Below are 143,444 nucleotides of genomic sequence, written 5' to 3' on the forward strand. Positions count from 1 at the left end.
GACGGGACGTCTAGAGCCACTCTATTGAATCTTCTGATGTAAGCCCGCAAATTCTCCTCAGGGCTCTGCTTTACCTCAAAAAGACTGAAGGCGGTCTTTTTGTACTTCTTACTACTACTAAAATGGTGTAAGAATACCTTCTGGAAATCTCGGAACGACTGCACGCTTTGAGGGGTCAAACCCTCAAACCATCTCTGAGCAGAATCCACCAGAGTTGTCAAGAACACCTTGCATTTGATTCTATCCGTGTAGCAGTGTAACATGGCCATATTCTCGAACCTGGCTAGATGCTCTTCCGGGTCCGCGTTGCCATCATAATCTTTTATTTTGGCAGACTTGAAGTTCCCAGGAAGAGGTTCCTGAACAATGATATCAGCAAATGGACATCCCTTTGCCGCGATCCGGGCAGAGCTGCGACCCTCCATCTGTCCCTCTAGGACCTTCATTTTTTGCTTTAAATCTTTCAACTCCTCTGCTGTAGTCGGAGCCCTTGACCCGGCACTATAATCTACACTCTCTTCACTCCCTTCCTCCTCCTCCTTCCGCCCCTGCTCCTGCTCTTGTTCCTGTTCCTGCTCCTGTTCTTGCTCTGGTGGCGGGTCACGTCGGGAAACTTCTTTCCGGGCCATAGCATGAACCATTGCATCAGCCATCATTTTTTTTAATTCCTCTCGCGTCATGGTTACAAGATTCTGGTCGGTATTATTAACATTTACTTGTCTTGAAGATTGTCCCCCGTCCCCCTGGGCCCGGGAGTTATCTTGGTTTGTTCTCCTGGTACGAGCCATATCAACGCCTCGAACTCAATATATTTCCCACAGACGGCGCCAATGATGAGATCCGCTGGAAAGGGGTGAGCCGGGTAAGGAGCTCCAATCGGATCAAATCAACAATTTATAATGTTTTGGGAATTTTGAACGAAGACAATGGCTTGAATGACACCTGCAAACAATGAAAAGAACTCGTGAATGGGCGCCGGAGGGGTTTCCGACGTAGCCACTCCGATGATAAAGTCAGAAGTTTTTTTGATGATGAACTTCGAACAATATTTGAGGAGAAATACGTAGAGTGCTTAAAGTTCAAAGGTTTTTCAGGATCATTTAATGATATTAATACCTGCTATTTATAGGTGAGGAATGTGTAGTTACCTTGATTCCTGCGTCACCTATTAAGTCGGTTTACCATACTAGCTTCTGATGACTTCTCGGACACTCCAAGCCCAAATTGTTCTGACAGATGGGATGGCCTGTAATGATTGCACTCGAGTGTGGTGCACTTATCGAGATGGTGCTATTCTCGAGATTGCCCAAGTGGTTATGCAACCGGGAAACTTACCAGGAAAGATGAGAAGGACCCGGTCCACTTTACGAGGACCCGGGCTAATAACTGAAAACTTCAACCGGTCGGGTAGACTTACCTGGACGCTCCTACCCGGATCCTAATGGGGGTATCACTGGGTGTAATAATTGTCTCCGTCGAAAAATTGATCGAACGGTAATGTTTGAACTGTTATATGATTTAACAAATCTGAGTTTCACCGTTATTCCTATCTATAGCTTTTAAGTATATTTAAACTTAATTCACCTTCAGTAATTTAAGTAAATTTTTTTATTTGAGTTGACTTTATTTGATTATGTCTTTATTGAATATATAAAGAATTATATAGAGCATCTTAATAATTATTCATTAATATTTACACACAAAAATCCGACAATATATTTTTCCTCTAAAAGATTTATCACACCCACTATTCATTCTAAAAATCCAATTTATTAAATTTTACATTAATTTTCCCAAATTGCATTTATTAAGATGTGACGTTGTTGTTGTTCTAATGATGTTATTACCCGTATTGGGTGAAAGTTTGGAATTGGTGCACCCAATAAAATAATGCTTATGAGGCTGAAAAATTAGCAGGAGAGCTAGAAGTGGGAAAAATATCGAAATATCGAAATAGCGTATCGAAAAAATATCGAATTTATAGGAAAAATTGGTATACCGAAAATTTCGGTACGGCATCATATCAACCTTAAAATTAGGTTTATGGTGCATGTATACCGACAAAATTTTCGGTGTCGTTAACTTTTTTCATACCGAAAATTCGATATATCGAATGTGCGATATACCGAATTTCCGATATCGATATCGGTATAGAAAAATTCTATACCGATATTTTCGGTACGGTACGGTATCCCCACCCCCTAAGGAGAGCAGTAAGCACTAGAAATCATGGCTACTTACTAATTGTATTAAAGAAATAAATTAATTTTTTTAATTAATTTCTTAAGAAGTTTGATGATGGTCAGTTTATCATGAATTAATTAATAAATAATAAACTTGTAAAAGAATAAACCAAATAAGTATATAATCAGTTATGTTGTTCAAATATATTAATAGTATGTTTGAAATACATTCAATCAATAATATTATATAATTCTCGTAGTCTAAAAATTAATTTTCTTATAAAGGAATAAATTAAAATGAGTGGTAATTAAAAATGTTAAAAGTAAAGGTTTAAAAATTATGGCAACAAAGTTTTTGTATTGAAGTATTCAACCATTTTGAATTTTATAGCGAATTATTTATTAATTTTTCATAATATTTGGAACAAATCTTACAATGACATCAAACTCTTTTCACGTGCGACGTACGTATATTTTAGTACTATTACAAAAATCATGAACAAGAGGAAAAAATAAATGTAACATAGTTGTGTGAATCGACAATTTTAATGTGCTAAGCACCGCCACCAGAACCATATTTCTTGCCAAAGGCAAGGAGCTGCAATCTGTCGTAACCAGACAGCACACCAGCACCAGCAATAGCTCGTAGGATGTTAGCTCCAGCCCCCTTAAATAGGGACTTAGGTCCTTCTTTCTTGATGATCTGGGAGAATGCATCAATGGAGCTCTTATATTTGACAGCCTCCCCGGAAGTCATCATCATCCTTCTACGCACCGTATCGATTGGGTAAGCAGCTAAACCAGCACCATTTGTCACAGCCCATCCCAGCAAGAAACTTGCCAAGAAACTATCCTGTAGATATTAGAATGCAAAATCCAGTTTCAAGACATTTAACTCACAAAACAAAACATGATGCGTGCTAAAAAATGTGAATAATTGAAGCCTACTAACCTGCAACGGGCCAACAAGAACAACAGGCTTTAAAGAGTCATAAAGGCCAAAGTAAAGACCACGATAAACTACAATTCCAACGCAAGAGATGTTAAATCCGCGATATAGTCCAACAATGCCATCCGATTGAAGCGTTTTCCTGTAAACATCAATCAAGCCATTGAACTGCCTTTCACCACCTGTTTTGACAGCCTTGGCATCGTTTGTCAACCTCGTTCTGGCATAATCAAGGGAGTACACAAACAGAAGGGACGTCGAACCAGCAGCACTACCCGATGCCACGTTCCCTGCAAACCACTTCCAATAACCATCCTTGTCTTTCTTGAAGTTAATCAGTCTCTTGAAGTGATCTTTGAAAGCGAAGTTAAGGGCCTGCAGATACACACGAAACTAGAGATATAGTGCATGTTTTTCGGATCAATATTGAGAAAGGGCATATAAAATTATTACAAAAACTTCTCAAGAAACAACTGAGAAACAAGGGGTACAGTACTCAGGCGCTCTTGGAATTGGGTCATCACTTGATCCTACAATTAATATTACGCACGTCCAGTCCCTGCTCCAACCCAGGGACAGGTATTTTTGTTAATTAATGCAGTAAATGATTAACTTTGGCATAACAATAAGTATTCGGTCATATTTCCATGAAGATTGTATCTATGAAGATAACATGAAGCAGCTAATTAAGAGAGCGAGAGGAAAGCCGTGACTTTGTCAATATATTAACCTGTGTAGGAAAGTATCTGATCACATTAGTATTATTGCCTCTCCAAAGAGAAAGGACACCTTCATTCCTGATATTTCTTGCGAAGCAGTCCGAAATTCCCTTGTATGGTTCAGACAGCCTCCCAGATTTGATCATCTCATCCTGATTCTGAATTAGCAGTTTCACTCTCTCAATCGGAGCAGCCACGGTTTTCGATACAGCACCAGACACACCTCCCATTAAAAACTCCGTCATAAAAGTGGCTAACCCCTTATCTTTCTCCGCTGGAGCCCGTATAAGAAAAGATTGAGCATGCAACTTTTGAACTACAGATGGATATAGCGTACCATCCACCATGTTTTCTACTTATTATGCTAACCTGACAAGATCCTAGCTAGAAACAAAAACAATTAGAACAGGTTAGAAAGTTCACATCATTTTGCGAGTGAGACATAAACAGCATGACATAGGATCAAACAAAAATAATGAATTTTCTTAAAAATTAATTCAATGCATGTAAGAAGAACAAGAGAGGATATTCAGGTACCTGATTCGTATATTGACGAATCCTTAAGCTGAATATTTATCAATATATATAATATAAACCAGTCAATTCGAACTGCAATACTTTTCTTAGCCACCGATTTGAATTTTCTGTTGAATTTTCTCGACCCACGATTCATATCTGTCGACGAGTTAAGTTGAAAGTGGGAGAATGAAATCTTGAGTTATTTTGCTAGGACAGCTATGCAATTAATTTGTAATAATTACATCATATTATAATGCAAATCCTAACATTTAAATTCGAATAGTGTTTTAATATGATGTAATATCGCTGTCAGATTTAACTTCTACAGAAAATAACATTCTACCCCAACTAAACTGGAAAATACAAGTCAAATTTGATATCATGAGGATTCCTAATTGGACACGAACACTTCGCCTGCGTTAGCTTTGTCATTTCCTATTTGGTTTCTTCATTTTTCTAGAATAAACCTGCTCACCCTCCAATTTGGTTTCTTCATTTCCTATTTGGTTCGAATGATCATTATTGTCTTAGTGAAAAGAACAATTGAGTTGGATACGAAGCAGTAAGGATAGCATTTGCGATTTGTAGTGGAGTTGTCAAACCGGTTTGTCGGCTCCACCCCGTCCCGCCAATTAGGCGGGTTGGGAAAACCGGAATCCAAACCCGCCAAAATTTTAAAACAAATGTCAAAACTTTTTTTTTAAAAAAAAAAACTGACATAAATTATTATGAATAATATAATTCTTTCAAAATTTATCAACCGACATACATAAATCATTATAAATAATATAAATATTTCAATTTTAATCTAATACAGTAAACCATTATAAATAATATAAATCATTAAAAGAATATGATAAAAAAATTTAAAAAATTGGTCCGCCCAGCACACTACACAAACGAACTGACCCATTCAGACCCACTTTCAAACAACACTAAAATAGTGATCTAGCCTGCCAATTTTTTTTTACCGCAGAATGAACTAATCCGACGAATCTAACCCTTGAAATTTTTCATATATTCTCTAATTCTATCTTATATTTTTTAAGATTATTAAGCGAGTGGCAACTTATGGTGTTGGCTTACATTTGAAGGAAAATGTGACGATGTAATGAAATTTTTATCTTATATCGTCAACTTAAACTAATCATGAATATCGCTCACAAGCACAATTCAAGAATCAAGAACTAAATGGTTGGATACAGGTTTTGAACTCTATAAAAAATAAAACATAACTTTGGAAAACATGTACCTAATAATAACTGCTTAACACAACCATATTAGCCTAATACCAAAGACTCGACTAACTACAACAAAGGTGTTGAGGATAGAAGTTTAATGCCTTAAGCAGAACATAAGGATGCTCTTTGCTTTACCAATAATTGCTTCAGCTTTTTAATTAGCTTTGGATCTGAGCACATGTAATCTTGGAATGACTCCCTCAAACATCGCAACAATATCTTGTGATCTTCATTTGGATCCATGTTAAGTAACTTCAAAAACAAATCTTTCCAGAGTTGGATGTTCCAATATCTGAAATACAAAAATTTGAAGACTATAAATTAGATGGATCAAAACTTGTTCAAACTTTGAACGCAAGGGAAACTTAATTTTTAAAATTCTATTTTAAAGCAAATAAATATTTTGAACTAGTTAAGAGCTTTGAGTTTTGACAAAAGAATCTATATACAAAATGAACCATATTTGGCAGGTTTTGGTGTGATATTTAAGTATAACACGTTTGTGAACTCTGGCACGTGATAAATGGTATGATAGCCCAAAGAGAATGTGATAGTCGTGATAATCATGTCCCGCATCAGATTATAAATAAAAGTTTTAGTAAATTAATTGTAAATTCGCTAAGCGAAAATGGAAACGAATGGGATGTTTGTGAAGTTCAGTTAGTGGGAGGATCTCATTAATGGGTCCATGCAGCTACATATGGATAGTAGAACAGGTCATCGGTGGGAACAACAAGTTATTACCCAAGAAAAAGTGTTGTTTTCATGAGAACTGCAATTTGAACTTAAAAGATATAGTGCTACATGTATAGATTTATTGGATCCTAATATATTAGGTTGCAATGAGTGCATCATGTTCTGAAGATTAGCGATTGTGATAGCTCTGTCTCACGCGGACTTGTGGAAAGTTTGTAAGGATTTATAGGACTACAAATCTGATGCCTTTAGCATCATATATCCCATCTAGAATCCTGCCATTAGTGGATTATTCATACTCCATGACAATAATATTTAAAGATTTTGAAAGATGGGACAAACCTTTTGTAGTGTGATTTAGGTTGGTAAAAGCAGTTTCCGTCAGAGGAGTATCTTTTTTCAATCTCCATATATGTATTGTGAAGCATCAAGTGAACGACAACACACATTCCATACAAGTCCACCTGATCTCAAATGCCGAAAAAGGAACAGTCAAGTTATATATAAGTGTTGATAAGGACTATTCATAATGATTGATTATGTAAAATGTACCTGAAAATTCCAAGGCTTGTTTTCTTGCATCTCAAGGCAACGAAAGCCAGAAGTTCGACTATCTCCAACAAACTTAGTGCCTTGCGGAAAGAGATCTAAATCGATTCCTCTTCCCCAATCGACAAGGCATAGACCCTGATGGATATAACCTGACTTGTAATGTAGCAATATCAACTGAATAACCATGCACACAAGGAATTTGGAAATTACCTGATCACGCCAAGATCCAGTACGTTTGCGGAAATCATTTGCATTTTCGGTTGGATCAACCCTAGCATTGAGTTATGCAAAGTTATGAATTTGACTAAACACTCAAGAAGGACCATGAAGTGTAACTGTGCAACTACTTGAGAATATAATATAACACAAACAAAGCTCTACAACGTCCAGAAGAAGTTAAGGGAGGATAACTCTCTTTCGCACTTCAGGAAAAGGTTTTACCAAACAGAGATGTGATCTGTATTTTGGAGATTGGGAAAAAGGCAAACAGAATTACATCATTCGGCAACTAATTTCATGAGATCGGAAATGTTTACTCCTATGTTTTACACAATTTCAACTTCTAGTACTAGGTTGGAGTGTGGCCGTGGGCAATAGAGATTCAATTTGATTTATGGAATATAATTTAGCGGGAGATTCAGACCAAAAAAGGAGGTTTTTGGAGGAAAATTCAGGAATTACGCCACTATAATCTTCACACTACTTCACAATGGAGTCTTAACGGATGTCATATACATTGACAAGCTATGTTTTTAAAAAGGGAAAACAACATTGATAAGGTGCTATAATTAATTCCCAGTTTTGAAGATAACATTTTTACAAATGTAAGATAGTTAAATGCTTCAATTTATTCCCGAAAAAAAAAAGCTTCACTTCGTTGGTCTTCCATTATATCCACAAGTACTGTTATATCTACAGTCTAACAAGCTTAACACAGAAAGGGGTAATAGAGGTTGAAAATGTCCAGAAGAACAGGAAGATATACTGCTCAGATACACTTGTTCCAGGTAAGTAGATTAGAAGTAATGCACATCTGTCTTGCGAAGAAAATACTAACACGTATGATAATTGGGTAAAATTGTGCCATGAAATCTAGCAAAAGGACGCAAGTAAATCAAGTCTTCGAAGCCCAGGGCTTCTAATCATAAAATGATAAAGTGCCTCCTGTTGGTAATTCAACATGTTGAATTACCTGGAATACCGGATGAGCAGATTATCAGGTTTAAAGTCACCGTGGATAATTTTAGCATCATGCAATGTTTCAAGAATTTGAAGCATTTCTATGGTATAATAAATGCATAACACTTCTTCCATAGACCCCCCTATGACGGCATTAGAATTTATGGCATCCTGCAGAATTTTAACATGAACGGTGTAAGGGGAAAAGCTTTACAACGTGAACCTGATGAATAAATGTATGTCAACCTGAAGCGTGCCATGAGACAAATAATCAGAGACCAGAACGCTGTAGTCAGAATAGAGGTGTAATCTATGAGCAAAACCAAAACTGATCCTCTGAAAAAATGAGCTATAATGAGAAACAACTTTATGAAATAGATTACATGTAGATTTTTTGTCAAGACGTTCATTTACCTCGTTTTCTGAAATCCGCATATCAAGTTGCCGGTACATGTAAAATTCCCAAGGAAAGGGCGGTTTTTGTATCTGTCAGATTGGAAGGTCCGGAATCAATAATATCTTACAGTGAACTCCAATTTCGTAAAAGGTGAAAAAAGATGTATAATTACTTTAAGGGCAACAACATCATCAGGATTGCTGTCGACATATGCTTTAAACACCTGAGCAAATCCACCCTGACCTGCACACCCTTTGATCTCGTACTTGTTTCCACCTTAAGCATTATAAATCCAAAATACTCAGAAGTCGAGCAGACAGCCTTCAAGCCTAGTATGATGGTAATAATAACAAAAGGAAATTTACTAGTACTTGACATTCACGCCCGTTTGTCTTAAAATTAGAGTACTCATATTGATGATGTTCAGGAACACAACCAAACAAAGACTAAGAGATTGGCAGATAACAGGTTCTTAAGCCATCTTAATTGGTTTTATAGAGGTTTTTTGGTAGATGCTTTCTAAGGAGACTGAAGTTTGTGAGTTGATGAGCGCTATATCTAAATTTTAGTTTATTAGATTTATTGAGAGCAAATTCAGTCCTGTTCGACTCCGGACCGCATTACCTTGAAACTTAAGTTACCTTAAATAAATATTGCTTAAAGCCAAAAGGAAGTATACAACACTTACATGGCTAGAGCCTAGAGCTCAGCTCCCACATGTAAAGGAGTAGAAACCTTCTATTTCCTACTTTTAAGAAGACAGCAGAAATGCCCCATTCCCTTGAATTTTTATTTAATATTAGTAAACAGGAGAGCCCTACCACGGGAAATTGTAAACTCGATCAAGTGTGCTTCACTCGGTGGGGAATAACCATTCATTTGACGTGGGGCCTCACACCAAATTAATGGTGGATGCTACACCGGGTAAAGCATAGTTGTCAATAATGAGCGTTTGCGCGTAGCGTAGCGAAGCCCCGTGGCGGGGCGCTACACGCACTGCACTTTGAAGTAGCGAGCGCTATCGTCGCTGTCATCGTGATAGCGTTTGAGACGATAGCGGCGATAACGTAAAACAAAGCTACATAACATTTTTTTAAAATAATGCATGTATTGTAGGCTCATTTTACACAATTTTTAGGACTAATTCTATTTCAATTCAATGTTGCTTCTCCTCTTCTGTTTCAATCTTCTCCGCTTCACCCAATCAACCCTGACATAAACTCTACAATTCAACATATTCTCCTCTTCTGTTGCTTGCGGCTCGCCGGACTTTGGGCTGTCGGCCGCCGTACTTAGTACTTCACGTCGTCGCCAGTAATATTCTGCTTTTTTTTTTTTTCAGATTTTGGTTTTTTTGGCATGGACTTAGGCTTTTCCTGGAAATTATATTTTTCTACATTTCTTGCTTCATTTTTGTGTCTTGTATGATATTTCAATGAAAAAATTTTAAATAATTTTCAGATTTTACAATAATTTTATTTTTCTGCATTTACAATAATTTTCAGATTTTAATTATTCTATTAAAGGTTTTTCAATGATTTTCAAATTTTACTTTCCTTAATTTTAAGATATTTCAATACTTACAATGAAAAGTTTTTTTCCTTACTTTAAAAGATGGAAAACTTATAAGAAAATATAAGGAAAAAAGATATTGGATGGAACTATGGGAGGATGGTCAACCTAGACAAGATTGCTGATGGAATATTATGCAACTTTTGCCAAAAAGTTACAGAGGGTAGAATAACAAGGCTCAAACAACATCTTGTTGGAGAATTTAAAAATAAAAATTCTTTACCAAAAGCTCCAACATGTGTTAAGCAAGAAATGAAATATCACTTTAAAGAAAAGTTAGCCCAAAAAATTGTCATGGATTTCATACCTAACTTTGATGATGTTTTTGACATAGAAAAGAAAAGATCACTTTGAAGAAAAGTTAGTCAAAAAAACTGTCATGAATTCCATACCTCACTTTGATGATGTTTTTGACATAGAAGAGCAAGGAGATGATATCGATTCACACGGGGATCCCTCTCGTGGAAATCGGTCGACATCAATTTTTTCCTTGGTCAATTCGTCAATATTACAGCCCAAAAAACCACGGCAATTGGGTCCTATAAATGCTTTCTTTAAGCTAGACGCGAAGAATCAAGGTGGTAAAGCACCCCGATTTAATGAAGTTCAAAAACCGAGGTCTGATGCAATTAAAAAATTTGCAAGGTAGATGTATGTTACGTGGATCTCATTCAATGCGGTCAAATATGACAACTTCAAGTCAATGATCGAAGCAATTGGACAATATGGTCTTGGGATGAAACCACTAGTTACCATGAGGTGAGAGAACCACTTTTAAAGGAGAAGATCAACCACACAAAGCTGATTTTGAAACAAAATGAAAAGGAGATGGCGAAAAACAATTGTACTTTAATGACTTGTGGGTGGAGAGATAGAAAGCGAAAATCACTTATCAATTTCTTGGTGAATGCCCCAAAAGACAGCATGCTTATTGAATCAGTCGATGCATCTAGCTACTCTAATACTCATGAGAAGATGTTTGAGTGGCTTAACAAGTTTGTGCAAAAAGTCGGGGTGAATAATATCGTTCAAGTGGTCGCCGACATTGAATCAAATAATGTTTATGCCGGTGAGAAAATCTAACATAATTAGTTACAACATCTTTTAACTCTTATTAATTAGTTTGATTAACTAACCTATTATGTTTTTGTTCTTTACAGGAAATAAGTTAATGGAGAAATATCCAAACTTGCATTGGGCCCCGTGTGCAGGACATTGTTTGGACTTGATGTTTGAGGACATATTCAAAATGCAGGATTCGAAGAGGGCACTTGAGCGGGCAGTCAGTGTTAATGGATATATTTACAACCGAACTATGTTGTTGAACATGATGAGAGAGTTCACCGACCAAAGAGACCTTATTAGGTCAGCTAAAACTCGTTTTGCCACTGGTTTCTTGACTATGAGAAGCTTTCAGTAGCATAAGCAACTTTGAGAAAGATGTTTACTTCAGAAAATTGAAGTAAAAAAAAATTCGCGAAGGAACAGACTTGCAAACAAGTAGAGAAAATTATATCGATGCCTTTGTTTTGGTATTATATCATTTATGCTATGAAAGTTGGTGGCCCATTATTGGAGGTACTTTGGTTGGTGGATGGGGAGAAGAAGCCTATCATGGGTTATATATACGAGGCAATGAATAGGGCTAAGGAGAAAATAGCAAAAGTCGTTTTTGAGATAATTGACAATAGGTGGCAGTTGCAGCTCCATCAAGACTTGCATGCAACGAGTTATTTCTTGTAACGCTGAGTTCTTTAACTCAAATTCTGATATAGAACAAGATGAGGAAGTAGATAACGGGTTGTACAATGCAATCAGTAGGTTGACTGATGATCCTGAGGCAGAATGAAAAATACATACATTGTTGTTAAAATAGAAACAAGCCGAAGGTGTTTTGAGAAGGAATTTCGAAATGAGAAAAGTTTTATCACCATGTATGAAAATATGTTTAAAGGACAAGTTTTTCCTTATTTTTTTGAAATAAATTCAATGAGAAATATTAATATAACTATTGTTATTAACTAGCTGCATGGTGGAACTCATATGGAGTTTCGACAACAAAGTTGCTAAGACTCGCCCAGAAGATACTCAGTCTCACTTGTAGCTCTTATCATAGTTGTTAATAGCGCTTGTAGCGCTCGCTATAGCGTGTAGCGAGGCGTAGCGCTGCCCCGTCGCTACAGGGGGCTACGCACAGGCCTCTTGCAAATAGCGAGCGCTATCGTCGCTTTCCTCGCTATTTGGGCGTTGCAGTAGCGATGAAATAGCGCGCTATGTTGAAGAAGGCTGTGGCCAGTTTTTCACCCAATTTTCGACCCATTTCATACTGCCAATTTTAGGCCCATGTTGCTCAATTATTTAGGCCCATGTTGCTCAAATGTTTAGGCCCATTCTGCACAAACCTACAGACAGTTTATACATCGCGTCTCTTCTCCACTTCTCCACGCCTCCAAGCATCAACAACACGCCCAAGAAAGCTTGCCTTGCACCGCCGACCTCCGGACATCTGGCCGCCAACCGCCGACCGTCGACCGCCGGCCACCGGACTTCTGGACACTGTTTTGCATTGCTGCACATCGGTAATATTCTGCTCTTCTTTTTTTTTTCCTTCTGATTTTTTATTTTTTTGGACACCTTGTTGAGATGAACAATCTCTATAAGGTATTAATTCTATGTGCTTATAAGTTGATAATCCAGACTATATTGTCTATTAAAAGTTTACTCCCAGCTAGCAAATTATATATAAGAGCTTATTTATTTAATGGAATACATTTTTTCAATTTACGTCTGAAAAAATTTGAAGGTAAAGAGATGTATCAATAATCATTTGTATTATTAAATATATTAGATTTAGTCTACATGGATCATAAAATTTGTACAAGCTTGCATGCAGCTAGCATAAAGATGTATTGACCATCATTTCAATTGTCATATATATTGATTGTATTCTAAACTGGTTATAAAAGTTCCAAAAGCTTGCAGCTCTTTGATTCTATAATATTAGTTACTGGCTTACTGCCATTTGATTATTGGAATATTAGTTATTGCCTTTGTACTTGCTGTAGCAAATGAATATTGATTCTATTTATGAAATATTAGTTAATGTCATTTGCTTATTGGAATATTGGATTTCTGGAATATTAGCTACTAATCTACTGCCATTTGCTTATTGGATTTCCTCAATGTATAATAAATTTTATTTTTCTTAATTTCAGATTTATAAGATGGAAAATCTACAAGAAGAATTGAGAAAAAAAGATATTGGATGGAACTATGGGAGGATGGTTAATCCAGACAAGATTTCTGATGGAATATTATGCAACTTTTGCCAAAAAGTTACAAAAGGTGGGATAACAAGGCTCAAACAACATCTTGCGGGAGGATTTAAAAGATATTATAACTAATGTTATTAACTAGCTGCATGGTGGAACTCATATGGAGCTTCGACACCAAAGTTGCAAAAACTTGCCCAAAAGATACTCAGTCTCACTTGTAGCTCCTCTGGTTGCGAGCGCAATTGGAGTGTGTTTGAACATGTAAGTTTTTATAATATTACAATTTTTATTTTCTATTACTGTGAAGTTTTAAAAATTTGTTCTCGTGCCACGTGCAGCTTCATTCCAAGAAAAGGAATAGATTGGAGCAAAAACGACTGAATGATTTGGTGTCCATCAAATACAACAGAGCTCTGAGGCGTAGATACGATTGTCGTGATACCATCGATCCTATCATATTGACTGAAGTGGATGATAGCAATGAATGGCTGCTAGGGAGACTGGAGGATGAAGAGCCTGACTTTGTTCATGATGGTGATGATTTAACTTTGAACTTATATATTTGCTATTTAAGAATGAAAGATTGAATTGATGTTAGTATATATTATATATTATATATTTATATGCTTGTGGCGCTACACTTGCAAATAGCCCTCGCTACGCGCTTCGCTACGCGCTATAGCCACGGGCAACCTCTGCGCTACGGGGCGCTACACGCGATTGACAACTATGGCTCTTATGGTTGTGAACTTGTGATCGCAATTGGAGTGTGTTTAAACATGTAAGCCTCATAGTTGTCAAAGGCGAGCGAGGCGAGAGGCGCCACCAGGCGCGGGCGTTATGCCTGGGGAAATCCCAGGGGCAACGATTTACAAATGCGAGCCCAGGCGCACGCCTGGGTTTGCCTTGGCAGGGATCTCGGGCGCGCCTTAGGTGCGCCTGAGATTGCCTTTTTTAAAAAAAAATCAGTAACTGAGTCTTTGTTTTTTTTTAAATATTAACTTAAAATGTAAAAGGCCCAACCCAACCTTAAACCCTAGCAGCACAGTTAACAAATTAAATATTAGAAGGCGACAAGAGCAGAAGTTTGAATACTGCAACATAATTACAGAAGTGTGGATGATTGAAGAATTTTAATCGTGTTACTTATTATTATGAACTTATTAATTATTTGTTGTTTTGTATGACATTGTGACTTAATTATTTCATGTTTTAATATATTATTCTAAGATAAATATATTTTTTAGAAAAATAAAAAATGTGCGCCTTGCTTCGGTAAGACGCGAGCCTCGCTTTGCGCCTAGCGCCTCAGGCTCTAGAGCGAAGTAGATGATGACAATAAATGGTTGGTAGAGAGACTGAAGGATGAAGAGCCTGACTTTGCTCATGATGGTGATTATTTGACTTGGCAAGATATTGCAGATGTTGTTGGAGTAGATGAAACTCCTTATACGTTGAGGAAATCCAAAAGGGCCCTGAAGGCGACCCTTACATCTACACAGGCCTCAAAGGCGACCACATCTACACCCACATCTAAGTCTAGAGAGAAAAGGCCAATAGAAACATCTACTACACTTAATCTTGTAGATGAAGAGGATAAATTCGACTTGATGAAGAAAATGATGCCAAGCATTATTCGATTTCAAATGAAGAAGATAGTCTTGATCTTAATGAAGAAAATGAAGATGAATTTTATATTTGTTTTTCTAGTATTAGAATTGAGGTTTTATATGCTTTGAATTTATATATTCGTTATTTAAGCATGAACTATTGAATTGATGTTATTATATGCTATATATTATATATTTATATACTTGTGACGTTTTACTTTCAAATAACTCTCGCTACGCTATTCGCTATGCTTTCTAGCCACATACAACCTTTGCGTTACGGGGTGCTACGCACGATTGACAACTATGGGGTCAAGCATACCCGGTGCAGCTATTTTCCCCCTACCACCATCACAACAAAAAGTGTTTAAAAGTAACTTTTGTTTTAAAAAAAAATGTTTTACAAGGAATCTATCCTTTTTTCTGGATCTAAATTATCAAATCCTCCATCTTAAAAAATATAATTACACTGGAAAACAGTATTTTAAAATAAGATCTGACGGGGAATCGATTTCAATGCAAATAACAATAATCTTCTTATGGATGTCAATATAAATTTAATATAAACATTTAGCTGTAGAAAAGAATGGAGTGCGAAGCATTGAGATTATATAAGCCACCCCTCCTACTAGAATCAAATGGGCATGAATTATTTGTTTTAGAACTTATAGATTGAACAATATCATTGTTTAGAACTAACCAAAGATCAATTCTCGAAAAATGAATGTCGAGAGTCCAAGGGGAGCAAATCAGTCTCCACATGGTTAAGATAAACAAAAGATTTAATATGTGTGTGTGCATTTCACAGATACTAAGTTTCTTGCAGGATAGTCTTCGATGTGCTCACATGATAGTAGAAGAACTATAAATTAATGTGTGCAAGTACCCAAGATAATTTGTTTACCTATATCAATGGATTTGTTCCTGCCTGAATTCAGAAGCGAGGATAGTGCCACTTTTCCAGGATATGGTCTGTTACTTGGATGGTATCCCTGAAATAATGTCTGTTGCTTCCTTTTGTCTATAACAGAAAATGGCAAAACTCGAATAGAACTAATGACCTAAGTGTTTCACCTCATACTGTACGACTTGTGAATGCAGATCCTTCAATAGGTTTTTTATGGTTGCCACTGACCAAGGATTAACAAAATTTTCTTCAACATCACGAGTGTCCCCATTTTTAGCCTACAAACAAATTATGAAGTCGGCTGAATCGCATTTTGTTCATTCAGAAAACCAGATTCTTACTGAATCATTAATCAAAAGGATCAATGTTGTGTGATTAATTGTGACTTCTCAATAATTACACAGATATGCAGCAATGAAGGAGGCAAGAGATGATAATTAGAATTAATCGCCAAGTTGTGTCCTATAACTCTTAAGTTTTCATGTTGGATTAAGAATTTATATGAATAGTCCCCATGTTTAATTAAGGAAGTGTAGCACACATTGTAAGTAGCATACTTATCCAATAGATGATAAAACAGTCACCGACTGTAATGCTAATTTATCTTAAAAAGGTCGGTGACTGTTATACTAATTTAACTTCATTATTACTCCTTAGGACAAGTATAATATATCAAAGATGATCAATCTTTAATCATATTCTAAAGAAACTACAACCACAAAACAATAGCACTATGTTAGTTGTTAGGAAACTTGTTTTCTGTCGCTACTTTTCTATACAATAGACACAATTACATGAACTAACTTGAAGCATACCTTTTGAAATGAACCATTTGTTACTATTACCGAAATTCTCTCCAGAAACAACACCTGTGCTTTCTTTAACCTCCTCAATGGCTCTGCCTTCCTGACACAAATAGATCCCGATTCTCAGTGACAATAATTTTATTTCAAAATTCTTTCACTCAAATTCACAAAATATATACATGTACATGTGACTGTAGAAAAGGGAGCTCGAAGAACCTTGAGATGCCAAGGTGATAAACCATTGAAGCATCAATAAACCTGCCTTTAAGTTCTAGAAACAATGCAAATGATTCATAAAGCATAGCTTTATGAATACAAATCTTGTTCTCCTCCATTTCACCAAAAACTCGTTCATAGTCAGACCTACCATCCATCTAGCATTGATACAAAAAAGCACAAAAAACATAAAATTTAACCCACAAATTAGGAATTACAAGATCATATATTCAAATTTAAAACATATAATTTCAAAATAAAAAGATAACAAAAAACCAATGTAATCCATAGAAACAGGAATTTGAAAGTAACATTGTTATCATAGAAGCATTTCAAAAACTGATTTGCAAAATCATGAACGATCTGGTAAATTCAACAGCAAAGAAAAATGTTGATAAAAATACAAACATAAACACAAAAATTACGAACTTAAACCATGGGAAATCCTGCACTTTCAAAAGAAATTAAAATTATATCAATATCACGATAACAAAGCAAAGCAAATTGAAACGCATAATATAGAAAATAGTCAAGAGCAAAATCTCGAATTAGCAATTGCAGACCAAATTAGATTAAAAATCATAACATTGTTGAGAGCTCGTGAACATGACACACTCAAACTCATGAATCGGATTGAGTAAATATTACGTATAGAAACCAAATCTTGAGAAATCTGACGTCGTCCCGGTACCGCGGATCGGATTTGAAAGCACCTATACAGTTCAATAAAAGCTCATCAAAGCTCTTGGAATCGCCCTCGTGAACTGAATCTACAGTTTGCGCTGCTTCATAGATGGAACTGAAGAATAAAAGGTAGTAATTGAGGAGAATGACTCAATGTTGTACGAGAATGTAAATTGTGTATGCAAGTAAAGGTTGGAGAGTCACCGGAGCCAAGGTAAGAGCGGATCCCCATCGTCGGTGGATATAACCGCCGGATTCGGTGAAATGACAGCCATGTCCGATTGCTCAGTTTTCCTTCTGTAATTCGAAGGTGAGGAGAGGAGATGGCTGCTTTACTTTTCGAAATCTGAAGCGGGCGGGAAGTAAGGTTATCGATTTAATGCTTTTTTTTTTTGGGTTGTTAGTATAATATCTTATTTTATTTTATTATAGAAAAGGTTATTTAGTTTTACTAACTACCATAATATAAACTAATTATATTTTGCATACTTGTGTTTTTATATTGTTAAAATATTTACCTAAACATGAAAATTTTTATTATTTTTAAATCAATAAATTTTCTTTTTAAAAAAATGACAAACTATCTAAAAATTTAAAAATATAATTAAATATATAAATAAATGAGGATATAATTATACTTTTAAATAAAATTTTACCAAACCAATTATAATATAATCAGTTCAAGGGTCTCAAGTTTGAGTAGGTCTTATGTGAGACCGTCTCACAGATCATAATCTGTGAGACGGGTCAACCCTACCCATATTCACAATAAAAAGTAATACTTTTAGCATAAAAAGTAATACTTTTGCATGGGTGACCCAAATAAGAGATCCGTCTCACAGATACGACCCGTGAGACCGTCTCACACAAGTTTTTGCCCTCAAGTTTATTAAGTAGTATGTTATTATTTTATTATATTTTTATAAATGTTTTTTAAAATGTAATTATATTTGGGTATATAATGTCTCAATAAATTTTCTTTTTAAAATGTATATATATATATATATATATATATATATATATATATATATATATATATATATATATATATATATATATTAATAATTCTATCATTTATACAAGAATAGGTCTCTTGTGAGACGGTATCACGAATCTTTATCTGTGAGAGGTGTCAACCCTACCGATATTCATAATAAAAAGTAATACTCTTAGCATAAAAAATAATATTTTTTCATGTATGACCCAAATAAAAAATATGTCTCACAAAATACGACCCGTGAAATCATCTCACACAATTTTTTATCTTTATACAAAAGGTATGATTTATATTTATCATGATAAAAATTTTTAATAAAAAATTGTTTTCCCAATTTTAATCGATAAAATAACATTGAAAATAAATGTGTATTTAGTTGGATTAATACTAATAAGTGGACATAAAATCAATTTTATTTAATATAAAATCGATTTTTATTTTTATCATATACCAATTAAATTATTTGTAGGATCGACCGAGTGCTTACCGCTTTATCAAAAGCTATAGCTAGTAGTAATGGTGCAACTCAAATCTTTTAAATCACACAGCAGTTCAAGCATCACGGTTCGATCGCTCTACCAAGCAAGGACTATTATTGCACCCAACAATCTCCCTCCCAATAATTACACTCCTTGCAATCAATGGGAATCGAACTCGTGACCTTGGCTCCGATACCAATTGTAGGACCGAGTGCTTACCGCTTTACCAAAAGCTATAGCTAGTAGTAATGGTGCAACTCAAATCTTTTAAATCACACAGCAGCTCAAGCACCACGGTTCGATCGCTCTACCAAGCAAGAAAAATTATTGCACCCGACATTATTTACAACAGTATTACGACTCTTGGGTATAACTTACCACCCAAAAAGTAGATATTGAGGTGAGGATGTCAAAGAAGTTATAAACCCATGAAGCAGGTCTTACACGAGCGATATGGGACAAACTGTGGCACGTTACGATTCATTCCCCTTTTGAGAGCCAACGTCCACGGCAGTTGATAACTTCGCGGTCCCTAGATACATGCAAGTAGTAGCCCTCCCAGGTGACTTTGCGGCCTCGCAAGCATGAAGATGGTAGAATTTTAGTGCAAGATAAAGCTATCATAAATAGGTAGAAAGATTACTTTAAGAACTTATTCAATTGGACAAGTACGAAGGAGTTGACCGTTGGTGGACATGGGATGCAAGAAGTAAGACAATCAAGTGTTCTCTTGTAGAATCTATTTGGTTTTATGTCGGGTGGGTCTACAATGAAAGTTATTTTCTAGATTAGACAAATGATAGATAAACATAAAGAACATAAGAGCCTGTATTTAATATTTTTCGACTTAAAGAAAGCTGAAATAGAGTGCTCAGAGAACTAATTCGGTGGGTACTTAAAAAGAAGCATGTGCTTCGATGCTACATCAAGATCTTTAAAGATACGTATGACGATGTCGTAACTAGTGTTAGATTTGTTGGAGGGATGTCATGTGAATTTTTTGTGGCAGTAGAACTTCATCAAGGATCATCTTTAAGTCATTACCTTTTTGTTTTGGATATGGATGAGTTGATGAGACAAATTCAGGATGAGGTACCTTGGTGTCTGCAGTTTGCAGATGATATTGTCCAGATAGACAAAACTAAAGAAAGTGTAAATCAAAATTAGATAGATCATAGATGAGGTGAAGCTCTTGAGAGCAAAAGTTATAGAATTAGTCACACAAAAACAAAATGTTTAGCTTGTAACTTTGGTCCTGAATCTAGACTAATGGGTAACTCAATTGAGATTGAAGGTCGAGAAGTCCCAAAGTGTGAAGTTTTTCGTTATTTATGATCTATTATCCAAAATATTGGGAACATTAGAAATGATATAGACCATAAGTTTAAAGCGGGGTGGATGAAATGAAGGATGACATCAGGCCTTATACGATATGCGGATGCATGCGAAATTGAAAGGAAAATGTTATAAGACTATTGTTCGACCAGCTATGCTTTATGGCTCGAAGTGCTAGTCATAAGATGGCGGTATCAAAGATACATATGTTAAGTAGAATTATGAATGAAATGATTATGAGCTCTTTAGAGGAAGCCCCATGGAGGATAAATTAGGGAGATACGTCTAACATGATTTGTTCACATGAAGAAGAGGCCAACTACAACTTCAATTAAATATATCTTAGATTTACGAGTTAATAGAAGGAGTAAAAGCATGGATAGACAATTGAAAACTTGAATAAATGTGGTTAATGAGGATATTTTATATCTTGATTTAATAGATGATATGCGGAAAACTCGCTTAATTTGGATAATTAATATTCATGTAACCGATAACACAACTAACAAAATGTGCTATCATGATGATTATTGATAGATATTACACAATTCGAGATCTCTATACTAACTTGTTTTTGAAATTGATACCCATGTCACTGTCAAAAAAAAACAAAAACATAATAAACACAACATTAACTTTGAATAATATTTTAATATTACCATATTTTACATGAAAATTCAATGCATATAAAATTATGTCTTGTTATTTTTTTTGTAAAATCTTATATTAGAATTTTATCAAACTTGAAATATTTATACTAACTGACTTGGTCTGTCAATGTAACACCAACATCAAATGAATATCTACCTTAAATGAATAAAAAATCAAAATCAAAATCATATTACATTCACTATCTGGTTGAATACATTATCACATCTAATTTAATTATGAGTAGGTCTCATGTGAGACCGTCTCACGGATCATAATCTGTGAGACGGGTCAACCCTACCCATATTCACAATAAAAAGTAATACTCTTAGCATAAAAAATAATATTTTTTCATGGGTGACTCAAATAAGAGATGTGAAAACCCGAAATCTTGCAACGAGAAAATCGATATATGTCATAGGAAATTTCAGCTCATTTTTGGCACAACATTATTCGCGTTCCATGCAATCATAATCTTGGAAATTCGTATAATCATTTTTCCCTCATTATTGACCTTTTATCACTATTGTTAATGACTAAATTAAACCACAACAAAATCAACCATTAAACTCGCTATATTAAAAGAAAAATAATGATAATTAAGAAGAGGTTAATGATCATTAATATGCATTTTAAATATGATGTTAATGGCCATGAATATGTGTTATTAAAAGGAGGTTAATGACCATGAGTAATGACATTTAAGTGGTATCAAATGTGAAGACCGTGCAATATGGAAGGACACCAATCTTGGAGGAGATTCATGCAGCCCAAAATCACTCTCCATTTGCATTTAAGGGAGCCAAAATCACTCTCCATTACAGCATGAATCTCGGGTGTGTATCTTGAATCAAGAAAAGGCCACGTTCATTCGGGGAGAGAAAAGTGCAATCATCACGTTGATTAAGCAATCAACGACATTCTTGGAGTGATACGAGCTTACCTTTATAGTTGATTATTCAAGCCTATATAAGAAGCAAACTCACTCCCCATAACTTCAAGAATTCGAAATTTAGCATTTGCAGCAGCCTAGTCGAAGCTCTACCGCAACCTTGTTTGAACGAAGTTCTTTTAACATGTCCTTCTAGCGCCTTAATCCAAACGAAATCAGGTAAGTGGGCTTTTGCTATGTATTTCTTTGTAACTTAAACTTTGTATAAGTATTTCATGACATACGTCTATGTGTGTCAAATCATTTTCGGAAAATGCTATTATATATTTTATAAAATCTCGATCGATGTACGATATATCTTCTATTTCCAATGTTCTTTGATTCTGCTGAGTTCATTCAAAAATTCCGATAAGTGTTGTTTGATACATCTGATTCTGTGGTGCACTGTTATGATTCGAGTGGGATATGGAACGACGATTGTAAATTTATATGGCCCTCATCAGTGGGTATAAAACTGTGTTTCGGTCCTCATCAGTGGGTATAAAACTGTGTTTCGGCCCCCATCAGTGGGTATAAAACTGTGTTTTGGCCTCACCCCTTAGAGGACTAACATATTGGGGACAATTTGACCATGGAAAATGAGATGAGTAACAGTGTTTTCGTTTGTTCTGATTCGTTCTGTTCTGAATTGTCTGATAATCTCTGTTTCGCACTTCGATTCCGATTCTGATATGATATAAGACACTATGTTTTGAAAAATCAGTTTGCAATATGGGTTTTAAATTATATTTATATGTATTTGTGGTAATCGATCGGCCCCCACTTGCTGAGTGTTTCCCAAACACTCACCCCTTACATTTCTCCCCAGATAAGAATGAAGATCAAGTAGACGAGGATGAAATAAGACATGCTTTGGAGTTGGTGAGGAAGTTTTGAGATATGAAGATTTCTCGCTTATGTTCTTCCTAAGTTTCGATTCAAGTTGTACACTGCTTCCGCACATTTCATTTCGTTTTGGAATTTATCACTGTAAGACAAGATTATTTTGAGTTATTTATGAAATAGACTGGTTTTGGTTTATACTGAACTACAAGGCTTGTTGTTTGACGATTATGTGATTGTTGAACAACGTCGGTGTCGACTAACCCCGGTCTCGGGGCGTGACAAGAGATCCGTCTCACAAATATGACCCGTGAGACCGTCTCACACAAGTTTTTGCCTTTAATTATTACAAAAACCGCTTATCAACTTTTTCCACTAGATATTATTCATGTTTCTCTATTCATTATCTTCCTCAATTTTTTATTTTGATATAATCCTCAATTTTTGTTAAAAAAATTTATTTTCTTACTCAATTTCGCAACCACCAATTCTATAATTCGTATTTTTATCAAAAGATTATTTTACAAATTCCACAAAATTTCTTCCTTTGCACCTATATGTAGACCCGCTTCATTATGCATAGTGAACTAATTTATTTCCCGACATGCATCATATGTTCTTCATCGCTAGTAATAAGAATGTAGAGTAACCAAACTTAGTATATACTAGTTAATCTGCACACGTAGTGCGTGTGTACGGTCTTTTTATAATTACCGTGAGATTAAAGTGAAATTTGACAAATTATCGAGAGACTAAAATGCTATTTGAATTGTTGGAATTTAAAAAATAAAAATAAAAATAAAAGTGGTTTTTAAAATTTCAAAAAATAAAAAACAAAATTGTAATATTGATAATTTGATATGACATAAGGACAAAATGAGAAAAAAAAGTTGGTGTCTATTTTGTTTTTATTAGGCCCAAACTTAGGTATAGTTTGGTACACATGATAGGATAAACGTGTGATATATAATACAAAGATAAGTTAAGGATAAATAAGACGTAGGATATTATATTTAATGTTTGGTATGATTTTAATAAGAGTGATTAAATTTATATATTAAATTGTAATGAAAAAATTAACCTTATCATAATAAATTTTATAATTTCAAAGTTGTTGTCTTGAGTCATTTTCAGAATTTATAAATATTTTCAGAATTAGATTGTCCAAGTCTAATTAAATATAAACAAGACAGATTTATGCAATACTTCAAATTTAATTTTTTTTTAAAATTCAAAAGCATAAAACTTGTAGTCATTATAATTTTGAAAGTAAAAAAAGTAAATATATCATAACCTAGAGTAAAAATTATAAGTTTATTAAAATTTTATTAATATTATTTAACATAAAATTATGTATTAGACAGAGTTTATGAATTAATTAAAATTAATGTACACTTATTATAATTGTATCATATAAAATATAAAATTGTGGAAGATAGATAAAATTTTCATTATGAATCGTCAAATTTGATAAATTGACATCGATGTCTCTTTTTTAAAAAAAACTAAATTACTGATATACATCAAAAATAGGAAAATATCACAGGTTTTTATTGGAAATAATGAGATATATATGAAATAGATTTTTATATATTGACTTATGATATTATCATGGACTTTTAACGTGGAATAAAGAAGATTATTTATGAATCCCTCATTTATCCCATATACCAAACTATGCGTTAATATAATATAGATATAGATAGATGTGTGGTTACAACTAATGAATGACCGTATTACTTCAAATCCATTTTACTATTTCAAATAAATTTATGTTAGGTGGGTTAAATCCGTCCTTTATTAATTTATGTAAATATATTTATAAAAGAAAATTGTAAATTTTAAATCATGTATGTAAGTATTATGATATTTTTTTGTCTTACATCCTTTTTTAAATCAATTGTGATAACGTAACTATGCCTTGAAGATTAATTTTAGTCATTCTCCTCAAAAAATTTCTCCTCAATATTACAAGTAAATGGTTAATATCTCGTTAGTAAATTTGTGTGATTACATTGTTAAACGTATGTACAGAATTTTCTAAAATATTGTAAAATTTTAACAAAGATATTGGAAATTCAAGGCCAATTCTATCCTACTCCGGGAGATTTACTCCCTTTACTTTTTTTTCTTATACATGTCTTTTTTTTAATTATTATTATTAAATTTCACACTATTTTAACCAAAAATCAACCAAACTAATTTCGTTTCATGTATGTAACATGTGTTATAATATTATTATTATTATTATTCTCAAAATTTAAAACTTAATATTTATATTTAAAAATTACGTGAAATTTTTATTTGATAGTAAAATTTTTATGTTTGAGGTTTGAGATTTTTATTTCTATTATTTTTATTTTTGTGTTAGAATCATATAAATTGTAAAAAATCAATATTTTAAAATTTAATTATTATAAGAAATTCTATGTTCTACCCATTTATAAACGCTAATAAAATTATTGTAGCTATTTTTAAATGCTAGACATATATATTATTTAGTGACAGGGAGTAAATCTCCGGAGTAGGATAGAATTGGCCGAAATTCAATTACATGATTTTGCTAAGAAATACCAAAATGGATGAGTGTCACTGAATCAGCACATATTGTCTAGAGATGTCAATGGGACAGGTATGGCTAAACCCCAGACCCGCCCCATGAAGAAAATTTCGATTCATTACTCACCACACCTCGGTTAAATATTTTTTGGACCCGTCTCACCCCGAATACGAAATGGGGCTGGTTAAACTCATGAGACCCGTTAGACCCGAATTTTTTTAAAATGAAAACATTAATCTTCTTTGAGAGATATCTTGAAGCTTGAACCACTAGCATTAACGTATAGTTATGGTGGTGCAGAGACTGTAGGACTTTATTTATAATTGATCTACTTATTTGGATAATAAACTAAAATCCAACCCAAAACAGAATCAGACATGTCTATGGTTGACCTGATATGCTACAAAAATAAAAATTAATAAAACTAAATCTTAGAATATTTATATCCACATATATGGGATGGATATTATAGGACTCATAACCCGCCTCATATCCATACGAGTCTGAAAAACTGGACCCGAGACCCACCCCATGATCCATTTAGTATGCCCAAACCTGTCTAGATGAGACGAATCCATTGCGGGTCTGGGTAAAACCTAGACTCATTGACATCCCTGATATTGCCATCTAAGTACGCTACACAATTTACCGATTCCTCCGTTGCAAAATAGCAAATTCAATAAATACAGTCCCGGAGGAGTTGAATGTTCATACTATACAGAAAAATTAATAAATTCTGCATATTTTCTTTTTGCAACACTCAAATACAATCATCTGTGGAGGCTTTCATAAATTAGAAACTATAATCAGATGACGAAGATGAACCTCTACTCCTATCCACGTTCCCAACTTGCTCTGCACCCCTTGATTGGTTTTCCTCGTCATTGTATTGTTCATCGAACTCTCCATTAATGTTATAGTCTGACTGTTCAAAATCTTCAACGTCGTCATCATCTTCATCCATGTTGTCTCTATTGCCAATGTCAACATGTTGATCATCTTCCACATCCACTCTATGATAATCAACACTTCCCACGTCAGGAAGATCCACCAAAATACCGTTATACTCATCTGCAGATGCCTGAACATTTAAATAGTCAAAATCCGATTGTTCGGAACTGCTGCTACCATTCTCACCACCCTCAGCTTCAATGGGTGTTTCTTCCAAATCCCATTCCTCTTTGCGAATACATGGGGTTTCGGAAACTTGATCCAAGGAAACACTCTTCTCACCAACATTCTCTCTCACTCTTCTAGCAGGTTTTTGCCTATTTCTGACAGAGCGACGGCCTTTTTTACATCCACTTGGCCGGCCTCTCCATCCTGTAAGTTCACTAAAATTTTCACTCCTTCCTATGGTAACATGGCACTGGTCACCACGACAATAGTAGGTTTTTCTCTGTGATTTTCCACTATTGCGATTTGGACCTCTTGGACGTCCTCGACCTCGTTTCAAGCTGGTATGTCCACTTACCAGATCAAGCCAATAATCATGTTGCAAATATCCAGCTCGTGATACATTATCTATCAAACTCCCCACTCTTGAAGGAAATTTCTAAGCAAGTAAAAATTATTCAGATACCAAAATAAAAACTTTAAAATGCATGGATCAATAATAGTAAAGAAAGGGTGTTCAAAGATTTTAACTCAGTATCAAGTCCCCATAAAATAGTTAGTCTAGCCCGAACGAAAAAAGTGAAATATCATCGACTTAATCAATCAGAAAAAGAGTGTTAGATGACTTTATCCATCCGACAACTGAATGACTGAGCTGGGCGAGGTTGAACATCAAATGCCGTGATATAAATGTGGGTTAAAAATTAGATATGCATAAAATAGCCTTTCTAGCTTACATTTTTTCACAGGGGGAGGGCCGGGAGCGGAGCAAACCATAAGAGTCAAGCTAAACATACCAAACTGATTTGTGCTTTTCGTCGGACTTTAGTTCATGATTTACCATGGTCAGCCTCAGAAGTAATTTGCCACATAGTTTGGATATACAAGATTTTGTGTAACCACCACTTAATCAAGATGTTCAAACAGGTTTTCACGGTAATTGGCTTTTTCAATATAAAAACTCGAAGTCCCAGCAACGTAGAAGCTCAAGGGCATAGAACATTAGATTAGAGGCCCCGAGCGAAGGAAAGCTCAAGGGCATAGAATATTAGAATTAGAGGGCATAGAATATTAGAATTAGAGGCCCGACCAAAGGAAAACTGAAAAACCTCCCCTCCAAGTGAAAAAAATGGAGCAAAATATTGCCCAACAACTATGCATGGACAACATACAAATTACTTTAAATTATCTCCATAAATAAAAATGCTTACAGTATAATACCCAGCTCCATTATCCTCCAGACAAGCTTCTTTTTGTTGGGGTGTGTAATAAATGGATGAATCAAGTTCCATGAGCCTTAAAGCTACAGCAGGCGTCGTATGCGGTATCCATGAAAGTACAGAAATTGCACCAGGTCTGGAGAAACTATCAGCTGAATGTTCTATATGGTTAGAGGAACTCAATAATTCACAGGTAGCCTTGTTCGACGCTGACAAAAAGCTCCTTTCAATGCTATTTTCCAGTAAAGTCAGAGTCTGAACATATCCAGCAATGGGCAAAAAAACAATAAGATAAGGAGAAAAGGGGAATAATAATCAAAGTTCATTTCAGTAATAAACTCAAAAAAAATAAAGCAAAAAATGGCAGATAAATGTAGAACCAATCAAGATAAGGTTAAACAACAGTTGGTGAAAAAAGTATAACTCGTTGAAATTGAGAATTTTCTCCCTTCAACATCTTAATCAAGAGATTACGAAGGATAAGAATTTTATCTCATTGCCACCAGTACCTATATACAGGTTAAGGAGGGGAATACAGTTTACAAGATCTTCCCCACATGCACACACCAAATGGAAGGAGAGAGAGAGAGAGAGAGACCTCAAGAAGCTCGGCCGGTGATGATGACAAATGCAACTTCATACCCCATAATTTTCGGTTCTCATCTGACCAAACAGATTTAAAAGCCTCTGGTGGAATCGAGGCCTGCAGAGCAAGAATTTGTTACCATGATCAACAAGCAAGGATCTCCAAGGAAATTGACGGATGAAAGGATCAAAAGTAAGAATTTTCATGTGCCGTATTCTAACCTCAATTGTTGTTAATAGAGCTTTCAGCAATCTAATCTGCAGGGGAAAAGATAGTTTGTGCAGGACCCTTCCAAATCCTTCAATTGGTTTCCTTTTGCAATCAGTTATATGCTCAAGAAAATCGAAAGTTCTCTCAGAAACACTGCACGTCCCGTGACAGGAAGGACACTGGGTATCATCACAAGAAAACAACTCATGGCAGTGCTTGCAAATATCCGACAGTTGTTGACGCCTCAATCTTCCATATCTATGGGCAGCTAACAGTTTGGAGTTAAGGCATCCGTCCATCATCCACTTCTCAAAATCATAATAACTTTCTATCATATCATTTTCCTTTTCTCTGTTTTTCCCAAACTCAATGGGAAATTGTAACTCATTCCCCGGTGAATTAGAATATGATGCAAATTCAAACCTCTTAGAGCTATCCGTACTGGGATAGCAATCAAGCTTAGGCCTCATTTGCAAAATTTCTTCATCGACCTCATCAGAAACATGCTTAACAGAAGTTGCACGTGATAAGTTGGTTCTAGCAGTTGCTTTAAAAGATGATTCAACTTTTAGTAACATTGAATGCAAATGACACTCTCTAGTTCCCCGGACATCCAAAGATGACAATAGAGCATTGAAGTCCTGCACGTAAGGTTAAAGCACTTAAATAGCCAAAATTTTCACAACTCGATGTATCATATATGTAGAATGACGTAAATGAAATCACATGCACTTGAACTGCCATACAAACAAATACACAAATCGTTACTTAAAATTCTTCAACACAATATTAATTAGAATCTACTTGGATAATTTAGCCAGAATTCTAAACAAAATAAAAGAAAACAAGAGAACTTGTCATTGAGTTCCACGAACTAAAAACCGAAGTAAAATTTATGCTGAAGATAGGACCTTAAGTTTGCAGCATTCTGAAGCAAGATACCACATAACAAAGGTAACAAAATGGTTTTAAAAGAAACAACAGATTTTTCTCTGGATAAGGAAACAAACAGAGAAAGTCAAAAACTTTAACCATTACATTGATGCCGATAACTTTGATGGGGCTAATCATTCAGAAAGTTCATTGTCAGCATAAAAATGTTTACATCAACCAGTCAAACCGGAAGTAAGATGAGGATACTATGATTTTCAAATGAGAGAACAGGGAATCTTGCAAGTTTTCACTAAATCTATGAGACAAGAAAAAGAGAATAATTTATGTTGGGCTTGAAAATTGCAAGAAATAAAAGAACACAAAATAAATAAATAGATAAATATTTATACATATGTAGATATATATGTATATATAGGAGTTGGAGATAGACCAATAAATTAATCAACTAAAGGAAGGATATTCACAAGGCACTTTCACAGGCCACTAGTATACCTGAAAAGCAAACAGTTCAAAGAAATAAATAGAAATACCTCTTCAGAATCAATAAGTCTCCAGACACCATTAAAGAACTCAACAAATATTCGGCCAGAGCAGGGATCATTTGGAGATGGAGATGTTATCAACTGCCAATATCGATTAAATCTACGATCCAGTCCAAGAGGCAATGACCTATATACGTACATTTCCTCTGCACGGTGACTAATGAAAGCTTTTAATTCTTTACGTGACTTTTCAGCTGCATATACAGATTGCTGAAGCAGCAACGCATCAGAAAACATAGGATACTCTTGGGTCGAGGCATCATTACAAGAATTTTGCTCATTCTGTTGATCATTTAAGTCCACCAGCAAGAATTTACGGTTCGAAGATGACATCTCATTTCTCATATCAATATCACCCAGAGGACTTTTCCTGTCCTCAACAGCAGATTGGGAGTATATTTGATCAGCTCTGTTAACTACAAATGACGAATGTTGCAATCTCAAAACTTGTTCGTCTTTTACACGACGCTTATCAAGCTGAGCCTCCGCCCACATCTGCTTCTTTAATGCATTTGCCGATTCCAGGCGTTCCTGAAAAGTTCACTTAATTAGAAACAAGAAAACAATACGAAAAAAAATAATACATGAGTAAGTTCCAAAAAGAATTGAGAGTACCTCCAATGCAAGGCGAATAGCATTTCCCTCATTCACTACACCAACCAAAGCAATAAGGGCATTCAATCGCTCTTCAATGCTCAGATCAGTATACTCCCCTTCAGTAAGTCCTTGAACCCACGATTCTAGAGAATCATATTCATCAATTACAGCTGTATCTTGATCAGAAATAGAATTGGGATGAGCCGCAGCAACATCATATAAAGATCCTCCATTACATTTTATATCACCAAAACAATGAGAAAGAACAGAATCGCCTTGTATAATTCCATGTGACACCGAGGGGGTATCCCTGAACACACTTAAGCTTTCCTTCCCATGGTGAGAGAAATTTTTATTTCTAAGATTCAACTTTTCACTAGAATAAGAATTTTCCTTTAGTTTTAACTCGGAGTCCAAATCATCCGCATCGGGATCTTCCGCAACTTCACTGTCAGAGTCTTGATCTTGTTCAGCATCCTCCTTTTCAACATCTTCTGCATCGTCTCCCTCGGTAATTCCATTTTGATACACCCGAATTTTCTCCCTGGCTGCAGCAAGTATAGACTCTGCGTCAACAGGATCTTTCCTGTAAGGTGATCGTACACAATATGTTGATGGAGCTGTTCTCTCGAAGAGCTTTGTATCCCTTGACAAAGCAGCAGAAATAGACGCTTCGGGTGTTTTACTCGTTGTGAGATCTCGAAGACCTGATTTCTTTATCCAAATGATAAAGCTTCTTAGAAACGCAGCAGGAACTATTGATGCTTGGAATGCTCAATGAATGTTACCTGAATTTTGTTCGCGACCTCCAATATTGAAAGACCCTTACTACCCACCAATGAAAGAATGTGAAATGCAGCAAATTTGACAGTTCCAGGGGTCAAACGATGCCTAGACCTTCGAGGTTTTGAAAGCCCTCTTTCTTGCATGAGGGCAACAGCATTCTCCACAGCTAATCCACTTCGTAAATTGGATATGATTTCAGAACCATCATCAACCTGGGCTTGCATACAATTAAGAAAAATATGAACCATATAAATTTAGAAACTCTTATGAAGGAATCAAGGAGCTAACATCTTTTTATTATTGTTCGCTACAGACATACTCAAGATTAGATGGGCATTTTATAAGTAATTATTTTGCATTTATACCATGGGAATAACACTACAACAAATTGAAATTTATTGAAACTACACAAAACCGCCAATATAAAAGGATTTATGTAATTAAAACTGCACTTAGAAAAGGTTCAATTGTGTAAAATTTGCAAACAACTGATTTAAGACGGAAGGAAAAAAATTTAATGCTTGGAAACTTTTATGTGTCAACACCTTTTGAAGAGACAAAGATATCACTAATAACTGATGGGCAAAACAAAAATTTAGTAAGTCCATATAGCAAATACCACAAATAAGATAATGAAAGGGAAGAAATAATATAACAGGAAAATACAATGGACTTAGATCACCACACGAAATTTCAAGTCTAGATTAAGTAATATACCACCATGAATAATAAGAAATGAAGTCTAGCAGAACATAAATACTCCAAAATTCAATAATACTTTGAATCACAACATAACTGTTGGGTGTATCACACACAACTACTTGCATAATAAATGCAAGATTAAAGACAGACAGACACAAGCGCATAAACACCTATGAATATATAAGTGCATGTACTATGTTCACAAGCATGATCGCGGGTATATGAATTAATTCAATAAGATAAAATACAAATAAAACTCACAGAAATCCACCCAATAAGCTTTAGAAAACTGAAAACATACGTGCCTCATTTGCATCATGGGCATATCCAGGTTCCACCTTCCGCTTTAATTTTGGCCCAAAACCAGCAGACAGAGCAAATTGCCTTAACACTTCAGGCCAAGTGAGAGGAGATAGGTGACGCTGCCAGCTAAGCAAATCAAACCCCCAAGCATAAGCCTGCTCAGAAGACATGAAATTAAGTAACAGTGGATTACAATTAGTTGAAAGTACAGACACAAGCCTTAACATGCTACCTACCCCTTCAACAATCTGTAGGTGTCCTCCCCCAGGATTAATAGCAGAACTTTGATTCGTCGCCGGTGCAGTGGCTGGTGTTCTTGCAACATCCTCAATATCTTTCATAATGGATCTCAGAAGGGCTACATGAATTTCTCCTAGCAGCCGTGAATCCTGCATCATTGGATCAAGCTTGTTAGTTCCACGAATCCGAAAAACATAAAGCTGATTGCCCCATAACAAAAATTTGCAACTAGGGACCTTGAAAACTTACAAAGTCATTAAATGCTTGGGTGAACTCATCCAAAGTGAAAGGCCATAGACCAAGAACATCAGCAAACGTAATTAAGAATCTCCAAACCTACAAATTTGCACACTCAGAACCGCCAGATACTGTAAACACGTAACATGAACGCCAAAGTCCATCGTAGGCGATTAGCTCTAGAAATTTGATCACCCCATTAGATGGGGATAGCACAACAATCTATTAAATTGCACAATAAGACATCTTGATGCAATCAACCAAAAAAGAAATGTTCTTGATCTCCACAAAAGCACGTGACAAAATTGAGTTTTTTCCCTAAAAGTAATTGGTGATTCCTTGAAGTAAGAGCTATCAGAAATTTAAAAAAAAAAAACCTTTTACCACAAGTAAAGACTACGAAAATAGTGACAGAACTAACAGAGAAGCTCAGTCACTTGTTCTGCATAGGAGAAAACAATAAACACCCAAATCATGGGTTTTAAACTATTAGGAAGTAATATGCCAAGTAAGACTTCGACAGTTTGTATCCCAAAAAAGGAGCAAGGCAAGACACAAATCTAAAGTTTTTAATCATATGTTGGGTATCAGCCAACAGTCTGCAATCAGTAATCACAGAAATAAATTTCCGATCATATGTTAAAGCACTATAAGCATTCATCATCCATTAGTTGTTCAATCAGACCTTCAGAAAGAAACCAAAGACCAAGTCACAAGTACGTGTCAATGCACATGTAGGTAAGGCAGGTTAGGACGCATGCATCATAAAATTCTGACTCATTTTAATGCTTGTGTGCGTTGACACAATACATTTAAACAATATTATAAACAGCAGGATTGATATGGGTAAAGTAAAAGAACCAACATAGTTGTTAGAAGTGGAAAGTGCAAAACATATCATAGAGCCTGGGTGCAAGATAAGGCACACCCTTTATTTAAGGGAAGTGCATGAAATAACGATAAGGTAGAATCTAAATACTTTAAGAAATTTTTATTAAGGACAACAAAACAAAATTCATTTGTATATAAGCAAAAATTAATGCTTTTTATCTCGTATTTAATCGTGAATTTACTATCTCTTTACTGTAGGCAAGTATAAAAGGGTTTTGAGCCTTTAAAACGCACAAAGAGTTGAGAAATACGGTTAAAGTTCAGGCTTCATTAAAGGTCTGCGCCTTACCTTATATCAAGGTGCAAAGACAGAACCTCGATGAGCCTTGAGCATAAGCCCTTGTGGGCTTTTAGTAACTATGACATAGAGCAAAAGATCCATTTGGGAGAGTAAACTCACCATAATAAGATTGCCAACATTCTCATCCGAATCAGTCCAAGGTTGGACTCCAAATGGCTTCTTCAAGTGTACGGACTTAGGTGGGAATCCAGGGAGTTTATCTACAGAATGAAAATTCACCATGTATTTTAAATAATAAATTGCATCAGTTTCCGAAAAGATATTCAGGAAGAACATGGTCTTAGCTTAGAGTGAATTTACCAAATTCTAAACATGGTTAGTATGAAATCATCTTCCTAATCCAAGTAACAATCAACAAGGAAATAATGCATTTTGATGGGCTCAAACTTTGTCCGGAAAAAAAATTTCAACAGATTTGTCATTTGTTTCAACTTTTTTTTTTGGGGGAAAGATCTCTAAGTTTCCATCCATACGTTTCAATCAACAAATTAGTTCAAAAGCAACTACTTCAACACACAAATATAACACAAGTACACAACCATACTTTTTTTCTCAACTTTCTTTGATCACTATTTTTTCATATAATCATAAAGCCATACCATTCAATAACATTTGAGGTATATCACAAATTACCTTTCAACGAGTCAAGGTTTTGTAAAGTATCGTCGTCAAGAGCCAAAATCGAAGGCAAACCCTTACTTGACGCAGCAAGCTCCATGAGTTCCAGGCGTTCATCATCAATCAAATCCATCGATTCCTTAGCAATTCTTCGAGCAGCGGCTCTATTGTTGGCAGCTTTGAACCTAACTGCTTCCTTCTCCCGGCGTAATTCCTCTTTAAGCCTCATCTTCTCCGCCTAACAAGAAAAAACCATTATGTAAGAACCTTTCAACTCAAGTAATAAAAAAATGAAAGCACATAAATAAGTATAACAACTGACTCTGATATATTCCTTTTGCAAAAATTTCTCCCTTCGTTCCATTTCGCGCCTTTGCTCCCTCCGGTGTCTCTCTTCTTCACGCTGCTTTTCACGCAACACTCTTTCCTCTTCCTTCCGTCTTTCACGATCCTTCCTTTCGATTTCTTTCCTCATTTGCTCATCTCTCTAAAAAATATGAAAGATAACCTTAACCACAGACAAAATTGGGGTATAATTTTGGGTCAATTGCCTCCATGAAAATTAAAAAATTGAAAAAAAAACACAATACAAAAATGAAGGGACATGTCAATACTAAATCAGACCTTTCTCCTTAAAATGTTTTGTTTCTCTAGCTCTTTCCGTATTCTTTTATCGTGTGCTCTAACTTCCTTAGCAATTCTAGCCTCTTCAGTCTGCAAAATGTTAATCAACACATAAGAAATTTCTACAAATAGAGCAACGTTCCTGCAAGTAAAAGACATCATTGATACAATTAATTTCATCAACTGGCAACTATATGACTGATTTAGCCTGCCAGAGAACAGAGGCTAATGTAGAGTATGAAAACAATGTCCTGAAATACAGAAACATAGATACGTGCGATCCAAGAACAATTATCTCTAGCACCAAATGTTAAACCACAACATGAACCCCACATGGGTTTGAAAAGCTGAAGCAAGTTTAAGAAGAAAATACGCACCTTGCGTTTCCTCTCCATCTTCATTTCATCATGAATGATGACCCTATCTGGTGTCACAATTTGATTATCCAACCCAGTTTTTGGATGAACATAATGAGCATCAATGTGGACATCCGCGATGGGTGCTATTCGAGGAACGATGTCCACATCTCCAGAAGCAGGAGACAGGTGGAGACTGTGCCTTCCTTGCTGTGGTAAAAGACTAAAACTTGGCATATGAACCTGAAGTCCATATCCAGAGTGTACTTGCTCATTGTTATGCGTACTAGATTTCCCAGTGGGTAATGGAACTCGAGCATTCCTTATATCAGAAGGTGAACCATATAAATGAGGCGGCAGAGCCTTTTCATAGACATCATTTCTTGCATGTGATTTTTCAGGGAGAAACTGGTATTCATGGAGAGCCTGTGAAGAACCCTGAAAGGCTAGATATTAATTTCCCAACCAATCCAGATTTGATCCTTACTGACAGTATTACACATTAATAAAAATTATGCAACCAAAAATAGACAGTGCCAGAATTGAAGTAGATGATCATAGCTGTGAAATTTTGGAACTAATCGAGCTTTTATGCATGGGTTGTCTATAAAAATCTGAAGGGGAAAATAGTTTTATACTTAAGTTACAGAGCATTAGGAGTAAAAGGACTGACAAAATAAAATTTGTCCTAAAGTGGCTAGCATTGTTTTCTATTTCAATCATTTTGCAAGTTTTAATACAGAGTGCTTTGAATTCAAATTCAGTCAACAATAAGCAATTACTAAGGGAGCCGATAATACCTTGGTGGAATAGCATCCATGATGTTAATGCGTGCTATTCACAAGTAAATGATATTAAATTCCGTAGAAGACGAGAAGGAAGGATATTCAATCAAAATCCACCAGACTTTGTCCAAGCAGAATCATAATTCAAAGAACTTTTTATGCAAGCACACACTCAAATTTGTTTATAACTCAAGACTCCAGCCTAGAAAAAGACAAATCCTACACTGTTAACCGACTTAGTTGTCCAATTCAAACAACTTAAATTTTGAATTCTCTCATACCTTGATTGGCATAATATCCAGCCTCTCATTTAATTGGAGATCACATGGCCACCCAGCTGGTTTATGTTGTCCTGATGGAACTGTTAGATGTCAACACTTACAAGCTAGTCAAGTGAGAGAATTTAAGGAAATAACAAGCAAAATACACAATGTTATACTATTTACACAAAAATTTAAATAAAAATAAAGCACATATGCATGGGAAGCAAGTCATGTTTTCTTGCCATTAAGAGGAAATTCATGAGAAAAAGGATCGTTTTGCGTTTTTATTCCAGATATCAACTGTACATAGTCAACCCATTTCTTACTATGCACAATTCAATCCATCATCCAACATTTCCACTCCTTATTAGAACTTTCATTTTCGGTGGGATATAAGGGATGAGGAGGTGAGTTAACTATATTGCTAGGATCCATAGATAGGGTCAGCTTGATCGAAGTAACGGAAGACAATAAGAAGGGGGTTTGGGATCTTTCTTTGAGTCTTTCTTTTCAGACATTAGTTATCCCTTTTTTCCTCTTTATCAAACCATTTGGAAAACGCCTATTCTATCCAAGGTGCAAGTATTCTCATGGATTGAAGTGTTTGAAAAATTACCAATGTCAAAGATGTTGCAAAAAAGGTTTCCTACTTGTTCTCTTTGTCCAAGTTTGTGTTATGTCAGCAAGAAGTGGAGACCCAGGACCATTTGCTCATTCGTTGTCCATTTTTGCGCTCTCTTGGTTTAAAGCATTGCTGGAGTTAGGCTTGATTTGGGTATCTCCATGATCAACTTGAGATTCATTCGCAGCATATCTTTGTCGTGATCGAGAAAGAAAGTGCATAATTTTTTTGGTTGAGATGGTTCATCGTCTAAGTTGATCCGTGTGGATGAAGAACAATATGATGATTTTTTAAGACCAAGAAGACACGTCAAGGAATGTTGATAAGATTAAATTCAGGGTTTTATGCTAGAGTTCGAAAAATATATAGTTCAATTCGTTCGGTCTTAGATTTGTATAAGAATTGAGGTCTTATGTTATATTTATTTATTATGACTACGGATCTCAATTCTTTTTGCTTGGACTTCTGGTCTGCTTTTTGAAATTAATATCTTTAATTAATATAATATTGTTTCTTATCCAAAAAAATATCAAGATTTGGGTTTTATCCATAAAATCATTTAAAAAAATCAATTCGAGCTTAACTATTCCCAGTTTGCACATTAACCTTATGTCACTCTCCTTTTTAATATGTTTCTATGCACCACTTATTGACCTCTCCAATAACATAGAATTGTTAGGTAAATATTATTTCATTAAACTCATGCGCTGCAATTTACTTCACTTAAACAACATTGGAATCTCTAAGAAACTGGAATGCTCTCCCATAAAAATTCAACCACTCTTCACCACAGAACAACATCCAAAAGTGGAAACGCTGAAACGAGTAGAGGTCCATGCTTCATGGATAAGCACAAAGAAATACTATGATGTTTTAGAAATATAAAACTAACACAATACGCGATATCAAACATCCAGTTGATTAGTAAAAATGTCAAATATTATCAAGTAAAAAATGTAGAATTCCTAGCTTTGCACAAGTTGATTTTTCAACTAGCAATTTTAACCACAACCTCAGCCAAGGCATAAACCACAATTATGTTGAAGTTCAGCAAAAAAAAAAAGAAATTACCACAATACACTGCCTTATTACTAAATAACAAGGAAACCTCAAATATTCAATTATTGAAGTAACATAGGTGTAAGTTGTAAGCTAGCTAATATCAGAGTTCTAAAAAGAGCTAAAAAACGTGAATTATGCGGGATTAATCGTGAAACGTGATGAAAAAGCTTTGCTTTGGGCTATGGCGTGAAAAATGCGGTCAACCCTTTGGAAAACCATATTATGCATGTAAAAAATGCGAAAGGCACGAAAAAACGGGCAAAAAAAGAAAATGCAACTTTTTTTAGATAAGCTTTGAAATTAATTTTTAGTTCTTTTTAAAAAATTTTATTTAAATAATAAATATTTAATAATATAAAAATTTTAACCAAAAAAAAATTAAAAGGCATCAAAATAAAATTTGTCCTTAACTCTTCTTTTATTTGCAACTAAGATACGACACTTGACCCAACATTGACCAGCAAAAGTTTGTGCAACTAATCTTAAAATTTGTGTATTCGTGTATTATTAAATCTATTAATTAACTTAATATAATTAAAATTATAATAAAAACAAAAAAAAAATTCATGCTTAATCTCGTACTAAAACAGCGTGAGTTTGTAAAGCTTGAAGCTAGATATCGACGCTTCGCGCTTTTTAGAATCTTGCCTAATAATACAACGCAAGGGCATCTTAGACAAATAACATGGCTTTTCCTCATCTTGAATACCTTCCACAAACTTCACACAATCAAAGCCTGCTCATATCTACTTGCAAGCAACAAATGCCCCATGTTAGGGTACTTTCTCGAACTATGACATTTGAGACAGTGCTCACAAAATAATTAAATAACTATCTCAAAGTTCCTGACCGCAACAAGATCAATTCACTTATTAATGTTAAAGAATCAATTACACAGAAAACGTCACAAACATCATGGTCTAATTTATGATGATTATAAAAAGAGAAAACTAATTTATTTGGATTGATACTCAAAACAACCCAATCATACTCCCACATTGATAATACTTTTGATATAAAACTTAAGCAATATAGCACTGATGAGTTCTCAAGATGGTAAATGTACACAGCCAGCTCAGGCGGTTCATATCTTCATTCGTAATATTTCCAAGACAAATAAAAAAATTCATCTCGAAGAAACTTACCAATTGGAGCACCAAATGCACCTGGAGGTAAAGGGTCAAACTCCATGCCCAAAATCGGGCCATTCTCCCTCAGCGGCTCCCCCAACTGTGCCTCCACAAATGCGATGGCTCTCTGCTCAGACACAGCAAGAGGAGGCTCATAAAACCTCCTCATGAGAGGTAATTCTGTCGAAATCCTTGGCACAGCAGTCCCAACCTTATGAACTACTCTCTGCTGCCGCTGGAAAGAATCCACATTCCCAAACAAACTTAGTCCTGATGAAAACTCCTCCTTTGTCAAATCAGCATTAATTGCTTTCAGTTCATCCGCGCAGCCACCCGAGGTTGCTCGAACTACAGAAGGGGAGACTGTTTTCCTTGGACGCTTTTCTGTGGCGGGTTTACGGTCTTTTAACCTTCGATGGCAGAACCACATCTGCAGTTGTCTATCAGAGAGGCCTAATTTAACAGAAAGCTCTGTTCTCAATGCCTCGGATGGGTATGATTCCGCTACAGCCAAAAACACAGGTACTTCTATAAATTTCAGCCATAAAGTAGCTCCGACAACTATGAATTCACTAATGAAAGGCACACAATCTCTCTCTAAATATTTTGAAACTAAAACTTTTAAAATTTTAAAATGTGAGAAACATACTAAAAAGAATCTCACCAGCATAAGTTTTCTCAAGAATCTCCAACTGAGAAGGAGTCTTCATTTTACGTTTGACCTTTGGCTCCCCCTCCATGTCCTTCTTCTCCACATCATCACTCACACCAACGCCGCCTCCGGCACTAACAAACTCCATTTCACTCAAGTTGCTAAAAATTTTAATCAACCCAAAAAAACTAGGGCACCAACAGATCAAGAATTCACAAAGAACCCTCCAGCGTACAACAAATAAACAAGAATTTCTCAGCAACCCTCCTCCAAAAAATGCTTACACAGAAAATTTCCGGGAAAAAAGGAAATATTCACTCATTACTCTATCCAGGAAACCAAAAAGAAAAAAAAAGGAAACGAAGACTGAGGAAAGAACATCCATTTCTCTCTCTAGAAACTCTATCGTTATTGGAACACAGCAAAACTTGAGTGAAAAAAAGATGTGTGGTTAAATTTAGAGAACACCAGTTAATAATAAATAATTAATACTGCAGCTGCAGATCATATCAAAAACAAAAATAATAACCATCATTATTATTCAACTACATACTACTCACTCGTTTTAAAAGTTCTGATTACTTCGTTTGTGGTGCGAAGAAAAAGGAAACGAGAAAAGAAAAGGGTGCCGATAAGAACTGAAATTGAAAGCAAGAAAAACAAGTACAAATAAACGAACCCAAAAACCAAAACAATAATTCCCTTTCTTTTTCTAATAAAAATAATCCTGCCACCCATCATTTCTTTCATTCCTCTTTCTATAATTTATCGTCGTTGAAATTTTGGGGGTTAATGCTATCGAATGTGATGCAATCAAGTCTCTCTGTGTGTGTTTTTTTTATGGGTACAAATATAAAAACAAAAGCAATCGCGTGAACTGTGTTGGCTATGTAAGAGCACATTCAATAAAGAATGTGGAGTAAATAGTGCGTCAGAAAAAAAAGGGTTGTGATTTTTTTTTTTGGGGGTTTGAAAATGGAACGCTTTGATTCACAAATTATTTTGTGGGTTTGTGGTTTTGGGTTTCTTTCTCCCTTTCTCTCTCTTCTCCTCTCCCTTTCTTCTCCTATTTATCATTTAATGACATGTATATATATAAGTCTAATTACACTTATCTTTCTTTTTAACTTTACTTTTTTTCAATCTTAATTACTTTTTCGGTCAGAGTGTTCACGTGTTTAATGTCTAATGTCACGTCAATAATTTTCGATAACACGTCGTATTTTTGTTTTATTACATCATTTCTTTCTGTTTTATCAGTAATCTGATGAAAAATTATTGAGATTGAAAATATTTTGTTTATTAATTTGAAAGTCTGACTATCAAAGCATCACCCACAAAAATTGGTCTTGAACCATTATTTTGCATAAGCAAAGAGAGAAACCCAAAAAAAAAGACATCAATTTTTTCAAAAACATGAAGTAAATGTTGAATTCCAAGATCAATGGTTTTCTTCTACTTTGCAGTCAAATATGATGACGACTGCGAAGAAATGCAACAGTTGTCGCCTTGTCGGTTTTGGGTTACGGAGGTAAAAGCCTGAATACAAGGGACTAATTACTTTTTATAAGTTAATTTTTTTAAATAAAAAATAGTAATTTGTGATGAATTTAAAAATCAAAATGGTAAAACTTTATATCCTAACTATTAAATTGGAATATATGATAATACAATTTAATTGGAAATGGTTTTCATAATATGTACAAGTAGATCCTTGTCAAACGTATATATGTAAAGATTTATAATTTATTAAATTCATTCACATGAATAATAAATATGAAAAAATGAGAATATAATAATTTTAATAAATGAAAACATATGCGTGTAGCAAATGAGCGATTAATTTATATATATATATTAATTGAAGTCACTAAAAACAATGAACGAACAATCTATAAATATCAGATCTTCTGTGTGACGTAGAAAACATATATTTTTATGTCAAAATTATTACTTTTTATTATAAATATAGATAAAATTAACCGAATAAGAATATGTAAAACCGTCTCATAAAAAACTTAAGAACATGTAAAACCGCCTCGTAGAAAAATACTCCTCTATTTTCTTCCTTTTGAATATTGTCAATTATCACACCTTTGTGGCGCATGGGGACTGTCAGGTATGCTTTAGCAATTTCAAATTTGCCACAGATGGCATGGGTTAAATTTATTCATATTTAATGTATTGAGGAATCAAATTTGTAAGTGATAATAAACGGATGATAAAATTTGTTTTAGTGGCAAATTTTAAAGACTAGTAAATTTAATTATCACACGATAATTTAATATTAAAGGCTTAATACCATTTAAGCGCTCTAATGCCAACCAAAATTGCCAGTTAGACAGAAATATCAACCAAAGAAATGACGAATGAAGGCCGAACAAATAATAGGGTCCCATAAACCTGAGATGAAAACGTCGTAACATTGTTTTAAAACAGACATTGAGACGAATCAAAAGGATATAAGACAGAAGTTTATTAATTGGTCATCACCAGTTCTTCCACTTTCACAGCATGATAAACATATATCTCAAGTCATTCCTAACTCTAAAAAGACAGATCCGCAAGTTTACCTGGGCAAATGAATCTAAGCTCGGTAGCGAGAAAAAGTTTTGTACACTTGCAATTACTTGTTCAGATCATGAAGGTTCAGCAGCAACTCATCAGAGTTCAAGTACACCCTATTGGTTGAGAATGCTAGAGTATGTGAAATTTCTTTAGATGCTTCAATTCTTCTAAGCGTTATAAATGCCGGATTGTTGGCAATGGCTTGACCAATCAGCTGGGCACTTGCAGCCTCTCCCTGGTAATTACGTGAGAAAAGTTTGCGATATTTAAGTTGAATTTTGCTGGTTCAGGCAGAAAATAGTAACAAACAACTAAGAACATTGTTCCAGGAACTCGTTAGCTTGAAATCATGGGATACCATAATGTCATCGAACAAGCAGCAAACGGAACAGATGTGTGTTGTTGTTGTGTTGTGTGTGTGTGTGTGTTTCAGTTTCCTGGAAATGTGATTTTACTGATGAAAGAATTAAAGTCTAATATAAACGAGCAAGGGTCCATAAACTAATATGCGTGGTATAGTTTTTACCTGTGCTCGAATGATAGCACTTCGTTTGTCTTGCTCAGCCTTATCGACAACAAACTTGGCCCTCTCAGCCTCTTGTGCAGCTACTTGTTTGGCTTCAATTGCAGCAGTGAATTCCTTTCCAAAGGTTAGGCTAGTAATGGACACATCATCCAATGCCATGTTGAAGTTGGCTGCTCTTTCAGTCAATATTTTTCGTATTTCTCTACTAACATTCTGCGCAACATAAAATTACTCCCAAATTCTCATTCCATTTATTTTAGAAATTACAAATCATAGCACAAGTTCAATCCCGCGTCATGCAAAGTATGATTGGAAAGCACACTAAACTTCTCAAATACTTCATACAAGTCCAACTTTAGCCACAGCACTTACATCAGATCCCAGTCAGAGTCTCTCTACATAAAAATGCATACAGTTTGCTTCACTCCATATGCTACAACAAATGTCTTGTGAATGAGTCCGTAAATCATTAACATATTTAAATTGCAACAAGATTTCTTAAGAAATTTACAAGTACTTAAAATATTCAAATTCCCACATAGAGGATGCATAATGTTCAAACAACCGTTCATATACATAAAACCAACAATCATATAATGCATCCTTTCGCAATTCAAAAGGCAAAGAAAAACATTTATCATGGGCCTAGCCACATACCTCTCTCTGGGTGATAAGCTGGCTAGCATTGTATTGGGCAACTACAGTTTTGAGAGTCTCGTGGATAATTGAAGGCAGGACCCTCTCATTATAGTTCTCACCAAGGGTTCGATAAATGGTGGGTAACTGGTCCGGCAAAGGACGAGTGAGAACCCGAAGACCAATTTTTACCTGAAATAATCAATTAGATGCCCCTGTTAATTAAGAAAAGGTACATTGTGATCCTGATTAATGGCACAAAAAGAACTCTTTTGAAAGATTTCAGAACAAATTCTGTAAGGTATGTCTATCAATTATAACACTTCAGCTGAAATGACAAACATACTAAAAACTAGGGTAAAAAATAAGTGGAAGATCGACAATAAGAAACAAGGAATGTGGAAACATAATGGTTTAGATAATAGTCAGAGTTAATATTTTCATAAACGAACAGGTGATCGAACCGGTATACCTTAAAAAAACGGTTCAATTGGTCGGACCGGGCCAACCGGCTAGTCTAACCGAAAAACTGTTATATCATATAAAATAATAATATAATATAATAAATAATATATTTTAAATTCTAAAGATCTTAAATCTATATATAAATAATAATAATATTTTTTTTACCAAAGTTTAAAATCTAAACAACATAAATATAATCAACTATAATTATATCTATATTTTTTACACAAAAAAATAAATCAAAATAGGCAAAAACTTATGTGAGACGGTCTCACGGGTTGTATTTGTGAGACGGATCTCTTATTTGGGTCATCCATGCAAAAATATTACTTTTTATGCCAATAGTATTACTTTTTATTGTGAATATCGGTAGGGTTGAGTCGGTTGACCCGTCTCACGGTCTCACATGAGACTCACTCATCAAAATAAGCTCTAATACTAGCAAAATGTTATTTTTAACAAAGTTCAAAATCCAAATAAACATATATAGTAAAATAAAATGTAAAATATAAGAAATAATTTTTTTAAAACAATATAAGAAAATAATCAAATTAAAAAAAATTAAAAAAAGGCTGAACTGATCGGACCAGTTTTTAACCAATTCACCGATTCACTATCGGTCTGACCAGTTCTTGACTAGCTTTTACCATTTCTGACATGTTTGACCATAAAAACGGTTATCAGACTTGGTCCGGTCTGGTTTTAAAACACTGGTCAGAGGTAATAAAACGAAAAAAAGAAAGAAGAAGAAGAGGAAAATCGATATTTAAGAAACCCACGGAATATGGAAACATAATGATATAGATAATAGTCAACGGCAATAAAACGAAGAAGAATGAAGAAAATAGCAAAAAATAAAAATTGAATTAATTTACTTAGGCCGTTACTGCTGTTTAACTTCAGAAAAAAGAGCTTGCACACAGCAAAAGTACGGATATTGCAGGCTTTGCAACCTACTCTGAAAATGCTGATTACACAGATTTCTTTCCATCTATGAGGGTCATAATTATGTTGTGATTTGTTTAATATGTGTGTATGTGTGGAGGGAGAGGGAGAGGTTCACCATCTGAAGGTCACGACTGCCTGAAGTGCTCTCCACTAGATGTGGTCGTGCTCGAACATCATATATGGTTGGCCTTTCAAACCATGGGATTATCAAGTGTGTCCCTTCTGGATACACCTGTTAATTGAGATAAAAATGATTCATGCAACATACATGAAAGAATGCATATTTAAGCTTTTGAAACCGCAATAGGTAAAATCACAGACGCTCTGAGTCATTCAACAGTGGTACAATAATATAAACTAGAACATATAAACTAATTTTAGGAATTTTTTGAGCAGTGGAATTAAATAATATCTTTCTAATCCTAATTTTGCATCACATTAACATGTTGAAAATTGAGATCCCAGTTGCAAACATTCGCTTTTATAAGTTATTCAAAGTGTTTTAACAATTCATCTTGGTAAATATTCAGAAAAAATCATGGTAACTGCATCACAACACAACCAACAGATACTCATCACACTTAATGACGCAGTCCATTATGACCCAACTCAGCAAATAAATTGCAACACTATTCCATTTTATTCACTGATTGATAAGCTAATAAAATGTGCATAATATATGTAGCCAAAGTAGATAAACTTAACAAATTATGAAATCTCCAGAAAACAAGAAAAACCAAGAGATAGAATGTATAACGGTCAGTCAGCCATTGAATAATCACCTGTTATACGTAGAAATCCCAAGAAACAGTACCTTTACTTCCATTGAAAAGAATGAACATGCAATTTAAACTAAGTTTTTCTCTTAATATGGAATACAGACGATTATTGTCTAAAAATGCTTCTTACACAAAACTTGTCCATTTCAACATGGTTCTGAGCTCATGGATTGACAGCAGATAAATGTAACACACTGAATGGTAGCTAGAAAAAGAATGTCTATAATGGACCTCATCCCTTTTAAACCAATCAAAAGAAAAGTTATCAGAAATTTAGTAGCCTGGTGAACATTAAACGCATTCTTCTTTCATAAATTAGTTGATAAACATTTTAATCACCAATCTCATGGCAGGACAGGCAAGCTGTAAACACCCTAGTTAAGCATGTATCATCCCGGATAACGCACAAGAACATTCTCAACCCTAGTAGCTTTTATAAATTGTGATGTCCTAAAGCAATATCGAGAAGTAAACTGCGTAAAATGTCAATTCTTTTTTATATGTGAGCATTGGATTCTCATAAAATTCAGTAGTGAAATTTAAAGTTCTTTCAATAGGTGAGAAGCAGTTGTCACCAGTTTGATCTGTCCAACTACACGTGATGGACTTGAATTGAATTAATGAATGAAGTCTAACTCGAATTCTTCCGTGCAGGCATCAAGTCAGCATTAGATGCAATCTTGAAGCAGCAAAGGAGAAAGATTGGGTGATGGTTAGCTAGACAGAGGCAAATTCAAGATAACAACCATAACTGCTATGCCCATTTCTACAGGGCCACAAATACACCCTGCCCCACCCGCAAACAAGCTCAAGATAGTGCACAAATCATAATTCAACAGAGCAAAAACTTTTACCCAATGGCCCTCGCCCCACATGTTTGGTTTCTATGGCTAAATTTTTAAAAAATTGTAAAATAAATACTGAAATATACATTTAGGCAAACCATTATTCCAAACGGAAATTCAATCAGCGAAAATTAGGCCCATAATCCCACAAATTTACTGAAATGTCATGTCAATCCCAAAGATTCAAGGGCAAACCTTCTCTTTGACCCCAATGATACGGTTGAAAACAATGGCTCGGTGACCTCCATCAACATTGTAGAGACTGTTTGCCACTCCATAGACGCCAATCCCCGCAACAACTCCAAGTTTGATCAAGGCAGAGATAGCACCTCCTCCAGGCATCTTCGGAACCTTAACGTTGCTAAAATTCATCTTCTGAACCCTTAATTATTTCACGAACAGATCCCTCAGTGAATAAACAACGTATGATACTCATAAACAGAAATCAATCAATCAGCAAAATGGAGAAAAACCAAAAAAAAATATAATATAAACAATTCAGCTATAAGAATACTCTATTTCCCACACCCCCATCCCTAAACATATCTCCCTTAAAAGGAGAAAAACAAAACCAAAAAAGTTGGGAAAAAGAAAGAAAGCACAATCGATTTGAATTTAAAAGCGCAGTGAATAAGCAGCTTGAACATAGAGAGTAGAAAGAGGAATCGAGACATAAATCTGCTTACCTCGAGAGATAAAATGGAGAAAAGGATGACCTACAATCGAGAAACCATGAAAATGAAGAAAGGCGAGAAGGGTTTGTAAATTGTAAGAGAGAGCTTGAGGAAGGGGTTAAGGTTTAGGCAGGCTTTGCCATTTTTTGGGTTCTGGTGTTTTGCGCTGTGTTGAATTTAAAATATTCATTTATTTAAGTACCAAATGGATACAAATTCCGGGGGAGCAAAATATTAGGTTTAATCGAAATAATTCATCGGTTAAGCCAATATAGATTTATTTATGTTAAAGAAGAGTAGATTTTTCATGAGATGATTTGACGGATCTTTATTCGTGATATATATCAATCATGTCCATATTTACAATAAAAATTAATATATTTGACATAAAAAGTAATAATTTTTCGTAGATATCTCATATAGAATATCTGTTTTACAAAATTGACCGTGAAACTGTCTAAAATGAGTTTTTGTGATTAAAAAAATTATAAAACTTTGGGTTTGACTTTTAAAAACCAACCCTTTCTCAAGTTTTATTCAACTTTTTAAATAACATATTTTTCATCTGTTGGGTTTAATAATTTTAATGGCTAAAATCGATCGATTCGAACAGTAAAAAAGATTTTGTTTCTTAAGTTTGTTAATTTCGATTCAGTTGGTTCGATTATAACCGATTTCACACCCTTATCAAAAATAGGGGTTCATTTAGATGGTACATACAAAAGGCATTTTAGTAAAAAAAGAAATACACGAATTGATAAAAAAACAATCCACTTTTGAAAGTAAGCTAATAAAATTATTTAAGTGTCAATTTTTTTTTCTTCTAAAGTATTATGTAGAAAATTATTTGGAAAAGAGAATTTGAAATTTAACAAAATTAGTTAGTATTATTAAAATCTTTATAATATATACTATATAATATGTAATAATGTATATGATATAAATATATAAATAAAACGTAACACCATAAATTTACATCAAGGATTTTATATATAAGTTGGTGTCTTTGATTTATTAAAATCAAATTGGTGGTTGAAAGAAAAGCAATTAATATTAAAAAAATTAAAAAATTGGTGGAGATAAGAACACCACATGCAAGACATTTGTCAGCATGTGCTTTCTACACTTTTACCATAGAGTAATGTGCAAACACAGTATTGATATGCTGCACATCTATCGTGCACACTTATGTGAATATCGATGAGGTGTCACTCACCTATTGGATGCATAATTTTTATATATTTCATCACATCTAATAGGTGAGTGACACATCATCGATACTCACATAAGATTACAATAGGTATACAACATATCAAAACTGTACGTCAACGTTCGTCTCAACTACTCTTAATATCGAACAAAATATTTCGAATAAAAAATAAGCAAATGGAACATTTATTTATTTATTTAATTAATTAGAAATAAAAGGCATGAACGAAGAAAATCATAAATAAAGTATTTAAAGTAGTCCCAATGCAGGTACAAATTAAATCAACGCAAGAACTTCAATTAATTACACCAAACCATCGAACATTAAAGAAAAAGGAGAAAAAAAGTTCAAATTTTAATAACCAAAACAAATGCCATGCCAAGAGTTTCATCAGCTTATATCAGTATCCACATGCACAAGAACAAAATCCCAGAAGCTAAACCCAATCCAAATCCCATCTTCCCTGCACCACTACCATTATCAGCTGGTGTAGCTGGCGCCGCAGAAGAAGTACCATTTCCGGCGGCACCACCGCCTGTCTTTGGCGCTGGAGAAGCAGCCGGAGGACTGGGTTCAGTAAACTCTACGGGCAGTAAAACCTTGTCCACTTGGTAAACCGCCAAAGGACAGTCTTTTCTCACCGTATTGTATATCTGAACTTCGACGATCCCCGTGGACACGTTCAACTGATTGGCTTGGCTGGTGAAATTGAGCCCGAAAGGACGGCCGTCCTGCCCGGTGGCCAGGGTCCTCACAGGGTTGCTGATTGTTTGAAAGTTCTGCAAAGTGTAGCACTTTGGAAGAATATGGTAGAGCAGGAGCTGCACCTTTTGTTGATCGCTAAGGTTGTTTAAGGTTCCTGTGGGGAGGTTTTGAAATGCGTTGTCCGTGGGGGCGAAGACGGTCATCCCCTCTTTGGAATTGTTGACTTGGTTGTTGATTTGGTTGCCCGTCGAAGTTTCGTTCAAGAGGCGAGAAAAGGTGTCGTATTGGCCCGCCTTTTGGAGGATCGCGAAGATGTCGATCGGCTCCGGGGCGGTGGGGGCTGGGGCAGACTGAGCGTAGGCGGCAGGGATGAAAAGGAGGGAGGCTAGGAGCGTAGTTAGAGAGAGGGCGAGGAGAGAGGAAGCCGACGGAGCCGCCATTGTGCTAGCTGTGACTCGGAGATAATGCGGTATTGGGGTGGATGGGATATGGGGTATATATGGGATAAAGATGCAGCTGATATCCGGATCCTCGTGATAATTTAATGTTTTATCTAACGTATTCAAGTCAAATAGTTGGTAACCAATATATATATATATTATATATATTAAGGTGGGTCAAATTAATATAATTTTAAAAAGCATGTAATAAAATAGTGTAAATTTCAAAGTGTTGTGAAATTATAACAATCTGTAAAATAAAAGTCTGGATTCAAATTTTTTTAAAAAAATAAATAATATCACGGATTCATTACAGGGGGTCAAGGTCCTCCTGCTTATAAAAAAAAAAAAATATCATTATAAAAAATACATTATAAAACAATATTAATTCAATAATAATAAAATAAATTAATACCTAACAATTCTCGATAACAAAAAAATTTTATGAACACAATGTCGGACCAAAAAGAATTATAGCTGACCAAAAAAGCCACGGAGCGAAGAAAAATATAAATTGTTGCACATTAGAAATGCGGAAAATTTGCACAGAAAGAATACCGAAGACTCGATGCAATTTATAGGCGAGAGGATATATCAGTCACGGATTCATTGAGTGCCGGCTGCCACAGATTCTGAATCCGTGACAGGCTATCACGGATCCAATGAATCCGTGATATTATTTATTTTTTTAAAAAAAATTGGAATCCAGACTTTTATTTTACGGATTGTTATGTTTTCACAACACTTTCAAATTTGCAATATTTTATTACATACTTTTTAAAATTATATCATTTTTTCAAAAAAACCCACAAATTGGTGTCTTGATATTCGTTAAAAAATTTAATTTATGTAACGAATTTTTTAAAGAAACTTACTAAATATGAGAAATGTAAACTTTGATTTCTAATTTTTTTAACATGAGTAGTTACATATATATATATATATATATATATATATATATATATATATATATAGAATAATTATATATATAATATAGTTTTGATACGTACTGTATAAATATACTATGTACATTTATTTAAGCATTGATGAGGTGACATTTAAATATTGAACATAGAAAAATTATATATCTTATATACATATGAGTGTCATCTTATTGATGGTTATAAAAATATACACGATGGAAGTGTATCATACAAAACTAATAGATAATCTATTAAATCAATAATTATATATATATATATATATATATATATATATATATATATATATATATATATATATATATATTATTTTTGTTACAGTATGAGAGTTCATCTTTTAATAGTTTAATATTTTTAAGGTGATTAAATATCGGTTTTAATTACAACTTTTTTAAATAATTAAAGAATTTTTTTTTATATATTTTACGTTATTAATAAATTAGAATATGTATTTTAGAATATAGACTCTTTAGCTTCTTCTTATTATTATTATTATTATTATTATTATTATTATTATTATTATTATTATTATTATTATTATTACAATGTAAAGAAAATATATATTTTTTCATTAACAAAATAAAAGACAAAATTTCTCTCAAATTCCAACTAATTGTTTTATTAGCCGCGGGAATCTGATAATCGGAAACTAACTGCGTTCCAGCCAAAAATCGAAAAATAGTCGTTTTCTACATTATTGGACAAGTAGCTGTTTGGGAATGTCATATAATTGCAGGACACTCATGCATGTCTTGTATTTTAGCATATTCAACTTACACAATTTTCCTCCTTTCTCACTCTCCATAATATTTTTTAAAATATTTCCGTTGTGCCAGTTCAAGTTCAATCACACACATATATACATACAAACACATATATTATAATTTATATGTATATATATAATATTAATATTAAGAGTTCAGACAGTCTTGTGATCTGTATCTGCAATATGATGAATCAACTCGATTCATATTTCTCATAGAAAAATAAGATTTTTGACATAAAAATTCAATATTTTTAATGAATTGGATCGAATCAAATTAATAAAATTTACGTACGAGACGATGTCACGAGTTTTTGTGTTATATATTAGAGAGACTAATTTTTGAAAGAAACGGAATGGACTGAAAAAGATACGTGGAGGTTAGACTTTGCTGGAATGAGCTGGCTCAGATTTGAACTATGACAGGTCGCAGAATATTACTAATAATAATTTTAGCTAAGCAGAACATGCAAATGATGCAATGAATTAGCGGAAAAATTATGCAAATTAATTACTTCACCTGTTTTTTTTTTAATTTAAAATAAAAATAAAAATTGAAGATAGTATATTTTGCAGTCAGCACAATTCACGTCGACTTACATCTTAACCACTCGTTAAAATCTTCTTTGACTACCAAGTAATATATTTAAACCACGAGATCCCATTATTATTATTATTATTATTATTATTGTTATGTCATTAAAAACGTCGTGTCTGTATCATTTCGATTCCCGTATGTCAAATGCCGTTGGTATTTAATTATTGAATTTCGTTGAATAATTATTATCCAAGGAACGACGAGTTTAAAAAAGATTCAAAATAATCTCAGTACACATGGAATATTATTTATTGGGTGTAATAATTGTCCCTACTTGGTAGAACGATCAAATCGTTGTGCTAATTGAGCTGTTGTGCGGTTTAAAAGATTTGAGTTGCACCATTACTATTAGCTCTAGCTTTTGGTAAAACGACAAGCGCTAGGTCCTACAGTTGGCATCAGAGTCAAGGTCACATGTTCGATTTCCATTATATTGATTGTAAGGAGTGCAATTATTGTGAGGGATATTGTTGGGTGCAATAATTGTTCTTGCGTGGTAGAGCGATCGAAGCGTGGTGCTTGAGCTGCCGTGCAGTTTAAAAGATTTGAGTTGCACCATTACCACCAGCTATAGCTTTTGGTAAAGCGGCAAGTGTTCGATCCTACATTATTTAATGCAAAAACCCTTATATTATTGAAAATTAGGAAAGAATTAGCAAGTCTAGATCTGAGATGCAACGTATCGTGATTAATACGAACTAACAAATCAAAGTATGTTAGAAGTAATTAATTTTAAGCTAATTAAAAGCTGGCATACACATGGAATATGGCCTACAAGCATGTTAGAATTATCTTGTGAATTTGACACCCACACCCCGTAGGCTGTCTCATTCATTTGTTTATTTGGTTGGTCTCCCACATGAAAACTGCTTGTCATGTACATCCTAATTGAAGAAGATTGTGTTTGGATCTAGTGATGGTAACATTCCATCAAACCATCTATGTCGGTGAGAAATTCTTGAAGATGACATTGAATAGCAATTAGTCGAGGTCATTGTTAAATGTTGTTTCTTTAAGAAGATCTTTTTACATCCTTGGTACTTCGTGCTATCCAATATATATAGAGAGGAAGAAATATGTTAGACAAAAAAATATTAATAACAATATGGAAAACACAATTTCCTTTGTCATCTAACAATGGTGTTTTAGAATCGTATAGATGTTTGCTCCCAAGTTTCAACGGTAATACCGGTAGCAAATAAGCACAAAATGCTACTCCGACAAATAGAAAATATACTTGATCATAATCACTTTTGAACAGAAAACGATAAGAAACCAGAATGAAAAATAAAAGACTTTTGATCAATGTAAAAAAAAACCAAATACTAAGGCGACGAACGATTCCATACGTCAAAATACAATGGTCTAATCATACCGAAAGAGAAGCCACGTGGGAACTCGAAGAGAAAATAAGAGACCAATATCCCTACCTTTTTGAAGGACAAGTTAATCCAAGTCTTGAGAACGAAACTTACATTAAGGAGGGGAGAATATGAAGGCCGTGCAACAATATGGAAGGAAGAAATGAAGGGCACAAATCTGGGAGGAAATTCATTCTACCGATTACCTTGCAATTAAGGAAAACCAAAAATTACTCCATTTCAGTGTGAGTCTCGGACGTGTAACTTGAACCGAAAAGAGGCCACATTCAACTTGGAAGAGAAGAACTTAACCACCCTTTGACTAAGCAATTACCAACAGTAACGGAGTGATATAAGACTTATCTTGTAGCTAATCATTCAAGCCCTTATATAAGAAGAATCTAAGTGGTAGTAATTCCACCATACACATTGCAAACTCCCTCCTCGTAACTACTGAAATTCGAAATTGTAGCTGCTGGAAAACAGATTTCTGTTGGAATTTTGGTGCTTAATGAATGAAAATTAAGCAAATAAATCAATGTGTTTGATTTGGAAAAATTCGAAATGAAGAACGAAACTTAATGAATGAATATTAAGTTCGGTGGTTCTGAATTAAACTCGAGAAAAGTTCATCAAATGTTGAAAGAACTTAAAACGAGTAGTCGGAACATGTAAGGGACAAAAATCGGGGGAAAAAAAATTCGGCATGAACAGTAGCCGGCGCGCACCTGCGCGAGTCTGCGCGCATGTGCGCGCGCATGGCAGTGTCATGCGCGCACATGCGCACGCGCTTGCGCGCATGGGCGCGCGCCTAACAGTGTCTGGCGCGCACATGCGCGCGGAGCAGCACGCCTGCCGAGAGCCGAGAGCTCTCGGCAGGCGCTGCCGAGCGCGCTCGGCAGCGTGCGAGCGGGCGTGCGCCCCTGCGCGCACAGACGCGTCCCTTCGGGTTTTTTCGAATTTTCTGATGTTTTTTCATCTCCTTTGCATTGTTTGATGATTTTGATCAGTTACAATAGCTAAGAGACACTCCCTATGAATGAAAGATCATGTCTTTTGCATGAAAAACATTAAATGCTTGATATTTTGAAAATCAAACATAACATACACAACATACTCATCTTTTTGCATCTTCTTCTTCCTTCTTCAACAAGAGAGAGTTTCTTCATTTCCTTGTGATAGAACTTGAATATTTGAGTGCTCATTATTCAAGAGTTGTAGTTGTATCTTGGGAGAAGATTGCCACCAACCTCTAGCACATTGTGAGGGGCAAATTCTTCTTAAGGAGAAAGTGTTTAACACTTGCCTCTACAAAGCCATTACCATTGTTTTCTTCTTGCTTCCTCTCACTTTTGAATACCCCAAACAACAATTTCTTGGCCCAATTTCCTAGCCAAATTCGAAGCATTATAGTAGCGTGTCGAAGTCCAGTTGCTGCTATTGTTAATACACCTGTATCGACCGAGTTCCTGCTCATCCTTTCGAGCTCAGTTGCTGCCCGAAGTTGGTCCAGAAATAGCCGAGGAGCTTGATCAAACAAGCCATCCAAAATCTCGAGATTTCCGCGGCGGTTCGAACAAGCTGTCGTAGGAGCTTTCTTGCAGCAAATTCACGAAGCTTTCTCTGTCATCTTTGAACCGTGCAACATCAAGTTGATGTCCCTGGACCAGCAGCCATTCGAAGCCCCAAATCCTCCCCACAAACTCATCAATTCTCGGTTATCCTCCTTGGAGTGGTAAGCCATGCCTTGTTCCTTATTTCTCAAAAACCCACATGTAGTTAATCGATAACCCAAGGGTGTGTTTGGTTGAGCGGATTAAATAAGGATATATTAATAGTCAAATATTTATCGTTAAAATTTTAAGATATTTTAATAATCATTTTGACTCGGTTTAAGATCCAATTTTATTAATCAAATAGTTATCTATAAAATTGGATCTTAAACCGGGTCAAAATGATTATTAAAACAACTTAAAATTTTAACGATAAATATTTGACTATTAATCTATCATTATTTAATCTACTCAACCAAACACACCCCAAGAATATTAGAAGCTTAGTTTTCAAGTTTTTGTCTCGCTTATTGTTTATCCAGGAGCCACCCGAGAGTGAGACTAGGAGTTTTCCGAGTATCGCCGATTTCCTACACTCCCTATCACGTTTTAAGTATTTCACAACACCGGTAAGTGGGTTTTCTCTTTTGTTTTCTTTTGTTTTGATATTATTAAATAAAAATCGCACACTTATATTTATTTAAGTGGCCCTTGATATTTATACCTTTTTAATAAATATGGTTCACTTATTTGATTATTTTAAAGTGGACTTTTGAATATATTAATTATTATATAAAGGATTTGGCTCACCTATTTTCTCTTCTAAGTGAGCATAATATATTTCGAAATAAATTAAATATAACTTTAAAAATTCGTTTGGCATAATTTATTCGTTTTCATTTGGTATAAAATCCCCCTAAATTATTCGTTGTTCGATATCAGCTATAATATTTGAAAGCATGTTGAATTATTTGAAATGCACTATAATGATTTGATTTAGAAATGGTAAAGGAAATTCCGAACGTTGATATGTTTTGTTTAGGACCTGATGTGGTGGGTTATAATAACCGTTCCTTTGGCATCGCCCCTTAGAGGAGTAACATATAGGGGACTGATCAGTAAAACCATAGAAAATGAAATGATTTTTAGTGCTATATTAGTATTTTTGTTAGTATTTGATTCAACATGCTTAATATTTAAATTACGATAATTTATTCGTATGTATATCCTCGATATTTGTTATGCACGATCGGCCCCCATTTACTGAGTATTTCCCAAAATTCTCACCCCTTACATTCCCACTCAGATAAGAACGAGGAATAATCGAGGATGAAGAGCAAGACTACTTTTGGGGATGGTGATTGAGCAAACCCAATTCGAGACCAGTCGAATTTATTCTGCCTTTTAATTTTATTATCATATATTTCGCTTCCCCATTTTATTTCTATCGCTTTGTAAAGACGATTACTTTTTACGAAAAAGACTGATTATTGCGATTTACTACGAGGCTTGTTGTTTTGTAATTATGTGATTGTGAGACAACGTCGGTGTCGACTAACCCCGATCTAGGAGCACGACACTTGAAGACTTTATAGACAATTGCTTAAAAGTTATCGGAAAAGTCAATGAGATAAACGTACTATTTTAAAAAATTGTTTTTTTAATGGAGTTTTTTTTCTTCACAAAAATTAATTAAAAAACACATAAAAGTTCTTTTAAAAGCGATAATATTTGAGGTTTGAGCTTTTGATTCTACTTCTATTTAAAAATAAAAATATTTTTTCATATTTATCCTAACATCAAAATGACTTTGGATTGCTTTTATAATAAAAACGCTTTAAAAATTGAATTTATTTAAATGACAACTTTTGTATTCTAACTTGTTAGTCTTCTTAAACTCTAAATAGATTTATTTTATGATACATGTATTTACATTTGCGACGTGAAATGCACAATTTACAAAAATACCATTTAAGAATGCTCATGAGACTTAAATGCGTGTAATATTGTTTCATGCAATTTTATTTTATAATTTTTTAGGGAAAATATAGAAGCTAATTAAATAGTTATTAACCTCTGTAAACACATTTACAATCTACAATTTTCACCGTTGAACCAAAATTTATAAAACAAAATATAAAACTAGTTTAAAAATTACAGCTTTAGCTAAACCTCGATCATACCATATATGTAATATCCATAATAGGGAGGGATATCATCGTCCAAATCCGAAAGCCATATGTATTAAAGAAGCTTGTACATTTCAGGAAGGATTTTGATGGATCAAGAAAGGAATTAACTTCAATTGATAACGGAAATCAAATAAAATAAGGTTGCGTTTGGATTGATGAATTTTATTTTGAGAAAGAATTTGAACGATGAATTTTAAATGATCTTTATTTAAGTGTATTTGAAATATACAACAATTAATATTGAAATTGTATGACGTGAATTTAAAATTTATTTCAATTTTGTTCATCTCAGCAAGTCAAATAATTTGAAATACACATCAAATCCAAGCACAACCTATAATTACTTTATGGATAAAGACAAAAACTTGTGTGATACGGTCTTATGAGTTGTATTTTGTGAGACAGATCTCTTATTTGGGTCATCCATAAAAAAATAATATTTTTATGCTAAAAATATTATTTTTTATTGTAAATATTGGCGGGCTTCACCCGTCTCACAGATAAAGATTCGTGAGACTGTCTCACAAGAGACCTACTCATGAATGAATCTATTTTATATTACTTTTTAAAATTTAGTTTCCCACACTCTCTAAAATATTAAATAAATTATTTAATTAGAACTTTATTATAAATATTTTTTAAAATGTTTAAAAATATTAACATTTTTAATCAAAATTTTCATCTACTAAATATTTTGTATTTTTTAAAAAATATTTATTTATTTTTAAAAATTTTGATATAAAAATAATATATGATTTTTAATATAATTACATATATTAATTATATCAATAATTTTAAATAATTATTTAAAAAATCATACTTACTAATTTTACAAGTATTTTATTACTCCGTACACTAAGGTACTATTTATAAGTAAAAACTAAGTTCTATGGAGCGACGATGACAAAAATCAATTGTTGTGAGATTAAAGACAACCGATAAGAAAAAAAAGTACGAGATAAATTTCCCTTTAACGATAATACAAATAATTAATTTTCAATACAGATAATATTCTTAAGTTATGGAAAAATCTCAATCAACGATCGCAGTCCCAAACAAGGAGTAAATTTGTATCTCGTGAAACCAGCTGCCAAAAAGAGTTCTCTCCATTGCGTCTCATTTCTCTCTTTTCCAGTGGCCATAGTCATCATCAACATATCAAAGAAGAACTGAGTTTCAGTTGCTTCGTGCTCTTTCATCCTCTCATCCTCCATCAGAACCATATCAACTATTATCACTTTTCCTCCATTTTCTTTCTTGTGAATTGCTTCTTTGCATTTCAGCAATATTTTAATGCACTCTTCATCATTCCAATCGTGCAATATCCACTGCATCATCATGTCAATTAATTACTTCTTAATTTACAATTTCAAGGTTGTTAAAAAAATCGGTTTCTTGTTCAATGCAACATGTCCACTACACCATCATGTCAATTAATCGGTTTTTAATTTACAATATGAGGGTTGCTTGAAAAAAGAAAAAAATATGGTTTACTTGCATAATATATTGAACAAGATGTTTTTTAAGTGGAAATAAATTTTTTTTCTGTCAACTTGTACATTTTGTTTTAATTCATTGACTCATCGGAGTTTGGTTTTGGTATGCTAAATTTTAATTTTCTTTTGTACTAATTATCGATGTTAAACCAAATACATCAATATTTTTCGGTACATCAATAATTTTAGTGTCATGTGACATATTCCGCAACACATCAACATTTTTAAGTATCACCTCAACATTACAACCTAAAAATATGAATAAAAGAAAAAAATTATATCAAAACCAAAATTTGAACATTTAATGGACTGAAACTTATAATAAACAAATTTAATTTTTTACAAGATAAAGAAGGATTCCATCAACTCATGTACAACCGATCATAATCGAGTATTTGTATGTATTCTACATTGTCTCGAGACTGTGAACCCCTAAATATATGATAGTAAATAACTAAATATGTTCAACTCGATTAGCTTGTATATATAGGACAAAAGTGCATGTTTCCCCGAGATCTTGGTCGCATGAATTGCAAATAGTCAGGCTTTCCAAATAGTAAGTTAATGAACAAAAATGTTCTTTTTGTTTTTTAGGATTCGGGTGTAACAATCTATCGAGTATGTTAAGATTTGGGTGGATTTATGAAGTAGATATACAATAGTTTTTACATAAATCAGTTGTAACCATACCTTGAGGAACACAGCCTCAGCAGGAGGAACAAAATCAAACATGTCTCCTCCAACAAAGGTCAAGTTATCCGTCCCTTCCAAGCCCGCAACGACATGAGGAAGATCCAGCACAATACATTTCAACCCAGGGAACGCATCACCAATAAACTTAGCCAGGGTCCCTGTGCCTCCCCCAACGTCTACAATAGATTTTAAACCTTCAAAGACATGCTTGCAATCTCTAGTAATAATGCTAGCCACAAAATGTGCATCACTAGCCATTCCTTCATTAAAGAACTGATTCATCCGCGGCTCGTGCTCTGCAAGCTCCCAAAACGCCTTGCCATGAGCGTTGGCGAATGGCGTGGGAGTGTCGTTTTGAAACCAGTCTCCCACATAATGCCATGAATCTATTACAAGTGGGTCGAGTTGGGCTAGTGCAAATGGTGCTACGCTCGAGGGATGGTCTGTCAAGAGGAGACGAGAGGCCGGTGTTAGCCAGTAACCCTCTTTTTCTTCCTTGTCGGGGATAGAGACCTTGACGAAGAACTTCGAATGGATTAAAATGCGCATGAGACGATCCACACCGTGGGATTTTTGTCTGTGGATCGGGAGTGCATGGATTAATTCAGTGAGTGTGATTGGTTTGCCATGTTTGTGGACAATATCAAATAAGCCAAGTTGAATCGCACATTTCAGAGACATGGAGTTTATGAAATTGAAAATTTGATTCCACACATGACCATGAGCATCAAGGAGTTGCTCAGACGAAGAAGTCTTGTCAGGGAAGGCCATTTCTTGACAATGGAAATCAAAATTTGATGACTTATCCAAGATTGTATATAGAATCGGAGCCAAAGAAGATAATGTTCCTTTATACCCGCGGGCCGCGGCCTGAAAAAGACAAGATAGGATGATACAAATGTGAAAACCCTTACGCAACTCTATGCTTATTATTAATTTTTGAGTGTACATATTTAATACTTTTGGAAATACAATATTAAGTCAATATATTATGCTTATATGCATATTTTCGAAATTGGTAGGATATGTTGCAAGATTGGAAGATATTATACAAAGACTAAAGGATTAATGCATGGATATTGCAAAAATTCGAAAATCTTACTAGGTTATATGGGTTAATGAGATCCTACCCATGTGGGCATTGCCTACATGAGAGGATGGATGACCAAAATCTTGCCAAACATACAATTTCAAAAAAAAAAAGTGGGTCCTACATATGCATGGACAAATCTTGACCATCCATCCTATCATGGGGGCAATGCCCGCATAGGTAGGATGAAATAAACCGGTTATATGCCTAAATATTGTGATGCATAGATACAAAGATGCTTACAAGATTAATGGGAAATAATCTATCAAACTTTTGCACAAAAATCCTTACACCTAGCCACCATATTTTCGAACCAATTAAGGTCAAGGGATTAAGGAATAAACTCCACAAATTGATAGCTAAATAAATCAATTATGGATGGGATTGGGAGCCAAAAACGTGAGATTTAGGGCCAATTTTGACATAATTTAGACACCAAGTTTAGCCTCCTTCCCTCACCTATAAATAGTCCATCATCTCTAGTCATTCTCACTGCACCCCAATTTTTGAAATTTTAGAGCTGCAAATTCGAAAATTCCAGCAGCATATATACCCTAGCCGGAAACCTTGCTAAAAACCTTCCAAAGTGGTGCTTGAGCTGCTGTGCAGTTTAAAAGATTTGAGTTGCACCATTACCACCAGCTATAGCTTTTGGTAAAGCGGCAAGTGTTCGATCCTACATTATTTAATGTAAAAACCCTTATATTATTGAAAATTAGGAAAGAATTAGCAAGTCTAGATCTGAGATGCAACTTATCGTGATTAATACGAACTAACAAATCAAAGTATGTTAGAAGTAATTAATTTTAAGCTAATTAAAAGCTGGCATACACATGGAATATGGCCTATAAGCATGTTAGAATTATCTTGTGAATTGGACACCCACACCCCGTAGGCTGTCTCATTCATTTGTTTATTTGGTTGGTCTCCCACATGAAAACTGCTTGTAATATAATGTATATATCCTAATTGAAGAAGATTGTGTTTCGATCTTGTGATGGTAACATTCCATCAAATCATCTATGTCGGTGAGAAATTCTTGAAGATGACATTGACTAACAATTAGTCGAGGTCATTATTAAATGTTGTTTCTTTAAGAAGATCCTTTTACATCCTTGGTACTTCGTTCTATCCAATATATATATATAGAGAGGAAGAAATACGTTAAACAAAAAAATATTAATAACAATAATGAAAATATAAATATTTACGAATATATTTATAAGAAGAACAAAAAAATGTTATAGGCTCTGACAGTTGAACGAGTAGGTGACCGAGGCTTATGGAAAACACAATTTCCTTTGTCATCTACCAATGGTGTTTTAGAATCGTATAGATATTTGCTCCCAAGTTTCAATGGTAATACCGGTAGCAAATAAGCACAAAATGCTACTCCGACAAATAGAAAATATACTTGATCGTAATCACTTTTGAACAGAAAACGATAAGAAACCAGAACGAAAAATGAAAGACTTTTGATCAATGTAAAAAAAAAAACTGGGTGATTATGTTCAACAATTGAATCTTGCATATGATAAGTATGAGTTACCCCTTGAAATTTTCTTTGTGAAAGTATATTATTTTAATGGCTGACTAATAGACACGAGGTCCTTGAACAATTCTGTTTTTGTTGCATAAACTTTGACATGCCTCACAAAAGATTATCGTTGATACACTTTTGTTCTCATTATTGTGTTCATTTCGTCCATGGACACGTCTGGTCATGTGAGATGTTTTAGAGTCGTGCAATTCTTTTAAAGCGGCCCCATTTTTCTATCACATAGGTGAATCTTTGAAAGAATAAAATGCGTTGTTTCACTTATTTTTTGATGCTTAAGAATCAGAGAAAGTCATAATTTATCATCTCCTCAACTGTTTCATCATAGGAATTAATACGAGATAACTTCCAAAATGATTTAACAAATTAGTGCAATTAGATTCTCTCATTGAACCTAATTCTTGAGATCTCCGATCAGCGTATGTTGAGTTTTACTTTTCATCAACTTATTCCTTAGGCTTGCTTTTCATTTCCCTTGATGATTTTGCAACTAACTCTCCATTTAACTATTTGTTTAGCGGATTCATTAGATTATTATTTGACTTTATGTTGTCAACAAATATAACTCAAGTTGATAGTAATTGCCTAATGATATTGTATATGCGATATATATGTCTAGATTTACCATTATATTTATTGTTTTTTTCCATTCCAATCATAGACTTACCATCACATTAATGAATACAAATAGTTGGCACAAGTTTTGGCCAGCTTGGAATATCTTCTGAAATTATATACTCAGCCTCTTCACCACGTTTGTCTTTGGTTGTACATTCAAATTTCTTCCTAGATTTGGATATTAAAACCTGTTTAAAAAATTTACCCGTAATCGTTGCACCTCCATGTGTAAACACAAATCCACTAGCATACTTTGAGTATTTCATATCAGATATCTAGTTTACATCACTGTATCATTCAATAACAACAAAATATATAGTACATTGTAGTCCATAGTCACAAGTATACCTTAAATACTTCAAAAATCTCACTTTTTTTTACAATATTCAACTGCTAAATTACTCGTGAATCTACTCAACTTGTTTACTATATAGCTATGACTTGTCTTGTACACCTCATTAAGTATATTCAACTTTCAATGATTCTCAATACTCTTATTGAGACACAATCTCACATTGATTACTCGATAGATGTTGACTTTAGTCTATTAGAGTTTTACCCAATGAACAATTATCTTTGTTGAAATTTTCAAGAATATTGTCAACATAATGTTTCTGACTGAGAACAAGCTCTTTTGATATTCATGGATTTTAATTCCAAGAATTACATCAAGTAAGCCCATGTCCTTCATTTGAAATATAGTGTTCAATAACTTCTTAGTGGACTTAACTATTTTATCATTACTCCTAATAATAAGCATGTCATCTACGTAAAACATCAAATAACATAGTAATTTTCAATGTCTTTAACGTATACAGATTTGTCACACTCATTGACTTTGAATCCACTTTATATCATGTCTTTATCGAATTTTTCTTATCATTGCTTTGGTGCTTGCTAAATACAAAGACTTCACCAATTTATAAACTTTGTTTTCCTGACCAGGCACAAAAAATCCTCTATGTTGTTCCTTGTAAACCTTCTCTTCTAAATATCCATTTAAAAAAGTTGTTTTTACATCCATTTAGTGTATTTCAATATTTCTCAAAGCAGCAATTGCAGTTATCACTCGTATAGAGGTTATTGTCGTTATCGGAGAATAACTGCCAAAGTAATCAAGCACTTCTTGTTGACGGTATAATATTTGATTATAAGTCCGAATTTTAACTTATCTATAGTTCTATATGATTTCATTTTCCTCTTAAAAATCCATTTATAACTCAGTTGTTTGCTTCCTAGAGGAAGATTATTTGATTCTCATGTATGGTTTTGCAAAATATATTCAATTTAAAAAAGAATTACCTATTTCCATGGAGGTCTCTAACGTGAATTCACGACCTCTTTAAAACTTTGAGGTTCACTTTCTATTATGAAAGTAAAAAAATATGGACCAAAATATGCGCATGAGACGATCCACACCGTGGGATTTTTGTCTGTTGATCGGGAGTGCATGGATTAATTCAGTGAGGGTGATTGGTTTGCCATGTTTGTGGACAATATCAAATAAGCCAAGTTGAATTGCACATTTCAGAGACATGGAGTTTATGAAATTCAAAATTTGATTCCACACATGACCATGAGCATCAAGGAGTTGCTCAGACGAAGATGCAGCCTTGTCAGGGAAGGCCATTTCTCTATAATGGTAATCAAAATTTGATGAGTTTATCCAAGATTGTATATTGAATCAGAGCCAAAGAAGATAATGTTCTTTTTTATACCCACGGCCGGAAGAAGACAAGATAATATGACAAAAGTGCGAAACCCCTTGTGCAACTCTAATTTTAGGATGCTTATTATTAAATTTTGGGCGTACATATTTTGATGGAAAAATATTGGAAATATTGGAATACTTTTGGAAATACAATATTAAGTCAATAAATTATGCATAAGCATGCATATTTTCGAAATTGGTAGGATATTTTGCAAGATTGGAATATATTATACAAGGCTTAAATGAATATTGCAAAAATTCGGAAAATTTAACTTTATAAATTTTTGAAGTAGTTTTTCCCAGTTCTCTACTATAATTTGATCGTGTGTCACTCAACACACACACACACACACACATTATTTGGGCTAAAATAAATTTAGACCAAATAATTCAACATTACATACATGTACTTATTCTATTGGACCAAAAATTTATTTTTAGTGCAAATAGTTCACTCTCTTTCGTTGAATTTCTAAATATAAAATTGCCGGCCAGTTCTTTATCTCATTATATGAATCACACAAGAATCTAAAAATATAGAATTAATAATATTTGTTTTATTTTAGAAATGGGCGTGATGGGTAGATCCGCATATCAAGACCTAGTCTGACACGCAAAATGGAAACCCTTAACATTGGTCCCGACGTTCATTGAAGAAAATATCAAAACACGATGAAATTGATAGATAAATGTTTTATTTTGGTATTATATTTGAGTTCAGTTGCATAAATATAATTTTATAAAATAAATAACGTCGCATAAATATAATTTTATAAAATAAATATTTCCCTTTGATACATATAATGTCACGCCCCGAAACCAAGACGTGCCATCGGCGTTGTTTAACAATTTAAATCGTATAACAACAAGCCACGTAGTACATCAAATAAACAAAAGCCAGTCTATTACATAAATCAATAATCGTCTTTACAATGCGATTGAAACGAAATGCGGAAGCATAATATACGATAATCTAACTTAAAGATAGAATCATAAGACTGGTATTGAATCGGATCACCATCCTCAAAAGTATTCTTGTTCTTTATCTTCGATTGTTCCTCGTTCTTATCTAGGGTGGTAATGTAAGGGGTGAGTACTTGGGAAATACTCGATAAATGGGGGCCGATCGGGCATAATAAATATCAAGGTGACAATTATATGAATACGTTATCATAATTTCAATTATAAGCATGTTGAATCGAATATGAACAAGATACAAACATAGCACTGAGAATCATCTCCTTTTCATGGTTTACTGATCAGTCCCCTATATGTTACTCCTCTAAGGGGCGAGGTCAAAAGAACGGTTATTATAACCCACCGCATCAGGGCCTTAAACAAAACATATCAAATATCGGAATTTTCTTGCCATTTCTAATTCGAATCATTACAGTGCATTTCAAATATTTCAAACATGCTTTCAAATATTATAACTATTATCAAACAACAAATTGTTCAAAAATGTTCATAACAAACAGGAACGAATATATCATGCCGATCGAATTTCAAGAAATATACATAACTTATTTTTAAGCAAATGTGGACATACTTACAAAGAACAAGCATGTCGATATATATATCAAGTAGTACACTTATGAATGCAAGTGTAAATAAGAGTATAGCAAAAACTCACTCACTTGATTATTATTTTCGGAATACAACGTGAAGAACTTGTGGAGGAATTCCACTCGAACTCTTCCGAATAGTGGCAGCACTTGAGCAGTAACCTTAATCAAAACTTGGGACAAAATATGGGTAGGACGGAGGTAAATCGAGGCTTGAGAATAACCGCTATATATGGAGCTTGAAAATATGGACAAATTGTGCCTTGTTTTTGGTGTGATTTCCTTGAGCTATTGGGGGGTATTTATAGGTTCATGGAGGGGAGGTGAAGAGGCTACAATTCAATGCCATTACCACCATGTTCATGGAGGGGAGGTGAAGATCCCATTCAATACTATTACCGCTATGTTTATGGTCTCTTTATGGACTTTAAACACCATTAAAATGTTGTTATGTCCCTTCAAATTCCTCTTTGAATTCATGTCTTGAAGCTTTGTGTAGCTAATTCTTGGGTCCTCACATATAAAATTAAATATAGTCCTAAGTTTAGGAGAGACGGAGATTTTTTTTCTAACTACAATTTTAAAGTCATCGTTGCTTAAAAAAAAAGATCGATCAAAGTCATGTTCGTGGATAATATAAAATATTCTCAGTTCCATTGCACATTTTAGAGACATGGTGTTCACGAAGCTGAATATTTTGATTACATACATGATCATTCGGAATTGCTTAGAAGAAGATTCTTGTCACTGAGGCCATAATTTCTTGAGTATACTAGATATTGATTTTCCAATGTTAGTATTGTTAGAGTAGATGTCCTGTGAACCAATTGTTGGTAAGGGAATTTATTGACTCGGTTGTAATAAAAAATCTTTATTTTCATATAATGCATTATTTTATGGTATTGTTATTTTTTTATTTGTATACTCATGTGATCAACATAGATAAAGACCTTGATTATACTTCAATATAAATGAATTGTAATTTGATGTTGAAACTCATTTGTAAACACTGTAAATCTAAATTCGTTCCTAGTCAATTCAGCCGTCTAAAATTGGATATTGGTCGCTTGAGCGCGAGACTAACATCTGTGATCTTGTGTACTGCGTTTCTTGGTAAGGACATATAGATGTCCAAATATGCAGATGAGTAGTCATATGATTATTATACCAAACAACCCTCCCTCGAACTTTCCAAGTGGTTATCATTAATCGAGAGGATAAGTCCGTCATAACCATTAGTCCTTACGACCCGGGACAATACTGAGACTCTATATGCTAGGGTGGTGCTTTGACTAGTTTACCGACTCCAAGATAGTCATCAGGTGGCGAGATTGGGTAGAGTTTCGACAAATGTAGGAGCCAGTGCGTTGTAGTCAGGAATTCACCGCTCACCCACGTGTATGAATATCCTATGTGATCTGATGAAATAATAGTGCATGAAATATCTGACCTGAGTATGAGATGTACGTTAGAGAAGGAGTTCTCCAATAGTACATGTGATGCCACTATTTATTCTCAAATATGTGTCACATAGTTATCGAATTATTATGCAACCCTCGATGAACCCATGTTTGTAGATTCGATTGGGATATATGAGATGAAGGGACCATATTGTACGTTAATCATAATTGATTGGTTCTTGCAGACACTATCAATAATACCTAAGAAATCATGGGGTGATACTACTAGACGCTCTTACCATGATTCGATGAGTTTAATCAGAAATATGATTTCTGACATTCTCATGATCAATAGTTGGTACATAGAATGGGGCAAATTAGGGTAAGCCCGAATAAAGGAAATTGTCCTGAATCACAAAGAGTTGTGAACTCAAGCTAGCTGGATCTCTGAACCATTGAGGGTCACACAAGCACTGATTTACTTGTTCCCGCGAGATAATAAATTCAATGGGTTGAATTTATAAGAAATAAGTTTGATATGATCAATCGATAAGCTTATAAATAAAGTTTATAAAAGCTTATAGAAATTTTGAGAGCATGACTGCGAAAACAGTCAAAAGGAGTACACATGCCTTATTTAGACATTGGCGATCTCGAAATTAAAGTGTGCATCCTAATAACAAATAAGTTGAAATTGTCACAACGATGATTTGGATCGTCGATCGAGATTATGATGAGATTAATATAATGAGAGCATGTATCATGGGCTTGTAAGAGTATAACCCATAATGCTAATTTATTAAAGTTCAAATGAGCTTTAATAATTAAATTATATTTTAATGAATTAAATTATAACCCATTAAGTTTTTATTAAATATGGTATTGATTTATGTAATATGAAAATATTCACGATATCATAATTTAAAACTTGCACACAAATAAAAATTAATATTTGCATGGTTAGTGGGGTGCTATTCTCGTGAGTCAAAGAATTTTGACATTCATTAACTTAATTAATATGATTAATTAAGGAAACAATTATTTGTTAAAATAATAAAATATATACACATCACTTTGGTTCAATATGATATGGACGAAGCTTTAGAAAAACAAACACGAGAAAGTCTCCATTTTTCCATCAACCATTCTTGCTCTCAAAAGGTTTTGAACCAATTTTGTTTTCCTGATCTCATACGTAAAATATTTTCTATACTTTTCTAATGCAAGTTAGAAGAAAAACAAGTAATTCGGTCGTGGACCTGATTTGAAGATTAAAGAAGGAGATTTGAAGAAAGTTCGTAGGATTTTAAACAAGAGCTATATCCGCTAACACCGAAATAGTTGGAGTTGAGTGAATTAATTCAACAAAGTTACATTAGTAAACATCCTATGAATGTTTATTTTTAATTTAAATCATACGAGTGTCCAAAGAAAATTTTGAATTTCAAAATAAAATTTTTAAAGTTCCGTTGCGATTTGGGCACGAGAAAAACGATGACCTAACAAGTATAACACCAACGCATCCAAGAAATATGTACTGGATATTGATTTTTCAATGTTAGTCTCTTAATATTATGAAAAATACATTGATTTTTTTTCAACAAAATCAACTCTTATGAATTGAATTATATACTTTTAATTTTTTTATCTTATATTTAGTGTCGCTGATGTCCTGGAAAAGACTCGGGTCATTTTTGGATTCGGGCGAGAAGAGAGGATCAAAGCATGACCAATCTAAAGTTTGTCCATAGAATCCAAAAGAAAGACATGGAGCCAAGGGAGGCCGAGGAGAAAACCAACCCGGATGAAGAAAGTGCTCTTATATAAACCATTCTTGGGTATGCAACAACCCAAAAAGCATATAAGACCACTACAGACTCATAAAAGCCGGAGCTCATATTCTTGGCCGGGTAATACAGGATTGAATGATACTGCCTGGTTGGAAAAGGTGTCTGGCTAGGCAGGGGATCCCTTGACATCCCCGACACTTGCAGCACTTGGGATTCTTCCATGGCCAGGCAAGGCAGAATACCGAGAAGAGTAAGTTAAATGATAGTGGACCATGTTCACCGGTAATCAAGGGGTCTATTCCCCCTCCATGTTTCCAAGTCATCCGACCTAGGCTCACCTTACCGGTCATCGACAAGAATCGTTCATGTCGGTTCCTTCTCACTCAGACCGACCATGAGGAGATGGAAGCTGGGTCCATAAGTATAGGTCATCATATCTCGTTACCATTAACATGACAAATCTGCACGTGACAAGACCAAAGGCAGTATGGGTCACCATGCTAGCTACTGTCAGAAAGCAGAGCATGTGTAGATGTATAATCAGGAACAATGTCTAAGCATTGCAATCGAGGTCATCTTCTCTCCTATAAATACCCAAGTTTGCTCATTCATTTGGAACATGAGATATTGCATTCAACAAATTTCCTCTCTACTTAGCGAGCCATGTAATGACTCGAGCGTCAGAGAGGCCACATCGAAAACCCTTCTGGTTCCAACTGACATTTTCTTGTTGACTGTGTACAGATCATCTGATCCGAGCTCATCCTACCTAGTCGAGAGTATTCAAGGGCCAAGCCAACCCAAGTCACCCGAGCTCATCATATCCGGTCAAGAGTACTCACAGGGCATGTAGTAGCCCGAATTCCAAATTGGGTAATTAACGGAGTAATGGTGATTAAGAAGGTTTAATGTGTAATTTTGACCGAGTCATGATCGGACGGACCGAAGATGGTTCGGAAGCACCGAAGAGTTCGGAAGGTCCGAGGTGGGTTCGGTGGATCCGATCATGAGGTGTCACGAGCAGCTGGACACGTGCATGTTCGGACGGTCCGAAGTGTATGATCGGAGGATCCGATCATGAGCTGTCAAGAGCCAATGGACACGTAGCGTTCGGACGTTCCGAAGTGTTGTTCGGAGGATCCGAACATGGCCTATAAATAGTGGTCGGATTTCCTCATTTTGACTCGCCAATTCAGAGAATTCCATAGCATTTCAGTCGTTTCTGACAGGTTCTAGTCTTGTTCCGAGATTTGGGCACTAGCGGGGAGCTGCTGGTCTTGTAGCAGAGCTGTGCTCTAGTTGGGAGCTAGCGGCATCAGCGGGCTAGCGACGGACGAAGGTTTGGAATTTTATCAGTATTTATCTCAGGATTATCTAGTTAAGTCTGGTAGATAAGTTTAGTGATGGTTTTCACTTGATGAATAGGCTTGGATTAGACCTGTTGTCTGGTTGTTCCAGTGAATTAGGATTGCTGTGATAGAGGTACGAAAGTACTATCCGAGATATCCTGGTTGAGTATACATTCTTATATGTGTTGCATGATTATGTGGTGCATTGATATATGTCATATGATGCATGCTATTATGTCACGTTTATTACTGCACGTTGCATTTCATGTTGAGCCGTATTCTCCTTCGAGATAGCCTTTACTGTTGAGCTGTATCTCTTTCGAGATAAGCTATATCTTGGGGCCGCTCAGCCCTGTCTTGTGGACGCATGGACACCGAGAGTACACAGTGGCCGACGGGTCGGGAGGGCTTCGGTGGTCCGGGACATTTTAGGTCCACGTCTGTCTTGTAGTGGATGCAGTGACCCAGAGGTTGGACCGCGCGGCACTATCCACTTGGCGCCTCTAGACTGAGCATTGTTGAGATCCTTTTGTGATTCCTGTTTCTTGACTACCCCGGTATCATGATCATAGCATGTGCATTTCATATAGGTCTGTATACTCATACTTTTGTACTGGGCGTTCTTATCGCTCACGTCCTCGGTTTTGTTTATTCTTGGACACCCCATTCCCACGGGGCAGGCCTCAGGTTGGACAGCTCAGAAGGAGCAGGAGGAGGACGTTGAGTAGCTGGTTGGTTTAGTTTATCGGTATTGTTTTGATTCGATATGGTTGTATTGGGTATTTTTATTTTGAGTTATTCTAGACTTCGATTGGGTTGTATAACCATTATTTTGTTGACTATTTCCGCTGTTATCTCTGATTATTGTTAATTAGGTTAATTGCATGCTTAGTTCTTGCCTAGTAGGTGATTCTGGAACGGGTCACTACATTTATGGTATCAGAGCATGCGTACGATTTTGGGATATAGATTCTGTTTTGGGATTTCCGTTGACCAATTTACTAGTTTCTCCATTCTATGTTGTAGCAATGGCTGACCACTTTGGTGATGAGAGTAGTCAGGGAAGTGTAGGTCGTTGGGGTGACCAGGACGATTTGTTAAGCGTCATAAGTTACCGCATGTTTCTCTAGATGTCATTCTTTCCGTTTCTAATCCGATGGGTCATTCGGTTTTAGCCAAGCGTCTAGTGATGGGTTGTCCCTTAGATTTTGAGGGTAATGATGTTGTTATTTCGTTTTGTTCATTCTCTAAACTTGATTTCGAGGACGAAATCTTTTTAAGGGGGGGAGAATGTAGTAGCCCGAATTCCAAATTGGGTAATTAACGGAGTAATGGTGATTAAGAAGGTTTAATGTGTAATTTTGACCGAGTCATGATCGGACGGACCGAAGATGGTTCGGAAGCACCGAAGAGTTCGGAAGGTCCGAGGTGGGTTCGGTGGATCCGATCATGAGGTGTCACGAGCAGCTGGACACGTGCATGTTCGGACGGTCCGAAGTGTATGATCGGAGGATCCGATCATGAGCTGTCAAGAGCCAATGGACACGTAGCGTTCGGACGTTCCGAAGTGTTGTTCGGAGGATCCGAACATGGCCTATAAATAGTGGTCGGATTTCCTCATTTTGACTCGCCAATTCAGAGAATTCCATAGCATTTCAGTCGTTTCTGACAGGTTCTAGTCTTGTTCCGAGATTTGGGCACTAGCGGGGAGCTGCTGGTCTTGTAGCAGAGCTGTGCTCTAGTTGGGAGCTAGCGGCATCAGCGGGCTAGCGACGGACGAAGGTTTGGAATTTTATCAGTATTTATCTCAGGATTATCTAGTTAAGTCTGGTAGATAAGTTTAGTGATGGTTTTCACTTGATGAATAGGCTTGGATTAGACCTGTTGTCTGGTTGTTCCAGTGAATTAGGATTGCTGTGATAGAGGTACGAAAGTACTATCCGAGATATCCTGGTTGAGTATACATTCTTATATGTGTTGCATGATTATGTGGTGCATTGATATATGTCATATGATGCATGCTATTATGTCACGTTTATTACTGCACGTTGCATTTCATGTTGAGCCGTATTCTCCTTCGAGATAGCCTTTACTGTTGAGCTGTATCTCTTTCGAGATAAGCTATATCTTGGGGCCGCTCAGCCCTGTCTTGTGGACGCATGGACACCGAGAGTACACAGTGGCCGACGGGTCGGGAGGGCTTCGGTGGTCCGGGACATTTTAGGTCCACGTCTGTCTTGTAGTGGATGCAGTGACCCAGAGGTTGGACCGCGCGGCACTATCCACTTGGCGCCTCTAGACTGAGCATTGTTGAGATCCTTTTGTGATTCCTGTTTCTTGACTACCCCGGTATCATGATCATAGCATGTGCATTTCATATAGGTCTGTATACTCATACTTTTGTACTGGGCGTTCTTATCGCTCACGTCCTCGGTTTTGTTTATTCTTGGACACCCCATTCCCACGGGGCAGGCCTCAGGTTGGACAGCTCAGAAGGAGCAGGAGGAGGACGTTGAGTAGCTGGTTGGTTTAGTTTATCGGTATTGTTTTGATTCGATATGGTTGTATTGGGTATTTTTATTTTGAGTTATTCTAGACTTCGATTGGGTTGTATAACCATTATTTTGTTGACTATTTCCGCTGTTATCTCTGATTATTGTTAATTAGGTTAATTGCATGCTTAGTTCTTGCCTAGTAGGTGATTCTGGAACGGGTCACTACAGGGCATGCCAGTCCACTATGTCTTATCCTATCAGGTCAAAAATCTTCACATGAAAAGTACACATCTGTACACGGTAGATTGCATGTCCAACTCACCAAATAGTCATCAAGCATTGTTGTCCTCAAATAATCTTGTAGAAGTAATATGGGAAGATGATCCCTTGAAGATTGTATTAACAATTGCTTAAAATACCTTTGATCGGAAAATTCAATGAGAAAAGTACTATTTTAAAAAGTGTTTTTTAAATGGAGTTTTTTTTTTTACAAAAATTATTAATAAAACACTTAAAAATGCTTTTAAAAAGCCATAATTTGTGACGTTTGAGCCTTTGTGTGGGGACCCGGACGCTAATCAAGTACTTACTCATGTTTGGGACTAATTAATCAATTATAAAACAGGGTCTAACTTTTTTCCAAATACAAAGCGGAAACGTAATGTAATTTACTCAAATTACATATTAAACATGAACATACATCTCAGTATAAAAGTACAAGTCCTGTACAACATACATTTATTCAACTAGGGTTTAACAACTAATATCAAGTGTCTAACCCTATCTCTAAACCAAGTCCGGAATCACCACGCTAAACTCGTCATCTCTCATCCTCTTCTTGACCCTGATCCAGCCCCACCTGTTGTCATGCACACATACAAAACAAGACAACAGCCGGATAACTCCGGTGAGATATAAATATCCCAGTATAAACAATGTAAACATGCAATCATATAAAAGCATATACGAAAGCATATATAAGACATATTCTTAACCTGTATCAAATCAGAATACATAAATCAATATCAAACATTCGATAATCATGAATGACATAACCAATGTAAATCAACAGGTCATATCAGACTCAACTCAACCGACGCGTCGTCATCAGACTCGACTCCACTGACGCGTCGTCTCAGACTCGACTCAACTCTATCCTAGGGATCCCGATGTCTGAATATAGGTATTATATCGAATCTCAGTCGATAGGAATAAATCAATCCCTAAACGGCATCGATATAATTCATATATCAGTGTCTGGGCGAATCAGCCACAGAATTGACGACTCAGTCAATAACCTGACAAATCAGCCGGTAATGAGGCGAATCAGCCCAAAATCAGACAACTCAGCCTGTAATTAAGCGAATCAGCTTATATTTAGACGAATCAGTCAATCACCAGACGAATCAGCCGGTGACTAGGCGAATCAGCCTATAATGAACGTATCAGTCAATAACCCGACGAATCAGCCGGTGACTAGGCGAATCAGCCTATGACTCAACGACTCAGTAATCAATACATACAGTCAGTATCTAAGCAAATCAGTCAATGACTAGCGAATCAGCAGTCATTACATGCAGTAGCTATAAATCAATAAGCTACAAATATCAATCTTATCACACAGTAGCTATAAATCAATAAACTACAATCATAAGTCTGATTAATTGCAAATATCAATGCAATAAGTCAAAGTATGTGATTTAGGGAAACTCGAGTCAAACCTCACTCGAGTTGTGCAATCCCAACTCAACATTAATTTATACCTTTCTTCCTGATACTCTGACTCTGTCGAAGTCTCGAACTCAAAACCTGTCAATATCGATCTGACAATAACAATATCGGGGGTTTGGTATCAATACACCACTCAATTAATACTGGATATAAACAGAATTCAATCAAATTCTGTTTCAATAACATAACATCATAATCTTAATATATCCAGCCCTATCATATCAGTCAGATATCAATTCTAATATCTCATAATCGATAACCACTCAATCTGGATATCAATTCTTATTCAATCTTATTCTGATATCATAACAAGTTCATATTCAGTCCGTTTCTTAATCTGACTTCGATTCTACGCTGTCTAACATGTCAAGAACAACATATATGAGTTCCATTCAATTCTGACAATACCATAATTTCAAAGCATGTCAAAACGTAGTAAAACTTACGTCCAGTTGTAGCCTACGTCGCTAGGAACTCGATATCGAAGTCGGATTCAAAATCAGACAGACGGATTTCTCGAAAAAGGCGTAAGGATTTTCTCCTTTCTTCTTCAGACCCTTTTCTGAATGAATTTCGAATGGATTACCACCTATATATACCATTGCATGCATGTCAAAAGGTGGCGCATTCTTTGCAAGGCACGTCGTACCGCGGGTGCGGGAGGTGTAAGACCGCGGGTGCGCTCATGCGTCGACAATCTTATCCATCTTGCAATTGCACGACCGCGGGTGCGGTACATGTCGAGACCGCGGGTGCGGTACTGCACCGCGGGTGCGGTAATGTTAACACTGCGGGTGCGGTCACCCTTCGGTATCGATTCTTTCAAATTCCCGTAGCACCATCGCGGGTGCGGTCCTCCCCTTACCGCGGGTGCGGTCTGGCATGCTCATATCTTTCATAATTTTATTTCTGAATACATTTCTCGGTGTCTCGATTAATCCCGTCATAATCACATGAAATGATAAATCAATCATCGTTAATTGCAGTGATTAATTCTTGGGCATTACATTTCTCCCCCTCTTAGATCTGAGTTCGTCCTCGAACTCTCCACAAGCAATCCAAATCTATTAGAAGAAATGAATAACAGAGTTTAACATCCAAACTCGTTTTACTAACATCATTCTGAGGTATTTTTCTTTGATCAAGCTCTGATTCTGGCCTGGAATCAGTAGTCAAGAATTATAATATCATAATCCTTCTTCAACTCGTTCTAGCCGAATCAATCCCGCATTACTGGCTATACAACATCCGTATATGCCAATCTGCAATCTATAACATAACAATACCATCTGTAGTTGTTATCCTATCTGTTTATCCCAATCTAGAACATAATCAATCTTCATCTTCAATTACCAATCGTTATTATCCAACGTTGGTTTCTTAAATCTGTCCATTCTGAACTATCTTGATAGCTACTGTCATACAATCAATCATGTCATGACAATAATCTATATCAACTAGTACTAACATCCAGTACCAAAGCTCTACAGTTATCTGTCAATATCTGGTAATCTACTCTGACTATCTGTCAATCTGTAATAAATCTGCACAAGAGAGCTTATGATATAATCTATCACAAGTACAACTCCGTCAAAATCACAATCTGATATCATCTAATTCTTGCATTCTCGTCAATATGACTATTTCTTTGACATTGATCTAAGTCATCTGGTTTTGTTTGTACGTAATCTGGTACCAACTGATAGATATAGATTGAATAATCTGTCAATCATAATCATATCATATCATAATCTAAAGAAAAGGCGGTAATTTCATTACGAAAGCCATAGAAATGTACTCCCATTTCTATTCAGAACTATACAAAATCTGTAATAATCTTCTGATTTCTATCTTTCTATCTTTTCTGTTAGCAATTTAGACATATCAGTACAATTTCTGCCAACATTTCAATACAATTCTGTTATAACTGATCTCATCTGTCTATATCACCAATATCTGTTCGAATATAATACAGTCTCAGTCATCAGACTGAACACTGAATCCATGACTGTAAGCTTCTAACAATATCTGTTCTTTCTGATTCGAACTATTTGATATACACAAATCAGTTAATAACATAAAGTAAAGAGGAAATACCTACCTGGTATTCGGCTCTGACTATCAATATCAAGCTTTGCTGTACAATTCTGACAAATCTGGCATCACAGAATAATCAATCTCATACAAAATACAAAATCACGTATCTGTTACTCTGATCGACACTCTGTTCTGACTATCGATATTGAGTTCTAAATATTCTAATCAGCTTTTTAAACTGCTATCGATTCGAAATCAACTCTGGTTCGGACTGTACAATATAATCTCCATTGTCTACTATCTTTCTCAATCAGGATTCAAAATTTCAACAATTTCTAAGATCAGTTCAAGACTAAAATCAATCTCTCTGATTGGAATCAGATCCGAAGTCTTATCAGAGAAAACATCGAGAACTTTCTTATCATTGGTAAATCAGCCAATGATAGACTCAACTTCAGTAAATCAACTGAATACATAAGGAGTCATTCTGCTCCTTTCTGTAATAATCGAGTCATAGCTAGTACGAATATCAAAGGAATTCTCAGTCTAGAATTCTTATCGTACAATATTCATTTCTTGATCATCTCAGGTTTAATTCTCACCATCTTCTGGAATTAATCTATGGTAGCTATGTACTTGATCAGCATATCAATATCAGTAATGCAGTTCTAAAATCATAGAACACCAGTACAATGCAAGCTACCACACGATCTAACTCGATCTCATTCTCATCCTACTGTAGTATACAAGATCTAACAGAAATCACTGATACAAGATCTTTTCTCAAGGAAAGAAACACTACTACAGTAAATAAAGACTCAACAGATAATGCATGCATCAATGCAAATCTCTCAGAACTAAAAGCATGTGAAGCACCGATATCCCTCAATACATATGCAGGATAATCAAACAAATCAGTTACCTGCAACATCATCATCTGGTGCTTCCTGAGCCTGCTCCTCGGTCAAATCAAATACTCTGGCCTGCTGTCTAGGAGGCTGGCCCACTGTCTGGCTTCCTCCTGGCCTCTGCTTTGACTGAGATGGTGCTGGCTGAAATGAAGGAACAGCAGCTGATCGTCTACTCCACTGTGCCGCTGATCCAGATGGTTCGGCTCCCTGGGATCTTTGGGAACCTCTCTGTGGACATACTCTGGCAAAATGTCCCTGTTGCTTGCAGAAGTGGCAGCTACCAAGTACTCCTTGGCATTGTTCAGTGGAATGTCTCCCTCCACAATTTCCGCAGTACACTCCCGTATAACTCTGCTGAGAACCACTAGAGCTAGAAGAACTGCCGCCAGACTTCTTAAATTGCTTTCCTCTAGCTTTCAGAACATCTTTCGTTCCACCACTGCTACTACCACTCTCGAATCGGGGAAGTGGTTGCTGTGGTCTCGACACTGGAGGAACAAATTCAGCTCCTCTCTGCCTTATCAGGCCCGCTTCAGCGTCCTTTGCTCTATTCATGGCATCAGCAAAGTTATTGGGTCGCCCTGTGTTCACCAATGTAAATATATCGGGATTCAAGCCATTGATGAATTGATCGGCAACGGCTTCGTCATTTTCGGACACATGTGGAGCAAACTTCAACAAGGTAGAGAACTTGGTCACATATTCTTCAATGTTCAGCTGACCCTGTCTCAAATTGGCAAACTCCGCCCCCTTGTCCTTTCTGTACGATATTGGGAAAAATCTCTGATAAAACTCAGTTTTAAATACATCCCAAGTAATAATCGTACCTCGTTGCTCCAAGGCCCTCTTCATTGTAACCCACCAGCTTTGTGCAACATCCAGCAACTGGTGCCCAATCAATTTAATCCGGCGCTCATCACTGTACTCCAGTGAATCAAACAGCAACTCAATGCTTCCTAACCAACTCTCACACTCGACTGATGTCTCAGTACCTTTCAGAGTGGGTGGTTTGAACGACTGAAACCTCTTCAGCAAGGTTTCCATTGGAGTCGGTGTTACATCCATTGGAGGATTCGATGTACTACCCTGTTCTGGGATTCGTCTAGGAGGCATATCTGAAACACAAAAGGATTAGTAATCCAATCCAACACATCTGTTTCAATTCAGTCTCTCCTCCCGATCATCTTACTGCTGATCGAGAATCAATTCAGATTCGTTCTCAATAATACATATTACAAAATCAAATCAGATAAGTCAAGTAACATGTATTATATAACGCAGCAAGTCATGCTAGCAATCACAAGCAAGGAAAGAAAACTCAATCTACCCCGCTCACTAGCCTCTTCTATCTCAATCTCAAGAATCTACAGTTCTGGTACCTACAGCTCTGATACCACCTGTTGTGGGGACCCGGACGCTAATCAAGTACTTACTCATGTTTGGGACTAATTAATCAATTATAAAACAGGGTCTAACTTTTTTCCAAATACAAAGCGGAAACGTAATGTAATTTACTCAAATTACATATTAAACATGAACATACATCTCAGTATAAAAGTACAAGTCCTGTACAACATACATTTATTCAACTAGGGTTTAACAACTAATATCAAGTGTCTAACCCTATCTCTAAACCAAGTCCGGAATCACCACGCTAAACTCGTCATCTCTCATCCTCTTCTTGACCCTGATCCAGCCCCACCTGTTGTCATGCACACATACAAAACAAGACAACAGCCGGATAACTCCGGTGAGATATAAATATCCCAGTATAAACAATGTAAACATGCAATCATATAAAAGCATATACGAAAGCATATATAAGACATATTCTTAACCTGTATCAAATCAGAATACATAAATCAATATCAAACATTCGATAATCATGAATGACATAACCAATGTAAATCAACAGGTCATATCAGACTCAACTCAACCGACGCGTCGTCATCAGACTCGACTCCACTGACGCGTCGTCTCAGACTCGACTCAACTCTATCCTAGGGATCCCGATGTCTGAATATAGGTATTATATCGAATCTCAGTCGATAGGAATAAATCAATCCCTAAACGGCATCGATATAATTCATATATCAGTGTCTGGGCGAATCAGCCACAGAATTGACGACTCAGTCAATAACCTGACAAATCAGCCGGTAATGAGGCGAATCAGCCCAAAATCAGACAACTCAGCCTGTAATTAAGCGAATCAGCTTATATTTAGACGAATCAGTCAATCACCAGACGAATCAGCCGGTGACTAGGCGAATCAGCCTATAATGAACGTATCAGTCAATAACCCGACGAATCAGCCGGTGACTAGGCGAATCAGCCTATGACTCAACGACTCAGTAATCAATACATACAGTCAGTATCTAAGCAAATCAGTCAATGACTAGCGAATCAGCAGTCATTACATGCAGTAGCTATAAATCAATAAGCTACAAATATCAATCTTATCACACAGTAGCTATAAATCAATAAACTACAATCATAAGTCTGATTAATTGCAAATATCAATGCAATAAGTCAAAGTATGTGATTTAGGGAAACTCGAGTCAAACCTCACTCGAGTTGTGCAATCCCAACTCAACATTAATTTATACCTTTCTTCCTGATACTCTGACTCTGTCGAAGTCTCGAACTCAAAACCTGTCAATATCGATCTGACAATAACAATATCGGGGGTTTGGTATCAATACACCACTCAATTAATACTGGATATAAACAGAATTCAATCAAATTCTGTTTCAATAACATAACATCATAATCTTAATATATCCAGCCCTATCATATCAGTCAGATATCAATTCTAATATCTCATAATCGATAACCACTCAATCTGGATATCAATTCTTATTCAATCTTATTCTGATATCATAACAAGTTCATATTCAGTCCGTTTCTTAATCTGACTTCGATTCTACGCTGTCTAACATGTCAAGAACAACATATATGAGTTCCATTCAATTCTGACAATACCATAATTTCAAAGCATGTCAAAACGTAGTAAAACTTACGTCCAGTTGTAGCCTACGTCGCTAGGAACTCGATATCGAAGTCGGATTCAAAATCAGACGGACGGATTTCTCGAAAAAGGCGTAAGGATTTTCTCCTTTCTTCTTCAGACCCTTTTCTTCACTTTTCTGAATGAATTTCGAATGGATTACCACCTATATATACCATTGCATGCATGTCAAAAGGTGGCGCATTCTTTGCAAGGCACGTCGTACCGCGGGTGCGGGAGGTGTAAGACCGCGGGTGCGCTCATGCGTCGACAATCTTATCCATCTTGCAATTGCACGACCGCGGGTGCGGTACATGTCGAGACCGCGGGTGCGGTACTGCACCGCGGGTGCGGTAATGTTAACACCGCGGGTGCGGTCACCCTTCGGTATCGATTCTTTCAAATTCCCGTAGCACCATCGCGGGTGCGGTCCTCCCCTTACCGCGGGTGCGGTCTGGCATGCTCATATCTTTCATAATTTTATTTCTGAATACATTTCTCGGTGTCTCGATTAATCCCGTCATAATCACATGAAATGATAAATCAATCATCGTTAATTGCAGTGATTAATTCTTGGGCATTACATTTCTCCCCCTCTTAGATCTGAGTTCGTCCTCGAACTCTCCACAAGCAATCCAAATCTATTAGAAGAAATGAATAACAGAGTTTAACATCCAAACTCGTTTTACTAACATCATTCTGAGGTATTTTTCTTTGATCAAGCTCTGATTCTGGCCTGGAATCAGTAGTCAAGAATTATAATATCATAATCCTTCTTCAACTCGTTCTAGCCGAATCAATCCCGCATTACTGGCTATACAACATCCGTATATGCCAATCTGCAATCTATAACATAACAATACCATCTGTAGTTGTTATCCTATCTGTTTATCCCAATCTAGAACATAATCAATCTTCATCTTCAATTACCAATCGTTATTATCCAACGTTGGTTTCTTAAATCTGTCCATTCTGAACTATCTTGATAGCTACTGTCATACAATCAATCATGTCATGACAATAATCTATATCAACTAGTACTAACATCCAGTACCAAAGCTCTACAGTTATCTGTCAATATCTGGTAATCTACTCTGACTATCTGTCAATCTGTAATAAATCTGCACAAGAGAGCTTATGATATAATCTATCACAAGTACAACTCCGTCAAAATCACAATCTGATATCATCTAATTCTTGCATTCTCGTCAATATGACTATTTCTTTGACATTGATCTAAGTCATCTGGTTTTGTTTGTACGTAATCTGGTACCAACTGATAGATATAGATTGAATAATCTGTCAATCATAATCATATCATATCATAATCTAAAGAAAAGGCGGTAATTTCATTACGAAAGCCATAGAAATGTACTCCCATTTCTATTCAGAACTATACAAAATCTGTAATAATCTTCTGATTTCTATCTTTCTATCTTTTCTGTTAGCAATTTAGACATATCAGTACAATTTCTGCCAACATTTCAATACAATTCTGTTATAACTGATCTCATCTGTCTATATCACCAATATCTGTTCGAATATAATACAGTCTCAGTCATCAGACTGAACACTGAATCCATGACTGTAAGCTTCTAACAATATCTGTTCTTTCTGATTCGAACTATTTGATATACACAAATCAGTTAATAACATAAAGTAAAGAGGAAATACCTACCTGGTATTCGGCTCTGACTATCAATATCAAGCTTTGCTGTACAATTCTGACAAATCTGGCATCACAGAATAATCAATCTCATACAAAATACAAAATCACGTATCTGTTACTCTGATCGACACTCTGTTCTGACTATCGATATTGAGTTCTAAATATTCTAATCAGCTTTTTAAACTGCTATCGATTCGAAATCAACTCTGGTTCGGACTGTACAATATAATCTCCATTGTCTACTATCTTTCTCAATCAGGATTCAAAATTTCAACAATTTCTAAGATCAGTTCAAGACTAAAATCAATCTCTCTGATTGGAATCAGATCCGAAGTCTTATCAGAGAAAACATCGAGAACTTTCTTATCATTGGTAAATCAGCCAATGATAGACTCAACTTCAGTAAATCAACTGAATACATAAGGAGTCATTCTGCTCCTTTCTGTAATAATCGAGTCATAGCTAGTACGAATATCAAAGGAATTCTCAGTCTAGAATTCTTATCGTACAATATTCATTTCTTGATCATCTCAGGTTTAATTCTCACCATCTTCTGGAATTAATCTATGGTAGCTATGTACTTGATCAGCATATCAATATCAGTAATGCAGTTCTAAAATCATAGAACACCAGTACAATGCAAGCTACCACACGATCTAACTCGATCTCATTCTCATCCTACTGTAGTATACAAGATCTAACAGAAATCACTGATACAAGATCTTTTCTCAAGGAAAGAAACACTACTACAGTAAATAAAGACTCAACAGATAATGCATGCATCAATGCAAATCTCTCAGAACTAAAAGCATGTGAAGCACCGATATCCCTCAATACATATGCAGGATAATCAAACAAATCAGTTACCTGCAACATCATCATCTGGTGCTTCCTGAGCCTGCTCCTCGGTCAAAGCAAATACTCTGGCCTGCTGTCTAGGAGGCTGGCCCACTGTCTGGCTTCCTCCTGGCCTCTGCTGTGACTGAGATGGTGCTGGCTGAAATGAAGGAACAGCAGCTGATCGTCTACTCCACTGTGCCGCTGATCCAGATGGTTCGGCTCCCTGGGATCTTTGGGAACCTCTCTGTGGACATACTCTGGCAAAATGTCCCTGTTGCTTGCAGAAGTGGCAGCTACCAAGTACTCCTTGGCATTGTTCAGTGGAATGTCTCCCTCCACAAATTCCGCAGTACACTCCCGTATAACTCTGCTGAGAACCACTAGAGCTAGAAGAACTGCCGCCAGACTTCTTAAATTGCTTTCCTCTAGCTTTCAGAACATCTTTCGTTCCACCACTGCTACTACCACTCTCGAATCGGGGAAGTGGTTGCTGTGGTCTCGACACTGGAGGAACAAATTCAGCTCCTCTCTGCCTTATCAGGCCCGCTTCAGCGCCCTTTGCTCTATTCATGGCATCAGCAAAGTTATTGGGCCGCCCTGTGTTCACCAATGTAAATATATCGGGATTCAAGCCATTGATGAATTGATCGGCAACGGCTTCGTCATTTTCGGACACATGTGGAGCAAACTTCAACAAGGTAGAGAACTTGGTCACATATTCTTCAATGTTCAGCTGACCCTGTCTCAAATTGGATTGTTTTTATAATAAAAACACTTTAAAAAATTGAATTTATTTAAACCACAAGTTTTGTATGCTAACTTGTTAGCCTCCTTACTCTAACGGTGTGCTTGGTTCGTGTGATAGGATAATTGAATGATTATTAATTAGATTGATAAATGTATGATATAGGAGGATATGTATTTTGTGTGATATATAATATGATGTTTGGTGTGATTTTTAAATCTAGGATTACATTATTGTCATATTTTTGATTCCCAAAATACCCTTCCAGTTACGTTTTCCTGCTTTTTCTTTCTCCTTCCCCCTCGCCTACCCCAAGATCTGAACTTGTTCCTCACCTCAGAAACTTACATCCTCCCGGAAATTACAGGTAAAATGTTTTTCTGAGAAAACAATCGACCTTAGGTTTTTGTTTTTCTAAGAAAACAATCGACGATAATTTCATGTTATTTGTGAATTTTTTTGGCAGATCATATCTGAGATGTGAAAGTTGCTTTCGGAACTTTGTGAGAAAGAACAATTACCTGGCAACACGGATTTTTTAGGATATTTCAACATTGTCACTCGTCTAATCCTTTAGTTCAGGATTTAATTGAAATGGTTTCAAACAATTTCTATTGTCCATTTCGCACACTTATAAATGGTTTCAAACAAAAATCTCAGAGCATGGTACAAGTGGAGTAAAAGAAGCTATATTCCGCTTGCGTATAGATTTTGGCTTTGCAATTCAGGGAACGATGCAGACAACTATGGGCAAAAAAAAAAAATCGAAACCACAACCAAAAATTCAAACGTTAAACGGCTTTTTAACAACAAAGGAACAAATTTTCATGAAAAAGAAATGGTTTTTTTCTTTTACCTCCGAAGATTGTTCTAGTTTTGGAGATCGGAAGAGAGATTATAGTGTTTGGTTTGCATCGTGTAATTGCGAGAACATTTCTTCAATCGCCCGCCGCCTCCATCGTGTCTGTAGTGTGGAGTGATTTAGGTTAGGCAAATGTTTAATTTTCAATTTCTTACTACGTGTCTTCAAAGGGGTAATTTGGTCATGTAAAAGTAGCAAAGCAGATTACTGTAGTAGGACTAAATTATTCCTTCCAAAAACACATTGATTTATTATCCTATACCTACAGTACATAGAGTCAAGCATTTAGTCAAACCATCTTGGAAAAAACAAACCAAACAATGTACAACTAAAAAATCCAACTCTAATCATACCTACCAAACTAACCCTAAATAGATTCATTTTGTGATTCATGTATTTACTTTTGCCAGGTGAAATGCACAATTTACAAAAATACCATTTAAGAATGCTTATGAGATGTAAATGCGTGTAATTTTGTGTCATGCAATTTGGTTTTATAATTTTTTAGGGAAAATATAGAAGCTAATTTACGATCTACAATTTTCATCATTGAACCAAAAATTATAAAACAAAATATAAAACTAGTTTAAAAATTACAGCTTTTGCTATACCTCATACGTAGGATATCATCGTCCAAATCCGAAAGTCATATGTAATATTGAAGAAGCTTGTACATTTTAAGGAGGATTTCGATGGATCAAGAAAGGAATCAAATACAATTGATAATAGAAATCGGATATAATAAGGTTGCTTTTGGATTGTTGAATTTTATTTTGAGGAAGAATTTGAAAGATGAATTTTTAAATGCTATTTATTTAAGTGTATTTAAAATATACAACAATTAATATTAAAATTGTATGATGTGAATTTAAATTTTTTTTCAAATTTGTTCATCCGAGCAAGTCAAAGAATTTCAAATGTATCACCTCAAGTCCAAGCACAACCTATCATTACTTTATGGAGAAGTCCATCTGATATTCGAACAAGTGGGAAACGTTTGCATATTTCAGAAATATTTGGGTAGAGATAGAATCAAATAATTGACTAGATTTGACGAGTTTTCGATATTATTTTTAAAATTTTAGTTTTTCATATTCTCTAAAATATTAAATAAATTATAATTTTTTTATAAAATATTATATTTTTCAACTTTTTAATGAAGAATGTCATTGTGAATTTTTCATATATTGAATGTTCATACATCAATATTATTATTATTATTTAATTAAAAATTTAGTATAAATATTTTTTAAAATGTTCAAAAATATTACAAAAATTATTCAAAATTTTAATCTAATAAATATTTTGTATTTTTTTGAAAAATATTTATTTTTTTTAAATTTTGATACAAAAAATAATATATGATTTTTAATATCTCTTTTTATTCTTTTTTTAATAACAATTTCATTCAATCAATATATCAAATACAATGATAAATAATTCAATTTGACAACATGGTTACTATACTTATTTGAATATAAACTCATATGGTATAAAAAATCATATAATAATTAAATATATTCATTATATCAATAATTTTATGTAATTATTTAAACAATAATATTTACTAATTTTATAAATATTTTAGTACTTCACATGGTGCGCTACTAGTTAGAACTAAAAACTAAGTTCTGTTGGTAAGAAATTTATTTTTAGCTACAATGACAAGAATTAATTGCAGTGATATTAAAGAAAACCAATGACGTTAAACTAAAGTACGAGATAAGTTTCTCTTTATTGATAATACAGATAATTATTTTTCAATCATAGATAATATTCTTAAATTATGGAAAAATCTCAATTAACGATCTCAATCCCAAGCAAGGAGTAATTTTGTAGCTCGTGAAACCAGCCGCCAAAAAGAGTTCTCTCCATTGTGTCTCCGTTCTCTCTTTTCCAGTGAGCGTAGTCATCATCAACATATCAAAGAAGAACTGAGTTTCAATTGCTTCGTGGTCTTTCATCATCTCATCATCCGTCACAACCATATCAACTATTATCACTTTTCCTCCATTTTCTTTCTTGGGAACTGCTTCTTTGCATTTCAGCAATATTTTAATGCACTCTTCATCACTCCAATCGTGCAATATCCACTGCATCATCATGTCAATTGATTACATCTTAATTTACAATTTCAAGGTTGTTAAAAAAATCAGTTACTTGTTCAATGCAACATGTCCATTGCACCATCATGTCAATTAATTGGTTTGGTTTTTGATTTACAATCTGAGAGCTGTTTGAAATAATCTATGGAGTATGTTAAGATTTGGGTGGATTTATCAAGTAGATATGCAATAGTTTTTACATATATCAGTTGGAACCATACCTTGAGGAACACAGCCTCAGCAGGAGGAACAAAATCAAACATGTCTCCTCCAACAAAGGTCAAGTTATCCGTGCCTTCCAAGCGCGCAACCACATGAGGAAGATCCAGCACAATACATTTCAACCCAGGTAACGCATCACCAATAACCTTAGCCAGGGTCCCTGTGCCTCCCCCAACGTCTACAATAGATTTTAAACCTTCAAACACATGCTTGCAATCTCTAGTAATAATGCTAGCCACAAAATGTGCATCACTAGCCATTCCTTCATTAAAGAACCGATTCATTCGCGGCTCGTGCTCTGCAAGCTCCCAAAACGCCTTGCCATGAGCATTGGCGAATGGCGTGGGAGTGTCGTTTTGAAACCAGTCTCCCACATGATGCCATGGATCTATTAGAAGCGGGTCGAGTTGGGCTAGTGCCAATGGTGCTACGCTCGAGGGATCATCTTTCAAGAGGAGACGAGAGGCCGGTGTTAGCCAGTAACCCTCTTTTTCTTCCTTGTCGGGGATAGAGACCTTGACGAAGAACTTCGAATGGATTAAAATGCGCATGAGACGATCCACACCGTGGGATTTTTGTCCGTTGATCGGGAGTGCATGGATTAATTCAGTGAGGGTGATTGGTTTGCCATGTTTGTGGACAATATCAAATAAGCCAAGTTGAATTGCATATTTCAGAGACATGGAGTTTATGAAATTGAAAATTTGATTCCACACATGACAATGAGCATCAAGGAGTTGCTCAGACGAAGACGTCTTGTCAGGGAAGGCCATTTCTTGATAATGGAAATCAAAATTTGATGACTTATCCAAGATTGTATATAGAATCGGAGCCAAAGAAGATAATGTTCTTTTATACCCGCGGCCAGCCGGAAAAAAGACAAGATCAAGATAGGATGATACAAATGTGAAAACCCTTGTGCAACTCTGATTTAGGATGCTTATTATTAATTTTTGAGTGTACATATTTGGATGGAAATACAATATTAAGTCAAAAATTATGCATGCTTTTGAAATTGGTAGGATATATTGCAAGATTGGAAGATATCATACAAGGCCTAGAGGTTTAAGACATGAATATTTCAAAAATTCGAAAATTTAACATATAAATTTTTGAAGTTGTTTTTCCTAACTCCCTACTATCGTTTGATCGTGTCACTCAACACACACACATTATTTGGGCTAAAATTAATTTAGACCAAATAATTCAACATTACATGTACTTATTCTATTGGACCAAAAATTTATTTTTAGTGCAAATAGTTCACTATCTTTCGTTCAATTTCCAAATATAAAATTGCCAGTTCTTTATCTCATCATATGAATCACACAAGAATCTAAAAATATAGAATTAATAATATTTGTTTTATTTTAGAAATTAGCGTGATGGGTAGATTCGCATATCAAGACCTAGTCTGACACGCAAAATATCAAAACACGATGAAATTGATAGTTAAATGTTTTATTTTGGTATTATATTTGACGTTTAGTTGCATAAATATAATTTTATAAAATAAATATTTCCCTTTGATACATATAAAATTAAAGATAGTCCTACGTTTAGGAGAGACGGAGATTTTTTTTCTAACTACAATTTTAAATTCATCATTGCTTAAAAAAAATCGATCAAAGTCATTATATTTGATATTTTTGTTCAAGTGTTGTCAAAATTGAATTTTTATCACATATCTTTCTTGTTGACGATTTTGGTAATTTTTTTTTACAGTTTTAGTCTTTTTTCATTGAATTGCTTACATAACAGTTGACACATCAACGCCACATCAATGACACATAAAAAAAATGTAAAGATATTTACGAGAGGCGGCCGGTGTTGGCCAATAACCCTCTTTTTCTTCGTTGTCGGATATGGCCGGAGACCTCAACAAAGGATTTCGAATGGAATAAAATGTGCCATAGTAATATTTTGGTTTGTATATTGGGAAATATACAAGCACTGTATCTCTGAACCATTAATGATCACACAAGCACTGGTTTACTTGTTTCCGTTGAGATAATAAATTCAATGAGTTGAATTTATAAGAAATAAGTTTGATATGATCAATCGATAAGTTTATTAATAAAGTTTATAAAAGCTTATAGAAAATTTTGAGAGCATAACTGCAAAAACAGTCAAAAGGAGTACACCCGCCTTATTTTGCATTGGTGTTCTCGAAATTAAAGTGTGCATCCTAATAACAAATAAGTTGAAATTGTCACATCGATTATGTTTGATCACCGACCGAGATTATGATGAGATTAATGTAATGAGAGCATGGATCATAGGCTTGTAAGAGTATAAGCCTATCATGTTAATTTATTAAAGTTCAAATGAACTTTAATAATTAAATTATATTTTAATGAATTAAAATATAACTCATTAAGTTTTTATTAAATATGATATTGATTTATGTAATATGAAAATATTCATGATACCATAATTTAAAACTTGCACACAAATAAAAATTAATATTTACATGGTTAGTGGGGTGCTATTCTCGTGAGTCAAAGAATTGTGACATTCATTAACTTAATTAATATGATTAATTAAAGAAACAATTATTTGTTAAAATAACAAAATATATACATATTACTTTAGTTCAATATGATATGGACGAGACTTTAGAAAAAGAAACACGAGAAAGTCTCCATTTTTCCATCAACCATTTTTGATCTCAAAAGGTTTTGAACCAATTTTGTTTTCTTGATCTCATACGCATAATATCTTCTATACTTTTCTAGTGCAAGTTAGAAGAGGAACAAGTAATCCGATCGTGGACTTGATTCGAAGATTAAAAATGGGGATTTGAAGAAAGTTCGTATGATTTTCAACAAGAGCTATATCCACTAACACCGGAATAGTTGGAGCTAAGTGAATTAATTCCTTAAAGGTACTTTACTAAACATCCTATGAATGTTTATGTTTAATTTAAACCATAGGAGACCCAAAGAACAACGATATCATGACTATACACGACACTCGCCCCAGTTTCTCATTACGAGTGAGGACCGCCGTCTTGTAGCCTATAGGGATAATACAGAGAGTGTCCAAAGAAAATTTTGAATGTCAAAATAAAATTTTTAAACTTCCGTTGTGTTTTGGGCATGAGAAAAACAATGACCCAACAAGTATAACACCAACGCATCCAAGAAATACGTAATGGATATTGATTTTTCAATGTTAGTCTGTCAATATTATGAAAAAGGCATTGATTTTTTCAAAAAAATCAACTCTTATGAATCGAATTATATGCTTTTAATTTTTTTATCTTATATTTAGTATCGCTGATGCCCTGGAAAAGACTCGGGTCATTTTTGGATTCGGGCGAGAAGAGAGGATCAAAGCATGGCCAATCTAAAGTTGGTCCATAAAATCCAAAAGAAAGACGTGGAGCCAAGGGAGGCCGAGGAGAAAACCAACCCGGATGAAGAAAGTGCTCTTATATAACCATTCTTGGGTATGCAACAACCCAAAAAGCATATAAGACCACTACGGACTCATAAAATCCGGAGCTCATATTCTTGGCCGGGTAAGACAGGGTTGAATGATAATACCTGGTTGGAAAAGGTGTCTGGCCAGGCAGGGGATCCCTTGACATCCCCGACACTTGCAGCACTTTGGATTCTTCCCTGGCCAGGCAAGGAAGAAAACCGAGAAGATTAAGTTAAATGATAGTGGACCATGTTCACCGGTAACCAAGGGGTCTATTTCCCTCCATGTTTCCAAGTCATCCAACCTAGGCTCACCTTACCGGTCATCGACAAGAACCGGTCATGTCGGTCCCTTCTTACTCAGACCGACCATGAGGAGATGGAAGCGGTGTCCATAAGTATATGTAATAATATCTCGTAACCATTAACATGACAAATCTGCACGTGACAAGACCATGGGCAGTATGGGTCTCCATGCCTACTGTCAGAAAGCAAAGCATGTGTAGATGTCTAATCAGGAATAATGTGTAACGAACCGTACTTTTCATACTTAAAATTTGCGGAAAAATTAAAATTTTTCTTAAATGTAAACATCCATACGGTCGTCACTCAACATTCATAAAATATCTTTGAAATCGACCATCACAAATAAAATTTGCTAAAAGCAAAGCTGTCTCAAAATGTCTCACATCTAAATCATAAAATCAGAGTATAAATGTTTTCATGATTAAAAATCTTAAAATAACGTGGGCGGTCCTCGGGTCTAGCCTCCCGCTCAGTCCAAGCCTGCCCCTTGGTCGCCACCTCCTGTCTCCTCAACAACATAGTCACCTGCATCGATCAAGTCTAGTGAGTATAAAGACTCAACACGTATAAACTGGGATAACAAGTACTACATAATAAAATCGCATGCATCTTAAAAATAGAACGTACATAACTTGAAACTTGAGCTTGCATAATAAACTTGAACTTGCATACATACATAGACGTGCCATAACGTGAAACTTTCATAATCATAACTGCATACTTGAGCATACTAAAACATACATGACTTCGTCATTTTGCGTAGAGGATGTTTCAAAGCAAGTGACCCATAGCATAATAAACGCCTGATCAGACAAACCACAGTACTGGGCTGACAGAGACGTATCCACTGCCACATACATGAGATCCCCGTTCATAGTTTAACGGGCTGGTTGGTCCCCGTTCATAATTTAACGCTTTCCAACCATGATCTAACCCGTTCATAATTTAACGGGGTGGAGAGGTCCTCGGCCACGTTCACCGACTTCCAAACCCATTCATAATTTGGTCACAAGACATTTAGCATACCACAAAAACTTAAAATATTTTTTTGCACGTCATACATACTTACTTGGCGTTGAGGGATTCGTTGGACTTCGACTGGTGCCGTTGCTGCACACACTAACATGAAATTGCATACTTAACTTGCATAACTTAACGTAGAAATCATACTTACTCTCGAGTTCAATAATTACTTAGGACATTCTAAAATTTCCCATGACGCGACCTTGATAATCCTCGCACTAAACCATGACGTCTAACCTCAAAGCATACTAAATTATTTTTCCCAAAAACGAAGGACACGGACCTCGAACCTACATCCGTGTAGGGGTCCGTGTAGACTCTGGAAGTAGACACCGAAAGGAAGAAAAGGCACGGACCCCGTGTCAGGGTCCGGGTAAGGGTCCGTGTAGGTACTGGAAGAATACACTAAGTGAGACCCAAAGGCACGGACCCCGTGCCCTCATCCATGTAGGGGTCCGTGTAGATACTGAAAAAAGACGCCGAGAAGAAAACAAAGGCACGGACCCCGTGTCAGGGTCCGGGTGCGGGTCCGTGTACCCACTGTGATCGCGAACTTACGAAAATTTTGTACATGCTTTGTTGACATCCTAGACTCGATTACACGGACTATGAAACGACACCATGAGTCGTTCCTAGAACACTAAGGCATTATTCCAAACCCAAGTAAACATTATCATTACCTCAAGAGTAACAAACCATCAACAACAACGACACAACTCAAAATTCGACACAATGTTTCTTCCTACGACTCTTGATTCAACTTAGTGCCTATCGACTCGAAATGAACCATTAGTGACCGTCCAAATAACATAAACGAGGTACCTATACGCAAAAACGATCACCCGTCGATCCCCAACGAAGCCTGCAACAATTAAACTTCAAGGATACATCAGTATCATAACTTTTCTGAAAACTCGGTTTAAGCAGTCTCACGAAAAACATCATAACTCACTCAAATTTCATCCAAAAATCTCGAATTTTATATCAAATCGAAGGCATCGAAAAGTTCTACAATTTTTAGTTGAAAGTTTTCTCAAAAACCCGACAGAAAAATCGCAGTTTTCAACAGAACAGTGAGTTACGAGATTTCAGATCTAAAAAGTATTTCAAACGCATTCAAACCATTTTCCGCTCAAACGACGAACGTCACACATGGATTTTCATGCATAAAAATACACAACGCATACTATGACAAGATCGATGCAGAAAGAACAGAATATACGTGCCTTTTGATATTTAAAAATACCGTAACGACGATACCGAAGCGGAGATGGCGTTAGGATTGATCCGGGACGAACGTGGCTCGATTTTCTTGAAATAAACTCGATGAAATATTGCTGGAAATTGATGAGGGAAGGGGCGGCTGCTTCTATACCAAGAACCCTAAGTTTCTTTCTTTTAAATTCTGAAAATAAAAATGTGTATGTGTGTGTATTGTGTTTTTACGTGAGTTTGTGTGTGAAATTGTGTGTGTGCGTGTGTTTGGGTAGAATTTAGGTAATTAAATTGTTTAATTACCCTATTAAAATGCTAAATAAAAAGGCTAATCAAGTTGGTCCTTAAAATGCTAGTTAAAATATTATAAAATGCTACTCCACTATTAACTCTAAATAAACTATCTTACTTTAAAATAAATTACACAAGGGTCATATCTTTAAAAGTTTAAAAATCTTAAAATTATCTGATAATTAAATTAGGCTTTAAAATACTAACACCTCATAAATCAATTAAAATGTCCCATTCTTAGCTTAAAATAAAGTGCCACATTAAAATTTTGCCACAAATCGTCACCGGTCTCTTTTCCTCAATCCCGCCTCGAATAATCGTATGAAACATGAAACTCGAAAAACATTTTAACGTGCATCACAATAAACATGAATAATTTAAAATAATGCAAATTCATAGATCATGAATTAAAACACAATTTAATGAAATAAACATCCATTAAAACCATTTAAATAAAATACATGAGGAATTTAATAACTTGCACGCACGTGGTTCATGTGGACTTCAATTTTTCGGGACGTCACATAATGCCTAAGCGTTGCAATCGAGGTCATATTCTCTCCTATAAATACCCAAGTTTGCTCATTCATTTGGAACATGAGATATTGCATTCAATAAATTTTCTCTCTACTTAGCGAGCCATGTAATGACTTGAGCGTTAGAGATGCCACATCAAAAACCGTTCTGGTTCCAACAGACATTTTCTTGTTGACTGTGTACAGATCATCTGATCCGAGCTCATCCTACCTAGTCGAGAGTATTCAAGGGCCAAGCCAACCCAGGTCACCCGAGCTCATCATACCCTGTCAAGAGTACTCACAGTTCATGCCAGTCCACCATGTCTTATCCTATCAGATAAAAAATCCTCACATTAAAAGTATACATCTTTGTACGGTAGATTGCCTACCCAACTCACCAAATAGTCATCAAGTATTGTTGTCCTCAAATAATCTAGATTGTATTGACAATTGCTTAAAAGTGCCTTTGATTGGAAAAATCAATGAGATAAAAGTACTATTTTAAAAAGGCGTTTTTTTTACAAAAAAAATAATTAAAAAACACTTAAAAAGTGCATTTAAAAAGACATAATTTTTGACGTTTGAGGTTTTGATACTACTTCTATTTTAAAAAAAAATAAAAAAATTTTTTCGTATTTATCCTAACGTCAAAATGACTTTGGATTGTTTTTATTTAAAAAAAAACTTTAAAAAAATTGAATTTTGTTAGATATGAATTTTATTGTGGCGATGATAACTACAACCAGTAGACCAGCAGACCAGAACATTAGAATAACTAATCAGTAGCTGCTGATTTAACAAAACTAAACCAGTAGAAAATGATAGCAATACAAAACCAGTAGAGAACGTTTTCTAACGTTGCTATCTTAATTGTTACCATTAAAGAATTCCTAGTACTAGTATTAATTGCAGCATTAAATACTATACGGAGTCATTTAATGCATTTTACCCAATTAAGTATAAAACAAGACTGATTGTTTTATAGCTTTTCTGCAGGAACTTCTTTTGGTAATAAAGCTGATTGTATCAGTTATCTAAAGACTTACTCTGATTGTGAACGTTGAACTCAGTCGATTATATATACTTGGATCAAATCCTTATACGACACGACACTTCGCTTATTATCATTCTTCAAGGAACAAAGCTACTCTCTTATCAGACGAATCTCGAAATTCCTTGAGTACTTAAAGTTCAAAACAAAGAAAAGTAGCACACGCTTCATAGCTAATATCTGATCTTTTAAAGATCATCTTGTGCTACTGATTCTCACACTCTTCACAATCTTTACATCACTTACTTTATCAGGAAGAGTTTGTAATCTGAAAAGAGTCTTTTCAGAACTTTGTGTTTCACATTTGTGTGAGTTGAGTAACTAAGAGTTTCAGTAAGGCCGAGGTTTAAGTCCTTCTGAAGTGGGTGTGTACAAGAGTTGTACTGTAATATCCAAAGTCTTTTAGTTATACCTTCTGGAAACAGGAGAAGGGGAGACGTAGAAGAGTTTATCTTCGAACTTCCATAAACAACTGCTGCCTTCTGTTTTACTGTTTTTCAACTACTTCATCAGATTGTTTCCGCACATTTTTATTGTAATCAGGTGAAAGTATTCGTACAAGATTAACTACTATCCCTAACATGATTTTAGTACCTCATCAGAAAGAAAAGCGAGTAGAGTTTATTCACCCCCTCTAAACTCAACTTCGATCCTCAACAATTGGTATCAGAGCAGGTCATTCTTGTTCGTGAAAAACTACAACAAATGGCACACTTCAGCAAGATCCCTATGTTCTCTAAGGAAGATTTTGATGACTGGAAGATAAGAATGCAAGCTCATCTTGCAGCACAAGATGATGACATGTGGTATGTCATCACAGATGGTCCACTGAAAATTTTAAAGCCTAACACAGCTGTTGCTGTTACCGACGGTGCACCACAGATGGTCGAAAAATCAAGAAGTGAATGGACCAGTGAAGATAAGAAGAAGGCCAATCTTGATAATGTGGCGAAAGATATATTGTATAAAACTCTCGAAAATAACACCTTCAGCAAGATCAAAATGTGTTCTACTGCAAAGGATATTTGGGAAAAGCTCATCCAGATATGTGAAGGAAATGAGCAAACGAAAGAAAACAAACTGTCTGTAGCAATGCAGGAGTTTGAAAATCTGAAAATGAGAGCTGGTGAAACTTTGAATGAATTTGATGAAAGATTCAGCAGCCTGGTAAATGAGCTAACAGCTCTGGGTAAAGAGTATAACAATAGAGAAATAGCCCTCAAGGTGATGAGAGCTTTACCCAGAGAATTGGATGTTAAAACAATGGCTATGAGAGTATCCAAAGACTTGAACAAATTGGAACTGCACGACTTATTTGCAGATCTGAAAGCCTATGAGTTCGAATTGGAGGTGAGAAGTGGAGAAGAACCTTCAAGCCTACCCACCAAGGCTCTTGCTGCTACTGCTACTGCTTTTACTGCTACTGCCACTACCTCTTCTACTGCTGCTACAGTTGTACCTCAGGCATTACCGACTGTGATCACTGACAATACATTGGAGAAGACTGCTGAACAAATCAGTAATGATGCTATGTCCTTATTTGTAAAGAAATTCTCCAGGTTCATGAAGAAGAACCATCGAACCTATCAGGGTCCTAATCGCAACTTCAAGAAAGATTCACCATCTGGTGATATGGGATGCTTTAACTGTGGAAAGATAGGTCACTTCATTGTAGATTGTCCTAAACCTAAGAAGGATGACCAAAAGAGAAAGGATCACAAGAGGAATGATAGAAAGTCCAGAAGAGATCGAAAAGCGATGATTGCCGAAGAAAGCAAATCCAAATGGGCGGACTCTAGTTCTGAGTCATCTGACTCAGAAAGTCATTCCAGTGACAGTGATGCAGAAGAAATCAAATGTATAATGGCAGACAATGACTCAACCTCAACATCTGGAGAGGTATTTGATTTTGACTCTAATGAATTTACACGAACTGATTTGATTGATGCATTACATGAAATGATAAAAGAGTATTCCAGACTTTCTCAATCATTTGAAGAAGTTAAGATCGAAAATCAGAACTTAAAGAATCAGAACAGTAAGTTAACTTGCTTGCAAGTAGACAGCTGTAATGATTTACAAGTTAAGATTAGTAAATTAATAACTGAGAATGAAAGAGCCAAAGCAGATTACCAGAAGGTGCTTTCTGAAAACCAGAAGTTGTCGCTACTGGTAAATGCTTGGAACAAATCTTCTGTTTCATTGGAAAAGATGCAAGAATTACAAAAACAGTCAGGAGATAGGAGTGGTCTCGGTTTTTGTAATAATGAAGGCACTTCTGAAACGAATACTAAGCCAACACTGGAAATGTGCAAAGGGAAATACATTCACTTTGTGAAATACAGCGTGGTACAGGAACCAGAAATACCTACTGTTTCAGTTGAAAGGAATGTAAATCAGACGAACAGAAGGATGCACTATGGTCTGGGTTATGTTAAACCTAAGGAAAAAGTTGACCAGAGTTCTAGATTCAGAAAAGAATTTAACTCTGGAAGACAACATCCTATGAAGGTTAAAAACTACCAGTACTACAACTCTAAACCTGTTCAGAAGAGATACAGACTGGAAAACAGAAACAGAAGGGAGGAACAACATTTTAATATGCATACTGTTAGAAATAACAGACCTTCTGTTGCACACACATCTTTGGATACCCGAAGTACAAGGTCACCAAGAATTGTACAAATGTGGGTTCCCAAAGGACTGATAAGGCTTGGACCCAAATAGATTTGGGTACCAAATACTAAAATTTGTGTTTGCAGGAACAGCAGAAGAAAGCAGAAATCAGTAACTCTACATGGTATCTGGACAGTGGATGTTCCAGACACATGACTGGACAGAAAGACCTACTTTCTGAGATAGTGAGTTGTACTGGACCAAAGATAACTTTTGGAGACAACTCAAAAGGTAAAACCATGGGTAAGGGTAAGATTATCCATGGTAACATCACTATTAATGACGTGTTACTAGTTGACAATCTTTGTTACAATCTAATCAGCATTAGTCAACTATGTGATAATGGTTATTCTGTAGCTTTTCAGAAGCATTCATGTATAGTTAGAGATTCTGCTGAAACTACTGTGTTAACCGGAAAAAGAGAAGGCAACACTTACAGAGTCTCTTGGAACTAAAATCATGTCAATACTCCTACATGCTTAGTTGCTTCTCTTAGCAACAAACACTGGCTATGGCACAAGAAATTGAATCATCTGAATTTCAAGTCAATCAATTATCTCAAGAAGCAGAATATGGTTGATGGATTACCTGACATTAATTTCGTTAAAAATCATGTTTGTTCTGCTTGTCAGCTTGGGAAACAGATAAGATCCAGTTTCAAGACCAAAGATAGCAAATCAACTTCAAGATGTCTGGAACTACTGCATAAGGATCTATTTGGTCCAATCCCCATCATGAGCTTAGGGGGAATGAAATATACTCTTGTTGTTATTGATGATTTTTCTAGATTCACTTGGGTAATCTTTCTTGCAGGAAAAGATCAAACCAGTAGCCTCTTGATCAAGCTTCTGAAAAGGATTCAAAATGAAAAATCTATTACTATCATTAAAATCAGAAGTGATCGGGGTACTGAGTTCACTAACAAGTATCTTGAGTTATATTTGAATGAACAGGGGATTCATCATGAATATTCAGCTGCCAGAACACCTCAACAAAACGGAGTAGCTGAGAGGAGAAATAGAACTCTAAAAGAAGCAGCTAGAACAATGCTAGCAGATGCAGACATTTCTCAGCGCTTCTGGGCTGAAGCTATCAATACTGCTTGTTACACGCAAAACAGATCTATGGTCAACAAAAGACACAATCAGACTCCTTATGAAATATGGAAAGGGAAGAAGCCTAACTTATCTTATTTTCATGTGTTTGGTTGCAAATGTTTTGTACTAAATAATGGCAAAAATCATTTGACTGCATTTGATTCTAAATCAGATGCTGGAATATTTCTTGGTTACTCTGCTGTAAGCAAAGCCTTTAGAATCTTCAACAATAGAACTCTAAATGTTGAAGAATCGATTCATGTTGTCTTCGATGAAGACAGCAGTGCTGAAATTTCTAACATATCTGATTTAAGTAACAGGTTAGACATGATTCATTTGGAAATTGACAGTGAAGATGATGTAGAAGCAAGCATCAAGGATCTTCAGAATCCAGAACCAGGCATTCCAATAGTGGAACCAGAAGTACAACAGACTTTGGATCTACCAATACCAGCAGAAGATACTCTAGAACCTACTACTGCTTCTGTAGAAGATAATCTTAACATATCAAATCAGGAAGATGTCCATTTAAATCTGTTTATCTGGAGAAAATCTCATCCTCCATCATTGGTTATTGGTAATCCAGCAGCGCCTTTGAGAACCAGAAGGCAAATGCTTAATGAATACATGCATGCTGCTTTTATATCTCAAGATGAACCAAAGAAAATTGAAGAAGCTCTTCTGGATCCTAGTTGGATCGAAGCAATGCAAGAAGAGCTGAATCAATTCAAACGTAATGAAGTTTGGTTTCTAGTACCTAGACCATCTCACCAAGCTGTCATTGGAACTCGGTGGGTATTTAGAAACAAACTCAATGAAGAAGGCACAGTGGTGAGAAATAAAGCTAGATTGGTAGCTCAAGGTTTCAGACAAGAAGAAGGTATAGACTTTGATGAGACTTACGCATCAGTAGCAAGGCTCGAAGCCATTAGAATATTCTTAGCCTTTGCTGCTTTCAAGAATTTCAAAGTATATCAAATGGATGTGAAAAGTGCCTTTCTGAATGGTCTCTTACAAGAAGAAGTCTACGTCGAACAACCTCCAGGTTTTATCGATCATTTATCTCCTCATCATGTATTTAAATTACACAAAGCATTATATGGTTTAAAACAGGCACCTAGAGCATGGTATGACACTCTATCACAGTTTTTTATTGATCATGATTTTACCATTGGAGCAGTAGATAAAACTTTGTTTACTTTAGTCAAGAATAAGCATACTCTTTTAGTACAGATCTATGTTGATGATATCATTTTTGGGTCAACTAACCCCAAATTATGTGCAAAGTTTGGAAAATTGATGCAGGATAAATTCGAGATGAGTATGATGGGAGAATTAACATTCTTCTTAGGATTACTGATTAAGCAACTGGAGACTGGAATCTTTATAAATCAAGCCAAGTATACCAAGGAGCTTCTGAAAAAGTTTGGAATGGAAGCATGCTCTGCTGCTTCTACTCCAATGAGCTCATCTATTAAACTTGATAAAGATGAAAGTGGTATTCCAGTAGAGGTAACTCAGTATCGCGGTCTTATTGGTTCTTTATTATATTTAACTGCCAGTAGACCAGATATCATGTTTGCTGTTTGTATTTGTGCTAGATTTCAATCTAACCCCAAACAATCTCATTATATTGCTGCTAAACGTATTTTGAAGTACTTGAAAGGAACTCAAAATGTCGGCTTATGATATCCCAATGATTCATCGTTAAATCTTATTGGATATTCAGATGCTGATTATGCAGGTTGCAAACTAGACCGAAAAAGCACAAGTGGTTTTTGTCAATTTCTTGGTGATAGGCTAATATCCTGGTTTAGCAAGAAGCAAACTTCTATAGCCACATCTACTGCAGAAGCAGAATATCTAGCTGCTGGAAGCTGCTGCTCTCAGATACTGTGGATTCAACAACAGTTAAGAGACTATGGGATTCAAGCCTCCGAATCACCTATATTCTGTGACAATACCAGTGCAATTGCAATCACACATAATCCGGTACTTCATCACAGAACGAAGCACATAGACATCAGACGTCACTTTATTAGAGATCATGTGCAGAAGAAGAACATTCGTCTTGAATATGTTTCTACTGATCAACAAACAGCAGATATTTTCTCAAAACCCTTACCAGAAAATAAGTTTTCTTACTTTCGTAACTCTCTTGGTTTGATAGATTTAACTTAGTTATCTTCTGATATCTTAGTTAACTTTTATTCTTACTTGATTATTTATCGCATTGAACTAACAGCAAGATATTTTCAGAAAAGCAGAAGGGAAAAGTCAGATACGCAAACTGGAATTTTATTAGAAACCATTTCAGTACATTACACGATGCAAAAAAAAAAAGCAGTAGATCTACAAGTGCTTCCTTAACCAGTAACTTTACATTTAACTTTTGCTTTCAGTTATATCAGCAGAACGAAGTAATTCAACAGGAAGAAGGATGGTCTTCTTCGAAAAGATCCGAGCAAGAAAGGCCTAGAAAGAATCTAAGCAAGCTCGGGTCTTGCAAGAATCTAGCAAGCTTGGGTCTTGTCAGCACTAATATATTGGAAAAAGGCTTGCCGAGATAAAACTGAAAATTTCAGTATCATCTATCCACCAGCACTCACTGATTGAATTAGCGAGCCTCTGGACAAGATCGATACTACTTTTCAGACTACGTAATAACATCAAATTCTTCTGATTGTTGACGTTACGACTCCAAGAGTTTGATTCAAGGATCATTACGTAAATAATGATTTCCTCAAACATCTCTCTGAACATTTTTGCTCCGACTCCAGGATCACACTCTAACTCTCTTTTTACTTGAGTTTTCATGTTGGATTATACTTGTTTAACTTCGTTCAAGATGTGCAGGTATTTATAGAGCAAACAAAGACTCTTGTGACTGTTCAGTTTCAACGGTTTAGATTGAGAGATTGCCAAGAGTCACTTGTCGCTTTAATGACCATTTATTAATTGCATTTACCGAATGAGAACAGTATCTTAGTCAGACTAAGAGTTTGACACCTTTTCAGAAAACAGATAGGATGTTTGTCTTTTCGATAAAACTACAAGTCTACTGGTTTTGACAAAGTGCTCAAATATTTCAGCACTCTGAAACTTCCAGCAGACGTTATCATAAAACGACAAATCCTCTTCTGATTTCTTTAGTAACCGTCTGGACAGCCCGCCTTTTTCAAATTTTCAAAATCATTCATATATCTGACAGTTTCTGCAAAACTTTTCAAACACTCAACCAAGAACATACTGACACGTGTCTTTATTTTTATTTGACGGCTGTATATTTATCTCAAATTTCACCTTTTTCATCTTTAATGTTTCATAACTATCGATTTTTCAGCTACTGCTTTCTCTCTATCATCACTAACTACTGCAAAATTTATCTGATCTTATCTGCATACAGAAATGGCTGGAGCATACACTCTTAATGCGTATCAAGTTAACTTTGCTTCAGTTCTCACCATCAAGGATGAGAATCTTGTGAAAATGTTTCAGGACATTGAAAAATCGAGAGTCAGGAAATTCCTGGAAGCGCCAGCATTTATTTACAAAAATGCTCTCCTAGAATTTTACGCTAAAGCAACAGTGCATGAAGGAAATATTGCTTATACTCAAGGAGATGCATCTATCTCTATTGATGCCGCACATTTAAGAGCAACTTTCCTCCTTCCACTCTCAGGTACGTCTGAACTTTCTGATATTTCCAAGACAGATATGTCTGTTGCACTCAGCTCTTTCTCAGCATCTGGAGAAGAAATGTCTCCTTCTTGTCACAAGAAATTACTCAAAATAGAATATCAGATTCTGGCCGATACTGTGGCTAAAGCTATTTTGATCAAAGCTGGCACCTTCGATAAGTTGACGAAGGAGAAGGTTCAAGTTATGACTGCCATCGCTAAGGGAATTAAGGTGGACTGGAGTAATTTTCTTTTTAGGATTATGAAGGATATGGTTGTCAGGAAGAGTTCTGGTTTCGCTGTTCAAATCAGCGCTATGCTCAAGGATGTTGGTTTTGCATCTACCAGTGATCAAGATGCTACTTCAGTGTAGTAGCCCGAATTCCAAATTGGGTAATTAACGGAGTAATGGTGATTAAGAAGGTTTAAGGTGTAATTTTGGCTATGGTCATGATCGGACGGACCGAAGAGGGTTCGGAAGCACCGAAGAGTTCGGACGATCCGAAGTGTAGTTCGGTGAATCCGATCATAGGTGTCAAGTGTTGATCGACACGTCATTTTCCATGCATGTTCGGACGGTCCGAAGTGTATGATCGGAGGATCCGATCATGAGCTGTCAAGAGCCAATGGACACGTAGCGTTCGGACGTTCCGAAGTGTTGTTCGGAGGATCCGAACATGGCCTATAAATAGTGCTCGGATTTCTCATTTGTGACTTGCCAATTCATGATTTTGCCTCATAGTTGAGAGGATTTGGAAGGTTTCTAGGGTTAGTTGTTGGTCGAGCGATAGCCAAGAGCTGCCAGGAGTAGTAGCGTAGCGGCGCCTGAGTTTCAAGGCAATCGACATCAAAGGGCTGTCGACGGACGAAGGTAAACCCTAAACCTTTGGTAGTACTAGGGAGTACTGGTTTTGCTAGTCGAGCATGGTAGTATTGATTGAGTATGCTTTTGATGCGTAGGCTTGTGCTAGACCTGATTAGCGGTGTTGCGTAAGGCTAGGCTTGCTGTGATAGAGGTACGAAAGTACTATCCGAGATATCCTGGTTGAGTATACATTCATATATGTGTTGCATGAGTATTTGCTGCATTGTTATATGTCATATGATGCATGCTATTATGTCACGAGTTATGATGCATATTGCATATCATGTTGAGCCGTATCTCCTTCGAGATAGCCTTTACTGTTGAGCTGTATCTCTTTCGAGATAAGCTATATCTTGGGGCCGCTCAGCCCTGTCTTGTGGACGCATGGACACCGAGAGTACACAGTGGCCGACGGGTCGGGAGGGCTTCGGTGGTCCGGGACATTTTAGGTCCACGTCTGTCTTGTAGTGGATGCAGTGACCCAGAGGTTGGACCGCGCGGCACTATCCACTTGGCGCCTCTAGACTGAGCATTTTGAGATCCTTTGTGATTCCTGTTTCTTGACTACCCTGGTATCATATCATAGCATGTGCATTTCATATAGGTTTGTATACTCATACTTTTGTACTGGGCGTTCTTATCGCTCACGTCCTCGGTTTTGTTTATTCTTGGACACCCCATTCCCACGGGGCAGGCCTCAGGTTGGATGGCTCAGGAGGAGCAGGAGGAGGACGTTGAGTAGCTGGTTGGTTTAGTTTTCAGTGTTTTCCATTTGATTCGATATGGTTGTACTGGATATTTCATTTTGAGTTAGTCTAGACTTCGATTTCGATTGGGTTGTATAACTATTGTTGTTGGCCATATTTCCGCTGTTATCTCTGATTATAATTAATTAGGTTAATTGCATGCTTAGTTTTTGATTAGTAGGTGATTCTGGAACGGGTCACTACATTTATGGTATCAGAGCATGCGTATGATTTTGGGATATAGATTCTGTTTTGGGATTTCCGTTGACCATTTTACCATTTTCCCTATTCTATCTTGTAGCGATGGCTGACCATTTTGATGACGGGAGTAGTCAGGGGAGTGTAGGTCGATGGGGTGACCAGGACGATCATAGACGTCATCGTGAGCATCGTCATCGTCGGGATGGTCCTAGGCGTTTCGATATGCATCGTTTCATGCAGATGGGGCCTAAGCCTTTAGTTGGCGGTGAGACTCCCGATGATGCGGAGGATTGGTTAGAGCGCATGGAGAGTTGTTTACGCGCATTCCAGTGCACCGATGAGCAGAAGATGGAGACCCTTAGTTTTCTTCTCGAGGGCCGTGCTCGCAGGTGGTGGCGATCGACTTCTGCGCCGATAGTTCAGTCGCAGGGTAGAGCGACTTGGGTCGATTTCCGTGCAGCGTTCATGCAGCTGTACTTTCCTCCAGCCCTTCGCCAGGCCAAGACGATTGAGCTCCTGAACCTTAAGCAGGGGAGTATGTCTGTTGATGAGTATCAGCAGAAATTCTTTGAGTTGTTACCCTTCGCTCCTCATATCAGTGGTAGTTCTGAGGCCAAGTATGATCATTTCCTCCAGGGCCTTAATCAGGAGATCTTTGATCGAGTCACTGTCTGTGATAATCCTACTTCTTATGATGGGTTAGTGAACCGGTGTCGCCAGGCAGAGATCAGTCTCCAGTGTGGTAGGGCTATTCTTTCTTCTTCTAGACCTCCGAGTACTTTGAGGCCTCGATCTCAGTCATTCAAGAAATCTGGTTCATCTTCTTCTGGATCTGGATCTCGATCTAGTGGTGTTTTCCGCTTTGGTAAGAAGAAGGAGCCTTGTGCGCATTGTGGGAAGAACCATCCATCGGAGCAATGCCGAGTAGCCGCAGGAGCTTGTTATCAGTGCGGAGAGATGGGGCATATTAAGAAGAATTGTCCTCAGTTGCGAGGTGGAGCAGGATCCGATTCTGGATCTCAGACGACTGTTCAGCAGAGGAGGCAGGGTCAGGCAGTGGGTAGTTCGAATCTTCGACCTCGTGCCCAAGGTCAGGTTTTTGCGCTGAACCAGGATCAGGCTGCAGATGAGACGGAGAGAGTCATAGCAGGTACTTTTCATTTATGCGGTATTCCTGCTTTTGTTCTTATTGATACAGGAGCCTCTCATTCCTTCATTTCTGCACGATTTGTTAAGCGTCATAGGTTACCCTATGTTTCTCTAGACGTCATTCTTTCTGTTTCTACTCCGATGGGTCATTCGGTGTTAGCGAAGCGTCTAGTGATGGGTTGTCCCTTAGATTTTGAGGGTAACGAGTTGACTGCGAATCTTATGATCCTAGAGATGGAAGATTTTGATTGTATCTTGGGTATAGACTTATTGACTACCTACCGAGCTACTGTGGATTGTTACCAGAAGCTTGTTCAGTTTCGTACGACTGAAAGCTCTAGTTGGTTTTTCTATGGTGAGGGAGCGCGACCTCCGATGCCAGTGGTATCTGCTCTGAAAGCCTGTCGTGCTTTAGAGTCGGGCGGGGAAGGCTACCTCATCTATGCGATTGATTCATCCACAGGTAGTGTTGGTCTAGAGGATATTCCAGTGGTTTGTGAATTTCCTGATGTTTTCCCAGATGAGATTCCTGGTTTTCCTCCGGTTAGAGAGGTGGAATTTGGCATAGATTTAATGCCAGGGACTGCACCGATTTCTCGTGCCCCCTATCGTCTTGCTCCGTCAGAGATGAGAGAGCTGAAGCAGCAATTGCAGGATCTTCTTGATAAGGGTTATATTCGCCCGAGTGTTTCGCCTTGGGGAGCTCCAGTCTTGTTTGTCAAGAAGAAGGATGGATCGATGCGGTTGTGCATTGATTATCGCCAGCTGAATCGGGTGACGATCAAAAACAAGTACCCTTTACCCCGTATTGATGACATTGTTCGATCAGCTTCAGGGTACTTCTGTTTACTCCAAGATCGACTTGCGATCGGGTTATCATCAGATGAGAGTCAGAGATGATGATATTTCCAAGACTGCATTTCGTACTCGTTATGGGCATTACGAGTTTCTAGTTATGCCATTCGGATTGACGAATGCGCCAGCGGTGTTCATGGATCTGATGAACCGAGTCTTCCGAGATTTTCTGGATCAGTTTGTGGTGGTTTTCATTGACGATATCTTGATCTATTCCCACAGTGTGGAAGAGCATGCCCAACACTTGAGGATTGTGTTGCAGATTCTTCGCGAGAAGCAATTGTATGCTAAGCTGAGTAAGTGCGAGTTCTGGATTGATCGTGTGGTATTCCTTGGTCATGTGATTTCCAAGGAAGGAGTTTCTGTGGATCCCAGCAAGATTGAAGCAGTGCTGAATTGGTCACGTCCGACGACGGTGGCTGAGATCCGTAGTTTTCTAGGTCTGGCAGGGTATTATCGTCGCTTCATCGTGAATTTCTCTCAGATAGCCAGACCATTGACGCAACTTACTCGGAGGGATGTTCCATTTGAGTGGTCATCCGAGTGCGAAGATAGTTTCAGAGAGCTTCGTCGACTTCTGACTTCCGCACCTGTTTTGGCGTTACCGTCAGGATCTGATGGTTTCAGTGTTTACACCGATGCCTCCACTCAAGGCTTAGGGTGTGTGTTGACGCAAAACGGTCATGTGATTGCTTATGCTTCCAGACAGCTGAAATCTCACGAGGAGAAGTATCCCACTCATGATCTGGAATTGGCAGCTATTGTGTTTGCGCTGAAGATTTGGCGTCATTATTTGTACGGTGTTCAGTTTGAAATCTTTACTGATCATAAGAGTCTGAAATATCTGTTCACTCAGGCTGAGTTGAACATGAGGCAACGTCGTTGGATGGATTTGCTGAAGGATTATGATTGCGAGATCAAGTACCATCCAGGTTCTGCGAATCTCACAGCTGATGCGCTTAGTCGCAAGGTGAGAGCCTCTGCACTTCAGACTTGTGCTATGACTAGTGCCATCCAGGATAGTTGCTCGTTGGGGTTTAACTTCAAGCATCGGAAAGGTATGGAGAGCATTCGTGTTGCTACCATTTTATCTGAGCCCAATTTGTTCACTCGGATTCGAGAAGCTCAGATGTCTGATCTCAAGACTCAGAGATTAGCTCGGTTAGTTGGTGGTGATAGCAATTTCCATTATCAGTCCAATGGTCTTCTGTGCTTATCTAATCGGGTTGTAGTACCAGAGGATGACACTTTGAGGGACGAGATATTGTCTCAGGCGCATCGAAGCAAGTTAAGTGTTCATCCAGGAAGCAACAAGATGTATAGAGACTTGAGGATGCGGTTTTGGTGGAAAGGGATGAAGCGCAGCGTGTATCAGTTTGTCTCCAAGTGTCTAGTTTGCCAGCAGGTTAAGGCAGAGCACCGTAGACCGGGAGGATTGTTGTTGAACTTACCTATTCCAGAATGGAAGTGGGAGCATATTACGATGGATTTCATTACTCACTTGCCATTATCTTCGAGGAACAGCGATGCTATCTGGGTAGTGGTGGATCGACTCACCAAGTCTGCTCATTTTCTGCCGTATAATCGTGATTTCACTTTCGATCGTATGGCTCGATTGTACATTCAGGAGATTGTACGTTTGCATGGAGTGCCTGTCAGTATTGTTAGTGACAGAGATCCTCGTTTTACCTCACGGTTTTGGGGTAGTTTCCAGTCAGCTTTGGGTACTACACTGAGTCTGAGTACTGCTTATCATCCGGAGACTGACGGTCAATCAGAGAGGACTATCCGTACGCTTGAGGATATGTTGCGAGCCTGTGTTATGGATTTCGGACCCGCTTGGCAGGATCATTTGCCTTTGATTGAGTTCGCGTACAACAACAGCTATCATCGTAGTATTGGTATGGCACCATTTGAGGCGTTGTACGGGCGACGTTGTCGTACTCCATTATTCTGGGATGAAGTCGGGGAACGACAGGTAGAGGGACCGGAGTTAGTCCAGCAGGCTATAGATAAGGTTGCAGTAATCAAGAAGCGGATTAAGACTGCTCAGGATCGACAGGCTAGTTATGCGAACACAAAGCGTCGACCTCTTCATTTTCAGCCAGGTGAGAAGGTGTTTCTCCGAGTTTCGCCTTTTCGCAGGATTTTGAGATTTGGTCTCAAGGGTAAGCTGTCTCCGAGATTTATTGGTCCATTCGAGATACTGGAATGTGTGGGAGATTTAGCTTACAGACTTGCGTTGCCGCCGTACCTATCAAGTATTCATGATGTGTTCCACGTATCCTTGTTGAGACGTTATGTAGCAGATGAGTCGCACATCTTACATCCATCTGAAGTTCAACTTGATACGGATTTGTCTTACGTGGAGCGACCAGTTCAGATTCTAGATCGCAAAGATAAGGTGTTGCGGAATAAGATCATTCCTCTTGTCTTAGTGCAGTGGCAGCGTCGAGGCACTGAAGAAGCCACTTGGGAGTTAGAGAGTCGTATGCGTTCGGAGCATCCAGAGCTCTTTTGAGTTGTGCTTTGTATAAGTTTGTGTTTTCAGTTGTAATCATAGTATCAGTTGTATTCAACAACAATTGAGATGTATTAATGATGTTGTTATTTCGTTTTGTTCATTTTCTAAGCCTGATTTCGAGGACGAAATCTTTTAAGGGGGGGAGAATGTAGTAGCCCGAATTCCAAATTGGGTAATTAACGGAGTAATGGTGATTAAGAAGGTTTAAGGTGTAATTTTGGCTATGGTCATGATCGGACGGACCGAAGAGGGTTCGGAAGCACCGAAGAGTTCGGACGATCCGAAGTGTAGTTCGGTGAATCCGATCATAGGTGTCAAGTGTTGATCGACACGTCATTTTCCATGCATGTTCGGACGGTCCGAAGTGTATGATCGGAGGATCCGATCATGAGCTGTCAAGAGCCAATGGACACGTAGCGTTCGGACGTTCCGAAGTGTTGTTCGGAGGATCCGAACATGGCCTATAAATAGTGCTCGGATTTCTCATTTGTGACTTGCCAATTCATGATTTTGCCTCATAGTTGAGAGGATTTGGAAGGTTTCTAGGGTTAGTTGTTGGTCGAGCGATAGCCAAGAGCTGCCAGGAGTAGTAGCGTAGCGGCGCCTGAGTTTCAAGGCAATCGACATCAAAGGGCTGTCGACGGACGAAGGTAAACCCTAAACCTTTGGTAGTACTAGGGAGTACTGGTTTTGCTAGTCGAGCATGGTAGTATTGATTGAGTATGCTTTTGATGCGTAGGCTTGTGCTAGACCTGATTAGCGGTGTTGCGTAAGGCTAGGCTTGCTGTGATAGAGGTACGAAAGTACTATCCGAGATATCCTGGTTGAGTATACATTCATATATGTGTTGCATGAGTATTTGCTGCATTGTTATATGTCATATGATGCATGCTATTATGTCACGAGTTATGATGCATATTGCATATCATGTTGAGCCGTATCTCCTTCGAGATAGCCTTTACTGTTGAGCTGTATCTCTTTCGAGATAAGCTATATCTTGGGGCCGCTCAGCCCTGTCTTGTGGACGCATGGACACCGAGAGTACACAGTGGCCGACGGGTCGGGAGGGCTTCGGTGGTCCGGGACATTTTAGGTCCACGTCTGTCTTGTAGTGGATGCAGTGACCCAGAGGTTGGACCGCGCGGCACTATCCACTTGGCGCCTCTAGACTGAGCATTTTGAGATCCTTTGTGATTCCTGTTTCTTGACTACCCTGGTATCATATCATAGCATGTGCATTTCATATAGGTTTGTATACTCATACTTTTGTACTGGGCGTTCTTATCGCTCACGTCCTCGGTTTTGTTTATTCTTGGACACCCCATTCCCACGGGGCAGGCCTCAGGTTGGATGGCTCAGGAGGAGCAGGAGGAGGACGTTGAGTAGCTGGTTGGTTTAGTTTTCAGTGTTTTCCATTTGATTCGATATGGTTGTACTGGATATTTCATTTTGAGTTAGTCTAGACTTCGATTTCGATTGGGTTGTATAACTATTGTTGTTGGCCATATTTCCGCTGTTATCTCTGATTATAATTAATTAGGTTAATTGCATGCTTAGTTTTTGATTAGTAGGTGATTCTGGAACGGGTCACTACATTCAGTAACCATGATTGATGCTGCAAACGTACTGGCTTTAAGGCTTAAGCCAACCGTGGCGGAATTTGTCGCCTTGAAGAAGGAAATTGGGGAAACTGCTTTTGAGGCTTCAAAACCTCAAAAGAAAATTTCAAAGAAACGAGTGGTTATTTCTACTGATTCAGAAAAAACAGCATCAGAAGAGTCTGCTGCTGATGTTCAACCACCAGTACCAACCCCAGCCAAGAAGAAACCGCGCACCATTCTTAAGATTAAGAAGACAGCAGCACTGTCTGAAATTGAGAAAGTACATATCCGACAGGTCTTTCCAGAAGCTGTAGTGACCCGTTCCAGAATCACCTACTAATTGAAAACTAAGCATGCAATTAACTTAATAATTACTAATCAGAGATAATAGCGGAAACAACTAACAAATGATAGTTATACAACCCAAACGAACTCTAGAACAACTCAAAATAAGGTAAAGAATATCTGGTACAACCATATCGAATCAAATGATACCGAAACTAAACCAACCGGCTACTCAACGTCCTCCTCCTGCTCCTCCGGAACCATCCAACCTGAGACCTGCCCCGAGGGAATGGGGTGTCCAAGATAAACAAAACCGAGGACGTGAGCGATAAGAACGCCCAGTACAAAAGTATGAGTATACAGACCTATATGAAATGCACATGCTATGATCATGATACCGGGGTAGTCAAGAAACAGGAATCACAAAAGGATCTCAACAATGCTCAGTCTAGAGGCGCCAAGTGGATAGTGCCGCGCGGTCCAACCTCTGGGTCACTGCATCCACTACAAGACAGACGTGGACCTAAAATGTCCCGGACCACCGAAGCCCTCCCGACCCGTCGGCCACTGTGTACTCTCGGTGTCCATGCGTCCACAAGACAGGGCTGAGCGGCCCCAAGATATAGCTTATCTCGAAAGAGATACAGCTCAACAGCAAAGGCTATCTCGAAGGAGATACGGCTCAACATGAAATGCAACGTGCAGTAATAAACGTGACATAATAGCATGCATCATATGACATATATCAATGCACCACATAATCATGCAACACATATATGAATGTATACTCAACCAGGATATCTCGGATAGTACTTTCGTACCTCTATCACAGCAATCCTAATCCACTGGAACAACCAGACAACAGGTCTAATCCAAGCCTATTCATGAAGTGAAAACCATCACTAAACTTATCTACCAGACTTAACTAGATAATCCTGAGATAAATACTGATACAATTCCAAACCTTCGTCCGTCGCTAGCCCGCTGATGCCGCTAGCTCCCAACTAGAGCACAGCTCTGCTACAAGACCAGCAGCTCCCTGCTAGTGCCCAAATCTCGGAACACGACTAGAACCTGTCAGAAACGACTGAAATGCTATGAAATTCTCTGAATTGGCGAGTCAAAATGAGGAAATCCGACCACTATTTATAGGCCATGTTCGGATCCTCCGAACACCACTTCGGAACGTCCGAACGCTACGTGTCCACTGGCTCTTGACAGCTCATGATCGGATCCTCCGATCATACACTTCGGACCGTCCGAACATGCACGTGTCCAGCTGCTCTTGACACCTCATGATCGGATCCACCGAACCTACACTTCGGAACGTCCGAACTCCCACGTGTCGATCAACTCTTGACACCTAATGATCGGATCCACCGAACTCACTTCGGACCTTCCGAACTCTTCGGTGCTTCCGAACCATCTTCGGACCTTCCGATCATGATTAATCACCATTAATCCGTTAATTACCCAATTCGGCATTCGGGCTACTACATTCTCCCCCCCTTAAAAGATTTCGTCCTCGAAATCAGGCTTAGAGAATGAACAAAACGAAATAACAACATCGCTATTATATCTCAATTGTTGTTGAATACAACTGATATCTCGATTACAATTGAAAAACACAAACATATACAAAGCAAAACTCAAAAGAGCTCTGGATGTTCTGAACGCATACGACTCTCTAACTCCCAAGTGGCTTCTTCAGTGCCTCTGCGCTGCCACTGTACTAAGACAAGAGGAATGATCTTATTCCGCAACACCTTGTCTTTGCGATCGAGAATCTGAACTGGTCGCTCCACGTAAGACAAATCTGATTCAAGTTGAACTTCAGAGGGATGCAAGATGTGAGACTCATCTGCTACGTATCGTCTCAACAAAGATACGTGGAACACATCATGAATACCGGACAAATACGGAGGTAATGCTAACCTGTAAGCTAAATCTCCCACACATTCTAGAATCTCAAAAGGACCAATGAATCTCGGAGATAGCTTACCCTTGAGACCAAATCTCAAAATCCTGCGAAAAGGCGAAACTCGGAGAAACACTTTCTCACCTGGCTGGAAATAAAGAGGTCGCCGCTTGGTGTTCGCATAACTAGCCTGTCGATCCTGGGCAATCTTAATCCTCTTCTTGATTACTGCAACTTTATCAATAGCCTGCTGGACTAACTCCGGTCCCTCAACATGTCGTTCACCAACTTCGTCCCAGAATAAAGGAGTACGACAACGTCGCCCATACAACGCCTCAAATGGTGCCATACCAATACTACGATGGTAGCTGTTGTTGTACGCGAACTCAATCAAAGGCAAATGATCCTGCCAAGCGGGTCCGAAATCCATAACACAGGCTCGCAACATATCCTCAAGCGTACGGATAGTCCTCTCTGACTGACCGTCAGTCTCCGGATGATAAGCAGTACTCAGACTCAGTGTAGTACCCAAAACTGACTGGAAACTACCCCAAAACCGTGAGGTAAAACGAGGATCTCTGTCACTGACAATACTGACCGGCACTCCATGCAAACGTACAATCTCCTGAATGTACAATCGAGCCATACGATCGAAAGTGAAATCCCGGTTATAAGACAGAAAATGAGCAGACTTGGTGAGTCGATCCACCACTACCCAAATAGCGTCACTATTCCTCGACGATAATGGCAAGTGAGTAATGAAATCCATCGCGATATGCTCCCACTTCCATTCAGGAATAGGTAGATTCAACAATAATCCTCCAGGTCGACGGTGCTCTGCCTTAACCTGTTGACAAACAAGACACTTGGAAACAAACTGATAAACATTGCGCTTCATCCCTTTCCACCAAAATCGTGTCCTCAAGTCTTTATACATCTTATTACTTCCTGGATGAATACTCAACTTACTTCGATGAGCATGAGATAAGATCTCCTCCCTCAAATTATCATCTTCTGGTACTACAACTCGATTAGACAAACACAGAAGACCATTAGACTGATAATGGAAACCGCTATCTCCACCCGCTAACCGAGCTAATCTCTGAGTCTTGAGATCAGACATCTGAGCATCTCGAATCCGAGCGAACAAGGCTGGCTCAGATAAAATGGTAGCAACACGAATGCTCTCCATACCTTTCCGATGTTTGAAATTAAATCCCAACGAACAACAATCCTGAATAGTACTAATCATAGCACTGGTCTGAAGTGCAGAAACTCTCACTTTGCGACTAAGAGCATCAGCTGTGAGATTTGCAGATCCTGGATGGTACTTGATCTCGCAGTCATAATCTTTCAGCAAATCCATCCAACGACGTTGCCTCATGTTCAACTCAGCCTGAGTGAACAGATATTTCAGACTCTTATGATCAGTAAAGATTTCAAACTTAACCCCGTACAAGTAATGACGCCAAATCTTCAGCGCGAACACAATAGCTGCCAACTCTAGATCATGAGTAGGATACTTCTCCTCGTGAGATTTCAGCTGTCTGGAAGCATAAGCAATCACATGACCGTTTTGCGTCAACACACACCCTAAGCCTTGAGAAGAGGCATCGGTGTAAACACTGAAACCATCAGATCCTGACGGTAACGCCAAAACAGGTGCAGAAGTCAGAAGTCGACGAAGCTCTCTGAAACTATCTTCGCACTCAGATGACCACTCAAATGGAACATCCTTCCGAGTAAGTTGCGTCAAAGGTCTAGCTACCTGGGAGAAATTCACGATGAAGCGACGATAATACCCTGCTAGACCTAGAAAACTACGGATCTCAGCCACCGTCGTAGGTCGTGACCAATTTAGCACTGCCTCAATCTTGCTGGGATCCACAGAAATTCCTTCCTTGGAAATCACATGACCAAGGAATACTACACGATCAATCCAGAACTCGCACTTACTCAGCTTAGCATACAATTGCTTCTCGCGAAGAATCTGCAACACAATCCTCAAGTGCCGGACATGCTCTTCCACACTATGAGAATAGATCAAGATATCGTCAATGAAAACCACCACAAACTGATCCAGAAAATCTCGGAAGACTCGGTTCATCAGATTCATGAACACCGCTGGCGCATTCGTCAATCCGAATGGCATAACTAGAAACTCGTAATGCCCATAACGAGTACGAAATGCAGTCTTGGAAATATCATCATCTCTGACTCTCATCTGATGATAACCTGATCGCAAGTCGATCTTGGAGTAAACAGAAGTACCCTGAAGCTGATCGAACAAGTCATCAATACGGGGTAATGGGTACTTGTTTTTGATCGTCACCCGATTCAGCTGGCGATAATCAATGCACAACCGCATCGATCCATCCTTCTTCTTGACAAACAAGACTGGAGCTCCCCAAGGTGAAACACTCGGGCGAATATAACCCTTATCAAGAAGATCCTGCAATTGCTGCTTCAGCTCTCTCATCTCTGACGGAGCCAGACGATAGGGGGCACGAGAAATCGGTGCAGTCCCTGGCATTAATTCAATGCCAAACTCCACCTCTCTAACCGGAGGAAAACCAGGAATCTCTTCTGGAAATACATCAGGAAATTCACAAACCACTGGAATATCCTCTATACCAACACTACCTGTGGACGTATCAATTGCATAGATGAGGTAGCCTTCCCCGCCCGCCTCTAAAGCACGACAGGCTTTCAGAGCAGATACTACTGGCATCGGAGGTCGCGCTCCCTCACCATAGAAAAACCAACTAGAGCTCTCAGTCGTACGAAACTGAACAAGCTTCTGGTAACAATCCACAGTAGCTCGGTAGGTAGTCAAAATGTCTATACCCAAAATACAATCAAAATCTTCCATCTCCAGAATCATAAGATTCGCAGTCAACTCGTTACCCTCAAAATCTAAAGGACAACCCATCACTAGACGCTTGGCTAAAACCGAATGACCCATCGGGGTAGAAACAGAAAGAATGACGTCTAGAGAAACATACGGTAACTTATGACGTTTAACGAATCGTGCAGAAATGAATGAATGAGATGCTCCGGTATCTATAAGAACAAAAGCAGGAATACCGCATAAACAAAAAGTACCTGCTATGACTCTCTCGGTCTCGTCTGCAGCCTGATCCTGGTTCAACGCAAAAACTTGACCTTGGGCACGAGGTCGAAGATTCGAACTACCCACTGCCTGACCCTGCCTCCTCTGCTGAACAGTCGCCTGAGATCCAGAACCAGATCCTGCTCCACCTCGCAACTGAGGACAATTCTTCTTAATATGCCCCATCTCTCCGCACTGATAACAAGCTCCTGCGGCTACTCGGCATTGCTCCGATGGATGGTTCTTCCCACAATGCGCACAAGACTCCTTCTTCTTACCAAAGCGGAAAACACCGCTAGATCGAGATCTAGATCCAGAAGAAGACGAACCAGATTTCTTGAACGACTGAGATCGAGGCCTCAAAGTACTCGGAGGTCTAGAAGAAAGAATAGCCCTACCACGCTGGAGACTGATCTCTGCTTGACGACACCGGTTCACCAACCCATCGTACGAAGTAGGATTATCACAGACAGTGACTCGATCAAAGATCTCCTGATTAAGGCCCTGGAGGAAATGATCATACTTGGCCTCAGAACTGCCACTGATATGAGGAGCGAAGGGTAATAACTCAAAGAATTTCTGCTGATACTCATCAACAGACATACTCCCCTGCTTCAGGTTCAAGAGCTCAATCGTCTTGGCCTGGCGAAGGGCTGGAGGAAAGTACAGCTGCATGAACGCTGCACGGAAATCGGCCCAAGCCGCTCTACCCTGAGACTGAACTATCGGCGCAGAAGTCGATCGCCACCACCTGCGAGCACGGCCCTCAAGAAGAAAACTAAGGGTCTCCATCTTCTGCTCATCGGTGCACTGGAATGCGCGGAAACAACTCTCCATGCGCTCTAACCAATCCTCCGCATCATCGGGAGTCTCACCGCCAACTAAAGGCTTAGGCCCCATCTGCATGAAACGATGCATATCGAAACGCCTAGGACCATCCCGACGATGACGATGCTCATGGTGACGCCTAAGATCATCCTGGTCACCCCATCGACCTACACTCCCCTGACTACTCCCGTCATCAAAATGGTCAGCCATCGCTACAAGATAGAATAGGGAAAAATGGTCAACGGAAATCCCAAAACAAAATCTATATCCCAAAATCATACGCATGCTCTGATACCATAAATGTAGTGACCCGTTCCAGAATCACCTACTAATTGAAAACTAAGCATGCAATTAACTTAATAATTACTAATCAGAGATAATAGCGGAAACAACTAACAAATGATAGTTATACAACCCAAACGAACTCTAGAACAACTCAAAATAAGGTAAAGAATATCTGGTACAACCATATCGAATCAAATGATACCGAAACTAAACCAACCGGCTACTCAACGTCCTCCTCCTGCTCCTCCGGAACCATCCAACCTGAGACCTGCCCCGAGGGAATGGGGTGTCCAAGATAAACAAAACCGAGGACGTGAGCGATAAGAACGCCCAGTACAAAAGTATGAGTATACAGACCTATATGAAATGCACATGCTATGATCATGATACCGGGGTAGTCAAGAAACAGGAATCACAAAAGGATCTCAACAATGCTCAGTCTAGAGGCGCCAAGTGGATAGTGCCGCGCGGTCCAACCTCTGGGTCACTGCATCCACTACAAGACAGACGTGGACCTAAAATGTCCCGGACCACCGAAGCCCTCCCGACCCGTCGGCCACTGTGTACTCTCGGTGTCCATGCGTCCACAAGACAGGGCTGAGCGGCCCCAAGATATAGCTTATCTCGAAAGAGATACAGCTCAACAGCAAAGGCTATCTCGAAGGAGATACGGCTCAACATGAAATGCAACGTGCAGTAATAAACGTGACATAATAGCATGCATCATATGACATATATCAATGCACCACATAATCATGCAACACATATATGAATGTATACTCAACCAGGATATCTCGGATAGTACTTTCGTACCTCTATCACAGCAATCCTAATCCACTGGAACAACCAGACAACAGGTCTAATCCAAGCCTATTCATGAAGTGAAAACCATCACTAAACTTATCTACCAGACTTAACTAGATAATCCTGAGATAAATACTGATACAATTCCAAACCTTCGTCCGTCGCTAGCCCGCTGATGCCGCTAGCTCCCAACTAGAGCACAGCTCTGCTACAAGACCAGCAGCTCCCTGCTAGTGCCCAAATCTCGGAACACGACTAGAACCTGTCAGAAACGACTGAAATGCTATGAAATTCTCTGAATTGGCGAGTCAAAATGAGGAAATCCGACCACTATTTATAGGCCATGTTCGGATCCTCCGAACACCACTTCGGAACGTCCGAACGCTACGTGTCCACTGGCTCTTGACAGCTCATGATCGGATCCTCCGATCATACACTTCGGACCGTCCGAACATGCACGTGTCCAGCTGCTCTTGACACCTCATGATCGGATCCACCGAACCTACACTTCGGAACGTCCGAACTCCCACGTGTCGATCAACTCTTGACACCTAATGATCGGATCCACCGAACTCACTTCGGACCTTCCGAACTCTTCGGTGCTTCCGAACCATCTTCGGACCTTCCGATCATGATTAATCACCATTAATCCGTTAATTACCCAATTCGGCATTCGGGCTACTACAGAAGCGGTCCCTTCTGTTCGATCAACTGCTTCTTCGAGTGCACAAGCTACTGCATCCATTCCAGAACCAGCTGCTGCTTCTGTTTTTAAGCCCACATCTGGAATAGTTATTCGAGAACCAGAAAGCGGGTCTTCTGCTTTTCGACCCATCGTGCCTATTTCATCTTCCGACAAAGGCAAAGGAAAAATGGTTGAAGAACCATCTGTTTTTGGTCACAAAATCACTGTCACCACCGGCGTTGATCTTCATCTAGCCGAGATTGAGACCTCTGCAAATGATGACATGAATTTCTTTGATGAATGGCATACTGTCCGACTGTTTCATTCTTTTGCTTATTTCAAGACAAAAGGAAATTATGCCAAAATGATGAATGCGGAGAAGAAAATATTTCAGCTTGCAAAAACAGAAAATGTCATCGAGGCCTTGCGCAAAAGGAATTTTATCCTCGATCAGCTGAAATGTCAGAAACTAGAATCAGTTGTGAAAGTTCTTCAATCGAATTTTGATCCTACTGTTCCTACTGCTGTTCAGGATCAAAATGTTATTGTGATTCTATCTGACAGGTTAAAGCAGATGAGTGAGCAACTTCTTGCTCAAGAACAAGGCTTTGGAGAGCCTATTGTTTATCATGTTGGCCTTGTCCCAAATTTTCAACAAACTCAGACAGTTGAGGAAAGGACTACAGCCTCCCCAAAGGCTTCTGCTCTCAGTACTCCTGCATCTCCAACAAGGCCCATTCCATCATCATCACTATTGTCCGTGCATGAACTGGCTTCGGTTGAGGAAGTCATTGAGTCAATTGTCCAACAGTCTCTACTATTCTGGAAGCAGCACCGGCTACTTCATTGCCACCTTCTGATTCTCAGACCCCAGGGCAACATATCGCAGGACCAGATGCTACTTCTTTACTGCCGAATTTAGAGATATTTTCTGCTGCTCATCAAGCAGAGATGCACATTCTCCTGGATCAACCTTCTGCACCTTCTACTGAATAACCATCAGGTTCACAGGCTGTAATTGCACCGATGGAAGAAATCTTGGCCTCTGACTTGGCCATTCCCTCTGAAGATATTGCTCTTCCTCTGGTTGCTGCTGAACCTACTGTTTCTACTATTCCAGAAGAAAGCTCAGCAGATCCTGCTTCTTCTACTGCCTTGGTGGATGCTAATATTGTCTCTACTGCATTGATTACCTCTCCTGATGTTCCAACTCAGACGAACTCTCGTCTCATTGAGTTTCAGCAACGAATGCTACAGCGAACTCCCTCCCCAGAATCAGATCCATTCAACTTGGAATTTCAGATTGAGTCTCTGCAAAGGGATCTCAACAATGTATCTGATTTGGTGAAACGGATGTCCTGTGAAAATATTTCAGAATTCGCTGGCGCTCAATCTTTCAGAGAACGTATGGGGAAACACGTTTACAACACAGCGGAAAACATGGAGAAAATGCTTGCAGAAGCCATCGTGTTCAGACAGGCTATAGCGCGAAACCACAACAACATGATTCTTGCTCAAAATGATATACTCAATCGAATCACTGAGCATGATGATCTCTTCCGATCACTGTCTACTTCTGTGGAACTTTTGGATGCCAAGATTGACTCTCAAAATCTATCTATTCGCCCATGTTGTTGTCGCTGATGCCAAAAAGAGGGAAGATAGAGGAGATCAAGCAGGAGCTAGACAAGGAGCTAGGCAACCAGAAGATGAGGCTGAATTTTCTAACAGAAGACTTCAAGAACCTCAGAATGAAGAAATCATTTACAGGGATATTGAAACCGATTGATCTTTTTACTTTAAAACTTTATTGACATTATCCTTTTGTTTAAATGATTATCTGCTTTATTTAACAAATCTCTACTGTTTAGGTTTTGGCATCACCACAAAGAGGGAAATTGTTATATATGAATTTTATTGTGGCGATGATAACTACGACCAGCAGACCAGAACAGTAGAATAACTAATCAGTAGCTGCTGATCTAACAAAACTAAACCAGTAGAAAATGATAACAATACAAAACGAGTAGAGAACGTTTTCTAACGTTGTTATCTTAATTGTTACCGTTAAAAAGTTCCTAGTACTAGTATTAATTGCAGCATTAAATACTATACGGAGTCATTTAATGCATTTTACCCAGTTAAGTATAAAACAAGACTGATTGTTTATAGCTTTTCTGCAGGAACTTCTTTTGGTAATAAAGCTGATTGTATCAGTTATCTGAAGACTTACTCTGATTGTGAACGTTGAACTCAGTCGATTATATATACTTGGATCAAATCCTTATACGACACGACACTTCGCTTATTATCATTCTTCAAGGAACAAAGCTACTCTCTTATCAGACGAATCTCGAAATTCCTTGAGTACTTAAAGTTCAACACAAAAAAAAGTAGCACACGCTTCATAGCTAATATCTGATCTTTTAAAGATCATCTTGTGCTACTGATTCTCACACTCTTCACAATCTTTACATCACTTACTTTATCAGGAAGAGTTTGTAATCTGAAAAGAGTCTTTTCAGAACTTTGTGTTTCGCATTTTTGTGAGTTGAGTAACTAAGAGTTTCAGTAAGGCCGAGGTGTAAGTCCTTCTGAAGTGGGTGTGTACAAGAATTGTACTGTAATATCCAAAGTCTTTTAGTTATACCTTCTGGAAACAGGAGAAGGAGAGACGTAGAAGAGTTTATCTTCGAACTTCCATAAACAACTGCTGCCTTCTGTTGTACTGTTTTTCAACTACTTCATCAGATTGTTTTCGCACGTTTTTATTGTAATAAGGTGAAAGTATTCGTACAAGATTAACTACTATCCCTAACAAGATTTTAGTACCTCATCAGAAAGAAAAACGAGTAGAGTTTATTCACCCCCCTCTAAACTCAACTTCGATCCTCAACAAATTTATTTAAATTACAACTTTTGTACTCTAACTTTTTAGTCTCCTTAAACTCTAAATAGATTCATTTTGTGATACATGTATTTACATTTGCCACGTGAAATGCATAATTTACAAAAATACCATTTAAGAGTGCTTATGAGATGTAAATGCGTGTAATTTTGTGTCATGCAATTTGGTTTTATAATTTTTTAGGGAAAATATAGAAGCTAATTAAATAGTTATTAACCTCGATGAACACATTTACAACATACAATTTTCACCGTTCAACCAAAATTTATAAAACAAAATATAAAACAAGTTTAAAAATTACAGCTTTAGCTATATATAATATCCATAATAGGGATATCATCGTCCAAATCCGAAAGTCATATGTATTGGAAAAGCTTGTACATTTTAGGGAGGATTTTGATGGATCAAAGGAATAAACTACAATTGATAATGGAAATCGGATATAATAAGGTTGTGTTTGGATTGTGAATTTTATTGAGGCAGAATTTGAACGAAAATTTTAAATGATATTTATTTAATAATATTTGAAATTTACGAAAATTAATATTTAAATTGTATGACATGAATTTAAAATTATTTCAATTTTGTTCATCCGAACAAGTCAAAGAATTTGAAATGCATCAACTCAAATCCAAGCACAACCTATAATTACTTTATGGAGAAGTCCATTTGATATTCGAACAAGTGGGAAACATTCGCACGGGACAGAAAAAGTTTGGATAGAGCTAGAATGAAATCATTGACTAGATTTGATGAATTTTGGGTTTTATATTATTTGTTAAAATTTAGTTTTACATAATCTCTAAAATATTAAATACATTATACTTTTTTCATAAATATTATATTTTTCAAATTTTTAAAGAAGAATGTCATTGTGAATTTTTTATATATTGAATGTTCATACATCAATATTATTATTATTATTATTATTATTATTATTATTATTATTATTATTATTATTATTTAATTAGAACTTTATATAAATATTTTTTAAAATGTTCAAAAATAATATTTTTTTAGAAAATTAATCTAATAAATATTTTGTATTTTTTGAAAATTATTTATTTATTTTTTAAATTTTGATAGACAAATAATAAATTATTTTTAATATCTTTTTCTATTCTTTTTTAGTAACAAATTCACTCAATCAATATATCAAATACAATGATAAATAATTCAATTTGACGACATGGTTATTATACTTATTTGAATATAAACTCAAATGGAATAAAAAATTATATAATAATTAAATATATTCATTATATTAATAATTTTAAGTAATTATTTAAACGATCATACTTACTAATTTTGTAAGTATTTTAATATTCCGCACGGTGAGATACTAGTTATAACTAAAACTAACTTATATTGGTAAGTAATTTATTTTTTCATATTATATTTTGTTTATTTTAGTGCCGATGACCAAAAATAATTGCAATGAGATTAAAAAAACCAATATTGTTAAACAAATATACGAGATGAGTTTTTCTTAACGATAATACAATTAATTATTTTTCAATAATAGATAATATTATTAAATTATGGAAAAATCTCAATTAACGATCTCGTTCCCAAACAAGGAGTAAACTTGTAGCTCATGAAACCAGCTGCCAAAAAGAGTTCTCTCCATTGCTTCTCTTTTCTCTCTTTTCCAGTGATCATAGTCATCATCAACATATCAAAGAACAACTGCGTTTCAGTGGCTTCGTGATCTTTCATCATCTCATCATCGGTCACAACGATATCAACTATTATCACTTTTCCTCCATTTTCTTTCTTGGGAATAGCTTCTTTGCATTTCAGCAATATTTTAATGCATTCTTCATCACTCCAATCGTGCAATATCCACTGCATCATCATATCAATTAATTAGTTCTTAATTTACAATTTCAAGGTTGTTAACAAAATCGGTTACTTGTTCAATGCAACATGTCCACTACACCATCATGTCAATTAATTGGTTTTAATTTACAATATGAGGGTTGCTTAAAAAATAAAAATGGTTACTTATATAATATATTGAAATGACATTTTTTAAGTGAGAATAAATTTTTATTGGTCATCTTGTACATTTTTTGTTTTAATTCATTAACTTGTCAGAGTTTGGTTATGGCGCACAAAATTTTAATTCCAACCATTACTAACGGGAAACAAAACACATCAACATTTTTGATTTCACATCAACAATTTTCAGTGTCACATGACATATTCCAGTACACATTAACATTTTTTATTATCATGTAGGCATTACAACCTAACATATTAGGAATAAAAGAAAAAAATATTATATAAAATCAAAATTTGAACATTTAGTGGACCAAAACTTAAAATGAACAAATTTATATTTTTAAGAGATAAGATGGATTCCAACAACTCAACCAAGGTCATTATTTACAATATAATAATCGAGTATTTGTGAGGCTTGGGGAAGATGAGGGCTGGGGGTGATTGTCGGTGCAATGAGGTTGCATGGACAATGAGCGGCTCCTGACATCTTCTAGGCTAAGGGAACATGAATGAACATATCTCACACCGGAAGGAGGGAGATTTCAAAAACTGTACATGTATGATACTATACAGTTGAGGATTTGATAGGTAATACTCATATAAAGAATATGAGTCTTCTTTTTGTGAGATAATCAAATAAAAACTCCAAATTTAAATGTGCTTGACTTGGAAAATTCTAGGATGGGTGACTCCCAAGGAAGTTTCCAAGGTTGCATATCAGTGAGGACATAAGCACGTTGAAAAGACTCATCTAGGTACTACTCATATCAAGAAAATGCATCTTCTTTTCAGGATCTCATCAAATAAAAACTCCAAAGTCAAGCGTACTTGACTTGAGACAATTCTGGGTTGGTGACCTCCTGGAAAGTTCCTAGGATGCATGCGAGTGATGACATAAATACGTTGGAAATACTCGTTTTAGTATAGTGGAGACAGTCATCGAATTTGAGACATTATAGTATTTGTATTTATTCAACATTCCTCGAGACTGTGAATCCCTAAATGCTAGTAAATGTTCAACTCTATTAGCTTGTATAGGACAAAAGTGAATCGTTTCGCCGAGATCTTGGTCACGTGCATTGCAAATAGTCAGGCATTCCAAATATCAAGTTAATGAACAACAAAGTTCTTTTTTGTTTATTAGGATTAGAGTGTAATAATCTATCGAGTATGTTAAGATTTGGGTGGGTTTAAGAAGTAGATATACAATAGTTTTTACATAAATCAGTTGGAACCATACCTTGAGGAATACAGCCTCAGCAGGAGGAACAAAATCAAACATGTCTCCTCCAACAAAGTCAAGTTATCCGTCCCTTCCAAGCCCGCAACGACATGAGGAAGATCCAGCACGATACATTTCAACCCAGGGAACGCATCACCAATAACCTTAGCCAGGGTCCCTGTGCCTCCCCCAACGTCTACAATAGATTTTAAACCTTTAAACACATGCTTGCAATCTCTAGTAATAATGCTAGCCACAAAATGTGCATCACTAGCCATTCCTTCATTAAATAACCGATTCATCCGCGGCTCGTGCTCTGCAAGCTCCCAAAACGCCTTGCCATGAGTACTGGCGAATGGCGTGGGAGTGTCGTTTTGAAACCACTCTCCCATGTGATGCCATGGATCTATTAGAAGCGGGTCGAGAATGGGCTAGTGCAAATGGTGCTACGCTCGAGGGATCATCTTTCAAGAGGAGACGAGAGGCCGGTGTTAGCCAATAACCCTCTTTTTCTTCCTTGTCGGGGATGGAGACCTTGACGAAGAGCTTTGAATGGATTAAAATGCGCATGAGACGATCCACACCGTGGGATTTTTGTCTGTTGATCGGGAGTGCATGGATTAATTCAGTGAGGGTGATTGGCTTGCCATGTTTGTGGACAATATCAAATAAGCCAAGTTGAATCGCACATTTCAGAGACATGGAGTTTATGAAATTGAAAATTTGATTCCACACATGACCATGAGCATCGAGGAGTTGCTCAGACGAAGACGCCTTGTCAGGGAAGGCCATTAATTCTTTATAATGGAAATCAAAATTTGATGACTTTATCAAAGATTATATATAGAATCGGAGCCAAAGAAGATAATATTGTTTTATACCCGCGGCCGGAAAAAGACAAAGTAGGATGATACAAATGTGAAAACATTTATGCAACTCTAATTTAGGATGCTTATTATTAATTTATTTTTGGAGCAAATAGGCTATCTATCTAAATTTTTGGTGCAAATAGGCTATCTATCTAAATTTTTGGTGCAAATAGCCTAACTATCTTTCGTTCAATTTCCAGCTATATCATTTGTCCATCCCTTGTTTATCTCATTAATAATATTTGTTTTATTTTAGCAATTGGCGTGATGGGATACATGCCAAATATATAACATGCAAGTGGCTACACAAGTCACGGCCAACCGCGGTGAGAGACAGGCTCTAAATGATAACATTTGTCGCGATGTTCCTTGAAAAATCTATCAAAACTATGAAATTTATAGATAAATGTGTTATTTTTGGTATTATATTTGACGTTCAGTTTCATAAATATAATTTTATAAAATAAATATTTCCCTTTAATACACATAAAATTAATGATGGTCTCAAGTTTACGAGAGAAGAGATTATTTTTCTGACTACAATTTTAAATTCATCATTGCTTTAAGAAGAAAGATCGATCAAAGTTATTATATTTGATATTTTTGGTTTTAAGTGTCAAAATTGAGTTTTTGTCATGTATCCTTCATTGTTGATGATTTTGGTAATTTGTTTTACAATTTTAGTTCTTTTTTTTTTTTGCATTGAGTTTTTTAAAAAAAAAAAATTGGATAATTAGCGACGGTTTTGATATAACCGTCGTTCTTAGCGACAGAATTTTAAAAGCGGTCGCTGATTTGCTTACACACGGGCCTCAGGTGTTTTGAATTATTTTAATTTTGTGTTCGAATTTTGAATTTCGGTTTTTTTTTAAAAAAATATTTTTTAATTTTTCATTCAAATTTTGACTTTCAGGTTTTTTTACAAATTTTTTTTTATTTTTATTTGTAAACCATTGTATATATTTTATTTTTATTTTAAATCTTTAAATAATGAATTTGAATGTTTAAAAAAATGTGGGTAAAAGAGATATATTGTTATAATGAGTATGTGGTAGTGAGACCCATAAATAATGAGTTTGAATGTTAAAAAGAATGTGGTTAAAAGAGATATGTTATTATAATGATTATGTGGCAGTAGACCCCATGTTTTTTGATGAGTTGGTGGGTGTTTAAACACCCAACGAATGCGGATGCTCTAAGGAAACATCATCACGTGTGTGGGGCCCGCGTTCAGCGACGGTTTATCAAAATCCGTCGTAAATAGCGACGGTTTTTGAAAAAACTGTCGCTAAATTTCCAATTTTTTTAAAAAAATAAGCGAACATAGGGGCGTTCAAACATATGAACGCCCCCTTTTCTCTCTCTTGTGAGTGGGCACTCACAATGGAGAAAGGGTGTTAAATGGGTGTTATAACACTCATTTAACACCCATTGCGCTTGCTCTTACATAACACTTGACACATCAATATATACCACATCGAAAACACGTAGAAAAGGTATTTATGTACTTAATTTTTATTGTTAGATATAAGGTTTTAAATTGTGTCCAATTGATGTCAACTCTCATAGCATCAACATGATATTTTTCTAATTTTAACTCATCGCCACCTTTTAGAGTTGGCATGTAATAATAGTTAACGTTATATTTTAAGTTTTGGCTGCTACAAATAGTTTTGTTTTGTTGTTGATGCTATTCTGGTAGATTACAATCTCGGATTCAAATACCATGGTTGAGATTTCTCGTATAGATTAGGTTACTTTGGATAGCTGATACAGCTAAAATAAATGAGTCGAGTAGACTGCCCACGCGAAATCCGACTGATTAGTAAACTGATACACTGGGCCCGTTAATGGGCTCACCTGGATGGTAAACGGATCCACGTCGGCAATATATTAATAATTTGTTGGGCGTCACCTGCGTCACGAACACTCGTCAAGTGGGCGTCGGGAGAGTTCCCCACGTAGACAACATGAGAGTTTTGAAAATCTTCAAAGAAGCTGGATTACTATTTCTTGCTCTTTATCTTAAATATGCTCCTCAAAAATTTGGAATTTATAAGGTGGTAAGATAGGGAAAATGAGTTGTACTTTGTTTTTGCAGACTTAATTTGGAAGGCATGGTTTGAACAAAATTTCTTCCTTAGGTGACAAGATATAAATATTTCCTACCATAAATATCCATTTGTTTCAAGTTAATTTGAAATTTTTTTGCAGGTTTTTTACTAAATTTAACCATGGGTTTGTTACTGGTGTAGATAATAAAGAAATCTCAAGAAATCACAATGAAACTTCATCCCGTATCTGATTCACCTTGCAGGCAACTTGCCATTCATCAAGATAAGACATGATTTAACCGCAACCATTTATCCAAATACCTCTAAATTTGATATCTGATATTTTAAATCATCAAACAAAAATTGGTACTTCATCCGTCTCATATATTTAAGTTTATTCGAATTTTAACACCGATTAATAATTTTTTAAAAAAATCAGGTGTTACATATCTTATTTAATAATTGTTATAATACCATATAAAATTTATTTGAGATAAATAATGTATTTATGTAATAGAGATTTACTAATAAAAGAATAGAATAATGTATTTATGTAATAGAGATTTACTAATAAAAGAATAGAATATATATATATATATATATATATATATATATATATATATATATATATTTATATATATATATATATATATATATATATATATATATATATATATATATATATATATTTATTGAATTATATATTTGAGACAAATGAAAAAAACACGTGATACTTATATTTGATAGTTAAGGTTCGATGCAACCCCGACATAGTAAAAAGGAACAACAAAAGTACACGAGAATCGAACCCAAATCAATTTTCTTTCCACACACCAAAAGAGAGTAAAATAATATCATAAAACTCATGTGACATGGTTTCTTAGATTAATTTTTGTGAGACAAATTTTCTATTTGATTCAATTAAAAAATATTATATTTTATATTAAAAATATTTTTTTAATTATAAATATAGGTTGAGTCAACTCATCCTCTCACGGAAAAAATTAAAATAAAATTTGGAGATGTACTAAATTGGGGTTAGGATTAGAAGCCTATACGTGGTGGAGTGCACACGCAATTTGGAACATGAGATATTGTATTCTACTGTATTTAATAAATTTTCTCTCTACTTTGCGAGCCATGTATTGACGTCAGAGATGTCACACCGTAAACTCTTCTGGTGCCAACTGACATTTTCTTGTTGACTGCGTGCAAATCATCTGACCCGAGCTCATCTTATATAATATGGATATCATCGTCCAAATCCGAAACTCGTGTGTTTTGAATAAGCTTGTACATTTTAGGAAGGTTTTTGATGGATCAAGAAGGGAATAAACTTCAATTGATATACTTTTAGGCATGATCATATATAACATATAAATCACTTTTGAGGAGGAGCAATTATCATAGAAAACTGGTTGTACATGAGGGGAAACCGAATATATTAAGCTTGTGTTTTGATCGATGAATTTTATTTTAATAAAGAATTTGAACGATGAATTTTAAATGATATTTATTTAAGTGTATTTGAAATCTACAACAATTAATACTGAAATTGTATGACGTGAATTAAAAATTTATTTCAATTTTGTTCATCCTAACAAGTCAAAAAATTTGAAATAAATCATCTCAAATCCAAACACAACCTATAATTACTTTATGGAGAAGTCCATTTGATATTCGAACAAGTGGGAAACGTTTGCACATATAAAAAAATTTGAGTAGAGCTAAATTCAAATCATTGACTAGATTTGACGAGTTTTTGGGTTTATATTATTTTTAAAAATTAAATTCTCCATACTCTCTAAAATAATATTAAATTTGTAATCAAAATTTTTATTTATTAATATTTGTTTTTTTTAAAAAAATATATTTTATTTTTTAAACTTTTGATAAACAAATAATATATGATGTTTAAAAATTTTTTCTATTCTTTTTTAGTAACAGTTTCATTCAATTAATATATCAAATACAATGATAAATAATTCAATTTGACGGCATACTTGTTATATTTATTTGGAATATAACTTCAAATGACATAAAAAATTTATATAATAATCAAATATATTCATTATATCAATAATTTTATGTAATTATTTAACCAGTCAAAATTAATAATTTTATAAATATTTTAGTACTTCACATGGTGAGTTACTAGTTAGAACTAAAAACTAAGTTCTGTTGGTAAGTAATTATTTTATTATATTATATTTCGTTTTTTTTAGCTACGATGACAAGAATTAATTGCAGTGAAATTAAAGAAAACCGACGACATTAAACTAAAGTACGAGATAAGTTTCCCTTTAACGATAATACAAATAATTATTTTTCTGTAATATCTATCGTTTTAAAAGTGCAGAAATATTTTTTTATTATTATAGCTCGCAATTATATAATAACATTTAAAATAATCGTATTTAATTGCCAAATAAAGTAGCGCCTTGTAAAAAATCAAATATCTCCAACGTATAAAAACATGTAACTCCTCTCAAAATATATGAATCAATATGCAGAAAAATAATGGTCCTCTGGTCGTGTCACCGCACACCCCGCCTGCCTATTCAGTCTTCGGCACCTCCGGTCCCCTGATCAAAATGCTCACCTGCATCACAAACGCCTAGTGAATCTAAAGACTCAACACACCTGTACCAGTAATAACAATTAGATATACGTAACACACAGCAGTGAAAAATAGCATAATCAACATACATTTCATGAGCTTAAAAACATGACCATAAGCGTGTCGTGTAAAATCGCAATGTGTCAAACATGTCTCATTATGTTATCATATCATATGCGTAACCGTGACCTGTCAAAACATGATAATAGCATGTATCATTGTATCAGCATATACGTGTTAAAATCTTAATTTGAATTTCGCTCATTATCTTTGACTTTCGTATCATAATATCAGTCGATGGATCCATCTACGTATAACTGTGGTACCCGACGGCGAGGATCATCAGCGACAGCATTACCCGCCCACTGAGTCCAGGCCTTACATGTTATCGTGTCATCATGTTAGTCACAACTAAATCTCTTCCTTCAAATCTGTGTCATCATTTCATCACTTGATTAAAATATGCATATTCGTATTTTTTTCATTAAAACCAAGCATTCACCGTATTTATCATAATTTCATGAAATTCATAACGTGTTGCACAAACTTTTAAAATATCATAATTTTAAGCTCAGGGCGCTGCCATGACCAAAATCTCACCTCGGGTGCAAAATGACCATTTTGCACCTGGAAACCCAAAAATTATCATTTTACCCCCGGACTTCTAAAATTGACCTGATGCTTACTAAACACCTTAAAAGGTCCAAAAACATATTTACAAGCATCCTTAGACGTAACCTCGAGCTCAATACAAAACATAACCGAATCGTTTTCAAAACTCGGACCGGGGTCCAGGTTTTAACCCGAATTTAACTGAAACTTAATCAAACTTATCCCAACTTTTTACCATGCCTAATATACATCTAAAAGGTCATACAAACCTCAAAACCAGAACCTTAGGCATTTTACTCCTAGGCCAACGAGCAGCTGGAAATTAACACCCAACACCTCTCGAAGGCCCTAGTTCAGCGCACCCCCTTGGTTTCGATCCTAGTCTACTCCCGATGATACCAGCCCCAAATCAGCCTACCTTAGACCTATACCAGACCCTACTCACTACAAGAAAATACTTTTAACAACATTTTTAACAAAAACCATTGTCATAGCCTAAAAAATCCGCTCATAGACAACAGTTTTTTTAAAACCGTTGTCTTTGATATATCTAAGACAACGGTTGTTAAAAACTATGGTCTATGAGCGATTTTTTTTGCTACGACAACGGTTTTTAAAAATCGTTGTCTATGAGCGTTTTTTTAAGGCTACAACAACAGTTTTAAAAACTGTTGTCTATACGTGTTTTGTAAAGGGCCAAAGATAATGGTTTATTTAAATCGTTTGTCTTTTAATTGGTTTTTTTAAGGCTACAACAACAGTTTATCTTAACCGTTGTCTTCGAATTTTTTTTTAAAATTTGTTAAATTTCGCGACAGTTTTACAAAACTTCCGCTAAATTTAGCGACGAATGTACAACAAACCGTCGCTAATTTAAATTTTGTGACGATTTTATGAAACCGTCGCTAAAATTAGCCACGGTTGTAAGAAAAATTGTCGCAATTTTAAAATTCGTGACGGTTTGGAAAACATCGTCGCTAATATTAGCGACGGTTTTGTAGAACTGTCTCTATATGTAGCGACGGTTTTAAACAAAACCGTCACAAAATTTAAATTAGCGACAATTTGATAAATAAACGTCGCCAATAGTGACAGTTAAACCTGTAGGACCGAGCGCTTGCCGCTATACCAAAAAAGCTATAGCTCGTGGTAATGGTGCAACTCAAATCTTTTAAACCGCACAGCAGCTCAAGCACCATGGTTCGATCGCTCTACCAAGTAGGACAATTATTGCAGCCAACAATCTCCCTCCCAAAAATTGCACTCCTTGCAATCAATGGGAATCGAACCCATGATCTTGGCTCTGATACCAATTGTAGGACCGAGTGCTTGCCGCTTTACCAAAAACTATAGCTAGTGGTAATGGTGCAACTCAAATCTTTTAAACCGCACAGCAGCTCAAACACCACGGTTCGATCGCTCTACCAAGCAGAGACAATTATTGCAGTCAACAAAACCAAAAACCGTCGCAAACTGTCTATAAATATCAACATTTTCATCCACACCACTTCACAACACTTAAAATTTTTCTCTCTCACACGATTTTAGTTTCGATTTAGGGTAAATTTTTCGTTTTAATTTTTGGTAAATTTTTAAGATCGGAAATATTGTTGGAATATTAAGATTGTAATTTTTTTTTATTTATTAAATTATTAAAAATAATTTTTTTATTTTACTGAAAAAATTATAGACAGAAATCATGTCAAACCGTCGCTAAAATTAGCGAGGAAATTTTAAAAACACCGTCGCTGGTTTGTATGAATATCGTCGCTACTTTTAGCAACGGTAACTAATTAGCGACGATTTTTGAAAAACCGTCGCTAATTGTAGCTTCAACAACACTTTAAAACCGTTGTTTTCGAGCATACCCTTTAACCATAGGCCTTTAACAACGGTTTTATTTGACCTACAATAACGGTTTTTCACCGTTGTCTTTTGCCTCTTTTTTTTTCGTAGTGACTGGTCCCAAATAACCGAGGCTTGTAGCCCCACACACGCCCAAACCCTCAAACAATCGATGCACGCCCCCCGCCCCTAGCTGCGGCCGAGCTTACTACTCGAACGGTTGGCTTCAAGACCAGCTCCAGCCGTGTCCAGCCATATAGAAATATAACCTCGACCCACCAGGGTCTTGTTTGTGGCTAGGGATGGCTCTTACACATCCTGGTCGGTCTCTCCCTCAAGCTCTATAAAAAACGAACCCCTTGGACACACACTCACCTCTCGGCCCTTCCACCTACAGCGAACATCAACAACTCTAACCCCAAAACACCATCTCGACACCATGCTCAGCCTCTAGACTCCCAAAGAACCGCAGCCCCTTGCACGACAATGCACAAACGTTAGTTGGAAGCAAGGAAAGCAAGGGTGTTCATGCCCAAACCATTCGAATCATGCAAGTATGAAGTAGATCGTGACATTTCTATACACATACATATTTTACAGCATAATAATGGCGTGTATGATGAGAAAATAAGAGTACAAGCGTGCCTTTGAAGATTCCTACGCAAGAGCGATGAAGAACGGACGTCGGGAGATGAGCCGGAGAATTTGTTGCAAGAACAAGGAGATAACCGAAGCTTTTCTTGGCTATGGCTGCTGAAAACGAGAGGAATAATGGTGAATGGGGAGGGTGTCGGCTGATGGTGGGTAAATGTTAGGTTTAATGTAGGTTTAGTATTATTTAAATAGATAAAAAAATAGCTAATGGCCCCAAATTGCTTAATTAAAAGTTTGAAAAGAGTTTTAAGCCCAATAAACTTAAAAGTAGGCTCATTAAGTCCAAACACAATCCCGAAAAAAATCTCGTATTGGTAAGTTTTTGAAACTATTAGCTGAACCCTTAAAAATTCCTCCGATTCAATAAAATTTACGTACTGTTAAGAATTATGCTCTGGCATGTAAAAATACCCAACAAAGCTCATTTCTTGAAAAATACCTTTAAAACATCTTATAATAATTAATAAAAATTAATCATGTAGTAAAATAATTTTTCTGATAATTTCACGGTCTCCGTTCTTCGTTCGAGTGCGAAATACAACTTAAAAATCTATAATGCATGAACCTATAAAATTTCATGAAATAAATTCTACAATGCAATAATTATGCAAAAAAATAATTAAACACGATTTAATGAACTAACCAAGCATTTAATGCTTTAAAACAATTTAATAAAAGACCAAAGAAATTTAATAACTTGCATACATGTGGTTCACGTTGACTTTCAGATTTTCAGGACGTTACATTTTCAATCATAGATAATATTCTTAAATTATGGAAAAATCTCAATTAACGATCTCACTCCCAAGCAATGAGTGAACTTGTAGCTCGTGAAACCAGCCGCCAAAAAGAGTTCTCTCCATTGCGTCTTCGTTCTCTCTTTTCCGGTGACCAAAGTCATCATCAACATATCAAAGAATAACTGAGTTTCAGTTGCTTCGTGCTCTTTCATCATCTCATCTTCTGTCACAACCATATCAACTATTATCACTTTTCCTCCATTTTCCTTCTTAGGAATAGCTTCTTTGCATTTCAGCAATATTTTATTGCACTCTTCGTCACTCCAATCGTGCAATATCCACTGCATCATCATGTCAATTAATTACTTCTTAATTTACAATTTCAAGGTTGTTAAAAAAATCGGTTTTTTGTTTAATGCAACATGTCCACTACACCATCATGTCAATTAAATGTACATTTAACGGACTGAAATGAACAAATTTATATTTTTACAAGATAAGAAGGATTCCATCAACTCAACTTATGTACAACATATCATAATCGAGTATTTGTATGTATTCTATTCTATATTGTCTCGAGACTGTGAACCCCTAAATGCTAGTAAATGTTCAACTCGATTAGCTTGTAGAGGTCGGGGTTTCCAAATAGCAAGTCAATGAACCAACAACGTTATATTCTTTTTGTTTTCAAGGATTCGAGTGTAATAATCTATCGAGTATGTTAAGATTTGGGTGGATTTATCAAGTAGATATACAATAGTTTTTACATAAATCAGTTGGAACCAATACCTTGAGGAAGACAGCCTCAGCAGGAGGAACAAAATGAAACATGTCTCCTCCAACAAAGGTCAAGCTATCCGTCCCTTCCAAGCCCGCAACAACATGAGGAAGATCCAGCACAATACACTTCAACCCAGGGAACGCATCACCAATAACCTTAGCCACGGTCCCTGTGCCTCCCCCTACCTCTACAATAGATTTTAAACCTTCAAAGACATGCTTGCAATCTCTAGTAATAATGCTAGCCACAAAATGTGCATCACTAGCCATTCCTTCATTAAAGAACCGATTCATCCGCGGCTCGTGCCCTGCAAGCTCCCAAAATGCCTTGCCATGAGTACTGGCGAATGGCGTAGGAGTGTCGTTTTGGAACCACTCTCCCATCTGATGCCATGGATCTATTAGAAGCGGGTCGAGAAGGGCTAGTGCAAATGGTGCTACGCTCGAGGGATCATCTTTCAAGAGGAGACGTGAGGCCGGTGTTAGCCAGTAACCCTCTTTTTCTTCCTTGTCGGGGATGGAGACCTTGACGAAGAGCTTTGAATGGATTAAAATGCGCATGAGACGATCCACACCGTGGGATTTTTGTCTGTTGATCGGGAGTGCATGGATTAATTCAGTGAGGGTGATTGGCTTGCCATGTTTGTGGACAATATCAAATAAGCCAAGTTGAATCGCACATTTCAGAGACATGGAGTTTATGAAATTGAAAATTTGATTCCACACATGACCATGAGCATCGAGGAGTTGCTCAGACGACGACGTCTTGTCAGGGAAGGCCATTAATTCTTGATAATGGAAATCAAAATTTGATGACTTATCCAAGATTGTATACAGAATCGGAGCCAAAGAAGATAATGTTCTTTTATACCCGCGGGCCGAGGCCTGAAAAAGACAAGATAGGATGATACAAGCATATATAATCCATGTATCATTGATGACTTTTTACATGCATGTCGTGTAATCCATGGTTGCATATATATTAATTTAAATATTCAAAATTTATGGATTTTAATTCATTCTTATATTATATAATTCGAGAGTTTAATTAGTCATTGGGTGATAGAGATTAATCCCTTGCTCTTCTCATTCATGAATGGGCAGGGACGGATCCAGGAATAAGAGTTGGGGTGGGCTTGAACTCAATATGATAAGTTATATATTATTAAAAAAAAAGTACATTATATCGTTCAACGAAGTTGTGCCTTACGGGATTTTAAAACATAAAATTCATCAATAATAGAATTTACATCAATATGTTTAGCTAAATCTCGTTCAATATAGAGTGTCAAACAATCGGCAAGAAAGTCATCCTCCATTTTATTGCGAAGTGCCGTCTTCACATGCTTCATTGCTGAAAAAGCCTGTTCAATAGTGGCAGTAGACACAGATAATGTCAAAACAAGATTAATCAATCTAGTCAACATAACATAAACACTTGACCGTCCACTCTCGGTCAATTGCTGACACAACTCAACCAGTGTAGAAACCTTTAAATTCTGCATCACATCGAGTTTATAAATGTATCAATTCATACTTCAAAACAACAATTTCTTGATCTGTGAAATCTCCAGGATAAAACTTCTTCGCAAGCTTGCAAATATCATCACTGTTAAATGAGTCAAATGAATTTTTAGTATCTAAAGCTATACTAAGAGAAAGAAGTTTCACCGATTACTCATTGAACCGAGTATTTAACTCCATCAAAATGAAATCTATTGATGCATTATAAACATCAAAGTGGTAATGATGTTCTATTGAATAAACCGTCGCTAATTAAAACCGCCGATCCACCTTTTTTTTATTTTTTAATAATGTAGCGACGGTTTTAGCAATAACCGTCGCTAATAATTGCGACGGTTTTTGATAAACCTGTCGCCGATCCACATCGGCGACAGGTTTACTAAAACCGTCGCAAAAGTAGCGACGGTTATCAAAAACCGTCGCTAAAACCGTCGCTAAATAAAAAAAAAATGGGCTGGGCTACAGCCCAGTATAGCCCTAGCGTAGATCCGTCTCTGTGAATGGGTTAATATACAAGGTACAAACATAAATTAAGGCTAGAGATATGTATAATAATCAAGCTAATTAATTATAAACATAAACTAAGCCTAGAATATTGCTAGAATAATGTACAAGCATGATTTTAGGATAAAAGAATTGTATTATCTAACACACCCCGCAGGCGAAGCGGGAGGTAAGTGGACGCTTAGACTGTCCCGAAGTGGAGGCGGCAGTCGGCCGGCGGTGGCACGGCAACGGCGGCGGTCGTGGCGGGAAGTGGTGATGAGTTTGGATATAGGAGAAGGGTAAAATTCGACCTAGGCTCACCTTACTGGTCATCGACAAGAACCGTTCATGTCGGTCCCTTCTCACTCAGACCGACCATTAGGAGATGGAAGCGAGGTCCATAAGTATAGGTCATCATATCTCGTTACCATTAACATGACAAATCTGCACGTGACAAGACCAAAGGCAGTAAGGGTCGCCATGCAAACTGTCATAAAATAGAGCATGTGTAGATGTCTAATCAGGAACAATGTCTAAGCATTGCAATCGAGGGCATCTTCTCTCCTATAAATACCCAAGTTTGCTCATTCATTTGGAACATGAGATATTGCATTCAACAAATTTCCTCTCTACTTAGCGAGCCATGTAATGACTCGAGCGTCAGAGAGGACCACATCGAAAACCCTTCTGGTTCCAACTGACATTTTCTTGTTGACTGTGTACAGATCATCTGATCCGAGCTCATCCTACCTAGTCAAGAGTATTCAAGGGCCAAGCCAACCCAAGTCAACCGAGCTCATCATACCCGGTCAAGAGTACTCACAGTGCATGCCAGTCCACTATGTCTTATCCTATCAGGTCAAAAATCTTCACATGAAAAGTACACATCTGTACACGGTAGATTGCATGTCCAACTCACCAAATAGTCATCAAGCATTGTTGTCCTCAAATAATCTTGTATAAGTAATATGGGTAGATGATCACTTGAAGATTGTATTAACCATTGCTTAAAATACCTTTGATCGGAAAATTCAATGAGAAAAGTACTATTTTAAAAAGTGTTTTTTTAATGGAGTTTTTTTTACAAAAATTATTAATAAAACACTTAAAAAAATGCTTTTAATTAAAAAGCCATAATTTGTGACGTTTGAGCTTTTGATTCTACTTTTATTTAAAAATAAAAATAAAAATATTTTTTTTCACATTTATCTAAACGTCAAAATGATTTTGGATAGTTTTTATAATAAAAACACTTTAAAAAATTGAATTTATTTAAACCACAAGTTTTGTATTCTAACTTGTTAGCCTCCTTACTCTAAATAGATTCATTTTGTGATTCATGTATTTGCTTTTGCCAGGTGAAATGCACAATTTACAAAAATACCATTTAAGAATGCTTATGAGATGTAAATGCGTTTCATTTTGTGTCATGCAATTTGGTTTTATAATTTTTTAGGGAAAATATAGAAGCTAATTTACAATCTACAATTTTCATCATTGAACCAAAACTTATAAAACAAAATACAAAACTAGTTTAAAAATTACAGCTTTAGCTATACCTCATACGTAGGTGTTTGTCACGAAATTTGCGGGCGTGCCAGGCACGTGTTCGTGCCAAAATTGTGAAATAATCTGACTTCTAATCAAACGTTGCGAATCTCGATTCGATCGTTCGTTATAATTCCCTCGAAATGGCTCCAAAAAATAAGAACGTGAAATTAAAAATATAATGAATTAAAGGAGGAATTCATAAGCAACATCAACATTAGTTATGTTTTTATAAATTCGAACGAAGTTTTTACAATAAACTTGAATGAACATGCTGAAATCTATGGAAATTGATTACTAGAAATGAAAATAGCGACAAAGGAAATGTGAGGAATTTTCTACAGAGAGATTGCTGTAGCTTTTTTGTGTGTAGTTGTTGAGAGAGTTTTTCTGATCGTCTTCATCCACTTTTGTTCCACTCTGCACGACAGTTTTCCCTTCCCCCGTCACTCCACGTTCTTCCACTTTCTTCCACGTCGGGCCGTGGCAGCGAACTGCTATCACGTTTCTTCATTGGGCCATTGGGCTTTTTCTCTGTTTGGGCTTTATCTCTTGGGCTTCTCTAAAAAAATTAATTTTAGGCACAACAATTGCCCCCTAGCCAATTTGGGCCAATGGCCAATTTGGCCCAATTTGGCTATTTTTAATAATTCAAATATATGTGGCCTATTTACAAGTTGGCCCATTTACATAATACGATATATATGATGAGGAAGAGGAGGAATATGATAAAAAGAAAGCAAACAGTGTATTCACAATACCATGCTTCCCAAACTTCTTCATTGTTTTTCTTCCCCCAAAACCCTCCAATTCTTCGCTGCTTTCATAACCTATTCTCCTTCACTTTTAGATAACTACTCAACCACTCACGGAGATCTCATTTCCAATATCACCACCGATTACATCGCCTTTGTAATGTCATCCAAGTTTCTGAAAATTTCCATCATCAATCTCTTTTACATCAAGTCCCACCTTCTCAAGGTAGGTATATTTAAGCATTTTTCTCAATCCTCCATTACAAAAACATTGTAGAATATGTGACATTTCATGCTGCACTCAAGATGTTTGTGAATATGCCTGAATAAGTTTTTGATGAGCAACCCCTTGCAACACCCACTGCAAGATATCTTAAATAATCTGCTTTCAATGTTTTCAACTTTTCATGATTCAAGCCGCACTTGTTCGGAGGCGTTGATTCAAGTGGGAGATTTCAAAGCACAAAGAGAGAGGTTGGACAGTATGCACTCTGAGAGAAAGATTATTCTAACAACTTTCCAATAGAAGAATGTGAACTTTGACTCCAAGGAAGAGCTAGTAAAGAAATTGGAGGCCGAACTTGCTCATCATAAAACCGACATGATGGCCCTTCTGCATGACAATGAAGCCTTGAAAGTTTTCTCCGATAAGCTCAAGGCCAATATCCAGCACTTGGGTGATGATCTGGTGCAACAAAGCATGCTTACCAGCAGTGTGAAGACCCCTTGAAAGCAGCATAACATACTCGTGCAGAGTGTCTGTCCAAGTGGGAGGAATTGCGCCATCTTGACCTTTCTTGAATGCTCGCGCACCACCATTAACATTTCATTTTAGTATTTTGTTTGATGTTCGGACCAGACCACCCTGTGGTAGATCTTTGATTGGTTGTATTTCTTTGCCATGATTTGGCGTAATGTTGAATTTTGGATGTTGGATAATACCTGGAAATCGAACTTTGTTGATGGAATTATGTTATATCTGTTGCTTGGGTTTGTCCACTGGTGTTTGCACATATTTGTATTTCTGGGATGTCACGTTTACAAGAGAAACTCTGCCCGGATTTCTGTAAAATAAATTAAAAACAACGGCTAAATAGCCTGTTTTCTTCAATATTATCACAATATGCAATCACCATTGCTCACTATCACCCATACTTTCTAAACAACATCAAAGTATCGGAATACGTAATAAACGTGCTCTACACGTTATCAATTCGACTATCAAGACAACACATAATTCCTCTCAAAAATCACATCAGCTGCAAAGGATTCCATGAGAAATGATTTTATTTATTCACAATGCTCCATCACTATTTGCAAACAAGTTCAGCGAGGAATGGCTTAAAAGCCTATTCCTCACATATTACAGAAACTTTCTACGAGTCAATATCTCAAAATTAGCCAAAGTGGCTATCCAGCCTACTTTGTACAATACTTCTCATCTATTCCATCTTTATAAAACATCTGTCTCCGGCTGTCGATCTTTCATCTGAGCTGGAGCTAAGATGAAATCCTCCATTTGTAACTTTTCTTCCTCACTGTTATCACATTCATCTTCAAATATTATTTCAGTTCCGTCAATGTCCCACAATTCCTGATATTGTACTTCACTCACCAGCTGCTGCAATGTGGCTTTCCATTCGGAAGTTGCAGCCACTTCCATCTCTTCTTTAGTGAACTTAAACATCGACCACCTCGATAATAGGTCGAACCATGGGTCTAGGAGAGACCATGGCAGTGGGTTTAAGAATTTTTTCAACTGCTTCCCTTACCTTCTTGGTGTCCATGTAGACTGCTCCTTGCTGCCCATTCACCTTGTAATCACGAATTCTGATAGGTCCGAAGGCTCCATCATAGTATCTAGCTTCTACTGCGTTGGAGTTTGACTGATACGGCTGTGAATCAGCCTGTACCACTTCCACTTCATCCCCTTTCCACATCAACAATAACTGGTGCATGGATGATGGTACACAATGATTGGTGTGAATCCAATCTCTTCCTAACAAAGCGTGGAAACTAGCACTGGAATTTACCACAAAAAAGGCTGACAACGAAGATCGGGAGCCTACAGTGATGTTTGCTGGCAACACCCCAAGAGTTTTTGTAGACTCCCCGGTAAAGGCTGCCACAGAAACTTCGGTGGGAATCAAATCCTCCACCTCCTTCCCCAATTTCTGAAGAATTCTGTACGGCAAAATATTCACAGCAGACCCATTATCTATTAACACTCTAGACAACGGCTTTCCATTCACATGCGCTACAATATAGAGTGGTTTAATATGCTGAGTCATTTCATTTGTGGGTCGTTTCATCAATACTCTTTTCTCTTCATCGACAAAAACACCGACGCTTTCATTCAAAATCTCAGTCTGAACAGGTTGTGTACCATTTTGATTTCCAGAGAACACTTCGGACTCACACATCCTTTTGCGTTTGAATTCCTCTGACAACATTAACGAGCCAGTGGCACATTCAAATGAAATCAAAATCTGCCCCACTTTGACAGTAGCCCTCTTGACTGGTTCACTGTCTTCCTCCGGTAATAGATCATCATCTTCCTCCTCATTATCTTCAGTAGCCTTCCTCCCAAATTTTTTCTTCTCTTTAAATGACTCCTCTACCCCAGACCTACGTTCAGCAGCTTTTTCTCTCAACAAACGTCGTTTTTGGGTTCTAGAAAGAGGCTTTGGGAATTTTGGATGTTCTACTCGCCTCCATACACCATCAGGGATTGCTCTGGGAGGAACAACAAAGCGGGAATTACTCTCATATTTTTTATCAGTGTTCATAAGAGATGGCCTCTGTATTATCTTATGAGATGACTGCTGGCCACTTCTTCTCTCGTTATTCATCGACCAAGAATATGGGCTCCTTCTGAGGTACTGGTTCACCGGCCTTCTGGCCATGGATTCCCTGTCATACCTCATATTCCTTCCAGTGTAATGCAGATCTTCCACACTGTAATAGCGGTCTTTTCCATGACAAGTTTCTGATTTCTTCTCTTTAACCTCAAACATCATTTTCCGAGGCACCCAACACTTCTTTACAGTAATTCTCGGCCTAATGGACATGTCTCTGTTTCCACTCCTCCTCCTCTCATTGATCAAGAAGCGCAAGTCAGTACTGCTCATGTTCACATTGGCTATCGGGGGAAAGGGATCTTCATCCACGATCATTGCCTCTTTTTTCTCGGGGAATTTCAAGATCCCCTTGTTGATTCTTTCCTGCAAGACATTCTTGAAAACCCAACAAGCATTAGTATTATGATTGAAGGAATTGTGGTACTTACAGTAATCTCTCCCTTTCAATTCCTCCCTAGTGGGCAGTTTATGGTCTGGGGGGAATGTTATAAACTTTTCCTTCACTAAATGATCAAAGATTTCCTCCGTCCTTGATGCATCGAACGTATAGGGAGTTTGCGCTGGAGGCATGTTTTTCTTGGAAAATTCTTCATTCTTGCGCTTCAACAAAGGGACAGTGCGTGATCCAGAATTTGCTACTTCTGCCAACGCAATTTCCTCTACTTCCTGGAAATAAGAGCCCACTGTAGACTTTCTTTTATGACTCTCCTCTCGTAACAATTCCTCATACTCTGACACTTTGGCAGCAAGTTCATAAAAATCACGGAATTCCATCCCTTGGAACTTCTTTCTAAGTTCAAAATCAAGTCCTCGCTGTGCCATCTTCACGTAATCTGATTCAGGGAGGAAAACTCGGCATCTGCTTCTCACCTTCTTGAATTCGCAAATAAAATCATTAGCAGATTCCCCCGGTTTTTGGACCACCCTTGACAATTCCGCTATACTGATCTCCGGCATTGTTCTGAAGAATTGTGTATGGAACTGACGTTCCATATCATGCCAAGTCATTATAGAGTTCCGAGGCAGCGTTGCATACCATGTGAAAGCAGTGCTGGTCAAGGAATTGGGGAACAAACGTAACTTGTAATTACAAAAGTTCTCCAAATTTGCCAATTCCCCGCACTGAATTGTAAACCTGGCCACATGTTCTACGCTGGACTGACCGTCTTCCCCGGAGTATAACGTGAAGTCTGGAATGTGGTATCCTCTTGGATAAGGTTGTCACGATCCACAACATCAGGATACGGTTTATGGAATTCTGGTCGGTTAATTGGCCTCACTCCTGGGCCATACAACTCTTGAATAACATCACGTACCATCTCAAAATCCACAACTGGAGTTTGCCGTAACTGGTAAGGAGGATAGATTGCCCCCCGAGTGTTATTCCCTTGAAACTGGCGCTGGAAATCCACGCATTCCCCCATCACCATACATCCCTGGATGTGAGTTAGGAGACGTCACGGAGAACACATTACCAGCCATTTGTTGGCCATTGTTGCAGTTTTGGAACTTCAATCCCAATTCTTCATCCCTCTTGTGCTGGAGGAGTGTATCTCCCTCCCCTGGCAGATTCTGGAATTCGTGTTTCCCCCAAGCGGCGATTTTCACCTGCTTGAGAAGTTCCTGATCCTTGGCCTTGATCTTTTAGCAATTTAACGTCAGTTTCTTGGTGTTCAGCATTTT

At 36.6% G+C, this 143,444-nt stretch overlaps 8 protein-coding genes and 1 pseudogene across 14 annotated transcripts; all 9 read right to left on the reverse strand.

The window, feature by feature from the left end:
* Window positions 1-2,558: 2,558 nt before the first annotated feature.
* On the reverse strand, window positions 2,559-4,553 carry LOC140838571 (ADP,ATP carrier protein 3, mitochondrial-like). Its single transcript, XM_073204985.1, has 4 exons — window positions 4,389-4,553; window positions 3,863-4,231; window positions 3,136-3,507; window positions 2,559-3,036 (listed from the first exon to the last, which is right to left on the reverse strand). The coding sequence occupies exons 2-4, from the start codon at window positions 4,196-4,198 to the stop codon at window positions 2,737-2,739; spliced, it is 1,008 nt and encodes a 335-aa protein (XP_073061086.1). The 5' UTR covers window positions 4,199-4,231; window positions 4,389-4,553; the 3' UTR covers window positions 2,559-2,736.
* A 950-nt stretch (window positions 4,554-5,503) lies between these two features.
* On the reverse strand, window positions 5,504-17,879 carry LOC140838573 (mitotic checkpoint serine/threonine-protein kinase BUB1). 4 transcript variants are annotated; one of them, XM_073204988.1, is made up of 14 exons: window positions 17,710-17,879; window positions 17,470-17,620; window positions 16,822-16,979; window positions 16,615-16,705; window positions 15,967-16,077; window positions 15,797-15,884; window positions 8,608-8,711; window positions 8,453-8,524; window positions 8,285-8,374; window positions 8,052-8,209; window positions 7,070-7,130; window positions 6,860-6,994; window positions 6,650-6,771; window positions 5,504-5,903 (listed from the first exon to the last, which is right to left on the reverse strand). In XM_073204988.1, the coding sequence occupies exons 1-14, from the start codon at window positions 17,778-17,780 to the stop codon at window positions 5,714-5,716; spliced, it is 1,602 nt and encodes a 533-aa protein (XP_073061089.1). In that variant the 5' UTR covers window positions 17,781-17,879; the 3' UTR covers window positions 5,504-5,713. The 4 variants fall into 4 exon arrangements, with proteins under 4 accessions (XP_073061089.1, XP_073061088.1, XP_073061087.1 ...); XM_073204987.1 differs by having other exon boundaries at window positions 16,615-16,701; window positions 16,791-16,979; XM_073204986.1 differs by having other exon boundaries at window positions 16,615-16,701; window positions 16,785-16,979.
* Window positions 17,880-25,958: 8,079 nt separating this feature from the next.
* Window positions 25,959-41,080, reverse strand: LOC140838574 (homeobox-DDT domain protein RLT2-like). Of its 4 annotated transcripts, none has more exons than XM_073204994.1 (18): window positions 40,048-41,080; window positions 39,399-39,887; window positions 36,588-36,658; window positions 35,543-35,947; window positions 35,166-35,255; window positions 34,864-35,028; window positions 34,557-34,779; window positions 34,023-34,123; window positions 32,744-32,830; window positions 32,491-32,643; window positions 32,257-32,409; window positions 31,252-31,461; window positions 30,482-31,177; window positions 29,855-30,397; window positions 28,442-29,071; window positions 28,233-28,337; window positions 27,626-27,889; window positions 25,959-26,853 (listed from the first exon to the last, which is right to left on the reverse strand). In XM_073204994.1, exons 1-18 carry the CDS (start codon window positions 40,181-40,183, stop codon window positions 26,092-26,094), a joined length of 5,283 nt encoding a protein of 1,760 aa, XP_073061095.1. In that variant the 5' UTR covers window positions 40,184-41,080; the 3' UTR covers window positions 25,959-26,091. The 4 variants fall into 4 exon arrangements, with proteins under 4 accessions (XP_073061095.1, XP_073061093.1, XP_073061094.1 ...); XM_073204992.1 differs by having other exon boundaries at window positions 35,543-35,959; XM_073204993.1 differs by having other exon boundaries at window positions 36,588-36,667.
* Window positions 41,081-42,398: 1,318 nt separating this feature from the next.
* Window positions 42,399-47,648, reverse strand: LOC140838575 (prohibitin-1, mitochondrial-like). Its single transcript, XM_073204995.1, has 6 exons — window positions 47,489-47,648; window positions 46,998-47,184; window positions 45,294-45,410; window positions 43,787-43,957; window positions 43,130-43,342; window positions 42,399-42,838 (listed from the first exon to the last, which is right to left on the reverse strand). The coding sequence occupies exons 2-6, from the start codon at window positions 47,172-47,174 to the stop codon at window positions 42,662-42,664; spliced, it is 855 nt and encodes a 284-aa protein (XP_073061096.1). The 5' UTR covers window positions 47,175-47,184; window positions 47,489-47,648; the 3' UTR covers window positions 42,399-42,661.
* Window positions 47,649-48,907: 1,259 nt separating this feature from the next.
* Window positions 48,908-49,887, reverse strand: LOC140838576 (fasciclin-like arabinogalactan protein 9). The gene has a single exon (XM_073204996.1). The coding sequence runs from the start codon at window positions 49,829-49,831 to the stop codon at window positions 49,082-49,084; it is 750 nt and encodes a 249-aa protein (XP_073061097.1). The 5' UTR covers window positions 49,832-49,887; the 3' UTR covers window positions 48,908-49,081.
* An 8,346-nt stretch (window positions 49,888-58,233) lies between these two features.
* Window positions 58,234-60,248, reverse strand: LOC140838578 (trans-resveratrol di-O-methyltransferase-like). The gene is made up of 2 exons (XM_073204998.1): window positions 59,426-60,248; window positions 58,234-58,567 (listed from the first exon to the last, which is right to left on the reverse strand). The coding sequence occupies exons 1-2, from the start codon at window positions 60,197-60,199 to the stop codon at window positions 58,259-58,261; spliced, it is 1,083 nt and encodes a 360-aa protein (XP_073061099.1). The 5' UTR covers window positions 60,200-60,248; the 3' UTR covers window positions 58,234-58,258.
* A 26,277-nt stretch (window positions 60,249-86,525) lies between these two features.
* LOC140837710 (trans-resveratrol di-O-methyltransferase-like) lies at window positions 86,526-87,998 on the reverse strand. The gene is made up of 2 exons (XM_073203824.1): window positions 87,133-87,998; window positions 86,526-86,899 (listed from the first exon to the last, which is right to left on the reverse strand). The coding sequence occupies exons 1-2, from the start codon at window positions 87,904-87,906 to the stop codon at window positions 86,591-86,593; spliced, it is 1,083 nt and encodes a 360-aa protein (XP_073059925.1). The 5' UTR covers window positions 87,907-87,998; the 3' UTR covers window positions 86,526-86,590.
* A 34,593-nt stretch (window positions 87,999-122,591) lies between these two features.
* LOC140838579 (trans-resveratrol di-O-methyltransferase-like) lies at window positions 122,592-125,285 on the reverse strand (annotated as a pseudogene).
* An 8,515-nt stretch (window positions 125,286-133,800) lies between these two features.
* LOC140838577 (trans-resveratrol di-O-methyltransferase-like) lies at window positions 133,801-135,417 on the reverse strand. The gene is made up of 2 exons (XM_073204997.1): window positions 134,597-135,417; window positions 133,801-134,148 (listed from the first exon to the last, which is right to left on the reverse strand). Exons 1-2 carry the CDS (start codon window positions 135,368-135,370, stop codon window positions 133,840-133,842), a joined length of 1,083 nt encoding a protein of 360 aa, XP_073061098.1. The 5' UTR covers window positions 135,371-135,417; the 3' UTR covers window positions 133,801-133,839.
* Between the last annotated feature and the right edge of the window lie 8,027 nt (window positions 135,418-143,444).

Source organism: Primulina eburnea, chromosome 8 (assembly GCF_022965805.1).
Source record: "Primulina eburnea isolate SZY01 chromosome 8, ASM2296580v1, whole genome shotgun sequence".
NCBI lineage: Eukaryota > Viridiplantae > Streptophyta > Magnoliopsida > Lamiales > Gesneriaceae > Primulina > Primulina eburnea.

What these genes read in the sequence shown, in the direction of transcription:
- LOC140838575 (XM_073204995.1), bottom strand. Translation starts at nt 47,174, where the DNA reads ATGAATTTTAGCAACGTTAAGGTTCCGAAGATGCCTGGAGGAGGTGCT. An exon ending in TCATTGGGGTCAAAGAGAAG is followed by an intron (nt 45,411 to 46,997) that starts GTTTGCCCTTGA and finishes CTCAATTAACAG; the next exon opens with GTGTATCCAGAAGGGACACA. An exon ending in AGCTTATCACCCAGAGAGAG is followed by an intron (nt 43,343 to 43,786) that starts GTATGTGGCTAG and finishes TATGTTGCGCAG; the next exon opens with AATGTTAGTAGAGAAATACG.
- LOC140838577 (XM_073204997.1), bottom strand. Translation starts at nt 135,370, where the DNA reads ATGGCCTTCCCTGACAAGACGTCGTCGTCTGAGCAACTCCTCGATGCT. An exon ending in CTGAGGCTGTCTTCCTCAAG is followed by an intron (nt 134,149 to 134,596) that starts GTATTGGTTCCA and finishes ATGATGATGCAG; the next exon opens with TGGATATTGCACGATTGGAG.
- LOC140838571 (XM_073204985.1), bottom strand. Translation starts at nt 4,198, where the DNA reads ATGGTGGATGGTACGCTATATCCATCTGTAGTTCAAAAGTTGCATGCT. An exon ending in TCAGATACTTTCCTACACAG is followed by an intron (nt 3,508 to 3,862) that starts GTTAATATATTG and finishes GTGTATCTGCAG; the next exon opens with GCCCTTAACTTCGCTTTCAA. An exon ending in TTCTTGTTGGCCCGTTGCAG is followed by an intron (nt 3,037 to 3,135) that starts GTTAGTAGGCTT and finishes TAATATCTACAG; the next exon opens with GATAGTTTCTTGGCAAGTTT.
- LOC140838578 (XM_073204998.1), bottom strand. Translation starts at nt 60,199, where the DNA reads ATGGCCTTCCCTGACAAGACTTCTTCGTCTGAGCAACTCCTTGATGCT. An exon ending in CTGAGGCTGTGTTCCTCAAG is followed by an intron (nt 58,568 to 59,425) that starts GTATGGTTACAA and finishes ATGATGATGCAG; the next exon opens with TGGATATTGCACGATTGGAA.
- LOC140838574 (XM_073204991.1), bottom strand. Translation starts at nt 40,183, where the DNA reads ATGGAGTTTGTTAGTGCCGGAGGCGGCGTTGGTGTGAGTGATGATGTG. An exon ending in AGGTCGCGAACAAAATTCAG is followed by an intron (nt 31,178 to 31,251) that starts GTAACATTCATT and finishes ATTTGGATAAAG; the next exon opens with AAATCAGGTCTTCGAGATCT. An exon ending in CTCTATTAACAACAATTGAG is followed by an intron (nt 28,338 to 28,441) that starts GTTAGAATACGG and finishes CTTGCTCTGCAG; the next exon opens with GCCTCGATTCCACCAGAGGC.
- LOC140837710 (XM_073203824.1), bottom strand. Translation starts at nt 87,906, where the DNA reads ATGGCCTTCCCTGACAAGACGTCTTCGTCTGAGCAACTCCTTGATGCT. An exon ending in CTGAGGCTGTGTTCCTCAAG is followed by an intron (nt 86,900 to 87,132) that starts GTATGGTTCCAA and finishes ATGATGATGCAG; the next exon opens with TGGATATTGCACGATTGGAG.
- LOC140838576 (XM_073204996.1), bottom strand. Translation starts at nt 49,831, where the DNA reads ATGGCGGCTCCGTCGGCTTCCTCTCTCCTCGCCCTCTCTCTAACTACG.
- LOC140838573 (XM_073204986.1), bottom strand. Translation starts at nt 17,780, where the DNA reads ATGGCTGTCATTTCACCGAATCCGGCGGTTATATCCACCGACGATGGG. An exon ending in CTGCTCATCCGGTATTCCAG is followed by an intron (nt 7,131 to 8,051) that starts GTAATTCAACAT and finishes ACTCAATGCTAG; the next exon opens with GGTTGATCCAACCGAAAATG. An exon ending in ACAAGCCTTGGAATTTTCAG is followed by an intron (nt 6,772 to 6,859) that starts GTACATTTTACA and finishes ATTTGAGATCAG; the next exon opens with GTGGACTTGTATGGAATGTG.